This window comes from Marmota flaviventris, chromosome 2, assembly GCF_047511675.1.
Source record: "Marmota flaviventris isolate mMarFla1 chromosome 2, mMarFla1.hap1, whole genome shotgun sequence".
In the NCBI taxonomy this organism is placed as follows: domain Eukaryota; kingdom Metazoa; phylum Chordata; class Mammalia; order Rodentia; family Sciuridae; genus Marmota; species Marmota flaviventris.
The window spans coordinates 137,047,328-137,191,506 of NC_092499.1; the positions used below are offsets into that span (position 1 = coordinate 137,047,328).

The 144,179-nt window shown below is 44.8% G+C and overlaps 2 protein-coding genes and 1 long non-coding RNA gene across 7 annotated transcripts in view; 2 read left to right on the plus strand and 1 right to left on the minus strand.

Moving 5' to 3' along the window:
• Idh2 (isocitrate dehydrogenase (NADP(+)) 2) overlaps positions 1–5,069 on the plus strand; it is a 17,424-nt gene extending 12,355 nt beyond the window's left edge. Inside the window, exons 4-11 of the mRNA XM_027919842.3 lie at positions 141–301; positions 382–525; positions 929–1,065; positions 1,248–1,399; positions 3,363–3,475; positions 3,647–3,744; positions 3,838–3,930; positions 4,409–5,069. Coding sequence (XP_027775643.1) covers positions 141–301; positions 382–525; positions 929–1,065; positions 1,248–1,399; positions 3,363–3,475; positions 3,647–3,744; positions 3,838–3,930; positions 4,409–4,496 — 986 coding nt within the window. The 3' untranslated portion in view covers positions 4,497–5,069. The remainder of the gene's footprint in view (positions 1–140; positions 302–381; positions 526–928; positions 1,066–1,247; positions 1,400–3,362; positions 3,476–3,646; positions 3,745–3,837; positions 3,931–4,408) is intronic.
• Positions 5,070–6,725: 1,656 nt separating this feature from the next.
• Positions 6,726–77,981, minus strand: Znf710 (zinc finger protein 710). Of its 4 annotated transcripts, XM_071608622.1 has the most exons (6): positions 76,882–77,211; positions 76,355–76,433; positions 18,417–19,904; positions 14,554–14,745; positions 13,912–14,086; positions 6,726–9,181 (listed from the first exon to the last, which is right to left on the minus strand). In XM_071608622.1, the coding sequence occupies exons 3-6, from the start codon at positions 19,875–19,877 to the stop codon at positions 9,012–9,014; spliced, it is 1,998 nt and encodes a 665-aa protein (XP_071464723.1). In that variant the 5' UTR covers positions 19,878–19,904; positions 76,355–76,433; positions 76,882–77,211; the 3' UTR covers positions 6,726–9,011. The 4 variants fall into 4 exon arrangements, with proteins under 4 accessions (XP_071464723.1, XP_027775613.2, XP_071464722.1 ...); XM_027919812.2 differs by lacking the exons at positions 76,355–76,433; positions 76,882–77,211 and adding an exon at positions 77,898–77,981; XM_071608621.1 differs by having other exon boundaries at positions 76,355–77,211.
• Positions 25,703–40,433, plus strand: LOC114078769 (uncharacterized). Of its 2 annotated transcripts, XR_003580397.3 has the most exons (4): positions 25,703–25,858; positions 30,846–30,910; positions 31,592–31,672; positions 39,724–40,433. It is a non-coding gene; the product is annotated as an uncharacterized lncRNA (long non-coding RNA). The 2 variants fall into 2 exon arrangements; XR_003580395.2 differs by lacking the exons at positions 25,703–25,858; positions 30,846–30,910 and having other exon boundaries at positions 30,917–31,672.
• Positions 77,982–144,179: the final 66,198 nt, after the last annotated feature.

The window sequence follows — 144,179 nt, forward strand, 5'->3', positions numbered from 1 at the left end:
CCCACATGTTTATACTCTAGACCCTATAACCTCCCTCAGGATGACTTTCAGGCTCCCGTCTGGCTGTGTTGTTGCTTGGGGTTCAAGTTCTGACTGGAAGGAGTGGCTGCCGTGGACCTACTTCATATCTCTTCTCACAGAGTTCAAGCTGAAAAAGATGTGGAAGAGTCCCAATGGAACCATCCGGAATATCCTCGGTGGGACTGTCTTCCGAGAGCCCATCATTTGCAAAAATATCCCCCGTCTTGTCCCTGGCTGGACCAAGCCCATCACCATTGGCAGGCATGCTCATGGTGACCAGGTAGGCCAGCTGGAGACTGAGTCTGTGGACCTGGGCCCACCATGGGAGCCTTGGCCTGAGCCATCTTCTTGTCTCTGCAGTACAAAGCCACAGACTTTGTGGTAGACCGAGCTGGCACATTCAAGATGGTCTTCACTCCAAAGGATGGCAGTGGAGCCAAGGAGTGGGAGGTGTACAACTTCCCTGCGGGCGGCGTAGGCATGGGCATGTACAATACCGATGAGGTGAGGCCCGAGCGCTCTCCTTCCCCAGCCTGTCCAACCCTCTGTCTGTGGCTTTCCCTTTTTCTGTGTTGGCCTCATTCTCAGGCCAGCGAGAGGCAGAGATGGCCACCAGTAGCTCCAGGGTTATCCCTTGCCTGCTTGGAATTTGCCTTCCCTGAGCCACATGGCCTAAGAATTGGAGAGGGTGAGGTGGTTTTCCAAGGTAAAGTTGGAGGGCTGCTTGCTTCTCCAAATTCGGAGGGAGATGAGAAACAGCAGATGCCCACTCTATAACCGCTAGGGCTAGTGGTTGTTGGAGACTGGGGATGCGGTTTCTAGAGAGCTGGGCCTGGCCTTGGGATACTGGGAGAGTTGGAAGTCCCCAGGCTGGGGGACCATGCTGGGACCCTCTTTCTCCTTGCAGTCCATCTCGGGTTTTGCGCACAGCTGCTTTCAGTATGCAATCCAGAAGAAATGGCCGTTGTACATGAGCACCAAGAACACCATCCTGAAGGCCTATGATGGGCGTTTCAAGGACATCTTCCAGGAGATCTTTGACAAGTAACAGCCTATTATTTTCCTGTTTTCTGAGAACTCCTCTGCTTCCCAGCTCCTGTGTGCTGTTCTGTCCTACCTGGGGAGGTCACTATCCCAATGCATTTGCTCAGCTCTGAGGCTCAGGGAGGGGTCCCCAAACTGCCAGCCTCCTGTCCTCTCCCTACAATAAGCCCTTTTACTGCCAGGCACTATAAGACTGATTTTGACAAGAATAAGATCTGGTATGAGCACCGGCTCATCGACGACATGGTGGCCCAGGTCCTCAAGTCTTCAGGTGGCTTTGTGTGGGCCTGCAAGAACTATGATGGGGACGTGCAGTCGGACATCCTGGCCCAGGGTAAGCTGGGAGGACACACTCACTGCAGGGATGGGCTGTTGATCTTCTGGCTGGGAAATTTTCAGGTCCTTTGGATAGAAAACTCAAGGGTTGTGGCAGGATTTATTGCAGACTCTCAGGCAGTGAGTGAAGGAGGTCCACAAACTAGATTTGGACTAGTGTATTACTAAGGCTGGCCTCAGAGGAAAGGGAACAGGAACTCATTCTGGGGCTACTTGACTTATTTGGCAACAGTAGGAAAATAGGGAGCACTGGGAGGCTCTACCACCCCACACCCTCACTCCTGTATTTTTATTTTTTGAGACAGGGTCTCACTAAGTTGCCCACATTGGTCTCAAACTTACCATCCTCCTGTCTCAGCCTCCTGGGTTGCTGGGATTACAGGTGGATGCTTCCTAAATGACAGGAGTGCATTTTGTACAGTGAACCTCAGGGAAGTACGAGAATATAGGGGGAGATGGTAAACCCCAGCCTGGACTGCAGCTGAAAGCGCGGGTGATGTCATTAGAGAAGAGTGAGAATAGCCCAATTTGTGGGAAACAAGCAAGAAAGGTGGTGGGGGCAGGTGAAGGATGAAAAGGAAAGAGAAGGTGACAATGAGGTCCGTGAGGTGCAGCTCCTGATGACGGGGACATGGAAGCACATGACAGGGTGCAATGAAAAGGTCTTGTTTTCTACAAACCTTTGGTTTTATTTCCAAAAGTTTACTGCTGATCCTCTCATCAGAGCAACTCCCATCCGGATGGAAAGATGAAAAGTCACAGCAGGGACCAGGGGTGTAGCTTAGAGGTGGAGTGCGTGCTTAGCATACCCTGGGTTGTCACCAGTCAAAAGAAAAAAAAAAAAATCCAAAGCAAACAAGAAAAGTGTGAAAATTAACATTAAGTATATAAAGAATTGGTGAGCACAAAGGTCTAGGTAAAAATGGCAAAGGAGGCTGGCTTCAGCAACGGAGTGAGACTTTTATCTCAAAATAAAAAGCGCTGAGCTGGTGTGGTGGCACACACCTGTAATTCCAGTGACTCAGGACTCAGGAGGCTGAGGCAGGAGAATCATGAGTTCAAAGCCAGCCTCAGCGACTTATTGAGACTCCCATCTCTAAATAAAAAAATAAAATGGATTGGGGATATGGCTCAGTGGTTAAATACCCCTGGGTTCAATCCCTAGTACAAATAAATAAATAAAATAAAAAGGGCTGGTGATGTAGCTCAATAGTAAATTCCCTGAGTGTTATCCCTAATACCAGGAAGAATGAATGAATGAATGAACAAATAAATAAACAAACAAATAAATAAATCAGACATAAAGCATTTTCTTTTCTTTCTTTTTTGAGGGGGCCTGGGGTTTGAACTCGGGGCCTTGCACATGCTAGGCAAGTGCTCTATCACTGAGCCACATCCCAGCCTTGACAAATCATTTTGCCAAAGAAGGCCCACTTCTTCTTGGGCCTTCACAATCCTTACTTTGGTGGTTGGAGGTAGTTTTGAAACTCTAGAGCCATGGTAATGGAAAAGGTCATTTGAGCTGACATCTGGATTTGGGAAAGTTTGGAAATAAATCCCAAAGCTTGAAAGTGGCCTCAGAGAAGCAGAAAGTGGTCACTGTGAAATAGCCGCCAGCTGCTTTATTTTTTCTGCTTGATGCAGCTTCCTGGGAGGCTCAGGACTCTGTGGGGTCTTAGGTGCTGGGTGTCAAACTCTGGGGTGCCTGGAGGTGGGGACATAGATTCGTGTTAGTGTTCTGGTGCTAGTCACTTTGAGGGCCTCCTGCTCTCTGGGGACCCTGTAGACCCATAGCAAGGGTGGACATGCGCCCTGTAGTCCCTGTCCTGGTTTCAGTTGGGGTGGGTGAGGGTCTAATGTCCGGGAGCAATTACAACAGCAGGTGAAGGGGGTAGGTGGGATTCCACCTTCGGTGTGTGACCTAAGGTGCCAGCACTGACGAGGGTCTTCCCACCCTTCAGGCTTCGGCTCCCTCGGCCTGATGACGTCTGTGCTTGTTTGCCCCGATGGGAAGACCATTGAGGCTGAAGCTGCTCATGGGACAGTCACCCGTCATTATCGGGAGCACCAGAAAGTGAGTGTGGGACATGTGGCTGCATGATGGCAATCCACCCCAGAGGCCACAGCCTGCCGGCCCTGATGGCTAGCGGGTGGGCCTGGACCATCAGTCTAGAAGTGGGCAGCTACATCTCAGGAGCTTCTCAAGCGCCGACTCAGCGCTTGATCCCTGCGGCCCTATCCCCAGGGCCGGCCGACCAGTACCAACCCTATCGCCAGCATCTTTGCCTGGACGCGGGGCCTGGAACACCGGGGAAAGTTGGATGGGACCCAGGATCTCATCAGGTAAGTGATGAGGGAGGGGCCGATCTGGCCCAGGGTAGAGTCTGGGTCCTGGCCTTGCACAGCTGGGCTCTCCCTCTGCCCCGACCCCTGCAGGTTTGCACAGACTCTGGAGAAGGTGTGCGTGGAGACCGTGGAGAGTGGCGCCATGACCAAGGACCTGGCCGGCTGCATCCATGGCCTTAGCAAGTGCGTGGCCTGGGCAGAGGGCAAGGGTGTCCTTTTGCGACCTCAGAGCCAGGTGGGAGGAAGCCAGGGGACCCTCTAATGAGTCCCTCTCATGAGTCCAGGGGCCTGGGGCAGGACAAGTCCATAGCCCTGAGGAATGATTCAGGTTGAGCCACCCTAGACCAGGCCCAGTGAGCTGGTCCCTACTGGCTGGCTGCTCCACCTGTTCCCGAACCATCTGTCTCCCACTTTCTTCCAGGAGAGCTTGTGCCCAGTTACCTGCCGCCTAGGGGGGGAAAAAAAAAAGACCCTATTAGGTTTTTGATGAATTTGCTGTGGCTCTTTGGCAGCGGGCTGCAGGTAACTTTTGGCGCAAGCCTGGGTGGCATGATTAGGCTACTCTGATGCCCAGGTTCAGGCTGTGCCCTGGAAGTTCCCTGCTGATGGCCTTGGAGAGGCCTGGAGCTGCCCTCTAATGCGAATGGTGTTTTCTTGGCAGTGTGAAGCTGAATGAACACTTCCTAAACACCACAGACTTCCTGGACACCATCAAGACCAACTTGGACAGAGCTCTGGGCAAGCAGTAGGGGAGGCGCTGCCTGGGGGTGGCGGCGGACAGGCCGGAGCAGAGCCGGCAGCTGGTCCTCCCGACATGAGGTAGAGGGTGAGCTTCACAGCCCCTCTCTGGAGGCCTTTCTAGGGGACATATTTTTATAAGCAAGATGTTTTTAAAAGTATGTTTTTAAAAGTATGTTTCCCCTCACGGTGACGTGAGGCAGGAACAGTGTGCTTTACCTCAGCCAGTCAGTATGTTTGGCATACTGTAATTTATATTGCCCTCGGTGCACATGGTGCCATATTTAGCAACTAAAAAGCTCTTCACAAAACTGTCTGCTGTGTTTGTCCCTGAGGGGAAGGAGGCAGCTGGGGCCAGAGGCAGAGGCCCTCTTAGAGCTGGTGGGTTCCACCAGGGACAGGCCAGAGCATCTTGGGCCAGCACAGGGTAGGTAGGAGCTGCTAGAGGAGCTTCTGGGACTCTGTGGACACAGGCCTGTGGGTTTCCTAGAATTCTCTAGGATGAGCCATTGTATCTGGGTCTCCATTTTGAGTTTCTGTTGCTTTCTGATAGACCACTTGTTAATAATAATAATGATTTTTGAGGTTGTTGGTTGGTTTTAACCTTCTAAACATCTCCAGACCTTTATCCTTCTCTCTATACTGAAAACTACCCAATGCCTGCTTTGCAGGGCTGCCTGGGTTTCGCAGGGCCTGTTGAAAGGGGACCTCCTGTAGACTAGACCAGTGGTTCTGAGACTTGGGTTCATTTCCACCTCATTTTGGCAAAACTAGACATGAAGGAGATAAAAAGTTGCCCCAGGGCTGAGGGTGTGGCTTGGTGGTAGAACACCTTGCCTGGTATGTGTGAGGCCCTGGGTTCCATCCTCAGTACTGCTACCTGTCTTTGATTTAAAGCATTATCCTCTGTGCAATGATTATATTTTTATTCTTTGGTGTTAAAATGTCCTGGGGGAGAGTTGAATAATCTTTATTTGATAAAATAAACATAGCCAGCCCTCTGTATCAAGAGGTTCTGCATCTGTGGATTTAACCATTCTTGGATTAAAAATATTTGGGAAAAATAGTTGCATATGTTCTGAACATGTGTAGGACTTTCCCACCTTGTCATTATTCCCTAAATGATACAATATGACAACTCTCTTTTTCTGGCACTGGGGATTGAACCCAGTGCTTTACAAATGCTAGGCAAATATTCTACCACTGAGCTAAGCCTCCAGCCCTTTTAATTTTATTCTGAGGCAGGGTCCTGCTTAGTTGCCTAAATTGGCCTTGAACTTGATCCTCTTGCCTCAGCCTCCTGAGTAGCTGGGATTACAGGCCTACCACGCACCTGGTTTATGACAATTCTTGTATACATTGCCTTAGGTATTACAAGAAATCTAGAGATGATGTAAAGTATGTGAGAGGATGCCGGGAGTGGTAGCCCACACTTGTAATCCCAGCCTCTTGGGAGGCTGAGACAGGAGGATTGTGAGTTCAAGCTAGCCGCAGAAACTTAGTGATGACTTAAGCAATTTAGTGAAAAAACAAACAAAGAGTGTTGGGGGTGTGGCTCAGTGGTTTAACACCTCTGGGTTCAATCCCCGGTACTAAAAAATTAAAAGTATATGAGAGGAGGTGAATAGGTTCTGTTACATAAGGGACTTGAGACTTTTTGGATTTTGGTATCCACAGAGTCGGAGACCCTGGAACCAATACCCCAGAGATACCAAATTCCACTTCCTGAGTATTGGTGGGACCTTTGACTCCCCATGGCTGTGAACCATTGCTCTTGATGCCTCAGTGGCTCTATGCACCCCTCTTCTTCCTCACCAGTCCCCTCAGATCCCCAGCCTTATAGGAAGAGAAGCTGCAGTGCTGGCTCTGGCAGGCCCGACTCAAGAGAAAGCACAAGACTTCTGGCCTCTTGCCTGTCTTCAGCAAAGGGCTGGCATTTCCCAAGAAGGCAGCTTCCGAAGTCCAGCCTGGCATCATGAACTGGTTTCTGTCCTGGGGTGTGAGGGGTGCACAGGGAGGTGGAACAGCTTTTCTCTGCAAGTGGTGGGACTTCTGGGGCCCTGGCCTGCCCCCCTTTCTTTTGCTCTTGGTGCAGTTCGCTGCAGGCACCTGACACTGCAGGTGGCCATTCTAGTATAGAGGACAGTTCCGGCCCCCTCCAGCCTCTGGAGAGTGACGCTTGCTCTGCTATGTGGGACATCCCCAAAATCTGTGGAAAGAAGCACTTATAATCACCTCGCTAAAGAATATTTGTTTATTTATAATTATTGCTAAGTAAACCTCTCTTTAAACAGGAACATAAAATCACAGTAGGGCTTTGCACAAGTGGACTCTCTAAACAGTTGGTTTGTATACACGTCAAAATAAGTTAGAATGGAATTTGTCCGGGAGTTTGAGTCACCGGGAGGCCGCAGGCCCCTTCTGAGAAGGTTGGGGAGGGGTGAGGACAGGAGCCTTGCAAGGCCACCCCAGCTCCACCGAGTTGTGCTCCGCTCCTCTTCACTTTGCCCAGGTACAAGGCACAGGGCAGGGGCATTCAAGTATGGGACCTCGTGGAGGGCCAGTGCTGACATCGGCTGGGGAGAGCGCAGAGCCCCCACACCAGGCCAGACCTTCTCCCTTCGGTTTCCAAGACCAAGGGCGCTGCGCTGGCGGGAGGGAGGAGGAGGTACAGGGTTCTTTTTGGTACCAGGGGAGAAAGACATTGTGGGAAGAGGTAGTTTGCAGGGGCGATACCTTCTGCTCAGCAGGAGAAAATGTCTTGTACAGTGACGCCGCAGTCACTGCCACCTGAGGGTCATCATGGCGGGCACCTGGGAGGCTGGGGGCCTTGGGGCCTAGGGAGCCACACTGGGGCCACTGTGTGTCCACCCCCAACCCCACCTGATCTCAGTCACCCTGAGGCCTGGCTTGGTCCTTCACTTAGGGAAACAGCCTTGGGGGTAGCTGCATTTCAACTGGTCTCCCCAGTCCAGCTGTCCCCACTCCTGGCTTCACCTGTGCCTTCAGGGACAGCCCTGCCTGCCCCTCCCCACCTGAGGCCTCAGGAGGTGAGTGGGCGGGAATCTGGGTGCCCTAGAGTTCCTGAATGTGCTATTTCACCGCCCTGGGTCTGTGGGCTTCTGTTTGGGGACAGGAGCTGGTGTGGGGATGGGGGATGAAAGCAGGTGGGCTAGGGAGGGGGCTGCTGGCTAAGTAGAGTCAGCAGCCCTGGCCACCGGTCTAAAGCTGTCACCAGCAGGAGGGGCTGGGCAGGTTGGAGGGCTGCCCGGCCTCTGCCTGCCCTGTCTCCCACCCGGCCTGCTGAGGCTCCCTGCCAACAGCTGCGCCTTCTGGGCCAGAGCATCAGTCCCCACTGAGCCCAGGTCCAGCCCAGCCGGGCTGCTCTGGGTGGGGAGGCATGAAGCACGCACAGCACGCAAAGCTTACATTTGGAAAAAGAATGCTTCTCCTTGAAAAAATAACAAGTGACACAGAGTTGGAAAGAAAAAAAAAAATAATAATAAATTACCTTCAAAATACCCCCATTTAGTAAAAAAAAAAAAAAAAAAAAAAAAAATCTCCCTCTATGGTCTTCATTTTCCTTTTTAAATATGTTACTCTTTCCTAGGAGCCTGAGGACTCTTGGCTAACCCCACCCTCAAAATGCACACCTGTTCTTAAGAAACTACTTTAGTCTCCTTCTCCCACAGGTGGCCCTTGGCCTCCCTTGAGGACAGTCCCTCTTGGTCCCAGTGAAGTCTTCACCCTGCCCATCCTCTGTGTCTTTGTTAGAGTGTGCCTAACACAGGTGTGTCTACATTTTGTTTGGTGGGGGACCCTGATGTGGTGCCCTAGCCCAGGACAGAATGGATGATATTTGTCACGATTCACTTCAGGGGCACTCACTTCCAAACAGGGCTATAGGACAGGGGTCTTCTGGGGACCATCTGGGAGGGCACTAGCTGGGGGCTGGGCTCCTCCGGCTTTCCTGCAGGCCAGGGCCACACGCATGCCCAGGAGGTAGAAGGCAGAGTGCCCTGCCTGGCTGTCTGGTGACAAGACGGGGAAGGGGACTTCTGGCCTGGGCAGGTGGGGTGGGCAGTGCTGACCAGCAGGGGAAGAGCTCAGGCATCCCTAGAGGCAGGAGTTGGTCCAGGAAAGAAACAGGCCTGGTTCACGGGATCTCTTCCTGCAGTCCAGGACCTGTGGAGAGTTCTGCTGGGCCCGAGGTGGCCTGAGACACCCTGCCAGCCTGTGCCTTTCTCTCTCCTGCCCACAGTAGCAGGCCAGAGACACGGAGGGGGCCTCCTGGTTTCTCTTTCCTTGCAGGGATGCCTGGGCCCGCACCTGGCTCCCAGCAAGGCCAGTAGTACAGTCTCCATTTGGTCTGTAAAGGTCCCTAGTGGTGCAAATGACGGGGAGGGAGGACTGGGGACGGTGGGGCAGTAGCATGTTTCTGGCTGCAGGAGGCGTGGCCTGCAGCACCCAGGTCTCACCCCCACTCCCCGAGGCCTCCTCCCCTGTGCTGGGTGGCTGGGCTCCCGCTATAGCACGTTGTAGTAGGCCATCTCCTTCATGGCCTGCTCGGTGAGGGCGCTGGCCTCGGCACCGCTGTCCACACCGGCGTAAGTGTAGGCGCTCTCCTCAAAGTCCTCCATCTCCTGCTGGCTATCGAGCTCAGAGGGGTCAGTGCCTGCCAGCTCCATCATGGGGTCTGCAAGAGAGGGGTGCAGTTAGGCCTGGGGGTCCTTGTGGGGGGAGCTGGTCACCCCATTTCCCAGTGACTGCTTCCATGGGTCCCTAGCTACCTCTTGGCCCTCCCACTCTGGGGAGCCCCAGGTTCCTCGGGTTCCTAATGCAGTGTATACAGGGGTGGATGCTAACAGTGAAGTGGCTCAGGCAGAGACCCAGGCCTGGCCTTGAACTTCTTCATGCTTCCATTGCCCTTTCTAAGTCTTCAAGTCCTTCTCAATCCTCAGTGTTTCTCCTTGGTCACTTTGCTACAAGAAAACCTGCTATAGTTTATCATGTCTCTGCAATGCCACTCATTTAGCACCTACTGCACACCAGGCACTTCACACATCTCATCCAATGATCACAGCAACCTCAGCTGGCAGATCCAAAGGCTGAGGTTCAGAGAGGTTAATCAGCTTGCCAGAGGTCACCCAGCAAGTACTGTTGTTTTGAACTGCTGTGCTGTTCTGCCTCAGAGCAGTTTGTCCTCTGACCTCTTGCCAGCATTAGTGCTTTAAACCAGTTGTACCCGGTGGTATCCTTGAGACTGGCTCTCCAAGGACAAAGACACACCCAAGGTAGGTTAACAAGGCTTTGTGGGAGGCAGAAATGCTAAGAGGCCTCGTGATTTTATCAAATTGGAATCTTATAAAGCTCTTTCTATTGTAACAAAAGCCAGACAGATTACTCCACAGAGGGTGGCCCAAGGTGTGATCAGGTGGCCCCAGAGCCTGGCTGGAAGGACTATGGCTTAACCCCTAAGTGTATTCTGCCCTGTCCATTGAGGAGATATGGTTTGTGTTGGGGGTTCAGCCCCAGCTTGTGGGGGACAGCTCTGACAAGGCCAAGGCAAGACTCGTCACCCTGGCACCATTGACATCGTTCTTTGTTTTGTGGAGCTGCCCAGGGCATTGCAGGATGGCCTCTGCCCTCTAGATGCCAGTGGTGTGGTGCCAGTGTGACAACCCAAATTTCTCCAGGGGCCAAATATTACCTGGGAGGCAAATTCACCCCCAATTGAGAACCACTAGTCTAAGAGTAATCCCACCCCCTGCCAATGAATGGCTCAGGAATTGGCATGTGAGCTAATTCTGGTCAGTGGGTCATGAGTAAATATCTGCTAATAAGTCCTTAGAATATTCACACTGGTTTCAAAGAGCTAAGGGGAGCAGGTGCTCATTCTTCCACTGGATGAGAGCAAGGAAGATCAGTTCTTTCATGGCCACTGGCAGCCATCTTGTAACTATAAGGAAAAAATCACAGGTAATACTATGGACAGATGATAGGAGTCTATCCCCGATGTCACTGTTAAGAATCTCCCATCTATGAAGATGGCCTAGACTTGGTTTCTTGATTCTCCCCTTCTTGTTTAAGTTAGTCTGCATGGGCATCTGTTATTTGTTCCCAGAGCATCAGAAACACGTGAATCTTCCTGACCTTATAAAATAAAGCGAACGGTCACAACTCGTGACCGTTCTAGGCTGTTTCCTCCTCCAACCCCAGCACCACATCCTCATACAATAAAGCATCCTGGGAAACTATATAACATCCCTACTTTATGGAGTCTATTATTGTTCCTATCCGGTCCCAGGGAATAGTTTAGCTTTTTCTTTTTTTTTTTTTTTTTTTTTTTTTTTGTGGGTGTTGTGAGTACTGGGGATTCAATCCAGAGCTACTTTTTATTTTTCATTTAGGGCCTTGCTAAGGTGTTGAGGCTGGCCTCAAACTTGCGGTCCTCCTGCCTCAGGCTCCTTAACCGTGGGGATTACTGTCATGGGCCACACTGCCCCTGGCATACAGTCCAGCATTTTAACAAGGATATCATTCCACCTCCCAAATAACAGCCATGTAGTTTATGGGTGATCCCACCTAGAACACAGGCTGCCTTCTATGCAGCATCAAGTCTGGGCTTCTCAGACCCAGGCTGTATGTGAGAAGCAGGCGGCCAAAGCCTCCCTGGCTACTGACCACACAGGAGCTTGCCCCTTAACCACCCTTCTGTGGGCAGGGATAGTCTTTTCATGGCCCAGTTTGTTCTTTGTTTCTTCCCAGTATTGGGGGTTGAACCCAGATGTGCTCTATCACAGAGCTACATGCCCAGCCCTTTTTAGTTTTCATTTTGAGACAGAGTCTCGCTAAATGGCTTAGGGCTTGCTGAATTGCTGAGCCTGGCCTTGAACTTGTGATCCTCTTGCTTCAGGATCCTGAGTGGGATTACAGGTGTCCACCACCCCGCCTGGCTGGCCCCAGTTATTTCTATAAGGGCAAAGTTGGCTCTGGGCCCTTCTTGTGGGAGTTCCACTATAGGAGCTCAAAGTGTACTGGCTAAGGAGCCACCCAAAGTGTTTTAAAATATTCTGATCATGCTGGGTGCAGTAGTGGACACCTATAATCCCAGAGACTAGAGGCTGAAACAGGAGGATTACAAACTTCAGGCCAACCTTAGCAATTTAACAAGGCCTTAAGCAACTCAGCGAGACCCTGTCTCAAAATGAAAAATATAAAGGGCTGGGGATGTGGCTCTGTGGTAGAGTAATGGGGGGGTTCAATCTCCAGTGCCCAACAACAACAACCCTGATCAAAAGCCACATTCCAGAATCTGTAGGGTCTAGATTCAGGCATTTGCATTTTTAAAGCTCCTCAGGTGACTTCTAGTGAACAGCCCAATTCAGAACCAGTTCTGTAGGGTCTAGATCAAAGGTTCTCAAAATGAGATTCCTAACCAGCAGCTTCAGTAGGACCTGGAAACTTGTTGGAAATGCACATTGTCTGACTGCCACCCCAGACCTCCCGAATCACATACTGTGGGGGTGGGGCCCAGCAATTTGTTTCAACATGCTCTGGGGAAGATTCGGAAGCATTACATGACTTAAGTGCTTCTCAACTTCGCTGTGCAACAAATCACCTAGAGGCCTTTTTGAAAGGCAGATTCTGACTGTGCAGGTCTGGGGTGGGGCCAAGGGTCTACATTTCCACTGAGATCCTGAGCAATGCTGATGCTGACTTTCTGAATAGCGAGGGGCTACAGGGAGCAGACTTATGCAGCAATGGGCTGGGGATAGGACTCAGTGACAGAGCTCTCGCCTAGCATGTGGAAGGCTTTGCTTTTCAGTCATGCTTCCCCAGAGCACCACAAAACCAATAGCCAAAGGGTTTCATCATCACCTAGTGGAAGCAGTCTTACTAGACTACTGAAAAACAATCCCAGAGAGTCACCTGTTTCTGCCAGAAATCCCAGGTCATTCACTGGTCAGTGGTTCACAAACCAAGGTCAGAGTTACTGCAGCCATTTCTAGGTGAATAACCCCTTAGGGTAAGTCAACTCACCTGGCTACTGCCCAGGCATATGCTGGCTATTTTGCCTCAGCAGGAGCCCCAGAGAAAGCTCAAACCGTAGGAAGAGCCTTCATGAAGTGCCTTAGGCTTCTTCATTCTTAATTTTTAAAGCCACCCTATCCACAGTGAATCCAGAGACTAATGGTCAGCACTGTGGCCTCACAGAAGTGTTTTTACTACTGACCAGTGCTAAAGGGAGAGGCTATTGTTAACACTTGAGGGTGTTTCATAACAGTGTTTCTGAAACTTCTGGCAACTGCTGAAATGTAGGCTCCTCTCTGGAAACTTCTCCCAGATTTTAATGGCAGGATCATCGGTTTCCTGAGTTTGTAGGTTACATTCTCTTTGGCAGGCCCTGAGAGGACTGTGACCAATTGTGTTACACTCTTTGCCTTGGCTGCTCGGAAGCCCAGCATTCTCTGAATGCCTATAAGATCTCCCACGGTGCACTTAAAGTTGTGACCTCACTGTGCCTTTCCTTATTATTTATTTATTTACTGGTACCAAGGGTTGAATCCTGAGGTGCTGAACTACTAAGGCACATCCCAACCCTTTCTATTTTGAGACAGGGTCTTGCTAAGTTGCTAAGGGTCTCGCTAAGTCTCTTGAGGCTGTCTGGAAATTGTGATCCTCCTGCCTCAGCCTCCTGTATCACTGGGGATTACAGAAGTGTGCCCCCATGCCTGGCTCCCTTATTTTTCTAGTTAACCGTTTTCTCCCCTTTGTTATTTCTTTCACATCCACTTATATCATTATCGTTATTGTTTTCGGTTCTGGGATTTGAACCCAGGACACACTCTATTACTAAGCTATATCCCTACCTCTTTTTACTTTATTCTCAAAGTAGTCTCGCTAAGTTGCTCAGGCTGATCCTGAACTTGTGATCCTCTTGCCTCGGCCTCCTGAGCTGATGGGATCACAGGAGTGCACCGCTATCACATGCAGCCCCACCACTTATTTTAGATGTCATGGTAATGAGACAGAGCGTCTCCCACCCCTATGGTGTTGTGGTCTTGTGGGAGGGAGTTCCTTAACTTCTCTGCCCTTCTGCTTCTGTATCTTTATACCGGGGATAATAACAGAGTCAGCCTCACTGCGAGGATCACGAGTTACACAGCACTCAATCAATGTAAGTGATTATTTTTATTATTATTATTGTTTTTTGAGCCCATTTAAGTCCTTGGAAGAAGACATAAATATCCCATCATTATCGCCATGATGGCCCTCCAGGGTCCCCCCCCCTCCAGACCTGAGCCCACCCCACTGAGGCCTCAGCCTTGGTCAGCCTCCCTGCTCCCCTAACTGGACAGGAGGCTCCCGAGTGCGCCATGCTGGTGTCATTCCTGCTCTGTCCATTGCGCACAGCCCACCCACCTTGGCTGTCCAGGCCGATGTCCATGACGCCATGCTTGACCTTCATGTGCCGGCTCAGGTTGCCCTTGAGGTTAAACTTGCTGGAGCAGTAGGGGCACTTGAAGGGCTTGCTGCCAGCGTGCAGGTGCATGTGGCCCAGCAGGTTGTACATGCGGTTGAAGGACTTCCCGCACACCTGGAAAACACCACGCTGGTGCCATCAGCCTGCAGGGAGCCCACCTGCCCGGACCCGCAGCCCACTCCTCCTCCACAGCTGAGGGAGATCCCTATTTGCTACAGCCAGCACTCCATCTGTCCTTTCCCATGTGGCTACGGAGGCCTAAGAGGCAGAGAAATGTCATTCCTGCTGGTCCCTGTTCCTGTGGGGACCACTCTTTCTAAGCTGAAGGGTTAGATCTGTGCTGCATAGAGTCCCAGATCTGGGCCCTTTCCGTGGCTGCACCATGACCTTCCCCTTCTCCCCCGCTCTCCAGATATACAACCTGAGCGGCATCTGACCCCCACCTGCCCACCCCAGCCTCCAGAGCCCGGGCAAGGCTTTCCCCAGCTGGGGCTCCCCTTGCTTGCACTGGCCGGGCTGGCTGCAGGTGGGCCACAGTGCTGCAGCCAGTGGACCCCGGCCACTGTGGAAGGTCCCAGTACCTTGCACTTGAATGGCTTCACGGGTGAGTGTACAATCATGTGGGTCTTGAGGGTCTGCTTCTGCACAAAGGTCTTGAAGCAGATGTGGCACTGGTAGGGCCGGACGCTGGTGTGGATCAGCATGTGCCGCTTCATGTTCGCCTGCAGTGTGAATTCCCGGCCACACACCTCGCACTTGAACTCCTTCACGCCCTGCGAGGGGGTGGGAACAACGGTCAGGTATGGTTTCTGGAAGCAATCCTGGGTATAGGGGTAGGTTTCAGGGCTACAGCATTACATAGGCATGGGTTCTGGGAAATGGCTCTTTCTGGGAGGTATTCTGAACAGGTACCTTTTACTTGAAATCATGAGAAGAATGACAGGGCAGGGCCACTTCCTCCAGGAAGCCTTCCAGTAAAAGGCAGAAATAGGCTGTGCCCTGCTCCTTATCCACACTCCTGCAGCCTCCTGTCCATAGCAGGTGCATAGCTACATCTGTACCAATGTGTGGAGGCAAATGTGTTTTCATTCAGTCACTCACTGGGGGACTGTTTCCCAGGCACCTGGAGGCAGCACGCCGCTAGACATCAGTGGTCAAGAGGATGTGGCCTGGTGTCATGGACTGCGCTGCTCTGCTCAGTGCTGTCTCCTGCTGGTCTTTTTGGTTCACAGACCCCTTTGAGAAAATGATTAAAGCTATGCGCTCCCTGGAAAAACGATAAGCACTCAGGTTTGCATAGAATTTTGAGTTCTAAAAACATCAGAGGTCATCCACTGACACTTGACTGTTTTTTCTAGACCTTTCTGGAGATAAAAGCCACCATCAGTTCCTGTCCAATTCCCAGCCTCTTGAGTCCTTCCCTGCCTGGAGAGTCTAATCTTGGGATTGGGGTAGCCCAGGACTTTTTATTTATTTATCTATTTTTGGTGCTAGGGATTGAACCCAGGGGCACTTAACCATTGAGCCACATCCCCAGTCCTTTTTTATTTTGGAACAGGGTCTCATTAAATTGCTTTGGGCCGGGCTGGGGATGTGGCTCAAGCGGTAGCGTGCTCGCCTGGCATGCGTGCGATCCGGGTTCGATCCTCAGCACCACATACAAACAAAGATGTTGTATCCGCCGAAAACTAAAAAATAAATATTTAAAAAAAAATTGCTTAGGGCCTTGCTAAATTGCTGAGGCTGGCCTTGAACTTTTTTTTGGTCCTCCTGTCTCAGCCTCCTGAGTCATTGGGATTATACGTGTGGGCCTCCACACCCACAGGATATTTTATTCTTGTCAAGTCCCCAGGTGATTTATCACTGATGGGTTTTGGGACACTCAGCCCTAGGATTCATAGACTCTAGGGAAAACCGTTTTATTTGGACTATCAGACATGCTTCCCCAGAGCGTGACTCTCAGAGCAGGAGGGTGCTGGGCACACGGGGGCTGTGATCTATGGTCTGTGGAGGAATGTTAGGTTGGATGTTGAGAGCTGTTCTGTCTTTGCTGAGTAGGTAATTTAGGGGGAACTCAATGTCACAGCTGCCGTTCCAACTATTTATCTGTTACGAAGTTTTGTATTATAATTTTCTCTTTTTTTTTTTGGTGCTGGGGATCTGACCCAGGGCATGTATTACAATTTAATGGTCTGGGTGTGCCTACCTGTAAACCCAGCTACTCAGGAGGCTGAGGCAGGAGGATCATAAGTTCGAAGCCAGCTGGGGTAACATAATGAGACTCTGTCTCAAAAGATAAAAAGAGCTTGGGGGCGGGGTATAGCTTAGTGGTAGAACACCTCTAGGTTTAATCCCCAGTATCAGGAAAAAAAAAACAAAAATTAATGGCCCTTCATCTTGTTTTCTTACAGACAGGGAGGGTTATGGCTGTGTCCCTTTTGAGAAACTATAGGTGTGTGTGACCACCAGGGGGCCCTGCCACTCAGGAGTTTGTAAGCACATATTGGGCACATTTAACAAAAATTCAGGCAATAGGGATGTTTTGAATCAGGCTTTCAGCTTTTCTTCATAGTATTATTATTTTTTTTAACTTTGTGGATTTGTAGGGATTTTGAAGTCCTCCACTAGATGAGAAAGGTGGCAAATACAGCATATGTACCATCACCTTCTACTCTCTCCCTTGCAGACATTAACAATCAATCATGATTTTATCTTCAAGCCCAGATTTAGTTTCAGACTCTTTTACATTACACTTCAGGTAGCTACTACCAACTGGCTGGAGGAGCCCCAGTAATAGAACATAGCCTGCACTAGCAGAGAAATTTCCCAGGGTTGGAGAAGCCTGGATTCTTAGCTTGGCAGGCTATTTTTTCCTTCCACTCACTGTCCACTGACAGGTAAGGTCCCAAGTTTGACCTGGATTATCACTACAAGCCGCTATTTAGGGAGAAGAATGAGCTCCATATACATTCAGCTTTAGAGGATTAAATTGCTGGATTCTGGTGAAACCACAGGTCAGCCAAATACTACAGCAGGACCGTGGGACCTGAGAGAGAGGCTTCATTCCATTTGCCTGGACGTGAGCCCTCTTGGTGAAAATGATGTGGTTGAAAGGTAGGGGTGCTGGTGGCCTGAAGGCAGGAAAACGAGGGCAGGTCAAGGTTGGGTCTAGAGACGTGGTAAGTCAGAACACGGCTGCTCAGTCTTCCACCTTCTCAAACCACTTTGCCTAGTGTAGATATATTCTAGAACCACCTGTACTTTTCCATAATAAAAATTTCCTTTACATCCATTCTCCTTTTATAATCAAGTCTATCTGGCCTATTCCTAAAGGGAAGTCACAGGTTTTGACATTCTTTAGTAACAAACAACAAGCAGCAGAGGATGCTGTTGTGCCTGTCTCCCAGTGATGTCCTGGCCTCTTTCAGGCCTTAGTTCTCCCATCCAGAAGTCAGGAAGGTTAGGCTACTTTTGTGATTCCCACACTGTGTTCTTCGGGGGTTCCCTAAACTTTTCTTTCCAACCCCCAACCATTTTAAGTTTTTCCTTTTTTTACCCCCAAGATATTAGGATTAAACCCAGGGCCTTGTACCACTAAACTATACCTTCAGCAGTTTTTTTTTTTAAATTTGAAACAGGGTTTTGCTACATTGTCCAGGCTGGCCTTGAACTTTTGATCCTCCCCCAAGTTGCTGGGATTACAGAGGCACACCACCACTCCTGGCCAAGTTTTACTATTTAAAAAAATAATTTCAGGACCAGGGATATAGCTCAGTGGTAGAGCATTTGCCTAGCATGTACGAGGCCCTGGATTCAATTCCTAGCACTGAAAAAACAAAACACTAAACTAAAAACTAATTTCAATTGTATTTTTCTTTAGTACCCATCAAGATAAATCTTTCTTTCTTTCCTTCCTTTTCTTTCCCCACCTCTCTCCCTCTCTCCCTCTCTCTCCTTCCTTCCTTCCTTCCTTCCTTCCTTCCCTCCCTCCCTCCCTCCCTCTCATGGCCCAGAGCTTCATACATGTTAGGCAAATGCTCTCTATCACTGAGCTACACCCCCAACCCTATCAAGAGAAATTTATAAATACAAAAATAAGAAATGTTCACCTGAGTTGCACCTAAATTGTCTCAACCAGAACATTGAGAAGTCCTGAATGAATAAGTGATAGGAGTATCAGGCACTGCGGTGCATGCCTACAATCTGAGTGATTTGGGAGGCTGAGGCAGGAGGTTCACAAGTTTAAGGCCAGCTTGGGTAATTCAGGGAGGCCCTGTCTCAAAATAAAAAAAATAGAAAGGACTGGGGAAGTAGCTCAGTGGTAAAGTGCCCCTGGGTTCAATCTCTAGAACCAAATAAATAAATAAATAAATCACAGATAGATAGGCAAATAAATAACAAATAAAAAAACTGGCGGAGGGCCGAGCGGGACAGGCAGGCTCACCTTGTGGGTGAGCGAGTGCTGCTTGAGGTGGTGGATCTGGCTGAACTCCATGCCGCACTCGGTGCACACAAAGGGCCGCACGTTCTGGTGCTTCAGCATGTGATTCTGCAGCTGGCTGCGGTAGTGGAAGGACTTGTCACACTCGAGGCACTGGTAGAGGGTGGGGCCCTGGTGGGAGGCCAGGTGGCGCTTGAGCTGGGTCAGGGTGGAGAAGTCCAGGCCGCATTCCACGCAGACGTGGCAGCGGCCGCTCTCATGTTTCACTTCGTGGGCCTTGAGCTCGCTGGGGTAGGCAAAGCCACGGCCGCAGAAGTGGCAGCTGTAGGGCTTGACCTCGGAGTGCAGCAGCATGTGGCGCTTGAGGTGGCTGGTCTGCGTGAAGGCCTTGTGGCACACCTGGCACTTGTGTGGCCGCGTGCCCTGGTGCGTCAGCAGGTGCGTCTGCAGGTGGCTGGGCTGCTTGAAGAGCTTGCTGCAGTGTGGGCACGAGTGCGGCTTGATGCCGTTGTGGCCCAGGATGTGCGTCACCAGGTTGTACTTGGACGTGTAGGACTTCTCGCACATGCGGCACTGCCAGCGCTTCTGGCGGTCGCCTGCCTCCACCAGGTAGGAGTCGTCGATCTGCACGTTGATGTCCAGCCGATCCAGCTGGGCCTTCTTGTGGCGCTCCACTGTTGAGCCTGCCGCGTCGGCCTCAAACTCGCTGGCCTCCTGCCACACGAAGCCCTGCTCTGGCTTGACAGGCTCCGGGGATGCCATGGTGGGGGCTTCGGGGTCGCTCAGGGGGGCCAGATGGGGCGGCTCGAACCCACACTCGGCGGGCAAGGCCTCTGGCCCAGGCAGCGCCATGCTGGGCTCGGGGAAGCCGTCTCGGGACGGGTCGGGGAAGTGAGGGTTGTACGGGGTCACATCCAGCTCCGGCCTGGAAGTTCGGGGCAGGTGCCGGAGCGTCCGGGGCTTGCGGCTGAAGGCGCTGAGGTCGATCATCTTGACAGCGCTGCTCTGCACCAGGGCTTCGCAGCCGCCACCGGCCACCTCAGTAGGGGCCTCTGCTGGGCCTGCATCCTTGTCGTCACCAGGCACGGAAACCTCATAGACCTCCTGCTCCTCTTCCTCCTCCACCTTCTCAAACTTGACCTTGGGCACCAGCCGCACAGGGGGCCGTGTCTTCCGACGTGTGTGCTTCTCAAAGGCTGCCTCCACCTCCAGCACCTCCTCCTCTGCCGGCTCTTCCAGGGCCCTGCCGTTGCAGGCCAGCTGGTAGACATCGGGTCCTGGTGGCCCAGGCTCCCCTATAGACGCCCCAGACAGATCTGGTCCTAGGTCCGGGTAGAAGGCCTCGGGGCTTATGGTGGCTCCAAAGAGCTCATTTTCTGAGACCAGGCCCAGTACAGCAGCCTGAGCCAAGGACAGCACCACCACGGCATCCGTCTGTGTCCCTGAGTCCATGAAGCCCTCCATCCCCAGCAGCTGGCTAGGAGGGCATCGCTGTGGGAAGAGAGGGGTGTGTTAGTACCCTGGTTCAGTGCTTCACAGACAGACTCAGAGTGGACAAGGGCTTGGCTGATTTGGGTGGGTCTGGCCCTGATGTCTTTCTACTCATGTCTTGGGAAGAGGACACACTTGTAATTATGGGGAAAGGTGATACCCTCTGTATCTAACCATCACCTCCATCTCTCTGTGGGCTTCTGGGTAAGGTTAGCTCCCTCATTGACCTTGGTCTTCCCATCTGTAAAACAGGGAGGTTAGATTTCCTCAGTAGTACTCTAACTGCCCTGCAGGTCCTTCAGTAAGTTCTCAAAAGCTGGGTATGGTGGTGCATGCCTATAATCCCAGCCACTCTGGAGGTTAAGGCAGGAGGATCACAAATTGAAGGCTAGCCTAAGTAACTTAGCAAGAGACCCTAGCTTAAAATAAAAATAAATAAGTATAAAGGACAGGTTATAGCTTAGTGGTAAAATGCTCTTGGGTTCAATCCCCAGTACTGAAAAAAAAAAAAGTTCTCAGAAACCTGATTTAAAAATGCTATAATAATAATAATAATAATAATTATTATTATTATTATTATTCTGCTACTTTAAAAATAATGATCCTACTATTTTAAAATCCACCTACTCAAATGTAATATGTACCACATCCTAACACACTCAACAGCCCCACTGGCCATGCTGCCAAGATAATTAATTTTGCACAGACCTTGAGACTGTACTATGAGGTGTTAAACAACTGTCACCATTTGTGATGGCTTGGCTGTATAAATGAGAATTTTTTTAGTACACACAGGGCAAAAACAAGACAACATATAAAAATAAATGAGGTGCGGAGGTTGGTCTCAATGATTGACAGCCACCCTGGCGCTGAATGCCTGTGTCTACCACACAGGTCATTGTTTTTCTTGATTAGCCAAATGTGATACATTTAAATATCTAAATTTATACTGATGAAAACAGAGCTTTTGTCTGATTTATACATTGGAGTTGCATGTTAGATCTGATGAAAGAAGGGCTCCCTGATGGTGAACATGCTTGAGTCCACTGTCTGACTTGAATGTTAAACTTGCTTCCAGGGTCACGTTGATGGTCTCTGATCTAATAGGTTCTTGTAAACAATGCCAGAGTGCCCACCTGCGCAGGTACAAACCCAAGCCAGGGCTTCCTTCCTTCCGCAGGCTCCAGCTGCCTCCCTATACACCTGCTCCCCAGCAGCCCAACCTTTGCACACTAGTTCCCCACAGGGGGCTCCATTTCCCCAACCCACTGAGCTGCAGCAGCTTCCTAGGGGTCCCTCAGGATGCACCTGGGGCCCTCCCAGCCCTCTGACCACACTAGGCTTCCCCAGAACCATGGTACACCAAGCAGCATGCCTGTGGCTGTGCGGCACCTCGGATACTCATGTCCCTGTTCCCTGCCCTGGCTCACACCTGGCACAGCCACCAAAGGAAGGGGAGCAGCACTCCTGCCAGGGACAGCCCTTCCTCAGGAAACTAGCCCCAGGCCTGGTGCTGCCCTTCCCCCAGGCCCAGTGGAGCTTCCCCTTCCTGAGGCTAAAAATACCCCAGACAGGAATTTAGCGTCCTTGAAGCAGTCACTAAAGATTCAACTATTAAGCTTAGAGTGCGGCTCTCATGGAAGGGATCTGACAGAAGGAATCTTAAGTAGGGGGTCTCAGGGTTCATCTGGAACAGTCTCCTAGAAGAGAAGGACCACTCTTCTAGGAATCAAGTTCTGTCTCCATTGCTTACATGTGACTATGCAAAGTCACTTCTGCACCTCAGTTTCCCTGCCGTGAAATGGCGTGAAGCTGAGCACGAAGGTGCACACCTGAAATCCCAGTGACCTGGGAGACTGAGGCAGAAGGATCACAAGTTAGAAGCCAGCCTGGGCAGTTTAGCAAGACCCTGTCCCCAAATAAAATTAAAATGGCAGGGGGCTGACTCAGTGGTACAGCACTCCTGGGTTCAATCCCTAGTACTGCCCCCCCCCAAAAAATAAAAAAAGTAAGGTAGAAAGGTGTGAGAGCCTGAAGGTCATAACCTTGGGGAAGGGACTTAGTTAATTGCAAAGCTATAAACCAATGTAAAGAATCACTATTTTTCTGTCTGCCCAGATCTCTGGAGGAAGCCTTTCCTGAAAGAAGCCACAGAGCTGAGAGATACTCTCAATCTCAGGCCCCCAACTCAGCAAATTTTTGGTGACTCTAAGGACAACCACTAGGAACTAAGAACTTGTGAACTCATTTATGCAACAAATACTTGGTAAATTCCTGCTATGAGTCAGGCTTGTGCTTGGAGAGAACAAGATGAACGAGGCAGGGTTCCTGTCTCCACCGCTGCCACACCTGGCACCCACCAGTGCCAGGTTTCCTGAGCAAGCTGGGGGCACTGATGCCTCCTGTCACAGTGACCTGTCTCTGAGGCATTACCCAGCAGCAGCCTTCACATCTGCTGTGACTTCAAGCAAACAATGCACTCAGCGTTTTTTTTTTTTTAAGACTTCCCCAAAGTCAGGACCAGCAGAGGATGAACTGATCATCAATAGGGAAGCCTAACTGGGCGCAGTGGTACATGTCTGTAATCCTAGTGGCCTGGGAGGCTGAGGCACAAGGATCACAGGTTCAAAGCCAGCCTCAGCAACTTGGAGAGGCTCTGAGCAACTTAGTGAGACCCTGTCTCAAAATAAAATTAAAAAAATAATGAAGCCTAGGTTTACCTTGGGCAAGTCCCAACCCCTCCCTTCCTTCATTTGCACTGGGGATCGAACCCAGGGGTACTCTACCACTGAGCTACATCCCCAGCACTTTTTTTACTCTAGAGGTGGATGAGAGAGCAGCAGAGTTAATCAGTCCTGCCTGAGGGACATGGAGTACAGGTCTGCTCGGGATTCCTACTGTGAATCATGTAAATGACCATTCAAAGTGGGCCCTTCTTTGGCCCCAGGACTGCGGAGATAAACCAAGCCTGACGTGTGCTTTTGTTGTTGTTGTTGTTGTTTTGGTACCAGGGATTAAATTCAGAGATGGGTCACTGTGACAGGAGGCATCAGCGCCCCCAGCTTGCTCAGGAAACCTGGCACTCGCCCACTGAGTCACATCCCCAGCCCTATTTTTATTTTATTTAGAGACAGGGTATCACTGAGTTGGTTAGCACCTTGTTTTTGCTGGCTTTGAACTCATGATCCTCCTGTCAGCCTCCAGAGCTGCTGGGATTACGGCTCGTGCCACGGCACCTGGCAGGAATAACATTCTTACGAATATCTCATCAGTGAGGACAGAGCAGAGTCTGTTCCCAGGTCTCTCTGGCCCCCTGCTGGCCTTACTGGGCTCAGGTGTCCATCTCTGATGCCACAGTTGTGCAACATAGGAGGTCACATCATGGCTCTGAGCTTGGCCTCCTCTGCTCTCAGGAGCTGCCCTGGGTCACTAAGAACCAGCAGAAGCACATGAGTGAGACTTGAAAACCTGCAATATGAAGCCTCATTCTCCTCCTGGCTGGCCCCCTGAGGGCAGCCAGAGCCCCTCCTCAGATCTCTAGGTCTACCAGTTGGTTGAGCTACTGCCCACCTGGCCAGCAATCCTTCTTTTACACTAGACAGACACTCGCCAGAGCAGACACACATTACCCTGCAAGTGCCGATTTAGTGGATGTGTCCATGCTGCCCAGTCTCCTGCCATATAGGCTGTACGCCTGTGTGTGTGTGCGTGTGTGTGTGCGTGCGTGTGTGTGTGTGTGTGTGTGTGTGTGCATGCAGAATAGGCTCTGTAGAGGCAGAGGCTAAGCGAAGTAAGACGGGGAATCTAATTGACCTGCATTTTGCATGCATGTTTCTCACACACAGAAACAGCAGAAACTGTCCTTCTCCCCTGCTCCCCTGGGCAGCCTTTTGGTTGGCTTCTTCCCACTCCCGCTAGTTCCTTCTCACAGGCCTCTGCTTGGTGTCCTGGTCCAGGGCTGCCCAGGGTAGGAGAGCTTGCCAGGTGCCATGCTACCTGTAAGCTACTGCTGTCCCACTCAGCCACAGGCCAGTGTCATCTGCCCAGGGCCTCCTGGTGGCACCTCCCTCCTGGGGGCAATGCCTCTCTCCACTTGTGGGGAGGACTCAGAACAAAAGCTCCTGACCATGTCCAAGGGAACGAAGCTGGGAAGGCCTGGGCTCTCCCATAGCCCGGGCTAGTGAGATGGGGGTGTCCATTAGCCAACCCGGCTCAGCCTGGGTCCCCAGGGTGTGGAGAAAATAAATGTTAAAGGCGGAGAGATGGAGAAATACAGTAGCTGCCTGAGTGTAGATGTGCTGGGAGTGGGGGAAGGGAAGCCATAAGAGGGAGAGGGAGGGAGGAGGAAGAGGAAAGGAGGGAGGGAGGGAGGGAGAAGAAATGAAGAGACAGGAAAGGGGGGCAGCGGAGGAGCCTGAGTGAGGAGGAGGGAGAGAGAGAAAGAGAAAGAGGCCAAGGAGGCAAAGAAACAAAGGCAGGGAGGGGGAGGGGCCGGAGGTGACCCAGGAAGCCCAGGCTGCCCTATTTCCCAGGGCTCAGCCTCACCCCCTGGAGCCAGAGGGCCAGGCCAGCTCTTGGGGAGGGAATGAAGTCTCCTCCTGAGTCCTAGCAGAAGACCTTCTCCAACCCCAATAGGGACGGAGGCCCCAGTGTCTCACTGTGACTTCATCTATTGCTTTGCCCTTTCTCCTTGTACTATGGTTCCTGTAAACACTGATAAAAAAATCCTGTGACCCCGGGCAAGCCCCAGGCAAGACTCTGACCCCTCAGAGTCTCAGTTTCCTCATCTATGAAAAGAGCACAAGAGCCTTCTTGGAACCTGGAGGGTGTGTCCACCCTTGGCCTAGCTGCCTGTCACGTAGGGTCCTCTCCTCAAGATGTGACAGCACCTCCGCTCATCTCACACTCCCTGGTGGAGACCCCTTTCACACCCCTTCCCTGAGAGCAGGGAGGTTTAGGCAGGATCAAGGACACATACGGTGGCAGGCACCTAAGACCTTGGTCTGACTTAGGGTTGGGGGAACAAAAGCCATTTTGAAGGACAAGCCAACAGGACTGGGTGAACATTTGGATATTTGTAATTCCCACCTCCAGGGAAATTTCAAAAACCATCTGAAGACACAGGGGTGCTCTGGGGCTTCTATGAGGATAGACAGTGATGGATTTAATCTGATGAATATTTCCTGGAGGCCTAGTAGGTGCCTGTTTCCAGATGCAACCTCAGCAGTGAGCAGGGCTTAAGCTAGGAGGCCAGGTTTTTTCTCTGGTCCCCTTCACTGGGCCTTGAATTGCCAGGTCACTCAGAAGCTGCAGTCTTGGGGCAGGGGTTGTAGCTCAGTGGTAGAGCGCTTGTCTAACACATGCGAGGCCCTGGGTTCGATCCTCAGCACTACATAAAATAAATAAATAAATAAAGATACGGTGTCCAACTAAAAAAAAAAGAAGAAGCTGCAGTCTCCACTCCCACATCAGAACCACTGCCTGAACACGCATTTATTGAACATCTACCAGGTACCGGGTCATGTATACAGTAGGGAGCAAAACAAAGCTCTAAACCTCCAGGACTGACCAGGAGTGAGCTCAGCCAACAGTGAGGCAGCAGATCTCTGGGAGGGGGTGCTGCAGCTCTGGGGTGGGTGGGGGCGGCTCAGGACCCACCTGAACAACAAGAGGGAGGAGCTCTCACCACTCTGCACTCCAGCGCTGGGGATGTGGCCCTGGCTTCCCTTTCCGGCTTCTGTCATTAGTTGTACTACTAGGGGTGGAGTGGCTCTGGGCCTTGTACCCCTGGGAACCCAGGCCCCTGGGATTAGAGAGGGGAACCCAGAGTGAGCTGCCAGGAAAGGGAAGCGGAAGTTCCAGGGTGTAGAAGGTGTAAAAGCGCTCCTGGGACTCCATCTGGTCACGAAACCCCCCTCTTTGTTTCCTCTGCTGTCCTCACTGTAGACTTAAAGGTAAGCTCTGCGCACAACCCCAGAAAGGAAGAGGAAGTGAAAGCTGAAAGAAAGCTGGGAGGCTTGTGCAAACCTCAGGGCTTCTTGCAACAGCCTCACTTCTGCCCGGGTGCACAAGGCCCCGACTCAGCAGTGAGAGGCCCAGGGGGGCTGGGGCGGCAGGACAGGGTGCAGGGAGTGGGACCAGGGGAAGTGTGTGAGTCTCTTCCTTATTGGATTCTCTGTCTGTCTCAGCTTCCGCTTTTCTTTGTGGACAGATTTGCTGACGCCTGACACCAGGAGTCAGAGTGGCTGGGTCACCAACCCCCAACCACACAGGGTCTGATGCTCACTACTGTGTCTAACCCCTTCTTCTTCTTCTTTATTTTTAATTTTATTTATTTATTTTTTGAGACAAGGTTTTGCTATGTTGCCCGGGCTGGCCGCAAAACTCCTAGGCACGAGTGATCCTCCTGCCTCAGCCTCCTGAGTAGCTGGGATACAGGTGTCCACCACCTCGCCCCACTCAGCCCCATGCTTTTTTTTGGTTCTGGGTATTGAGCCCAGGGTGCTCAACCAGTGAGCCTGAGCCCCAGCCCTTTCTATTTTTTGAGATAGGGCCTCGCTAAGTTGCTGAGGCTGCCCTTGAACTTACGATCCTCCTGCCTCAGTCTCCTGAGCCACTGGGTTTACAGGCACTTACCACCATGCCCAGCTCAGCCCCATGCTTTTTAAAAGATAAGAAAACAGGCCCAGGCTGGGGAAGAGGCTGCTCCGAGGTCCACAGGGGGATGGTGGTGAAGCATGGACTGGAAGCAAGGGCTCTGGCCCAGAAGCGCCCCTCAGCCCTGCGGCTGGCAAGACCAAGTTCCCATGCCTCAGCCTGCTACCCCAGGCTGTCCCCAGTCAGGCTCTGTGGTCCCTCTGCACCTCACACACTGATACTCCCTGCTGCGGGCCTCTGCACGGGCTGACTCCTTGGCCAGGATGACACTTCTTCCCTTGCTCTGGGTGAATTTTCCTACCCCTTTGGGGTTTAGTGCAGGCACTGCCTCTCCAGGAAGTGGGGGCAAGTCAGGGCCCTCTTCCCCAGACTGAGAACATGACTGTGAAAGTTAAAATATTTTTTTGCTGCTGGGAATGGAATCCAGGGCCTTGCACATATTGGGCAAGAACTCTACCGCTTAGCTACATCCCCAGCCTGTAATGGTTAATTCTATGTGGCTAAGCTGTGGTGCTCGGTTGTTTGGTCAAATTCATCTAGATGTCGCCATAAGGATTGGGGGGTTTTAGCACAGTGGTAGAATGATTGCCTAGCATGGGCAAGGCCCTGGGTTCATCCTCAGCACTGGAAAGAAAAAAAAAAAAAAAAAAAAAGACCAGGTAGATGTTGTTGTAAAAGTATTTTGTAGATGTGATTAACATCTACTTTATAAAGTAAAGCAGTAACCTCCCATAATGTGGGTGGGCCTCATCCAATCAGTTGAAGGGAAGGCCTTAGGATAAAAAAAACATTGCTGTTTCCCAGAGAAGTATTTCTGCCTCAAGACTAACATACAAATACTGCCTGAGTTTCCAGTCTGCTGGCCTGCTCTACAGATTTTGGACTTGCCAGCCCCCACAATTGCATGAGCCAAGTTCTTAAAATAATTTTTTCTGTATACACACTCTCACACACTACTGGCTCTATTTCTCTGGAGAGTGCTGACTGGTACAATCATGTTGATTCAAAATCATATCTGTTCACAGGTCCTCTCCACAATGCAGACAGTGACCACAGGGGCACAGAGAAGGTCTAGCAAGGGAATGCTGAGAGAAAGAAACCAGAGTGGGGAAGAGGAAAGGGATGGAGGAAGCTGTCAGTCACCAAAGGACCAAGAGTGAATGAATGAATGAATGAGACCTAGAGGGCCCCCTCCATGCTAAGTGGTGTGCTGCCTCTGATCTGAAGTCACTTCAGAAGCCAGGGGCCCTGGATCCTCCCACCTGACAGTCCATGCACCTGAGTAGACATGTCATTTTCTTTACTGTAAAGGAGGGACCCCTGGCTCTCCCATGGCAGGACAGTGGTCTCACTGAAGACCCTTTGCCTGAGCTACCGTGGCAGCGTACCCTCAAGGCTGGTCTTGGAATCTTCACCACACGGCTGGAAGGAGCTTTGGGGACCCTCTTGTCCAATGCGGTCGTTTTAAAGACATGGAAACAGAGGCCCCAAAGCCACAGTCCCAGCATAGGAACTCTTGACCCTAGCACATTTATTTTATTCCATCTGTGCCAAACATGGCGGCCCTGTCCCACTCGGCCTCCCCGGCCAGGGTGTTCACCTTCTGTGATCTAGGGGCTCTGAGCGGGGCCTGGTGGCAGGTGGGGAGTGAGGGTCCCCGCCATTCAGCCCTCCTGGAGGAAGTATCTTGGGCTCTCAGGAGTTTCACCGCATAGCTGCGCCTTGCCCCTACCTGCTAAAGCAGTCCCCCAGGGAGAGAGGAGGGAGAAAGCACCATTCCACCCTGTCCCTGATGCCGCCGCCACCACTTTCCATCAGGCTTGCAGTCAAGGCTAAACACTCCACCAAGGACCTATGCAAACTTGCTTGGCTGATCCCCGCCCTCATGGCCACTTCACAGCGAGCTGCTTGCCCCCTGCCCTTCATGCTCCAGCCATGAGAGCTTTTAACATTCCTTGCCTGCCTGGGGCCTTTGCACATGCTTGGAATGCTCTTCCTCCTTCCTCATCCTTGTGCTTTCAACTCGGGTATCACAACAGGTCCCCCAAGTTCTCGGTAGCTTCAGGTTTAATATTTTCTTTTCTTGGATGTCATGATTTTTTAATGATTGGTTTACTGATTTGTTGGTACAACTACTTGCTTAATATCTGGCATTCCAGTGAGAGGATGGCTCCCCAAGGGTAGAGGCCCTGTGTATTTTGCTCACCTCTGCATCCCTAGCAGGGTACACATAGAGACTGAAATGCTGCCCTTTTGAGAATACCCATACTCAAGGGCAAAGGAAAAAAAAAAAAAGAGGCCCCTTGCTGAGCCCAGCTTTGGAAAGCAGCCAGATAGAAATCATCCGGTCTGGACTTCCTTTCCCTGAGCTTCAGTCTGGGTTCCTGTTTCCAGGGGGAGGACAGCAGGCCTTGTGTTTCTGCAAGTCTCCTAGCCCCTTCTCCAATTCCAGAAGCAATAAGCATGTCTGTCTCCCAAATGAGGACGCTATCCCGGACCCAAGAATCACCAGCTTAAAAATGCAACAGGGAAAAAATGAACAAAACTTTGGTTCACAAGTTCAAGGGACAGAGATAAGAATCACAAACGAAGGAACAACATGAACATCTTTGGGGCCTGGTTCAGGCCCTTTGAGGAGCACATGATATTTCTAGTCCTCTGAGCAGTCCCTTGGGGGTGGGAAGCATCACTGCCATCTTACAGATGTGGAACCTGACGCAGTCCCCAGAAGCAGGGTGGGCAGGGCCCCCACCGGGTCTGCCCAGGGCCAAGGCCCAGTGCTCTCCCCTGCACCAGCTCTTGGTGGGCATGGACTTTCTGGGTCACGTCTTCCTCCTCTGTCAAGCTCAGTGCAGACCCAGGAGATCTCCATGGCTTCCCTTCCTCCTCACCAAGCTCATCGCGGGTCCCTCCCTCGCTGAGCCCTCCGCCTTCTCCATCCTGTCTTCCTCTCCCTCCATTCCTCCCCTCTTCCGTTTCCGTGGCAACCCCATCCTCCGCTCTGCCACTCGGTCCTGCGTTCCCATCTCATCTCTTTCTTTCCTCTTTCATCTCTCCCCTCTTCGCAGTGCAGAGTCCAAATCACCCTGTGTCCTTTGCTTCTGGCCTCTAGCTGCCTTTTACTCTCCTTTTATCTCCTTCAATGTTCTCTTGTCGTCTCAGGGCGACATTTATTTATCTCTTAAAAATAAAAATGAAAAAAGAAAGGAAGGGTAAAGAAACCCCATTCCATCAGCCCTGGCTCCCCCACTTCAGTCCCCATCTCCTTTCTCTTGAGTCTTCTCTAAGGGTCAGAGTTTCCACAGTTACAGAGAGGAAGGAGCTCGCAGAAGGGACCCCCTGCCTGCCTCAATGAGGGCTCCTTATTGACCTCACCTGTGAAGGCAGAGAGCATGCGGGCAGGAGGCTGGGCAGGGGAAGGCTCACTGGGGAGGCACCCTAGGGAGTGGCTCTGCTTCCTAGAGATGGGGTGAGGGCAGAAGCCAGAGCCCCCTCTCAGGACAGAGCAAGGACAGAACCTACAGCATGGTGTAAGCCAGTCCTGGAAGCCCCCCATGACGCTGCCTGAGGCAGGAACTCACTGCCATCCAGGGAAACCCCAACTACACAACTGTCTCATGGCACCTCTTTGAGGCCCATCTTGCTTTGTGGGACTGAGACACAGGGCATGGCCCCAGGCAAGGCTCTCAGCAAATCCTCAGAGTCCCCCCAGTTCCCAGAGTGGTGGGAATCATCAATTCTTCAAAATCCACTCTTCAGGCCACGCATGGTGGTGCCCGCCTGTAATTCCAGCAGCTTGGGAGGCTGAGGCAGGAGGATTGAAAGTTCAAAGCCAGCCCTAGCAACAGCGAGGCCCTAAGCAACTCAGTGAGACACTGTCTCTAAATTTTTTTTTTTTTTTTAAAGAAGGGGGCTGGGCGTGTGGCTCAGTGGTTAAGTAAGTGGTTCAATCCCTGGTACCAAACAACAACAGAAACCTCTCTTTAGGATTGGGGATGTAGCTCAGTGGTAGAGCATTTGCCTAGCACATGTGAACCCTGGATTTAATTCCCAGAAGTGGGAGATTAAAAAAATGGTCCTCAATTGCCTCTGAAAAAAGGAAGCGCTCACGCACCCATAAGCTCTAATAGCCACCTCTCTGTGCCCCCTTAGCTTAAGGCAGCATTAAGGGTTGCCGGCTCTTTATAGTTATTTTCAGCCTTCATTTACTGAGCTCCAGCTATGGACCAGGCACATGATATAGGCTGTCTCGAGAAAATGGACATTTTTATTTTCATTTTACAGATGAGCAAACTGAGGCTTGCTGAAGTTATTATTTCTCTAAGTCATACAGCCTGTAAGAGAGACAGGTGAGATCTGAGCCCATGACCATCATGTTCTTCTTGGTTGATGCCATTCCCCCCCACCCACTTCCCTGGGAGGAGTCAGGTCACATCAACCCCTTGCCCAGGCTCCCGCTGGCTTCTCCATTGCTCTGTTTAATCTGGACTGATCAGAAATGACAGGAGAAACAAAGGTCCGGGAACAGATTTACTGCAGAAAATAAAGCCAGCCGATTATGGCTGTGGCCTCAGCATCTTGAAGTGACAGAGAGAATAGATGGGCTGGTGGAAAACGGTATCAAGTCCCCTAGGAAACGTAAGTCACATGGAGAAGAAGAAAGGGCCCTGGATCTTCAGGAGCCCCATGGGCTGTGTGAGCATCCAGCTGTGGCTGGAAATGTCACTGTGCCAGGGAGGAGGCCATGGCATCCGTGGTCCCTAAGTCCTGGACTCCAAGGGCCCAGCTGGAGTAGCGGCCTAGCCTGTCCCATCGATGCAGCTGGCAAGGCTCTGCCCCAGGATGCAGCAGGGTCCAGGACCCATAGAGGTGCCAATGACATCATAGCTCCATTGTTCCCCTAAAAGGCTGGCCCAGCACCTCAGGGACTCCAGGGTCAGTGCTCAGTGAGAAAGACAGGAAGCAGCCAAGGGAAGGTGATAGGGCAGGAAGCCAGGAAGGACTGCTCCTCAATCTGCATATGAACACAGGGAAAGGATGGTGGCTCTTAGCCCAGCAGGCCTGCCTGTCCTCCCTCCCAGCTGCTGTCACTCTGAGCTGTGCATCCTTGGGTAAGTTCCTCAACCTCCCTGGGCTTTGTTTTCCTTGTTTGTAAAGGGGGACAATAGTAGGAAAAAGGTCTATCACATATTGAGCCAGGCCTTTAGGCCAGGTGTACATCTGAGGATGTCGTGTATATAGACAGAGCATGGCATCTTGACAACATTTTTCAGAGGAGGAAACTGAGGCACAGAGGAGAATGACTTGCATGAGACCAACAGATAGGTTGGAGAATAAGTGGAGGCAGGTCTAACTCCAAGGCCTGTGCTTTTATAATAAAGGAATTAAGGGAAATAATGGGTTTGTAAACAAGGCTGGCCTAGAGTAAGGTCTAAGTTAATGGGAGCTATTGCTGCTGCTGCTATTATTAATACTATTATTCATATCATTGTCCATTCTCAGAGCCAGGCAGGTGCTGTGTGTTGGTGGGGCACAAAGATTGCCAGTCTCAGGGACTTTACAATTTGTTTGGAGATAAGATTAAGACCCATAAAACATCTAAGCATGGTGGCTCACACCTATAATCCAAGCAATTTGGGAGACTGAGGCAGGGGAATTGCAAGTTCAAAGCCAGCCTCAGCAACTTAGTGAGACCCTAAGCAATTTAGTGAGACTCGGTCTCAAAATAAAAAATAAAAAGGGTTAGGGATGTGTTCAGTGGTTAAACAACCCTGGGTTCAATCCCTGGCTCCCCAAACAAAAAAAGAACCCAAAAACAGAAGTGCAAAATATCAGAGAGGAAATAATCACGAAAGGACAAAATAACTTTGTTGTTTTTTTTTTAAACTTAAGGAATCAGGAATGTTCATCCATGAAAAAAAACCCCAGCACTTTGAGAGGCTGAGCACAGGCTGCAGAATGAGACTGCGATCTGGCCCCATTTACCCCACGCTGGTTAGTGTGGGCCTCAGTCACCTTATCTGAGGCATGGGATAATGGTACTCAGTTCCAGACCTGTTGGGAGGTTGAACTGAGCCCATTAGCAAATTAAGAATGATCTGTGGTGCCCATTCCATGAAGATCGGACAGAGGGACTTGAGGAGGTCTAGCAACAGAAGGTTAGGAAGTGCCCACTCTCCAACAGATCCAGCAGTGACGAGGACCAGTCCAGGAGGCACGGGATAGAGAAGAGAAGGTAAAGAGGACAGAAGAGCGGCCATGAGGTGGTGCATACCTGGGGAGGTTGAGGCAGGAGGATTACAAGTTTGAGGCCAGCATCAGCAACTTAACAAGACCCTGTCTCAAATAAAAATTAAGAAGGTCTGAAGTCTAGTTCCGTGGCAGAGCACCCCTGGATTCAATCTCCTGTAACACACACACACACACACACACACACACACACACACAAGGCAAAAGAGCAGTGGACGGAGAAGGTGCTGAGGATGGAGGAGAAGGCAAGGAGTGTGGCCTGGCACACAGCCCTCTCTTTTCTCCCAGCTACCAGCGTGACTCATCCTGGGGCTCCATCCCCACAGAGCCCCTGACAGCGCTGCCTTCCGAAGCCTGTGCTGTAATCAACATTTATTTTGCAGTCACCCACACACCCAACTTGAGTCCGGATTTATGCCAAGAGAGGAGTAAAGAATGTCTTTCTCATTCACGTAATGCCTCCATGGATCTCCGGGGGGAGGGACAGCTGGTGCAACACTGTGGCTGATAGTGTACACATGCAGACGTCAGCCACACGCGGCCATCCACACAGGCTATAATCAGTGGCTGGCAGGAGCAACTTGCAAAGACATTCCTTCCTTGGTCACCTAGAAGATGGCACTTTCACGCAGTAAGCAGAGGGGGTAGGACCCATGCAAGGGATGGAAGCACATGTACCTGCACTTGACCCTGAAATCTAGCTGGGGAAGGAACATGCATGCATGAGAGAAGAGGTTCATGGAAGTCAGGAGGAGGAGGGACGTGGAGCCATATTAAGGGGCATCCTTGCCAGGTGCTGCTGGGTCTGCACCTTACCAGGAGTGAAAAAAGGAGGCGGCAAAGGGAGTCTGTCTTCGGGGGGGCTGGAGGAGAGTAGGGCAGGGGTGCCTGGAAAGGACTCTAGCAGGTCCCTGAAGGGCAGGTCTGTGTACCTCAGAGGGGAAGTGCCCAAGGTGTCCAGCTCATTCCAGAGTGGGAACTGGTTTCTTCCTCAATCTGGATCACAAAGGATGACGCTTAGGAGCACGAGGGTGGTGCGGGATGATGGGTAATGGGCCACGTGCTGTCACCAGATGCTGAAATTCAAATGTGCAACCATGTCCTAAATGCCAAAATGATTTTAGCAGAGGTGACTAGTACCAAACAAATGTCTGGCCTTCCCTACGCTGGGTGTGAAGGTTTCCTTGTGGCTTTCCCTATTGTGGGGTCACAGCGTTTTCAGGGCAACCCATGGGATATGGGGTGGAAGCTCCTGGCTCAGGGCAACTGGGGGCTCTAGAGTCAGCTTGGCGCTTCCTGGCTGTGCAATCTTGGGCAAAATGCTTCATCTCTCAGAGCCTCCGTTTTCTCAACCATAAAATAGGGAGAGCAGCTGCTTCTCCCACAGGATGGTGGGAAGATTAAATAAGATAATGCAAATGAATGGCCTGTGAGTTGGCGTTTGAGAAATGGCCACTCCTAGCTTTTACCATCACAATATATGTACAACATACAATATGAATCACCTAGGGACCCAAATATTAGCATATTCTTATCCCCCTCCCCCAGTCATACTGGGGATTGAACCCAGGGGAGCTCTACCCTTAGAACCACACCTCCAGCCCTTTTTACTTTTCATTTTGAGACAGGGTCTTGCTAAGTTGCTGAGGCTGGCCTCAAACCTGCCATCCTCCTGCCTCAGCCTCATAAGTCCATGGGATTCAAGGTGTGTGCCACCATGCCTGGCTTTGGCATACTATACTCATAAGATCACTGAAAAGATCTAAATTTCATGGTAAGAGGATAAACATGTGGAAAAAGTAACCAAACCAAATACAAGGAAGGACAGAGATGGTGGAAACAAACTCCAGCTCACAAAAGGTTCAAGCTCCAGTTCTGGGCCCACAAGGGAGGTTGCCAGGGGACTGATGGTCCCCTAAATAGTGCCTATGAGACCCCTTTGCCCCCTGGGAAAGATGGGAAGGCACAGGTGCTGTCTCTTTTCTGAAATTTCACAACTCTTCCAGGCTCAAAGCTCAAAAGGCCACATTCCTACATGAATTATGAAATACAACTCTCCTCACCAGAGTGGATGTCTTTCCGGGATCACTGGGTCTCAGTCTTACTGCCAGCTAGGATCACCTGCCCCTCTGCAAACACAGCCCAGACAGGTCACAGGACAAAGGGCAGGGTCCAAGAGGAGACCCACACCCCTGTGCTGGCCCTGACTCTGGAAAACAAAAAGCCCAGGAAGTTTCTTGTGTGAAAAATCACCCACACTCAACTTGTAAACAGGCAGGAGCAAGGACAGGCTGGGCAGTGTCCTGCGTAAAAGCACTCAGAGCCCTGGCTCTGGCTCTGGTTTGGTTGGTGGACTTCCTCCTCCCAGGATCCCCAGCTCTGGATGCCAAACTGCAGGAGGAAACACAAGTTCTTCTGGAACTGACAGCCAGGTCGAGCAGGGGAATAAGCACACCTACTCACCCAGGCACAGCCCTCTACAGCTTACAAAGCCATTCCCAGACATGATGTCACTGAATTCTCCCTATCAGGTTCTGCACCAGCCCCTACAAATGAGCAAAGCATAGGTGGGCTCTCTTTTTTTTTTTTCTTTTTGGTACCTGGGATTGAACCCAGGGGTGCTTAATTGCTGAGCCACATCCCCAAGCCCCCCTTTATTAAATATTTTATTTAGAGACAGGGTCTTGCTAAGTTGCTCAGCGCCTTTCCAAGTTGTTGAGGCTGGTTTGAAGTCATGATCCTCCTGCCTCAGCCTCCCAGGCTGCTAGGATTGTAGGAGTGTGCCACTGTGATCAGTGGTTCTTTTTCTTTTTAATTTTTTTGGTACTGGGGATTGAACCCAGGGGCAATTAACCATGAGCCACATCTGTAGCCCTTTATATTTTGAGACACGGTCTTGCTAAGTTGCTCTGGGCCTCTCCAAGTTGCTGAGGCTGGCTTTGAACTTGTGATCCTCCTGCTTCAGCCTCCTGAGCCGCTGGGATTACAGTTGTATGCCACCATGCTCAGCCCTGTATGGGTGCTTATCCCTGATGGCAAAATCCTGATGCTAGTGGCAGCCGGCTGGCCGGCTGCCCTGAGTTACAGTGCCAGCCTGGGCCAGCTCTAAGTGCATTCTCTCAATCTAGACGGTGTTCTGTGGTTGGTATTAGCAACATCACCCTGTTTTACAACTGTGCAAACTGGGGCGTGGAAAGGTTAAGAGCTGCTTTAAGAACATCGCTCCATCTAAGCATGGTTCTTGAGCGCTTGGTGACTGCTTCCAGAAATGAGGGCCGCCTTTAAATTTTTTTTTTTTTTTTAGCTGGTCTCAAACTCCTGGCTCAAGTGATCTTCCTGCCTCAGCCTCCCCTACTCGGTAGCTGGGATCATAGGCACAGACCACCGTGCCTGCTTTAGAATCTTAAAGAGCCCTTTGACAATGCTGTTAGTCAGAGCAGGGCTGATACAGTGTGTCTGTGAGGCTGAGAGATACATTTGGACCAAAGGTTCCACATCCAACCACAGACTGAAAATATTCAGGACAGAAAAAATGTCACATTGCCACTAATGTGGACTATGTAGTTAGGCCTTGATGGCTACATCTGTAGTGAATATGTACACTTTTTTGTCATTGTCCCCTAAACAATTCAGTTTCACACCTGTTTACATAGCATTAATACTATATTTGGTATTATAAGTAATCTAGAGATGATTTAACATACATGGGAAACCGCGCGTAGGGTAAATGCAAAGATGTCACTTTGCATAAGGGACTTGAGCATCTGCAGATTTTGATATCCATGGGTGTGGGTCCTGGAACCAATCCTAGCAGATACCAAGAGATGACTATAATAATAACTTTAAAAACAGGTTGCCAAGCTCTGGTTTAGAGTCCAGATTCTGGAGTCTGAAGGCTAAGTGCACCTCACCCCATGGCTAGTTCTCCTTACTAAAGTGGGGGCAGCACCAAGAGCACCTGTCTTACCAGTCAAAATACGTAAAGTGCTGAGCGCAGAACCTGGCGTCAGTGTTTGCTACTATTATTAGCATTGGCAACTCGCCTGGGGCCACCCAGCCAGATCCTGGAGAAGCCAATTCCTTGATGCCAGTTCTTAAAGGGGAACTGACGTCTAGGTCCCCCGTCACTGGGGAAACTGGGGCCTCAGAAACACAACTGTCTCCAAAGCCTGTTTATAAATGCAGCTCCTGGTTGCCCTGCTCCCCTTTCATCTCCAGGCCAGGGTGCTGCTGGGTAGGTACCTGTCATGGGGTGTCAGGAAATGTTCTTGCCCAAACCGGAATAACCTGAAAGCAGCCAGGTCAGCCCCGGCAGGTTCTAGGTCTGCCAGCAGGTGTCCTGAGAAGCAGGCAGAGCCAGGGAGAGCAGTGGTGTCCTCCTACCAGGTCTCTTACCCTGAGGTCCACCTGGGGATACACTGCAGGGGGGTGGTGCCTGCCCCCAGCCACCTCCATTTTTCCCTGGAACACAGATCCCCAATGTCCCTACAGACACACTTGGCTATCTTTACCCATGGCTCACCTTATCTCAGTCACCTAGACCCAAAGAGCTCACAGCCTTCTTCCTAGTGTTTGAGACCCAGGCCTTCCTCTTGGGAAGCATGTGTTATCTTTGGAACTTGCACATAGTAGGTATGCTACACAGTCTCCTGATGAGCCCTCCAGGAGTTCAGATCTGTCTTCAGCATTTGGTTGACATTCTTCCTTCATGCAGGCCTGGTCTCCATGGACTGGCTGCCTATTTGTCCTCTCTGCTATCTGGTGTAGTCACTGTGCCTGTCTTCCATGGGGAGGATATGGCCCCATTCCCTGGACGACTCGGGGGCAGGACAGGGCCCTTCTTTATATGAGGCATTAAAATCCACACAGCACTTCACTGTGCACTGCACTGACTCTGTTCTACATCTGCTAAAGACAAATTCCATTCACACCTCAATACACACTCATAAAGCACCTACTATGGGCCAGGCATGTGCTGGGTGTGGAAGAGGAAGGACTCATGGGATGGTCCCTGTTAGGCCTGACACCCTGGTGTAGAGCCTTCACTTGACATCACAGGCTACTTGTATCCCAGGGCTCCTTACTCCAGCAGAGATCCCTTTTTTGGGGACCCTGGCAATCTCAGTTAAGGTCCCACTCACTTTCCCCCCTGTGAACCTGGGGGACCCAAAGCATGCAGCCTGGGTGCTTTCTTCTATGCTCTGAAACAGGCAGGCTCCTCCTGGAGAGTCCAGGCCTGTCCTCCTCCAGGCCCGCTTCCCTGTCCTAGTCTCAGTTAACTCTGTTCCACTCACACCTCTTCCCTCTCAGGTGTCTTCTGGAGGCCCTCTCTCCAGCCTCTGAATAGGGGCTCAAGCCCCGCATCTTCCATCGCCTCCTTGACCCCTGCTTTATGACATCTGTCTCCTCCCCCAGAGCTAAGCTGTCCTCTGGAAGGTTGCTACCCTTTGCCAAACACAGAGGCTTTGAGTCAGGCCTCCTTCTGACCTGGCAGCAGCTTTACTGACCTTCTCTCTGCTCACAGACTACTCTGCATCACCCCTTCCCGTGGCCCATTTGGCCCCCTGCATCCCTGTGGCCTGGGGCTCAGACCTTGCCTCTAGGCAATGGTATTCTGCCTGGCAAACCAGGATGGCATCATTCTCGTAGGAATTCAGAGAGATGACAACATAATCCTTGGTGCTACAGTAAACGGGTGATTACCAGAGCAAGTCGGTGGCTACAATGTAAATTTCAGATGGGGTTCAAAGGGAGGTGTGATTAATTCTACATGGGGAGTCAAAAGGGGAAGTGTTGCCAGAGCAGGGTTTTGTAGGTTGTGGAGGAGTTCAGCAGGTAATCTAACAAGAGAAGAACAACGGAAAAGTATGGAGATGTGATGAAGCACAGGGGCTTCAACACACCCTGAAGCTGGGGGAAGTGGCACATGCTTGTAATACCAGCTACTTAGCAGGATCCTCAGCTGAGGCAGGAAGATTGCAAGTTCGAGGCCAGCCTGGACAACTCAGAACTCTGTCTGAAAATAAAAAATAAAAAGGGCTAGGGCCAGGCACAATAGTACATGCCTGTAATCCCAGTAACTCAGGAGGCTGAGGAGGATCACAGGTTGGAGGTCAGCCTGAGCAACTTATGAGGCCCTCAACAACTTAATGAGACCCGTCTCCAAATAAAAAATAAAAAGGGCTGGAGATATAGCTCAGTGGTATGGCACCTGGGTTCAACCCCCATTACTGTAAAACAAAGAATCGAACCCAAATTCTGAAAGCAGCCAGGGCCACATGGACCACTCAGACCACAGCAAGAGGTGGCTCCTGGGGTTGTATAGGTGGTGGTCCTGCCTGTGGTCCTCTCTACCGACCCTGCATCCAGGAGCAGAGCCAGTGCTTGAGAGAGAAAGTAAATGTGCTCAGCAGGCACAGGCGCACGGCTGATCGACAAGCTCGTCAGCTCTCAGAGGAGGTTCACCCCTACAGGCTTACAGAAAAATAAAGAGGCCCACAAGGAATGAACCAAACTGATCTGTTGATAATTTAGGATCTGTTGATAATTTAGGAAAACCTAAGTGAATGCACTCTGTAGCTCCCAGGTGACATTTAAAAAATCCCTCTGACTAATGCGTGGGACATTTATATCCTTCTCACAAAGGATGTGTCAACACAGCTTGCCAACCCAGAGGTGGCAGGTCATTTATTTGGCAAGGGCCACCTAGCTTAGGCATCCATCCAATGTGGGGCCAGGGGGTGGGGGGCACCCCTGATAACTGCCATGCCTGTGTCAATTGCCTTCTTCCTCACACTCAGCCCCTGCATGATATTCTCACCACCTCTTCCAAGGCCCCCCAGGTTCCACAGAGGGAGGTTTTGGGGATCTGTGTCCATCTCTGACCAGCATCTCAATATCAACCCCATCTCAGGTCAGGTAGAAATGGAGTCGTCCCAGGACCACATCTGTCTCCTGCAGCCAACTCTCCTGGCTCAGTGATTCAGGGCTCCTCATCTGTGATTAACAGGTGCCTCCTGTCTGGTGGAGACTCTTTCTCAACACCATGTCCCCTCAAAGCAGGGGCAAAAGGAAAACAGCATCTTGCACAGGGAGGTTTTGCATGCTTAGAGCAACAAGCAACAGAGAAAACACACTCACATTCTCCCTTCCTCAAATAAACCGACTTCTCCACTCGTCCCTTCCCTTGAAAACAGAAGCACTATTCAAAAGGAAAAAGAAGAAAGGAATTAAAAAAAAGAACTGAATAGGAGAAGAAGAAGAAAAGGGAGGAAAAAAGAGAGCGAGAAGAGAGCTATCCCCGAGGGAGGTGGCAAGAGCTCAGAATGAAGGAAAGGAGAGCAGAGACACAAAGGGTGGGGAGAGAAAGACAGAAGCTTTGAAAGAAAGAATGTTCCAGCGTGAATGCAGCGTGCAGGGGAGAGAAGCGCGCTTGAAAAGGAGCAGCCCGATGCGGTGACCCCTCATTCACACAAGGTGCCAATCATGGTGACAATGCAAAGCCTTTCTTCTTTTCTACTTCTCTCCTTTCTGGGGAGGGAAAGGCTGAGAACTGCAAGTTAATTTCTAAAAGTACCCCCCAAAATAAATAAATAAATTCGATTCCACTGGCGAAACATCAAAGAGCTGCTGTAAAGGCTTCCCTGAAACTCATGACACCCCCCAAGAGAAGAGCTCCCTCCCCAGGGGCAGCTCAGGCCAGGCGGCCATCAGCTTTATTTCAGGGTCAGCAGCCACTGCCCTAGGCCCGGCCACCTGGCTGTGGTCACCTCACATAAGGTCCCTGGTGAGTGAGGTTGAGAGAGCCCTGGTCTCAGGGGCAGCTTTGCCCTCTGAGTGTCTGAGAGTCCTGGGAGGAGCTCACGGGAGGAGGGCCTGAGTTGGACAGCGGGGTTCTGGCTACAGGAGGAAGTCTCAGAGACTCACTCCACCTGGGCCGTGTCTGCCTGGTCACCTGCTACAGGATTCTCAGGGAGATGCTGGGTCCCAGGTGAAAATGCATAAAATGAAAGACATCCTGAATCAGCCCTGGGATCAGCGTCCATTTGAGGGAGCTGCTCCAGGAGTCTGGCTGCCTGGTTCCAGGAGGGTGAGAGGGTGGCTTAGTTCTTTCTGCTGGCTGCCAAATGTCAGGTCACTGTTCTCAGAGGGAAGGGCCTCTGTGGACACTGAGGCTTGTTTTCACATCATGGATGATTCTAGACCAGCACTTTTCTGTAACCCAAGACCCCAAAACTGCAAGAAATACAGGTGGCCCAGCCCTGGATTTGGACTGCCTCTCCTTCCTGCAGCAGGGCATTGTTACACACAGGATGCTGCCTGGCTGGTACTAAGCTCCAGGGTAACACAGCCCTCAGTCCAATGACCAAATTTCTCCCAATATCTCTCTGAGATGGTGAGGGAACGTCCCTGGTGCCCCTCCTTTCTTTGTCTTGCTCCTCCTGTCTTTCAGGATCCAGTGAGTCATGACAAAACCTGAAATAGGGTCACCTTTACACAGAGGTTGCTTTTTCCTTCTGATCATCCAAATGCTGGATAATGAGAAATGCCTGGGAGCAGAGAGGCTGCGGGAGGAAGACTGATTGGTTTATTGATGGATTGATTGAGGGAGTCTGAGCCTTCCTCATCTATTGAGCACTCAGTCTGTGCTGTGCTCAGTGGCGGGGCTGGGATTACCAAGTGAGGAGGACCAATGGGGCCCAGAGATGCTTGAGACCACTCCAGTGGGCGGGGGGCAAACTGGATCAGGGAAAGAAGGCCCTGCCATTGCTATCATCATGAGAAAAGACTGTTACTAAGTTGGAACTGGTCCCCAAAGGGCCTCAAAACTCGATGAGGAAGCTTGAGAGAAGGGGCATGTGGTAGATAGAGGAGCACAGGGACAGAAACTTAGTGGAACCACCACAAGCCTATAATCATACTTTCCCCCTTTAGTACTGGAGACTGGACCCAGAGGTGCTTTACCACTGAGCTATATCCCCAGCCCTTTTAATTTTTTGAGACAGGGTCTCACTAAGTTGCCGAGGGTGCTCCTCCTGCCTCAGTCTCCTGAATTGCTGTGGATGTGTGCCACTGTGCGCAGCACTGAGCCTACGATCACTCTTGCATTTCAATATGACATATGCAAATGCCAGCAAATATTTATTGAGTACCTACTCTATGCCAGGCAGCTCCTGTGTATTCCTAGGGTGATAGTAGTAACATGACACAACCCTGACCTCCAAAACTTATGGCATAGGAAAAGCAATAGGCAAGAAAGCAAGCAATTACAATTCAGTGTGAAAAGGGCTGTGTCAGAACAGGAAGGGACTGTAGGAGCCCAAAGGAGGGGCAGCTTAGGGGAGGCAGGGTGTCAGGGAAGCATTTTCAGAGGAAGTTGTGTGGAGTTATTTTAAAAAGTTATTTAAAAAGCTGTGGCCTAGTAGTATAGCACTTGCCTAGCATGCACCAGGCCCTGGATTCAATCCTCAACACTGCCAAAACAAACAAAATAATAATAATAATAAAGTAATAATAATATTACAGAGCACTTGCTGGACATGATGACACACGCCTGTAATTCCAGAGACTTGGCAGGCTGCAGCAGGGGAATTCCAACTTCAAGGTCAGCCTCAGTAACTTCACAAGACCCTCAGCAACTTACTAGACTCTGACTCAAAATAAAAAATAAGGAATTGGGACTGTGGCTCAGTGGCAAAGCACTTGCCTTGCACATCTGAGGCACTGGGTTCAAACCTCAGCACCATATAAAAATAAATAAATAAATAAAGGTATAAAAATAAATAAAAAATAAAAAGGGATGAGGGTTAAGCTCAGTAGTAGAGCCTCTCAGCTTCAATCCCCCCAAAATTCATTTTGAAAAAGATTTAAAGAAGTTTGCTAGCAAGATATCCCAGTACCTAAGAAAAAATGGAACTGATGAAGTGATATATATAGAACAACTGATTGATGTTTTCCCAACCTGTTAGTGTACTGGGAGGAATCAGAGATAGGCAGAGAGCAAAGTAATCTGGTGAGAACAGCAGAGACAATAATTAACTCTTTTTTTTTATAGAAGTAATCATAGCTCAGTGCTAGCCTCAGCAGTGAACAGTATTTATACTGCGGACTTAAACCCCAAATTGTGATTTAATGATATTAGTAAGAGAGGGGAAATGATAGGGTGGCGGAAAGAGAAATTCCCACCTAAGAGAACATGGAAGCAACAGATAATGTCCAAAGTTGGTAAATCAAGTAGTAGGAGAAACATAATTCTTTCAAAATGTGGAGATGAATGACAGAAAGGAGGAACTAAAGGAATTGAAAAAGATTAACTAGTCTGGAGGGCTGGTGACAGGGAAGCGAGGTAGGGTGGGGCCTGCTGCTTTGTCACTATAAACCCATCAGCGTTGTGTGATGTAAAAAAAAAGATGCACATGTATTACTTTGATAAGAAAGGAAAAAAAGCAAGCAAACAAGAATTCAAAAAAAGGTTTGTAAAGGAGTCACTGTTAAGTCAAATCAAGATCACTCTGAACTCCCTGGGGTACTGAACTGAGAAACAAGAAGGGTACCAGGCTTATGAATTTATGAGAACAGAACTTTCTTCAACAGAGGACAGAATGCAGGAAGCTTCTGCCCAAGGTAACACAACTAGGCAGGCTAGACTAGGGACTATAGCACCCAAGGGAGAAGCCTGCAGGTATTTCATTTGTTTTGCAGTGGTGGGGACTGAACCCAGGGGCTCACTGGTGTTTGGTGAGCACTCTACCACTGAATGACACCCCCAGCCCTTTAAAAAATATTTTTTATTTTCAGACAGGGTCTCCCTGAGTTGCCCAGGCTGGCCTTGAACTTATGGCTCTCTAGGTAAGTGGCTATAACAAGATGATGGCACTAAGGACACTTCCCTGGAAGACTGGGACATCCAAAGACCAGTGGTCCTTGCCACTGGCTCTCATTCAGGTGGCTAGATCCTCAGGAATACTGAGGCGTGGGTATTAATAACACAGCTGACTTCTGCATGCTGATCTACTCACAGGGGAGGCCGGTGGTCACAGTGCACAGGCCTGAGGTCTGAGCCTCCTCAGCAGCCCCAACCTGGCATGGTCACTCAGCATTGTGACCACCATGCACAAAATGCCCTGGTGCTCTGGCCCTTGCATTCATACACACACACACACACACACACACACACACACACACACAGACTGTTTTGCTCATTAGCCACTTCTGCTATATATGCAGTTTTCCTTCCGGAATCCCCAAATTCCCTCAAAAGAATGAGAATTGCAGAGGGCCTGGTGTGGTGGTGTTTGACTGTAATTCCAGCTACTCAGGAGGCTGAGGTGGGAGGATCACAAGTTTGAGACTAGCCTGGACAACCTAGAAAGACCCTATCTCAAAATAAAAAAATAAAAAGTACTGGGGATATAGATCAGTGGTAGAATGTGGTTGGATTCAATCCCCAGTTAACTTCCCCTAAATCCTCCAAAAAGAACTGCAGAACATACCAAAAACCCCAGGAAGCTCACATGTGGGGGCCTTGATAAGGCCCTTCAATATCCCATGCCCTTTCCCTTTCATGGGACACAGCCCATGGCTTGGAGCCTTGGGAATCAGTTCTAACAAGGGTGGCTGACTGGCTTCCTGGACCCCAGCAGATGCAAGTTACAAATCAGAGGGAGGGGCAGGGAGGTGAAAGAGGCATGACAGTTGGTGGCCTTTGCAGGGGTATACAGATGAAAAATGACTGAATGGCAGTCTGGGGCCATTCAGGGTAGAACAGAGAGCACCACCACTATGGTGCCTTGGTTCAGTACCCAAAGCTCATGACCATGCCCTGGGTAATGAAAGAGGGGTTACACTTTAATACATTATATTCAGTATCTTTAGGCTTGGGAGCGCAATGGATCCTGGGCTGAGGTATAGTGAGACCACCTTACAACGTCTCCTGGCCAGGGGCAACTCTGCCCAATCTCCCAGCTGCTACTGTAGAGCTCCCACAGTATGTCACGGGGCTGGGACCTAGTCTACTTCTGCCTGGGCATCACCTCAAAAGCCCAGAATCCCATGAAATGAAGAGATCACCTGCCCAACCAGTCAGGCTTGATGTGGATCAAGTGAAATAATCTTTATAGTCAGTTGGGACATTTTATAAATATAATGTTTCTAAAGATGGACAGGACATTCCATGACTCACACAGGGGCAGGGAACAAAGGACATATACCTCCAACTATAAATACCTTGTGCCTTAGGACTTTCTTGGACACAATGAAGCAATTTTCAGGTGAGAGTTTCAAAACTATGCAAACTTAACCTGAATGTATTCAATCAGACAAATCTAGAATGCATTCTATGGACAGCTAGCTCAATGGGCTCTTCAAAGCCAATGTCACAGAGACCAAAGTTGGGTGACTGTTCTGTTAAAAGAAGCTAAAGCAACATAACCAAATGTAGTGTATGAGGCTTGCTGGGTCAGGAAAAAAATCCATAAAAGACATGTGGAGGACAACTGGGGAAATTTACATAGGACGTACATTGGATAACATCATTGAACAGCGGTAATTTTTTAGGTGTAACGACAACACTGTGGCTACATAAGGGGAAATCCTTGCTCCTGGAAGACACCTGCTGAAATACTCAGGGTGAAGCATCAGGCCATCTGCAACACCCTTTCCAATGACTCAGCAGAGCCATTCGACAGACAGTGAGGGAAAGGGTACGTGGCCAAATGGTAACCGTGGGTGAGTCCAGATGAAGGTTCTTCATTTTTCTGTCAAGTTTGACAATTTCAAAATAAAACATCAGAAGGAAACAAACCATGCGGGCGGGCTGTGACTTGTTCCTAGTCTGCTGGGCCAACCTTTAGCTCTTCCCCACCCTGCCCACTGCAGCCAGCAATGTCAGCGAAGAGGGGCGGCTGACCGCGGTGCTCTCAATCCGCACAGTACACATAGAAAATACTGTTTGGATTGCCTGCTGGGGCAAACGGCAAGGCTGTTCAGGCCAGCCGTGGGCACCAGCTGCCCTGGGCCCGCCCAGCCCAGCTGCTGCGAACAGAGGGGAAATCACCATGTGGGCACAGCTTGTGGCTCTGGTGTTCAGCTCAGTATGCTGGCTGGACAGCCAGGCCTGTTGGGTGGACCCCAGATCCTCAGATGTCTCTTTGCTTCCTCACTGAGCCTTCCCTGGGGAAGTTCATCTCTTTTCTTTCAGGTCTTGTGTCTTAGAGCCTTGATAGCTTAGAGTCCATATTTTAACCCTGTGACTGGGCCCATTCCCACCATAAGATCCTGAGTTCCTTGAAGGCAGGAGCCATGAACCACATGTGGGAGCTTATTTCACTTTAACAGTTCAGTTCAGCCTTCATCCCATGTTAGTCAGGTGGTAGCAAAGGCCAAGCTTTCTTCCCAGAGGTGGTGACTTGCAGGTCATCAGATTTCAGTTTTCCTTTCAGAATAGGGGCCCTTTCGGCTGTATATCGAGACCCATCTCTGTTTAGTGCTTCCCTAGTTTCTTCTGCCCAGGGGTCCAGGGCTGACTGAGCAAGGCTGCCTTCCCATCAGTAGAGGAAAGTCCCAGGGCATTCCAGCCGTGGGCAAGACCAGCAGCCAACTCTGGCCACCCTCCCAAAGTGCTTAGGGGGGATTCCTGGCATCTGTGGCCCCTGGAGAGCAAATGCAAACACCTAGGCTGGGCCCACCCCCAGACACCAGTAATTTTAAAAGCTCTTCAAGTAATTGAATGAGCAGCAGGGTTGAGAGGCTCACCTCTTCTCCCAAGGAGCTTGGTCTGCCAATCTGAGCCAGGCATTTAACCCATCCCACTTCCCTTCCATGCCATTCCTGGCTTCCCACCTTAGCCTTCCCCTTGAGCTACCCGTGCTCCTTAGGTACCCTTGCACTCTTGCCTCCTCCTCTCTATCTTCCTGGAACACCCTGCATTCTTCAAGGTGTGGTTCAAGTGCCTCTTCAGCAACCCAAGCCACCTCATCCAGAGAGTTCCTGATGTGTTGTTAGAGATGGGGTCACTGAGGCAGGCAGCATCACTAAGGCCAACCAGAAAGTCTTAGGCAATGGAGTCACGTGGAGTTTCAAAGATTCTTCTTGTTGCCACATGGACAAGGTGAAGGGAGGCCAGAGAGATCTCTTAGGCTTACCTATTTAACCTTTTAACATACCTTTTTCCACCCCCAGCTTGAAGTCTATCTACATGGAGGCTAATGTCCCTGCCTAGGTCTGTTGAGTCCCCAGGGCTCGTGGAGTGTCACCAAAGAATGGAGCAGGCTTTCTTTCCACTGTGGCCTGTGGGACTGATAGCTCAATGTGGGGAGGAGGTAGTAAGTAACAAATGGTAACAATGAGCATTCATCCCAGGGGTCTGTGGGCAGAGTCAGAGGCCACTGGAGGAATGTCCCTTTGTGGGGAAGACACTCAAGCCATTTCAGAGACGGGCTTTGGAACCTAAGGAGCTCTAGCCTGGTGTCATTCAAAGGAACATTAAAATCAAATGGTGGGGCTGGGGATATGGCTCAGTTGGTAGAATGTTTGCCTCCCATACACAAGGTTCAATCCCCAGCACCACAGGAGCGGGGGGCGGGGGGGATCAAGTGGCACCAAATGAATGGATGGGAAATGTTACACAGCAATCTGGTGAGGGGTTTTCCTCAAGATAAAAGCAATGGAAAGAGGAAGAGAGAAACAGAGGGGGAGGAAGGAGGAATGGGAGGCCGGAGGGAGTCTCAAAGCTTCCTGAGTTTACAAAGAATGGGAGAAACCAGGTAGAGAAGAACAAAAAAAGGTTAAAGTTCTTTTCCCTTGGAAGTGGGAGCCATGCTAGCCTTGAGGAAAGTGCTGGTGTGGTGTGTGGGACAGCGTGTCTCAAGAACCAGCAGCGGCTCTGGATGTCAAGTCCCTCTTCAACCAGAGAGAGGCCCAGCTTGGCTCCCCACGGCAGCTCCACGACTTCACAAGGCTGGGAAACCTCGATGTCAGGCCTGCCTCAGGGACATGACTGCTGCCGCCCAGGGCCTCAAGCCTAGAAGGGCCCACGCTTGGCCCATGCTCTGCTGTCCTGAAATTCTTACTAATTTCCACACACAGGGCCTGCCTTTTCATTTTGCACCTGATCCTGAAAATTAAGTCCTGGCTGACCTCTCCAGAGGACATTTTTTGCTAGCAAAGTGGAAGGAAGAAGGCAGTGGGCTGGCCCATGCTGCTGCTTGCTGTTTACTATCCAAACACACCTCCCCATGTTGTTGACTCAGCCACCAGGTACTAAGAAGGGCAGCCCCCCGCCCCCATACACACACTGGCTGAAGAGCCAGGTCTGCTTCTGCCGAGATACCTAAACAGCGTGTGTGTGTGTGTGTGTGTGTGTGTGTGTGCGCGTGAATTCTATTGGATGCTGAATTCTACTGGATGCTGAATTCTATTGGATGCTAGGCAAAAATGGTCCTGACCTGCCCCTGCACATGAGATGCATGGGTTGTGCTGAGGCGGAAAGCCAGGCTGCTCACACCCACTTCGTCCTGGGAGACCTGCCTTGCATGGTTAGCTCACAGTAGAGGCAGCGTGCCTGTCCACATCCTGAGCTGATGGACTCGTCTGCTCAGAGCAGAGATGTCTGCTGAGCTGGGGCAGGAAGCCACAGCTCATCACTGGCACTCTGCAACCTGAGTGCTATGGTGTTTGAGGCCAAGACCACAGCTTCATCTTGGCCTCCACACCAATTATCAGGACTATGAGGTGGTCGCCGAGTCTCCATGTGAAGTGGAGGGGCAAATGCAGTCAAGTGCCATGGCTGGGGGCCTGGACCCAACCCAGACTTTCCCCTCCCCCAGAAGTGTTCCCTTTTCTTTTTCTTCTTCCTCCTCCTCCTCCTTCTTCTTTTCTTTCTTTTTTGGCACTGGGGACTGAAACCAGAGGCGCTTTACCACTGAACTACATCCCTAGCCCTTTTTAAAAACTTTGAGACAGGGTCTTGCTAAGTTGCTGAGGATGGTCTTAAACTTGCAATTCTCCTGTCTCAGCCACTCCGGTTGCTGGGATTACAGACATATGCCACTGTGCCCAACAGTGCTCCCCTTTTCTGCCTGGTCCTTCAAAGGCCAATATACAGGCCAGGAACCTCATTCTCTTGTCAGAACCTCCCTTCAGAAGACAGAAGGCAGGGGGCTGGGAATGTGGCTCAGTGGTAGAGCTTGCCTAGCATGTGCAAGGCCCTGGGTTCTATTCCTATCCCCAGCACCCCTCTCCAACAAAAACCAAAAATCTGAAGATCAAAGGCAGACACCTTCTGAACCCTGCTTCCAACAGGAGAAATCTGGGGGCCCCTGCTACCAGATCCTCTCTGAGCAGGCAGAGGAACCTGACAGCATTGTTTCCATAGGCTTATAACTCAAATGATCCAAATCTCTCAGGGTAACTTGGCAGAGACCTTCAGTCTCTTGCAGGTGCCAGGTGTGCAAAGGAAATGCACCTGTAGGCAAAACTCAGGCAGCTGGAGTCAGGTGCTCCACCCAAGAACAGAACAAAGCTGCGCAGAAAGCCTGCAGACAGTCCTGGGCCCTGCGAGGCAGGGGGTAGGGGTGAGGAGGGCAGGCTAGTGAGGTGGAGGCCGGAGAGGAAGCCCAACCAAGTGCCAGGCTTCCCTGGCTGCCAGGGAGGCCTCCGGGGACTGAGTCAATCAGCAGGAAGCTGATGCTGCTTCCTGACAACCCCACTACCCCCACCACCATCATGAGCACAGGACACACACACTCACTCAGAGGAATTTGGAAACAGAGGGCAGTTGGCAACTTCCTGCAATCTACTTTTTTCAAATAATGTAGACAAAGAACAAAGAATCCCCCCTTTCCTGAGCGTGGGCTGGGTGGGAACCTCTTGTATGTGTTTTCTCATTCAGAGCTCACAAAAGGCTGACTGCCCTTGTGTTTTAAACTCTGAGGTAAGGAGAAGGAAAACCAGTGGCCCAAGGTCACATGGCAGACAGTGCCCCGAGTTTTCAGGCCCAGGCCTGTCAGGGGTCAGAGGCCATCTTGTAAAGCACTCCCTCTGTCCTGGGTTAATAAGTCTCTCCCTCAGGCTCCATGACCAGGGCCAAGGAAGTCTATGGTGTTACAGTGTAAGGGCTGAACATGGTGCAACGGATTTGGGCTAGTAGCCCTGACTACGCAAACGGGTCTGCTGGGACTTGGAGTACCAGTGGAAGAAGAGACTGCGGTCTTTCTTTACCCTCTTTCCACTTTTTTGCGGGGGGAATGTGGTGTGGTGTGTATGTGTGTGTGTGTGTGGGGGGGTATTGGTGATTGAACCTAGGGGTGCTCTACAACTGAGTTATATATCCAGCTCTTTTTATTTTTTAATTTTGAAACAGGGTCCTGCTAAGTTGTTGAGGCTGGCCTCAAACTTGGGATCCTCCTGCCTCAGCCTGTGGAGTCACTGGGATTACAGGCATGCATCACCATGCCTGGCTTAAAATGCAGATTTGTTTTTCCTTTGAAATAGAAATTCAAATGTGCCCTTTCCTCATATTTCAAGCGAACTTTTTTTTTTTTTTTTGAGGTGGTGGGGATTGAACCCAGGGTCCCACACATTCTAAGCAAGCACTCTACCAGTCAGCTATACCCCGAGTCTTTTTTATTTTGAGACAGGGTCTCTCTAAGTTGCTGAGGCTGGCCTTGAACTTGTGACTCTCCTGCCTCCATCTCCCAAGTAGCTAGTATGTACAGGTATGTACCACCGCACACGGCCAACATACCTTAATTTTTTTTTAATTAAAAAAAAATTTATAGCTGTAGATGGACAACATGCCTTTATTTGCTTAGTTTTTTATGCAGTGCTAAGGATTGAACCTAGTGCCTCATACATGCTAGGCGAGCCCTCTGCCATTGAGCTATAGCCCCAGCCCCCAATATAGCTTCTTAATTGTCATTTAATTTTTTTTTTTAGTTGTAGATGAACACAATTTATTTATTTATTTATTTATTTATTTATATGTGGTGCTGAGGATTGAACCCAGTCCCTCACATAGAGTCAGGTGCTCTACCACTAAGCCACAGCCCCAGCCCCTTAACTGTCACTTTTTAAATGTTTAATTTTACAATGTTGTCTTGTCTGCCTCTCCTTTCTCTTAAAAATAGAAAACAATACATTTAAGTTTCTTAAGTGTTTTTGGAATTTATATGTAACCACATGTGACCTGCTGAGCTCCATGGAACTGAGGTTTAAAGAGAATGTTCCGTCGATGAGAAATTCACAAATGCTCAGTACACGTACATGATATAAAATTTGCAATCATTCACCATGTTCATAGCTCTGCTGGGTTCCTCCAGATGAAAAATGGGCTTTGGATTATAATAGCCCAAGCATCTGCAAGGTTTTGTGTCCGAAGAAAAAGCCACTGTTAAATAGTTCATGGTTTTGGGTTGTGGCTGTGGCTCAGTGGTAGAGCGCTTGCCTAGCACATGTGAGGCACTGGGTTCAATCCTCAGCACCACATAAAAAATAAATAAATAAAGTTAAAAAAGAAAGAAAGAGTTCATGGTTGGCCATAGCAATGCTGGCACCTAGGAACCCCCTGATGCAGACCCTTGACTCCCTCTCAGACTCAGTGGATCTGGGCTACCCCAAGCAACTAAATTTTAGCAAGTTCCTCAACAGGGAATAATAAGTAGGTAGCCACTACAGATGTCCCCCAGTGCCTTGGCAAGATCACTAGTGATTCAGAAGATTTACTCTTGAGAAAGCAAAACAAACCCAAACGAAACCAACTGGATTTATTCCACTGGGGCAAATACTGAGTAGAAGCCCTGGCATCAAGAGGCTGTTTTCAAGAATGTTCTTTAGGTCCTCAGGTATGTGTCATTAAACTCTCTGGTCTTTTGATTTCCTCAAAAGAAATAGGATGGAAGAGAGAGCACTCTCTGCTTTTCAAATGTGCTGGGGAATTACCAGGGATCTTGTTAAAATGCAGATTCTGGTTTAGCAGGCCTGGGGTGCAGCAGTTCTAAAGCTCCCAGGTGATACTATACTCTCAGTCCTGCTCTGTGTCGTTGCCCACCCACCCCCTCCAATCCCTAGTCTATGATTAGTCTCCATACTCACTTGGCCTTTGTGTTCTTGTTCAGTTCAATCCATGTACTAGGTTAAATTCATGACCACCATTCTACTTTATGAACAAAAGTATTACTACTAACTGGTCCACAACTTCATGATACAAGCTTAACCCACTGACTGAAGTGCTTATTTTGTTTTTGATTTTTTTTCCCCCAGTATTGGGGAATGAACCCAAGGACGCTCTACCACTGAACTACTTCACCAGCCCTTTTTTTTTTTTTGGTAACTGTGGAAGGACAGATGCCTTTACTTTATTTATTTATTTATTTTTAAGTGGTGAGGATCGAACCCAGTGCCTCACACCAGCTAGGCAAGCACTCTGCCACTAAGCTACAGTCCAGCCCATCACCAGCCCTTTTTATTTTGAGACAGGGTCTCACTACATTTGTCAGGCTGGCCTTGAATTTGGGATCTTCCTGACTCAGCCTCCCAAATTGCTGGGATTATAGGTGTTTGAACTCAGGTATGTATGCATTCATGTAGCTCAAATGCTTATTAAAAAAAAAAAAAAAAAACATTGCACTTTGCCAGTATCTATTTAGTAATTTAAAAAATCTGAAATGATCCTTTTTGCAGCAGTTTGACCTTGGAGGAACGCACCTCTTTCCTGCTGGGTAGTGTGTTCTTCCTCTCCCTTGGCCTCACAGCCTCCACTCAGCTGGGTCTGATTTGTGCCTCCACTCCCCATTGGTTAGCTAACACTCCAGGAGGATGTGCTCTGAGTGTGCAGCCAGGGTCAGCTACTTAGTAAGCACTCAGCTAATGTCTGCTGTTGTTCACAGCCGTGAAAGTCAAAACCTAAAAGGTTTGTGATTTGCTGAAAATCAAGTTCTCAGCAAAACTAATATTTAGCTTACTCACAGAAGTGCCTCATTGTCTTCCTCTATAAAATGGAGATGATAATAGTTGCTAATTCTTTTTCTTTCTTTCTTTTTTTTTTTTTTTTTTTTTTTTTTGTACTGCGGTTTGAACCAGGAGTGCTCTACCACTGAGCCACATCCCCAGCCCTTTCTAGTTTTTAACTTTTGAGACAGTGTCTTGCTAAGTTGCTGAGGCTGGCCTCTAACTTGTGATTCTCCTGCTTCAACCTCTAAATTGCTGGGATTACAGGTATGTGTCATCACACCCCACAAATAGATGCTAATTCTTATAGTTGTGAAAACTAAAGAGGGAATGATTATAAATGCATATAACCTGGCCTCTAGTGAATACTTGATAAACTGTTTCTGTGATCACTAATTATCAAGTTGAAAGTCCAAGAATGACATATAAAAACCTGTCCCCTGTCTAAGTTCCATGGTTCTATCTGCCCTGATGACGGTATGCCTTTTTTTTTGGCAGAGGTAGGGATGGGGATTGAATCCAGGGCTCATGCATGCTAAACGTGCTCTCTACCACTGCACTACAGCCTCAGGCCTTCTGGTGATGTTGAATAAATGGCCAAATTGGCCCTTACACCTTGCTCTGAGATCTTTCTGACCAGGTGAGCTAAACACCCTGCAAGTTCCCTGCCCTGTGCGTAATCACTGAACACCCAACCGGGGGAAGCTCTCTGCAAACCCATTCCTGAGCCAAACCCATCTGAGAAGTTTCCCAGTGGGCACCCATCCAACACTCACATTAATTGCATCCATAATATGCCAGGCATGAGGCTGGGCATTGGTAAATAAAACAATAGCAAGAATCAGAGGAGAACCTTCCCTACTATGAGCTCAGAAAACTGTAAAGTGGGTATAAACAGCTTTTCTTATAAATTTAATAAAATCGCCCATTTTAAAGAGTTTGAGGAAGATGAAACAAAAAGAAAATAATATTCCTTCTCAACCCAACCCAACCACCCATTTTATTCCTTCCTGGATCCTCTTCTTCATGTGGTTTTAATTATGCTGTGTATAATCTGGTGTCCTGCTTACTTTTCTTTACCTGGATGCCACAAGCAATTTTGCCTGTTATATGTTCACAGTCAATCATGCATGTTCGTAGCTATAGAATGTTCACACAGATCACCATTTGACAACCTGTTCCTGCATGGAAGGACATTCAGATTGCTTCCAATTTGTCCATGTTGCCTAACCAATCATCTCCAGGCATTCATGCAGAGAAGATGAAGGGGAGAGACAAATGCCTTGCAATTTGATGTTATCAGGCTGGCCTGGGTTGAACAATGAGACTGTGTGAATTTGGGTGAGTTACTTAACCTCTCTGAACCTCAACTTCCCACGAAATGAACATAACGCCTCCTACAATAGCCACTTGACCAACTTAGCAAGACCCTCAGCAACTTAGCAAGACCCTGTCTCAAAACAAAAAAGTAAAAAGGTCTGGGGATATAGCTCAGTGGCAATGCATCCCTGGATTCAATTCCCAGTACCAAAAAAAAAAAAAAAAGTACAGTTGAAGATAAATATGGCCAATGTTAACATTTGTTTTATCTAGGCCACATGTGTATGAATATTTACAGTAATATTCTTTTAAGTTTTCTAAATTATTTGAAATTTTTTCATAATAAAACTTTGGAAAAACACTTCCTAATTTAAAAGATAAAGATGGTATCACTTTTGAAATTTGCATTTACTTATTTATATTTTCAGTAAATAGTATTTCAATACAGTCAACAAATATTAACTCAATAGAGTATCTGTCACACAGTAAACTGACCTAGTCCCTGACCTTACTGAGTTTACCATTTTGCTTGCTGCCCACCCTTTCCTCCTTCCTTTTTCCTTTTTTTTTTTTCGGTGCTGGGGATTGAAGCCAGGGGCACTCTACCACTGAGCTACATTCTCAGCCCCTTTTATTTTGACTCAAGGTCTAAGTTGCTGAGAGTCTCAGCAATTTAGACCTTGCTGAGGATGGCCTCAATCTTGTGATCCTCCTGCCTCAGCCTCCTGAGTTGCTGGGATTACAGGCCTGTTGAATTTTTTTTGATGATTTTTTTCTATTGGCTCTGAATTTTGGCAATCAACATCTAGCCCAAGATTTGGCATAGATTGAATTGCATTTACTCTTACTCCTTCTTTATATCATTTTTGTTTCAGTATTACCATGCTGATTAGAATTTAAAAGCAATGTTAAATAGTGATGGGGCTCACAGGCCTCCTTACTGTCATACTGGTTTCATCAGAAATGCCTTTAATGTTTTATTAGTTATTTATAACAGTGGCTATTAGTTTGAAATAGAGATTCTTAATCATGCTTAGAACATACCCTTCTGTTCCTTTTTCCTCATATTGATTAGGTAGAAATGGTTGTTCAATTTAATCAATTTCCCCCTATACATATTGGAGCTAATAGGGTTTTACTTCTTTAACTCATTAGCATGACATAGTTACTATATTAAGCTTTCCTAATATTGACTATTCTTCCCATCTTGCCCCACTGGGTTATGGTAGATGACTTGTTTAATATATTATTGAATTCTATTTCCTACCCAGCATTTTCACTCTTTAATATGGTTTCTTTGCCGTGTTTAATATCAGTCTTATTTTGCTTTGTAGAATGAATGAGAGAGCTCTCCATCTTGTGCTAAGCCATGGAACAGCTTAACATTATCGGTATTATCAAATTTGAAATTAACTGGCAAAAACACTTGGGACCAGTGTCCTCTTTGGATAGAGGGGGCAGGGCTTCGATAAGGATCACAATTTTCCCCTCAATTAGCAACATATACATTCTCAGAAAAGCATGCATTTAATTGAGATTTTCAAATTTAAGCCTATTGTTGTGCATAGATTTTCTATTTTAAAATCTCTCTATCTATGGCAATGTCCCCCCTTCCTCATTCCTATTATTGTTTTCTTTATCCCTCTTATTTCTCAAATAGTTTAGCCAGAGGTTAGTCTGCTTCATTGTTTGTTTAAAAACAGAATCACCACTTAGATATATTTGCTAATTTCACTGTTTCTGTTTTCTAATTCATTTATTTCTGCCTTTATCTTTACTATTTTTTTCCCTCCCAGTTTCCTTAGGGGCTGTTTTTATTCTTTCTTTTTTCCCTGCGATCTCAGGCTGAATACTTGGTTTATTCTCCTTTTCTATCTCCCTCTTTAATAATAAAGGCATTTAAGGCGACGAGAATAGCACCAGCTGTCTCCCATAGGTTTGGTTATGTGGCATTCTGGTTTTCAATGCCTTTCTAAACATTTGTCATTATATTCTTTATTTCTTTCTTGACCCAATAGCAATTTAGGAAAGTGCTTTACATTGTGTCAAGTGGTTGGGTTTCAGCTGCAGTTTGTTTAAATTTACAATATTTTGGCTAGGTTTACTGCATGGTGATCAAAGGACTCCCCGACTGGCACAATTTCTGTTTTGGGTAGGATGTGAGTTCTTGCAGTTGGTTACTGGTAGCTGACAAAAATGTTTGCAAAGCATATGCTCACTTGCAAAGCCCGAGTGCTTTTAAAAGTTTTTGCTTGCCATAATGTTATGTCAAAAGAAAAAGAAAAGGATAGAAGGTTCCACGGGCTTGTAAGCATGTTTAAAATACAATATATTTGCATATATGCATCAAAAGGACTGAGGAATTCACAAAAGGACTATATGGTGCCCTTTTGGTAATTTCTAGTTTACAAGATTATGAGAATTTTTTACTTTCTTCACACTTTTGTCTTTTTATCAAATCCCTGGGGCCGGGGTAGTGCTCAGTGGCAGAGTGCTTGCCTAGCATGCGTGGGGGCACTAGCTTTGATCCCTAGCACCATATTAACAAATAAAATGAAGGTATTGTGTCCATCTACAACACACACACACACACAGTCCCTATATAATGCTCAGGTTGACTCCATAACAATCCTGTAAATGTTTATGTGCCTAAGGTTTGGTAACAGATGTGCTCTGCTATAGAAACAGGGTTTCAGCAGGGCTCCCCAGCCATAGTTAAGGAAGCCACCAAGACGGACTTGAGGAATACCTGGATCTGGACCCAAGAGATGTGACACCTGGAGACAGTGGTCCTGTGAGGGACTCAGTCTCTCTGGCTCTGGTGATCCCCTCTGGAGGAGGAAATTCATTCCTGGGACACCAGGAGAACCACACTTGTCCCTCCATGTTCCCACTCTCAGCTGAGTTTTACTTCAAAGGCAAGAGGCAGGTATACAAAAATGATCAGTTAAATTCACCATTTTTTTTTTCAATGGTATCAGGGATTGAATCCAGGGGTGCTCTACCACTGAGCTATTCCTCCAGCCCTTTTTATTTACTTTGAGCCAGGGTATCACTAAGTTGCCCAACCTGGCTTTGAACTTGCAATCCTCCTATCTCAGCCTCCCGGGTTGCTGAGATTATAGATGCTTGGCAAAAAAACTGCTTTTTCAATCCCAAGCCAACTGCCAGAAACCCACTGAATTCAGAGGAATTCGGGCCAACCTCCCAGCGTAGGCCCTTGGAAATGGAAAATGGAACTGACATTTGCCCTGGATGTTCTCTCTGCTCTTCTACCCACCCTAATTCCAGCAGCTCTGGAGAGGAGTAGCCAAAAACTGCAGAGAGATCTGGAAGCCTGTTCTGTGACTGTCCACCCTGAGAAGAAAAGAGGGACAGAAATGGAGGGGCAGCAACAAGAATGAGAAACGATGACAGGGACAGGGTGTGGGAAGGACGTGGTGAGGGGAGAAAGGTGGTTCCTGGGAAACTCATCATTTTATACACATGGACCAACGAATGCACTGCTCAGGCCCTGCCAGCCACCTGGGCTCCCCCGGCCCCTGCCACACACACACTTACTGCCATTACAAGGAGTGTCTCACACTGGGGTCTTTCTCCTCTCTGTCCTGAATCCTCTGGACTAGGAGATGGGTAGGGAGAAGGTTGAGAGGGACAACCAGGAGAAAGGGGTCATCAGTTGTCTCAACTGGCAGCCAATGGGCCCTTCCCAGTCTGGTGGAGAGTCTGGGTCCACTGGAGTGACAGGAAGAAAAATATCCCCAGAATGTCAGAAGAGACTTAACCAAGGAGCTGCCCTTTTCTGTAGGGAATAGATTAAATGGCCAACCAAATAAGGTAAGAGCCATCTCAAAGTCAGGTCGTGCCCAGTGCCCTGCAGAGGGTCTTGTCTCGAGAATGCTCACTGCCTGTGTGTGCTTAGATGAGGAGTGGAAAGGACACAGACACCTCTCATACCACTCCCTGTCCTATGGCTTCCTATGTCCAGGAAGACCCCCCACCCACCACCCTATGTAATACGGATAATGACCTTCAAGCACATTTAAGTTCAAAACCAATGTCACCACAGGTACCAAATTTCCACCCTCTACTCCAGGCAGTGTCTTCACAGTGTGTTGAAGACCCCAGAGAAGAATGCAGTCAAGGGTGGCAGACGTCACTATGAGAAGGCACACAGCTGAGTGGCCCAGTCCTTGTGCCTTTAGTGGGTCCAACACACATTGGAAGCTCTTCTGCCAGCAGAACTTGTGGAGGAGGGGAGGCAGTGAGCAAGAGTTTTAGCTCTAATTCTTATCTAGAAGCCAACAACTCTCCAGGGGCTCATTTGGCCCATCTCTGCATCTTCTGTTTTATTTTTCTGGTATGGAAAGTGAATGAAGAACTAGCTCTGGACTCAGTCATATTTGGGTTCAAATCTCCCTTTGAAAGTGCAAGGCCTTGGAAGAGTGGTCTTTATGAACCTCAGTTTCCCTGTCTCTAAAGTGGGCACAGAAACTCGATTTCTCGCTTATTCCTGTCACATTTCAAAAGAACCTCCTACATTCTTAAATGGGTTTGGTAATGAGAACTAGGTAGTAAGAACACACCCAGAGGGGCAGAAGTGTAGTTCAGTGGTAGATGATTAGCATGCACAAGGCCCTGGGTGTGATCTCCAGCACCATATTTTTTTTTTTAATTGCATAGGAACAAACTCCAGTGGAAAAATTTCACTTGAGATTATTTCCCAGTGAATTTTAAGAAATAAAATCAAACATACACAACGTACTTTTATAAATTATTTGTGAATAGCTGGTACAGAGCAGAAAGTCTAGGTAAAATGAGAAAGAATTCAATCAAAAGTGCCACACTTATTCCTCTGATAGGTTCTTCAACTCTAGGTCAACATTTCCAAGGGGACTGCCCCACAAGGACTTAGCCCAAGTCCCCCAGTTTATACCAGAATTTAATCCTGGTATAACACATACACAAGCCAATTTCCTATGTTTTTGTGTATACATCCAATATCTGGTCCTGATTCTGGGTTGGGGGCTCCCTGGGGACAGAGACTGTGACATTCCCCTTTATATTACAGAATTGGGCAGGGGTACTTGGCAAATGTCTGCTGTTGAATAAAGAGATGATGAAGGGAGATTTTTCATAGAGGATTCAGGATGGTGAAGGCCTCTCCTGACTCACAGCCCTGTGGTCCACGGGTAATAACAACAACCACACATCACCCAAGTATACAGGGCACAATTGTGAAAAATAGACTCATGAACCCATTTCACAGATTGCAGCAGAGCCTCAGAGAGGCTGCAGTTCATCGGGGGTGGGATGGTTGAGCCAGGACTGAAAGCCATGGATGCTTTGATCCTGAGTCCTGGGACTTGATGGCCCTTCCCTGGCCCCTGAGTCTAGGACGATGAAGTCTTTTAGATGATTCCTGCCTAGGGGAGAGAAGCAGCTTTGTGTTCCTATATTGAAGACAGTTTCTGAACTGCAAAGGACACCGGTAACAGCTTCCAAGGGCTGGAAGAGTGACACTCTTCCAGTGACACTGGAACAAACAATGGTCTCTAACTCAAGCCACCCAGAGCAGAGACACTCAACTTGGACCCACCATTTCCCACATTACTAAGTGTGGGGTGCCAAACCCCTCTAAATGGGACATCTGAGTCTCTAGTCCTTGTGCCTTTAGTTGGTCCAACACCATTAAAAATGGACCTGTTGTTTCCAAATCTTAACTAGTTAGAGAAGCAAAGTAACAAGTTTCATCTGACTCTAAGGTTACAGAATGGGATCTGTAGTGTCATGCCACCGATGGGGGAGGGAAGAGTGGGACAGGGATGCGCCACTCAGGGAAGAGAGGGAGGACTGGGCAGATAAGGGATCTCAGCCACCAGACAGATAACAGGGATAAAGTGACAAAGGAGCTGGGAGCTGTTGCTGATGCTTTGAGAGAAAGGAAGAGCACATTAAAATTTAAACAAAGCCCACCCCAGGGGAAACGTCCACCCTCCCTCTCCCAACCTGCGCCTCTCATTTCCAGCAAGAGTCGTCAGGTTCACATAAACCTCCTTCTCCTCCAGGGGCCAGGGTTTTGTGTTTTTGTTTTTTGTAACCCATACAGATGGCAGCTGGCATGCTGTGTCTCCTGAGGGGAGGAAGCTCGGGCCTCCACAGCCTGTAACCTTCCTGGCAGGCCTGAGACAGGAGGGCAGCCTGGGCCTCAGCTGAGACAGCTCTGCGAGGAAGCAGGGTGCAGAGAGGCAGAGGGACAGAGTGGTGACCCACAAGGACATAGACCATCCGATGGCAGGTACCAGCCTAGGTTCAGGAGAAGGAGGGAAAACGAAAGAAAGGGGCTGAGAAGAGAAGGTCCTCAGAGGCCCCACCAACTACCATAAAGAACTCACTGTTTTGGCGCAGGAAGAAAGCAGAAAAGGAGAAGAGCCGTCAGGAGCAGGAACAGGAAGGCCTGATTTAGCCTCTGCGAATGTTACTTCCTCGGTAATTCCATCAAACCTCACTCTGTTCCCCCACCAAGACAATGATGGAAGAACAGGCTGCTGGGGCCAAAGTCCAGGCAGAGACATTCCCTTGGGCCTGAACCCTGGGCAGCACAGGAAGTCCTCAGCTCTCCCTCCACCAGCCACAAACAGCAACGGAGCCCCCCAGCACCAGACTTGGTGTTTGCTCAGTGGTCTCTGGAGTTAGGGCAGGATGTCTGCTTTATGAGCATCTTCCTGAAAGAGAGGCCAGCTTCAGTTTCCTGACAAGACTCTAGAATCTTCCAAGCCAGCTCTGTCTACCCCAGTACCCTAAAGATGGGCACCTTGAGGTTTCCCTGGGGAGCCACAGGTCTGCTTGACAGGCTAGGGTCAGAGAAGGCAAGCCAGAGTCTCTGGGCCCAGTCATTGGGCTCCTTTCACAAACAGAGGGGCAAAGACAGGAGCCTGTCGTATAGGTGAGTTGTGCCCAGCATTTCTTAGGCCTTTTTCTGGGCGTGGAGAAACCAACATGTATGAAACCCTTGCAAAGAGATGTCTTAATAAGACTTGGTATCCAGCTACAAGTAATCAGAATACTATAGGAAGTTTCTAGAGGGCAATTTAGCCATCTAAATCAAGGTGGTCTCTGGAGCCTTTAGACATGTCTTTGGCCTACTGATTCCATTCTGGAAACATATCCCAAGGAAATAAGGTTGTGGGCAAAATTACCCAAGGATGTTCACCATAGCTTTCTTTACCAGAGAGAAGAAGAAACAACCTAAATGTAGAAGGATGCTTATCAAAATGGTAGTCCAACTGTTCTAAAGAATACTAGAAACCAGAGCTGGGCACAGTGGCGCACACCTATAATCCCAGCGGCTCCAGAGGCTAAGACAGGAGGATCATAAGTTCAAAGACAGCTTCAGCAATGGTGAGGTGCTGAGCAACTCAGTGAGAACCTGTCTCTAAATAAAATACAAAATAGGTCTGGTGATGTGGCTCAGTGGTTGAGTATCCCTGAATTTAATCCCCAGTACCAAAAAAAAAAAAAAAAAAAAAATACTATAAGCCAGGTATGTGGGCCCATACCTCTAATCCCATATACTTGGAAAGTTGAGGCAGAAGGATCACAAGTTCAAGGCCAGTCTGGGCAATTTAGCAAGAGCCTGTCTCAAAATTTTTTAAAACTTAAGGAAATGACTGAGGATATAGCTCAGTACTTGCTGAGCATGTGCAAGACCCTGGGTTCAATGTCCAGGACTGAAAAAAAAAAAAAAAAAAAGTAAAAAGAATACTATACAACTCTTTAGAACAATTCAAAAGAGAATGTTTTTAATTAAAAAATTAATTAGCCAGGCATGGTGGTACACACCTGTAATCCCAGCAGCTTGGGAGGCTGAGACAGAGTTCAAAGCCAGCTTAAGCAATTTAGCAAGGCCAAGGCGGTAAACAACTCAGTGAGATCCTGCTGGGGATGTGGCTTGGTGGTAAAGTGCCCCTGGGTTCAATCCCCCAGTTAAAATAATGATGATGATGATAATAATAATAATAATAATAATAATAATAATAATAACAAAAATAATAATAATACATTTTAAGTTAGTTAATATTGTTAATTAAAAGAAAAAAGAACAAGAACAAGACTGTACAAACAATATAATCTCTTTTTTTCTTTTTTGGGGGGCATTAGGGATTAACTCCCTAGGTCACTTAACAAAGGAACCATATCCCATACCCCAGCCCTATTTATTTTGAGACAGGGTCTTACTAAATTGCTGAGGCTAGCTTTAAATACACAATCCTCCTGCCTCAACCTCCCATGTTACTGGGATAACAGGCATGTGCCACTGCACCTGGTTTGAGCTCATCCTTTTTCTTTTTCTTTTTTTTTTAATATTTTTTAGTTGTCAATGGATCTTTTATCTTTTATTTATTTATTCATTCATCCATTTATTGATATGCAGTGCTGAGACTCAAACCCAGGGCCTCACACATGCCAGTCAACACTCTACCACTGAGTCACAACTCCAGCCCTTCATCTTTTTAAATTAAAAAATATGTTGAAAGGGTATGTACTATCTTTAAATATTAATAATTATAGGTGATTTAAATTTTTTGTCTGATGATATTTTCTAATATTTTTGCAATAATCATAAACCTACTTGTCATAAGAAAAAAATCAATAGTTATTTTCTAAAAAACAAAAGAAAATGAACATTCAAATCTAAGGATTAAAAAAAAAATTGGACAGAGGCATCTTAAAACCATCTATGAATATTTTCAAGGACTAAAAGGCAGTTTCCAGTAAAGACGAATTGGAATCTTCCAGAAGGTCCCAGTGAGTTTAAGCAAGGTAAGCCACTAGCGTGGAGCCAAATCCTCAGAAATGTCCATGAATCCTCAAAACTCAATTTTTCTGTATAGGCCCTTTGAGAAATGATAGGTAAAGTGGGGAGACTCACAGAGGGGGGAAAAAGTACAGCAAGCTCACTTCCTCCTTGCTTAAGGAAAGCACAATGGCCGTGGGCAGCCTGGGAAACACAGACCCCCATCTGACTAGGGAAGGGGAGGCAGTTTCTGAGCTGAGATTTGTTAATCTGGATGGCAGCAGGGAATGAATTTTTACAATCAAAGTAGAAAAGCCCCAAAATAGGGGTTGGAAGAGAAATTCCCCTAAGCTCTGTAATTGAGGCAAAAGAACTCTGCTGATACTACAGGGAAGTTTCCTGGATAATGACAGGACATGGAAGGCAATGGAGCAGAACACTGGGCATTCAGAGCACTTAGAGCACACCATTTACAGGAGTTCGCCTTTGCTAAGAGGGACGCCCTGGAGCCCTAGAAAGGAAAATTCCACAGGGTATGGACTTAATTATTCAAGTGTCAGGAAAACCTGAGGAGCAATGGAGAGATGGCTGAGCACCTCCAGTTCTTTATGATGGAGAGCCAAAAGGTTTAAAGTATGTCTCAAATATCAAAATACATCCATTTGGGAAACATTTATTAGATGCCTCCTACCCATTCATGCATTCAGCAAATAACTGGGTGCGAAATTTACATGGGGATAGCACTATGATGTTCAAGACATTTCTACCGCTGGGCACGGTTGCGCATGCCTATCATATCAGAGACTCAGCAAGTTCAAGTCCAGCCTCAGCAAATTAAACAAGCCCTAGCAACTTAGCTGGACTCTGTCTTAAAATTAAAAAAAGAAAAAAGGTGAGGGGGATGTAACTCAGTGGTAAAGTACCCTGGGTTCAACCCCCCAGTAACAACAACATTCAAAAGACACTTCTACTTTCTCTGTCCAAATAAACAAAAATGGGCAGTATGAACCATTAGGCGCATCCTTGTAAAGACTCCAAGAAGCACAATGACAGGGTGTTGAACAACCAGTGCAGGCATTTCCTACCCTCTGTGAGCATTCTTCAGCCCCAAAGGACCCTGCTTCTTTCTTAAGAAACAAGGACTCCAACTTAGAAAATAAATGTGACACGGTATCCGAGGATAGCTGGTGCTGGATGATTTTGTATCTCTTAAAGACATCAGATTCTTCCCTGGGGTGAAGCTGTATCCTATAAATTATAGTCTCATATTATATATGTCCAGCACCTTTAGCTTTGTTCTCCATACAACATTTCTCTTCAGCTAAAAGGAAGTAGTCAATACCCTATTTTGAAAAATGATGCAGGTGTCTCTGTAAAACAAATTTAAAAAAATATGCACCTCTCCTTCCCTTTAATTAGCGATGCCATCCAATTGCACCTCTGGATAGAAAAATATTTTAAAAAGTTATTCTTCCAGAGCCTTCCATGTACTAAGTGCCTTTAGTCCTGAAAACTTCCCTGCCATAAAACAAAGTGAAGGCACTAGCTGAGGGCACCAGGAAGTGCTCCCTCAGCACCTGCAGCGGCTGGTACCTACCTGAGGCCAGCTGACAGGCAGTCATAAAAGCTCTTTTGAAATAATACTAAAGTTCAGACATTCTGATAAAAGCCGGGAACTTCAAAGGTAGGACTGCAGAGCCCATCTCTAATCCTCCTCCTCATTTCTGATGTAGCAGGCCGGGCTCTGGGTTTGTGTTTGCCACCTACTACCTGAGCTTTGCCCTGTAGGCACAAGCTGCTGGAGACCCGAGTGGAAGTTCACACTCACTCCTGAGGGAGTGCTAGGTCCAGGAAAGGGGGTATAACCACGGTGCACAGCCAATGGTCTTTGACCAGTTAAATGCTGGTTAAAAGAAAAAGAAAAAATGAAAAACACCGATCTAGAGAGAGGAGCACAGTGGCTATAGTCAGACTAGCTCTGATGCCAGATTCCAAGGCTGACTCTGTGAACTTGGGCAAGTCATTTCAGATTTCTGAGCTTCGGTTTCTTAGCCTATAAAAATGGTAACCCTGCATGGGTTGCAGAAGGAAGTAAATGAAGTAGCTTATGTGAAAATGAAGAACAAGGCTGGGAGCCTTCTCTCCCTCTTCCTACCTTAAATTCTATATATATACATGTGTGTGTGTGTGTGTGTGTGTATATATATATATATATATTTTTTTTTTTTTTTTTTTTTTTTAAATGCACACCCCTGTAAACCCAGCTACTTGGGAGGCTGAGACAGAAGGATTTCAAGTTCCAGACCAGCCTGGGCAACTTAGTTGAGGCTCCATCTCAAAATAAAATAAAAAGGGCTGGGGATATAGCTCAAAGGTAGTACACTTGCATGGCATGTACAAACCCTGGGATTAATCTCCAGTAACACACACACACCAGAAAATATCTTAGCTCATTCAGAGTGTACACTGGTACATGAAGGCTTTCATACTCTTTCTTATAGCTGCATGGAATTGCACTGTAAGGTGGTAGGATAATTTATTTACCATTTCTCTACTGATGGACACTTTTGTTTTTCTCCTTTCATTTTATTTTTTGCTTTTACAAGTATTGATACAATGATCTTATCATTTCATATGTATGTTCATATCTACAAGAGAAATTCCCAGAAGTGGAATTACTTATACATTTAAAATTTTAATATATACTATCAGAACTGTCTCTCTCTATATTATACTGATTTATATGTCTATCATCAATTAGGAGGGTATCTGTTTTCCATTATCACATCTCTGGAATAAACTTCTGTTTCTTTTGTTGCTAGTGGGCTGAACATGTTTTCACATGGTTAAGAACCATTTGTAATTTCCTTTTCTGTAAGCTGTCCACAATCTTAGCTTACTTTAAAAATTGGGTTAAGGGGCTGGAGGCGTAACTAAGTGGTAGAGCACATGCTTAGCATGTTCGAGGCCCTGGGTTCAACCCCAGCACCAAAAAAAAAAAAAAAAAAATTGAATTGATAGTCCTTTTCTTATTGATTCGCAGGAGCTCTTTATATACTGAAGAAATGAGCTATATGACATATGTTGCAAAAATGTTTTCCTGGTTTTGAGAACTGGAAGACTCTTGGATTTAGCCACACAAAAATTCTCTATCCATATAGGGTCAAATAAATAGTTTTTTTCTTTTATGACCCTTGGTTTTAAGTCATACTTAGAAAGTATTTTCCTAAGTTCGTTTAAAAAAATATTTACCACCTTTAAGACTTCATTTTATTATGTTTATTTATTAATAGCCAACTAAAGTCAAAAGTTTAAAATTTCACCAGGTGCAGTGGTGTATGCTTGTAATCCCATCTCAAGAGGGTAGGCAAGAGGATCACAAGTTTGAGACCAGCCTGGGCAAACTGGTGATAGCCTGACTCGAAATAAATAAAAAGTGCTGGGGATGGAGCTTAGTGACAGAATGCCCTGGATTCAATACCCAGCACCATAAATGAATAAATGTTTAAAATGTCATCTTTATATTAACTTAATTTACTTAATTTCCCCCTACCCCCCAGCACTGGGGATTGAACACAGGTCCTTATGCATGCTAAGTAAGTGCTCTACCTCCAAATTACATTACCAGTAAATTAACACAAAATATGTACTTTTTTGAATTAACTTACTTTGAAGTCCCTCTTTTCTCTCTTCCAATTCATGTTACCTCATAACTATACTCTTTCTTTCCATAACCCTCCCAATTTTTCATCTCAGTTATGAGCCAAGAATTAATCCACAATATTGTGACTGACAGTCCAAGATGCACTGAATCTCAGTATCTTAGAGCAAGTAGAGAATCTTGGAAGCATCCTTCCATTTCATAGCTAAGGATACTGAGATCCAAAGCAGTGAACTGGACTTGCTCAAGATCATGGGACTGGTTAGTCTTATATTTTTTCTTATTACTATTCAAGAAGAAGAGAAATATTGATTTTGCCATAAATTCTGTTTCATCAATAGACAGCTATTAAAGTACTCCTCTGTCCAACACTGAGCCAAGCATTGGGCTCCAGAAATAAATTATATAGCTTTGAGTTTTCAAAAAGCTCAAAGTCCAGTGTGGGGTATGAACACCCATATCTACAGACCAACAGGTAAGGCAACAGTGGCCTAGAAATGTGAAAAGTCTAACTAATTCTGCAAGGGATGGCATGGAAAAGACTCAGAAGATACTATTTTTAATTGGGCCTGACATGACTAGGACTTTGAGCAAAAACTGAGAGAAGGCATTTGGCAGTAAGGACAAAGCAGGGTATCTGGTGATATACGGTGAGAAGGAAATAATCTGGCCTAATGTTAGCAGTGGGTGGAAGAAAAAAAGTGGTTCCTTAGAGAATCTGTGATCATTGGCAGGTCCTCATGTGGGTCTGGGTGTCCAAATTGCAAGTGAAGAATTATAAATGAATGAACCCATATATAGACTTTCAGGTATTTGGTAGGAAACACATATTTTCCCTGGAAAAAAATGCTCTCCTCTTACAACTCAAAGAATTCTCACAGATAGAGAATTCTAACTAATATAAGCTCACAATCAAACATCACAAAACACCAAAGGAAAGAAGCCCTCATGAGTGAGAATCAGCAGAAGCACCTAACAACAATCTGCAAATATTGCATACAAATTAAGGATGTTCAATATGACTGAAGAAATAAAGTGGGAAATTAAAGATACAAGCATGGAATAAGAGTTTTTAAAACAAAATATAACATTAAAAAAAAGAAGATCAAACATATTTGAAAAAGAATAAAATAGAAACACTGGGGCTAGGAATGTGGCTCAGTGGTAGAGCACTTGCCTAGAATGAGTGAGCCCTGGATTCCATCCCCAGCACTGCAAACAAAACAAAATAGAAACACGGAAGTAATATGATCAACCAGATTAAAAACCGACTGGATGAGCATCAGAAATAATAATTGTAGTGAATTACAACACATCAAACAAAGCTGGGCAGGGTGGCATGTACCTGTATTCTCAGATACTCAGAATGCTGAGGCAAAAGGATTACTTAAATCAAGGAGTTTGAGGCCAGCCTGGGCAACACACTGAGACACTGTCTCAAAACAAAGCAAAGCAAAACAAAACAAGACATCAAATAAATTGTATCTGTGAGTTAAAACTAAAACTAAAAATACATCAATGGAAGGGCTGAACAGAAGATTAGAGATAACTAAAAAGAAACTTAGTGAAGTAGAAGAAAAATAAGAAATTACCCAGAAAACGTCCAAAATAAGAAAAAGATTGGAAAGAAAAGGAAGTTAAAAAAGCCAGGTACGATGGTGCATACCTGTACTCCCCACTACTGAGGAGGCTAGGGCAGGAGAATTGCAAGTTCAAGGCCAGCCTGGGCACTCAGTAAGACCTTGTTTCAAAATAAAAGCTCAGTGATAGAGGGCTTGTCTGGAATGTGCAAGGCCCTGAGTTTAATCCCAGCAAAGGAAAAAAAGAAAAAAAGAATAAGGAGACAGAAAGAAAGGATACAATAAGATTTAATATACATAAAACTAAAATTAATACACTTCTAGTTGGAGTTCCAAAAGAGAGACTAGAGAGAGAGAAAATGAAGGAGAAACAACAGTTAAAGAGATAATGGCTGAAAATGTTCTAGAACTGATGGAAGTCTTCAATGCTTACCTTTGGGAAACCCACTGAATCCTTAGGTAAATGAGATAAAATCCATTCCTTGGTACATTTACAGTGAACTACAAAGCACAATGTGTGTGCAAGAGAGAGAGAGACAGAGAGAGAGAAAGAAGAAGAAGAAGGGGGGGGGAAGGAGGAGAAGGAAGGGAGGGGAGGGGGAGGGGGAGGGGGAGGAGGGAGGCGGAGGGGGGACAGGGGAGGGTGACAGGGGGAATGTGTCCAACTGAACAATAATTGGGCTACCAGCTTCTCTATCAATGAAAGCCAGAAAATGGTGGAAAACTGCCTGTACATACTAAAAGAAAATAACCATCAAATGAAGAATGGTTTTATACCCAGTAAAACTATTTAATTAGAAAAAGGAAATATAATCTCAACCAAACAGAAACTGAAAGTTTATGACAAAAAAAAAAACAAAAAACTTCACCACATAAAATTATGATCCCAGAAAGAATACCCGAGATGAGCTGCAAATGGTGGCACACACCTGTAATCCAGCAGCTTGGGAGGCTAAGACAGGAGGATCACAAGTTCAAAGCCAGCCTTAGCAACTTAGCCAGACCTCAAAGAACTTAGCAAGATCTTTTCTCAAAATAAATAAAAAGGGCTGAGGATGTGGCTCAGTGGTTAAGTACCTCTGGGTTTAATCCCTAGTACAAAAAAAAAAAAAAAAAATACCTGAGATGAAAGAAGAAATTTAAATAAATAAAATTGGCAAAAACATGGAAAATCAAAGCAATGATTGACCACATACATTAAAAATAGCAGCAAATTTGTGATTTATTTATTTTGTGGTGCACGGGGATTGAACCCAGGGCCTTGTGCATGTAAAGCAAGCACTTTATCAACTAACTTATATCCCCAAGCCCAGTCCAATCTGTGATTCAAGAGAGAAACAAGATGCAGCTAGACTACTGTATGACAATTGCATCTGAGCAGGGACAGCAGTGACTTTATGTAAAGCATCACAAGGTTCTTGCTGTTTTTTTGAAGAACAATGGAGACTTCAAGTAACTTTAAACCTTTATGCAGTCTGCCTGCATTAAAAGAGCAGAAATAAGGCGTGTTAGTTCCAAAGTGGTAATGAGGGGAAAAAAATAGTGAAGAAAAACATAACTTTCAATCAATTTAACCCATTATGTCCCATGGTCCCACTGATGCAACACCTAAAAAACTTAAATTGAGCAACAAATATACTGCTATGGTAACTTTTAAATAAATTTGTTCTTAGAGTTCTATTCTTTTGAAAAAAAATAGGTGAATGCTTAGTGATAATATTCATTAATATTAATGATAATAAATTATATAAATAAGTCTAGATTATGATTTCCAGCTATCTTAATGCATCTGTGAATTTCATTGAAAAATATTCACAGAGTTGAAAATTTGGGACTTGATGGGCTAAAAGAATAAACAGATAAAGAACAGACAGCAAGTGCAAAATAAGATAGTAGAAAAAATCCAAATATACTCAGAATTATAACAAATGTAATTGGACTGAACTCACTAGTTAGCCAAACTGGATTAAACAAAAGTTAATTCAGCTCTAGGCTGTCTACAGAGACATGAGAAGTTGGGTGCAGTGGTGCACACCTATTAACCCCAAGTTACTCTAGAGGTTGAGGCAGGATGGTCACAGGTTCCAGGTCAGCCTCAGCCACTCATGAAGATCCTGTCTCAAAATAAAAATAAAATGGGATGCAGATGTGGCTCAGTGGTAGCGTGCTTACCTCACTTGCACAAAGAGAAGAGGGAATAGCACAAACAGCAGGACCTGGAGTGACAAGCTAGACCCAGGGTCTTATCTGATTTTGGCATCAGGTAAGTACATTTACAAAATAGACCACTGAGTATGAGTAGGAGATGGCTGAGAAAGACAGCTGAGAGTGTGCTAGAGCGCAGAGGGAGAGAAGTGGGAACAGTAAGGGTGGGCTCTTCTTTGTGGAATCCTAATAAAGGAGGGGAGACAGGTATATTTGTACCCATAGGTGGGAAATCAGGGCCTAGCAGGATGCTGGGTGCCTTGTCCTCTGATGGCAACCAGGTTAGGACACAGAGGAATAGGAGGGAGCTGGTGGTAGCCACATGGAGAGTGGCCCAGGTTCCCAGCTTGGGTCAGGGGTGAGTGGGGCTGACTCAAGGAGGGATATATGGGGGGAGGACAAGAAGAGTTTGGGCGTGGTGGCACATGCCTATAATCCCAGTGGCTTGGAAGGCTTGAAGCAGGAGGATCAAAGTTCTAGGCCAGCCTCAGCAATTTAGCCAGACCCTGTTTTAAAAATAAAACAAAATAAAAAGGCTGGGGATATATCTTACTAGTAAAGTACCCTTGGGTTTGATCTCTAGTACCCCCCACCCCCCCAAAAAAATGCCAGAATTTCAGAGGTGACCTGCTTCAGGGTAAGGGCAAGTCTACAACTGGTCTTGCAGTGTGCGGCTAGAGGATGGAACCCTAATGGAAGTTGAGGACTCATGAGGCTGGGGGAGGGGTCCCGGGATCAGAATCACATAGTGGGGTTAACCTACCAGCATCACTAGCTTTTAAAGGGTACCTGATGGTTATCCAGGGGTTGGCTTGGCTGTGATCTTTGTGAGGACCTTCTGATGTGACTCACAATACATCCATTAAATTTTGGCTACTGTTTTACAGCCTTCCCAATCTGGAAGCACATTGTTGCCCTACTGAGAAAGGACTGGGGCCCACAGTGGCATCCAGGCACTACCCAGAAGACAATTTACACATAACCAAAAGTTAGTACAAAAGTCATAGTTTTCCATTTCAATCTGGAGGGTGAACACTTCTGCTTTTTATAGTGATCATTCTAGCCTCATTATGAGTCCATAGACATTACACACCGAGGGTAGGAGAGGAAGAAAGGGAAGCTGGTTGGGCCACAAAAGGATCCCTTATGCTCAGTTTCCAACTGCATTGAAAATCCTCACGTTCCCTACCACTCTCTGCATACTCCCAGAAACATACACACAACAGAGCATATATATTTAATATCAGAGACTCTTCACAACAGTGGTTGTCAAGGATAGACCCTCCTCAGAGGCCAACCCACTTCTAATAGTCTTTTTGCTTCATTTACAAATACAAATATTAAAAACAAAATACATTCAGACAAAAATTCAAGTTGCACAGAAATGAATAAAGAAAAAAGACAAAAGGCTTCTGTACTTTGGGTAAGGCACCAGGGATGGGGGAAGGGTCAGGTCTGGGAGATCCACACATTAATTAGTAGGTAATAAAACCAGTTATTTTGCCTTATGATGCTGCTGATTCAACACCCATCTGGCCCTGCTTTGGCACTAACATCCTTTAATCCCTCCCTTTCAGAATCTACCCCAATTTCCTGTCACCACCTCATCCCCTCTAATTTAAGGGTGCAATTCTTCACCCTTCCTTCCAATTCTAGAATTTTTAATTTAGTCCTTAGCACTACAGCGATCTTGTTTTCTAATTCTTTGCAAATAAGCTTAAATTGGGCCCAATAGCAATACAGGTTTTCACAGTCTACTGTGGCAACCTGACGCTGCTCGGAACTTGTTTCCTTGGGAAAATCCTTTCTGTTTTTGACATGAACACTAGGAGATGCTTACTTGTAAGGGGGCGCCTCTGCAATCTTAATCTCTATGCTGCCAGAAAGAGCACACTCCTTGTCCTGCTTGCCTTGTGAGCAGGAGGCTTTGTGAGCAGTGACCCTAGGGCCTGCCTGGGTTCCAATCCTGGCACTGATGTTGCTAAGTAGGTGAAGTCAGGAAAGGTATTCAACCTCAATGAGCTAACAAACAGTATGAAAATGCTTAGAGTTGCTGTAGAGTAAAAGATCTGGGCGAGGTCAGTGTAGAAAGATATTTGACTCCAGTTCTTGGGGCCACAGACCCCTTTGAAGTTAGTGAAAACCATACATCCTCTTCCCAGAAAAGTGCACACGAGTAAACCTCTGCAGTTTCAGGTACACTGACCCCTGAAGCCCACACACATTCTGGAGGGTCAAGGACCCCTAATTCCAGCCCTCCCTGCAGCGGCTTGAGAAGTGCATGGGACAGAACTCTGAGGTGATTCTACAAGTATCACGTTCCCTCACACGGAACTACTGAGCAGGTTCCTCTCCCCTTGCTTGGGTTCCGCTTTTGGCAGAAACTTTACACCTCTCTTCCCCAAAGCCCTTTTGACCCTTGCCAGTTTTTCTCTTGCTTCAGTCTAAATCCTCCCTGAGTCCCCTTAAGATAATCTCTGTGTGCAACACTGCTCCCATACCTTTTTGAAAATTATTTGGATCCTTTTCAAAAGCTCTGATGGTCCATCTCACCTTTACTCCTTAGGAAAGTCAGACCAGAACAGGGATTAATATCCACCTGGCCACCACTAAGGCAACACAGGTGTGGGTGCTAGGAAGCCCAGGTCCTTGCCCTCAAGGGGCATAGAGACAGCAAACAGCAATAAAAGCTACTGATCAGAAAAGCCAAGAAACTTGTGAGATTACCTAATTCCCTCATTACTTGCCTGAGAAGTGACTTGCCTGAGGTCATTTGACTAGTTCACTCCAAAACTGAGAAACTCCCAGTTCAGTACTTCGAGTCTACCAGTGCTTCCCAGAGATGATCTTGCCCAGGAATCTTGTTAAAATACAGATTCGGCAAATCTGCTCAGGGGCCTGAGATTCTGCATTTTTAAAAAGTTCCCAGGGAATGCTGATGCTGCTGGTCCATGGACCACACATGAAGCAGCTGGGTTTACATTAAGGTTAACAAGAACAATACAACCTGCTTAAAGCCCCCTCCTCACCCCCATCCCTGCCCTTCTGGTGGCTGTATAAATGGCATTTATTTAGGAAAGAGTCCCTTCCCCCCTCCTCCTTGATTATTTGTTCCTCTGCCTCTGAACTTTCTCCTTTGAAGCATTTATAACAACTGTAATTAAAGAGTATTTGTGTAATTATTAGTTTAATGTCTGCCTCCCAGCGAGACTGCAAGCTCCACGAGGACGGGACCAGCACAGGATCTAGTAAATCACTGACTGTCAGTGAATGAGTAGTTGCTGTGGTCTGCAACAGGCTGGGCCAGCATTCTAGAAAAGGAAGGTAAGATTTACACACATGCAAAACACCTTCTGGAAACCTCAAGGCCAACAGTGACATAGCTGTATGATTCCCACCAGTTTCAAATATATGCCAACTGACCTGGGGCTGTAGTTCAGTGGTAGGGTACATGTTTAGCATGCAGGAGGCCCTAGATTTGATCCCCAGGAACTCCCCACCATCACTACCCGTACGTTATATCAACCAAACTTTTAAGTTGAAAGTGACCTTTTTCAGTAGAAAAAAGGTGTCCTTAATCTTTACAGAGTACAAAATTGTCCTGATCTGGTATTACCACTCTGCCAGGGAATAATCAGGACCAGAAAAATAAGTATCCCCTTATAGCCCTCATTGGGTGAATCGTCCTGGCAGAGGAAGCAGTGGGCGAGCTCCATGACCAGCCTCACTCTGCTGCAGACTTACAATTTCTAGTTTTTCTTCTTCTTTCTTCTTTCAGTAGAACCCAAAGCTCTGAAGGACTAGCTCCTTGGCATGGGTAGAGATGTCTGACCACCCCATGATTCTAGGGAGGCAAAGTCTGACACCAGCTTTGTGCCCTTGGACAAGTTACTTAACTCCTCTGTGCTGTTTCCCAGGCTACCAAATGAAAATAACAATGTGGGTAGCTAGCACTTGCAAGGACTAAAGGAGATGATACATATAACGCATTTAGCATAATCCAGGCCCAGGACACATCATTATCATTATTCTCTCCATCTCTGAGTCCAATTCAAAACCTCTCTATTGTTTTGCACAAGTCTCCACCCAGTGGCTCCACCCATTCAGGATTCACTCTTCCCAGCCCCCTCCTGCCTTACCTGTCTAAAGCTTGTTTGAAACAATGAATCACAGCACAATTCTGCAGCTCCCATCAATCACCTCCCTCCCTGCCTCTGCCTCTGAATGTCATTCTGGGGTCCTTCTGGAAGGGAAATCCTTTTCCTAATGTCCAGCGCAATCATTCAACAAGTGTTTATGAAGGGCCTACTGTGTACCAGTCTTACAGGGACTCAGCAATTGTCAAAGCAAACCAAGCCAAAATAAGACGAGAGAAAGAAATCTATATATCCAAATCCACACATATCCAAGACCTCTGTGTAGGTCTACCAGTTCTAATCCACAAATGGAGATCATTTCAGATTTCTGGCCCTTCCCTATACCCCCATTCTTCCCCTCTGACCAATTCTAAATAAATCCAATAAGAAACTGAAGTATGAAGAAAGTATTACAGATTAAAAAAACAAAAAAGGTAATTTGGGAACATCTGATGACTAAACTTTCACCCCACTACACTGCTAGACTTTGAAGAAGTCAGTGATAACAAAGCCAGAAGCACCCAGTTGCCCAAATAGTCACACTGGCCAATCGAATTCTCCAGAAGAGTGTATATAACACATCTTGAAAATACAAACACTGTTTACCAGCAGGGTGCTTTATTGGGGAACCCCAGCAATATCAGGGGCAGTGGCCTTGTGGAAGGAGCACTGGAAACAGATTCTGCAAGCTCAGGTTTGACTGCTGGGCCTGCTATGTACTTTGTGGTTCTGGAGCACTTTCCTGCCTCAGTTTCTTTTAAACAGTCTATAAGGTCCTCTTCCAGCTTTGAAGTCAAAGGGCTGGGTCAGCCATCATTCACTGAGACTCTGCAGATTCAGAGTCCATAATTCTATAAATTGAGTATTGCTTGTTGCAGACCCTGGCCAGGCATGTGAGATCTGGGGGTGACCAAACCAAGTGAGGAGCCTGCACAAAGCATCAGTATTGGGGGGATAGTGAGCCTTCACCTGTTTCCTCTGAAATGCAACAAACTTTTTTTTTTTTTTAATGGTGCTGGGGATTGAACCCAGGGCCTTGTGCATGCCATGCAAACACTCTACTAACTGAACTATATCCCCAGCCCAACTCTTATTTATCTGATTCTAGAAAGAGGTTTACATTCCAGACCCTGTCTCTCTCCTTGTCTCTAGACAGAGCCTAAAATAAGTCTCCCAGGTAGGAAATGCCTGGTTGGGATGGAAGTGACCTAAGCACAGAACAAATGGCCCACCCACAGTGGAATGAAGACTCACCCAGGAACAGCTCTGAGAAGACAAGCAAAAGGCTTAGGAATGAGCCTCTGTTCCCACTTGAACTCACTGCAGCTCCTCCGCCCACACACAGGCAACCAGGCCAGACTGGAGGAAAAGAATATGACCCAAATGCCCATTCCCACTACCCAAAAGGAAGCAACTCTACCCCCAGTGTCCTCATGCAGTAAAGCCAGCTCTCCAAGATTACTGAAACACCAAGGTGGCCAGAGCTATAGGTGACAGATTAGAGGTTCTGCTGAAAGACCAGCAGGTGCCTGGCACAGGGTTACATGTGGCCTGTGGCTGGAGGGGCAGCTGAGAAAACCACCCGGAAAGCCATAGAAGAAGATATTAACTTTAAAACAAATAAGAAAGGGATGGTTGTAAAAGGTCTCAAAAGTCAACAAGGCAGGTCCATCCCCTTTGACATGAATATATTCTAATATCTAATGACAGTTAAAAACCATTTTCTTCCTTTCTCCCACCAGGCCCCACTAGTTCTCTGAAGGCCCATAGTGAAGACATAATAGAGATGTAGGTCCCCTGCACTACACAACACACACACACACACACACACACACACACATCACATACAAATACACGGGCCCTCTACTTGTCATAAGTGAACTTTGACTGTTTTTACTTACACTTGTACAAAGGCAGGGCCAAGAAGGCAGCTTCAAAGCTGGCTAGGTGACCCCCAAGAGCGCAAAGTCCTTGGCACACCTGTGGGGGAGTTTAGTGAGTGTCTCAGGTATCCACAGGGACTAGTCATGTCTTCTCTAGGTGGACACTGGTGGAGAGTTTCCATGATGAACAGAAATAAAGGCGCTCAAGATGCATTTAGCAGTTAGAGCACTAGACCCACAGCTCAAGAGCGGGCCAAGAGGAAGGATATCCCCCCACTGGCAGACCCGGCTCAGACCGGGAAGGATTCCACAGTGTCCCGGTGCAAGCGCACCCAGGTTGGTACTATGCCTTGCCGGAACCATCTCGGAGCGTGGAGATGTATTAATGACCGTTTCGGGTTAGTTAAAACCCACACAGGCACCTCCCAGACCTCTTAAATCTTCCCAAACTACAGTTCAGACGGGAGGGAAGCAGTTGCAGGGACCATAAAAGTCATCTTAAAAGGCAAGTTGGAAAAAAAAAAAAAAAAAAACCCGATACGCACTAGTTAACAAGTCCGCGGTTAGGGTGGCGGTAGCACAGGGGCCGATCTGTGGGATCTGCGCGCCTAGGGTGGGGATACTGGGGCTGCCCTGGCGGTCCCGGAGCCTCTTCGCCCACCTGGCAGCCTGGGCCCCCCACGATCTGACGCCGGCGATCACGCCCCACAGCTCCGTCCAATTAGGAAAATGACCGCGAGGAGACGGAAAGAGGGCGACGAGGAGGGGGGTTGAGCCACGGGAGGCTAAGGACCGACCGTGGGGACCCCACCCGCCATCCCCCCCACAGTCGGCGATTGCCTTCAACAGGTTCCGGCCCCGGACGCAGTGATTCGGGTCGTGTGTGGGTCCCGCGGCGCCCAGCTCGAGGCGGGGGGCTGCCCTCCGGGGCGCCCCAGCACCCCCAGCTGCGCGCCCAGCCCTCCCCCACCACGGCCGGCGGGGACGCGCAGCAACCCCACCCGCTCGGAGAGTAAAGTTTGTGGGCAGCCGCAGGGGCGGGGCGGCGAGGGGGTGAAACTTTGAGTCCCGGGCTGGGTGCGGGGGGAGCGCACCGAGCGCCGGGACACCCACGTGCGGTCCGGAGCGCCGCCGCCGCCGCCGCCCCGGCCTCCCTCTCCGCCGGCGCCGCGGCGCTTTCCTTTCATTTTTGCTTCTCTCTCCCTCTCTCTCTCATTCGCGCGCTCTCCTCGCTCTCGCCCTCTTTCGCTCTCTCTCTCCCTCCCTCCTTCCCTTCCCCCTCTCCCTCCTTTCCCTCCCCCCCCCCACCGGACGCCATCTCTCCCTCTTTCCCCGGCTCTCCCTCTCTCCCTCCAGCTCTCCGGCATGAGGGAATGTGGAAGTGAAAGGAAAAGACGACATGTTTGCAGCGCGGCGCGGGCCTGCGCGCGGCCGTCCCCGGGGAGAGGCGGGGGGCGGGTCGGCCGCGGCCGCAGCGACCCACCCCCGCGCCCCCCGCGCCCCAGCCGGCGGGCTGCTTGGGCTGCTGGGCCGGGGGCTGTGGGCCGCTCGGGACACTCACCCTGGGTCCGGGCGCGGTTCCTGCGCGGGGCCCTCGGCGGGCCGGGCCGGGCCGGGCCGGGGGCTCCTGCTGCCCACCGCCCGGGCTGCTGCTGCGCGCCCGCCTCCACGCGCGCCCGCCGCCTGCGCCTGCCGCCCTCCCTCCGGCTCCTCTCTTTCTCTCCCCCTCTCTCTCCCTCTCCTCTCTCGCTCGCTCTCTCGCTCGCGCTCTCTCCCTCCCTGGAAGAAGGGAATGAGGCAGGGCTGACGTGAAGGGATGCAAAACAGCTCCTCCTAACCCAGCTCGCAGAGGAAGAGAGACAGAAAAGCAGCCCTTTTATCTCTCTTTTGTTTTCTCACTTCCTTCCACCCCCCAACACCCCCTCCTGTCAGCCCAAGTTTTCTTTTTCTCTTTCTACCACAGAGAGGATTTTTCTTCCTTTCTTTCTCTTTCTCTCGGTTCAACTCTTCTACTCGAATTCAAAAGCCTGGAGGGTTTTTTCCCCTCTCTCTTTTCTTCCTTCTTTTCTTCCTTCTTCCTCCTTTCTTATTTCTCTAAAAGGGTTTTGTTTGCTGTGGGAGTTTCGTTTGAAAATCAAGTCACGCCTTTTTTTCCTTCTTTTCTCTCTCTCTCTTTTCTCTCCTCAGCAGAAAAGGGGAACAAAGATTAACGAGCGGGGGAGAAGGGAGCGTCAGAACCTCGCATGGAAATGGGGGGGCCCTGCCCGGCACAAAGGGGCCCAGGGGCCCCGACCCCCCGGGAAGCCTGGGGGTCCCCCCCGAAGGGAGTCAGTGGGGTGGGGGTTAGCTCCTGGGTTCCCGATCCTTCTGAAGTACGGACTGGGGGCCCCGGGTCGGTGGTCCTCAGCCAGAGGTGGGAGGCTGGGTGTGTTCTTTACTCATATATTTATAAAGTAGGCAGATGGGCTTGGAGCAACATCCCCGCAGAGCTCGGAACAGTGAGAGAGCCTTGAAACAGCTGTTAGCAGAGCCCTGGACGGCCAGGACCGAGGGAGCGGCGCGGGCTGTGAGCGCCAGGCCGGGGCGGGAAGAGGTTCTGAGGAGTCGCAGGGATGGCCCCTCGCGGGCTCCCCAATCCCGGGGCCCGGGCCTCGGCCCGGGACGCACTTGCTGGGGGGCGCCGAGGCGTGGCCGTTCGCCGCACGCCGGTCGGGTCCCTGGCTGCTCCCCGCAGGGCCGCGGGGTCCGGCGCAGCTTGGCCTTCTCCCAGCTCTGGGGCAGGCCGGCCTCCAACCTACAGAACCCGCGCCACTCAGAGCCGCTTCTCGACTCCGACGCAGGGCTGGTCCTGAGCCGGCGGGAGAGAGCCGCCACGAAGGGTCAATTATTCATGGGGCGCCTGGGCGTGCTCCCAAGACCTGCCCTGTCCTCGGCTTCTCCGGAGAAGTGGGGAGAAGACGGGGGAAAAGTTCCCAGAGCAAAGTTGGGCACATTTCTTATTTTCCCAAGTAAGTATTGAGCACCTGCTGGATGCCTGGCCCTTGTACTGGGGCTGCAACGGGGGCGGGAGGGAGAAACGTGAGGTTCTGATGGGCCCCCAAGAGTTTCCGCTGGAAACAATGCGAAGGAGGCTGCCGCTCAGGACCAGGTCACTGGGAAGAAGGAAAGCCTGGATCCTCTCCCCCCCACCCTCCTCTCTTCCTTCCCCTTCTCTTCCTCCCGGCTGCATCTTCTTGGCTCCACCCCTTCTCCTCATCAATTCCTCCCACACTTCCCTGCTCTCCCTGGCTTTTCACTGGAGGGTCCCTTCTCCCAGCGAGGAGCAGATGCTGAGCCCCATTGTCTCTCCCCCAATGACTGCAGTCTCCCAGGGACAGGACCTGCCACTCTTCACCCCTCCCCCAAGCCGGGAGGCCTGGGCCTTTAGAGACTGGAGACCCAAGGCCACTGCCCCTCGCCCCACCCTACACCAGCTCTTGGTGCTGTGAGCAATGACTCCAGTCACTCAGAACATGATTTATTTCTCACTAGGAGTGAGAAAACAGAAGCCAGAGAGTTTGCTTCAGCAAGAAAGACACCATGGTTTTGACATCGGCACATCGAGCCCCCAGTGACCCCAGAGCCTTCCTGCATGCCCTGTTAAGAGAGTGCCCAGTACACTCTTTTAATAGGGCCTGCAGGAAGTCACATTTCTGTCATTACCTGCTCCTTAGTACACTCAAACTGTATCCTTTAAACAAAGCAAAACACAGCTCTGGTAGTTACACATTCATTCAACAAATGCTTGTCAAGTACCTACTCTGCACCAACTAGTGTGCTGGTAGTAAGCACCTAACCATCAGCAAGATAGGATCCTTGCTATGGCTTTGCAGACAGCAGGGGAAGGAGCAAAAAAAAAAAAAAAAAAAAATACATAATGTACACAAGGGTAAACCAAAAAAACATCTAAAGGGGTACCTGACTTAGGGTGTTCCCAGAAGGCTTCCTGGAGGAGGTTACATCTAGATAAATGGACCTGTGTCAGACAGTGCATGGGAGGAAACAGCCTGTCCCCAGGGCAAGAGAGAAAGAACACTTTTACAGGTTCTTGGAATTGTTAATGAGTTCAAGTACTTGCTGCAGCCCAGAGTACCCTGGGGGGTGGGGGTGAGGATTGGTGTCAGGGCACAAGTGGGGGAGGGGAAGGGGAAATGTTCAAATTTTAGCCTTCCCACTTGCTAACTCCATGAACTTGAGTGACTATAACAGTGGCTCAGTTTCCGTACCTATAAAATAGGGGTAAGAAGACCTGTGGGTTGCAGAGAGGCTTTATGTTTAAGTGCCCAGGCTTGCTTGCTGAATATCCCTGGGCAACTGACCACTCTATGTCTAAGTTTTCTTGTCTGTAAAATGGGGATGAAGATACATGGTTCACAGAGTTCGTGAGGCTTAAACAAACCCATGCCTAAAATACAGGGTAGCTTCTGTTCACAATTACTATAAATGAGGGAGTGACAGGGAGATGCCCTTACAACCTGGATTTGAGATTATTGGTTTAAGTCAGAGTGACTCACCAGGCCAGAAACCCGATGAGCTGGCTGTGGAGGAAGCTTTCTTCAAAAATGCTCTGTGTCCCAGCAGGTAGCTGGACTGGGGAACACCCGCCTCTGTTTGAGACCTCAAAAACATGACCAGAAAAAAAAAATGACCAGAATGGATGTAGTTAAGAAGGTCAAACCTTCTTCTTTAGGAAGAAGGTGGGCCTTGTAAAATCCAGAAGGAGCATGTACCTGGCTGTGTTTGCTCAGGTGAGAGTAGACATAGAAGTTGTGCTGGGTTTGTGTGTCAGAGAGGGGAGGGTACTGACTCCACCAGAGCCCATGTTAAATCTCTTAAAACTGTTACTTGGGGTCCTGGTTTTCCAAACAACCTGCAGATGAACTTCACACTAGCAAAATGCCCCCTGGATCCAGGCAGACACCAGTGTTCCAGTTCTTGTGTTGTAAACATTCTACACTTCTATTATTTCTTTATAGCACAAATTCATTGTGAAAGAATTTGAAAATCAACTAAGCAAAACTGGAAAAGAAACACATACAGAGACATTATGTTTTGGCATATAACCTTGGACATTTTATATCCCCATATCTACATGTAAATGCCCATAATAAAACTATACATAATGTTGCTAAACAAATGAATATATATGTAAATGGTATTTTTACAGAATAAAAAATTTGGCATAACATCATACCTATTAAAATGCAATCATTTTTACCAACTAATATGTCACATATATTTCCTATCTATAAACATCTACATTATCCTTAGTAAATATTAATCTGTGGTATGCATATATCTTAATTTTTTTATTTTAATTATTATTATTATTATTATTTGGTGGTACTGGGTATTGAACTAAGGGGTGCTTTACCACAGAGATACATTCCCAGCCCTTATTATTTTTTATTTTGAGACAGGGTCTTGCTAAATTGCCCAAGCTATCCTTGAACTTGAGATCCTACTGTCTCAGTTTTCCAGGTCAATGTGATTACAGGCATGTGCCACTATACTCAGCTCAGATTTTCACTTTTCTGACACTTATGATGAACATTCTTTTCTTTCTTTTTTTGGTACCAAGGATAGAACCTAGGGACACTTAACCACTGAGCCACATATCCAGCCCCTTTTATTTTTTATTTGGAGACAGGGTCTCACTAAATTGTTGAGGCTGTCTTTGGATTTGCAATCTTCCTGCCTCCACTTCCTGAGCTGCTGGGATTACAAGGGTATACTACCGCGCCCAGCAGGTAAACATTTTTGTACAGTCTCCTTTGTACCAGGCTAGGATAATACTTTATGTGAGGTAGGTGTCATCATTTTACAGATAAGGAAACTGAGGTCCCCAAATCTTAAAAGCTTCCGGAGGTCAACAACCATGGCATGACTGAGGCAGAATTTGCAGCCAGGGTTTCCAGTTGGGAGTTTCCTTTCAGCATTTCTGCTTCCCACTTTTCTTTGAAGACACCCCCCTCTTCGGGATCCTTCCCACTATCTTTCTCTCTTGAATACTTCCTTCCTATGAAAACCTGTTGGACAGGAGACCAACTTCTTTCTCTGACACCTTATTAACTTCAGTGTTGCCCACTTCCTGGGGTTGTAAGGAATGAAAGCAGGTAATATGTGACATAAAATACATGATCCTGTATTTTGCAAGTTATAAAGCCTATGTGAATGTTAAGAATAAAGGCCTAAGCTCATAGACATCACATTTAGCCAAATCCCCTGACTTACCCAAACCCAGGAGGGAATCTTCCTCATTCACTTTAGAGAAAAAGAAATCTGTTTTGAAACACAGCAGTAATGGAGGCCTCTCTTGGGCATTTCAGAAACCCCACAGTTGCCCCCCAGAGCTGAAATTTGAAGGTAGGTTTGTTATAAGATTTATTAATCTTCATTATCTCCCTGAGGGAGGATGTATTTATGATACAGACCTTCCAGAATGTTCACATCCATCTTTGAAAATCTAAGAAATCTTGTAAGCTGAGAAAGGAATGAAACACAGCTCTTCAACATTTCCATCAACATGTTCACCAGAATAACTCTGCTGGGAGATTAGCAGGTGATTATTAAAATCTGGGGTTTTTTTCCCACTGGCAGAATCAAACAAACATTTTAGAAGATATCAATGGCTTTGTATCATTTGATATTTAATTTTTAATATCAAGCCCTTAACTGAAATGCAGACAATGAGAGAAGAGACTCCAGTTGAACTACAGACACCCTGCAGCAAGCACAGTTTGGCTTGGGCTATAAAATGGGTTGGTCAGAATCTGGGAATCCCTTTGAACCCAAGGCCTTGTGCCTGGGAGGCAAGCACTCTACCAACTGAGCTACATCCCCAGCCCTTCACTTAGTTCTTAAAGTCACCAAGAGCTAAGTTAATGACACAGAAATAAAAAATCCTCAGAACTACAGTAATAGTTTAGGAATCCTCATGGTTTTAGGGGGAAACCCAAAGAAAGCAAAAGTCTGTATGGATAGAGGGAATAAACATATGGTATTTGAAAATGGTTTTCCAAGCTGCATTGACAAGGGACATCAAATAATCCACTTCCTCTAACCACCCACTTGTGATTAAAGGTGCATGATTTTTTTGGTTTGTTTGTACAGTTCTGAAGCCAGATTTACAGATAGGTAGTTATTGTAGTTAAATCTGGTCTAATATCGAGTAAGATAGATAAAATGGAGGCCATTATAGAGAATGGAGTCCAGGAAACCAGAGCAGCCTTGGGGAAATTGAAATGTTAATGTCCCCAAGGCCCTGAGCCCACCCTAAGGAAATGTTAATGAAGCAGCTCCCAGCAACAGGAAAATGCTAATCAAAAGCTGCCCAGGCCATTCCTGCCCAGACTATTCCTTCAGCACACCTATCTCCCACCTTTTGGGCCTTCCCACCTGCATTCCATCACTGAAAGATATAGGGAAACAAAAGACATGAGTGTGGGAAAGACGAAAGAAGACCTTAGCTATAAAAAAGGGAAGACCTCCCCCTTCCACGGATTCTGCCTTTTGGGTCCCCTTCTTCCTCCGGGGAGAAGTCCTTTCTGCTGTCCTTTAATAAAGCTACTTTCCACTCTAAACTTGCCTCGTGTGCTTCTTTGGTGTTATAATTCAGCATTCAGGGAAGCAAGGACTCCTCACTCGTCTCGGGTAAACAGTGGTAACAGTTCATTGAACCCAGGGGCACTTAACCACTGAGCCACATCCCTAACCCTTTTTTATACTTTATTTAGAGACAAGGTCTCACTAAATTGCTTGGGGCCTTGCTAAATTTCTGAGGCTGACTTTGAAATCACGATCCTCCAGCCTCAGCCTCCTAAGAGTTGCTGGGATTATAGGCATGTGCCACCACACCCAAGTTTTTGAAGAATATTTATTGACAGGAAATGTTTGTAACATACTAATTTGATACAAAATTGTATATGCATCAGAATTATATTTTTTCAGATTTTTATATACTTGTATATTTATCCAGAAAAATACATATAAAATGCCTGAAAGGAAATAAAAGTTGTTTGTTTGTTGGAATTATGAGTGATCTTTGTTTTCTTCTTTATTTTTAGTGTAGTTGTCAAATATCTTTAATGATTATGTGTGTTTTTCTTCTTCCTTGATCAAACTCTATTTCTTTGCTTTTTTCCCCCTTCAGCTTTATTAAGGTATAATTGGCATACAAAAGGCACACCTAATTAACCCATAAAATTTTGTGAGTTTTTACATATGTAAATAACATATGTTGCAATCACCACAATTAAGGTGACCAGTGTAAACATTGCTTGCAAAAGTTTCCTTATGTCTCTGTGTTGTTCTATTTTGTTTGTGTAGTAAGAGTAATTATATTATTATCATTATTATTAGTAGTAGTAATAGTACTGGCAATTGAACTCAGCAGTACTTTACCAGTGAACTACATCTTGATTTTGTATTTGTTACATATTTATATTATTTATTTATTTATTTCGTACCAGGGTTACTTTACCACTGAGCTACATCCCCAGTCTTTATTTTTTATTTTAACATAGGGTCTTGTTAAATTGCTGAGACTGGCCTTGAACTTGTGATCCTTCTATCTTAGCCTCCTCCGCACCTGGCTTTTTTTCTTTCTTTTTTTTTTTAATTTTGAAACAGGGTCTCAATAAATTGCTTAGAGCCTCACTAAGTTACCTAGGCTGGCCTTGAGCTTTTGCAATCCTCCTGCCTCAGCCTCCTGAGTTGCTGGGTTTACTGGCATGTGCTACTGTTCCCAGCCCTGATTACATTACTTTTAAACCTTTACTTAGAGGTTTTAGCCTTCTTATTCATTTCACAATCAGTGGTGCAAAGACCCGGGCCAAGACTTCAAGCAGCTTCCAGTTGAAAGAGAAACAGCCATGCAAAGACATTAAGCTGCAGAAGGCAATTATTTCTCTTTCCTTGGAAATGTTTGAAGAACTAGGAGGAAAGAGGAACTAGGTTTTGGTTGCTGATGATTTGGGCTCTGGGTTGAATAGACTATCTATTGTGAAAGTGTATTGTGCAAAAAGAGAATAGAGCTTTTTGTGAAGGGAGATAAAGAGGGTGTAGGGTGGGAACAGGGAGGATGGGGGAGGAGGCAGGGCTGGGCAGATCCCTGAGAAAGGCCTAGAAGCACTTGTCCTGTGGGTGGATTTCAGACAGAGATGACCTAAAGGTCCCTACAATTTGTCCCCCCAAGCCTGCCTCCTGATCTCTGTATGCTCCCTAGCCTGCCTCTGGGTCTCAGTGTGCAGGTCCAGCCCTGTACCTGGTGCTGTGTTCATATGGACTGAGTAAATGGTTATTGTCTATGAAACTAGATGAAAAAATGAGTATGTAACATTAGGGATCAATCCTGAGTTTCCTTTTTTTGTGGTACTGGGGTTTGAGGGGGGGCTCCCACATGCTAGGCAAGTGTGTACCACTGGGCTATACCCTCAGCCTCTCCTAAATTTCCTTTGAAGCATTAATGGAAGTGGCTGAAAAACAAAGCCTCTTTTGTGAAGCTGTAATGATGGGCAAACTCCAGGGGAATTTATAGCCTTCCCACCAAGGCAGCAGGTGGGATGTGGGTTGTATCTACCACAGGGACCTGGGTTAAAGTTCAAATGTGACAGTGACTGAAATCTAAGGAGCCCTTGGCTGTACTGACTCGCCAGCTGGGTGACCTTGGTCAGATGCAGATTCTGAATGCTCCACTAAAGACTATTAAGGTGACCTATGATCATTGAGAGGCTCCAAAGAGATAAAACATAGGACAATGCACATGGACAAGAAAGAGAATCTGCAAACAGAAGGAACTACTAATGTCTGTGTTAATACCATCCTGATTGGAGGGGGTGGGGAGTGGAAAAGGGTGCACGGACCCCATCGGGCTGTGCTATGTTGACTCTTCAGATGGGAATTCTCTTTTTGGTCCCCTCCCTTTGTCTTTATTCTTTATTCAATCAACAAACACTTACTGAGCACCCCCAACATGCTGGCCACCCTCCAGGGTCTTCTGGGCAATGGAAGATGATAGATGTAAGGCTGGTGCTGACTTATTACATAAGAGCAGAAGCGGGCGTTCCCAGCTGTTCTCTGTGGGAAGCCTTCCTGTAAGAAGAAGGTGCTAGAAATGGAACCCATGACCTCACTTATGCTAGAAAAGTGCTCTACGACTGAGCCACATCCCCAGCTCAGAGTTTTGAAACTCAAGTGAGAACTTGTTCAGCAAAGCAAGGGGGATCCGGTGTATAGCAGGGAAAGACTTCAGAAATGTGTTAGTTAGCTTCATGAGCCCAGTTTCCTGTTCTGAAGACCCTGCCTCATCATCAAATGAGGAAAGACATACAAAGTGATGAGGAGATCACAGTAAATTCCACCTTTTATGTGTATCTATAAAGCACCAGTTAAAAAGCAACAAATAAACTGAAGGAAGACCAGTGGCACTGAGTAAGGGAAACAGGGGAGGGAAGAGGAGAGAGAGGAGGGGAAGGAAAGAGGAAGTTTTAGAGACTGAAATGGTGCAAATTATATTCCATGCATGTATGATTATGTCAAAATGAACCCCACTCATATGTATAACAATAATATACTAATAAAAACATTTTTTTTTTTAAAAAAAGATACACAAAATGCCCAGCACAGTGCTGGCCTGTAGTAGGTACTGGAAAGCTGATTCTTGTTCCAGAACTATCAAAATCAGTTCCTCTCTAAAGTTTACTTCCTGTTCACATTTTACTTTTTTTCTCACTTTCCTCTAGATATCTTGCCCTTTGGCCTGGGACCTTAAGTTACCCAGTCTTCTTCAAAATCTGCAAACTAACTCTAATCACAGGTCATGTTTCCCACCAAAAAGACGATTTTAATAAATTTGAAAATACACGTGTCATCTAGACCACATTACCTGTTTGCAAAAATGCTAAAGCTAGAAATTAATATTACGAATCAGCTATGAAAATTCTCCAAAGCAGCTTTTGGATTAAGGAGGAAATCAAGAAGAGAGTGTTTAAAAAAAAAAAAAAAAAGGAGGAGAAGGAGAAGAAGGAGGAAAAAGAAGAAAGTGTTGCTGGGCATGTGGTGGCACATGCCTCCAATCCCAGAGACTCAACAAGAGGACTGCAAATTTGCAAGAGGAATACAAATTGGAGGCCAGTCTCAGCAATTTAGTGAGACCCTGTCTCAAAATAAAAAATAAAAAGGGTGGGGGATATAGCTAGCGGTACAATACCCCTGGGTTCCATTCCCAGTGCAAAAACAAAACAAAGCAAAATGAAAATAAAGATGGGGAAGGAAGTGCCAGGCATGATGGTGCACGCCTGTAATCCCAGCAGCTCCATGAGTTCAAAGCCAGCCTCAGCAATGGCAAGGCGCTAAGCAACTCAGTGAGATCCTGTCTCTAAATAAAAATACAAAATAGAGCTGGGGTTGTGGCTCAGTGGTTGAGTGACCCTGAGTTCAATCCCAGGTACAAAAAAAAAAAAAAGATGGAGAAGGAAAAAAAAATAAATCATAATAAATTATAAAATAGAAAAGAAATAGAATTAACAATTCATGAACATAATGAAAAAAACAGAAACAAACACCATTTTCGGTGAAATGGTAGTTATGATAACGGAAATATGATAACAGATTGATATTAAAAATGTAAAGGCTTAGGGCCTGGGGTTGTGCCTCAGTGGTAGAGTGCTCGCCTGGGATGCGTCAGGAAATGGGTTCCATCCTCAGCACCACATAAAAATGAATAAATAAAATAAAGGTATTGTCCATCTACAATTAAAAAATATTTTTAAAAAATTTTTAAAAATGTAAAGGGATATATGAAATTGCTGACAAATTTAAGAACCTTAATAAAATGATAATTTTATGAAACATATAATAGTGATGTTTCTATTTTAGACAGAATCAGAAAATTCAAACTATCTTCTTCAGATTCTGCCCAAACACACCCTGGACAGAGACCTCCCTGACTGTCTTTGTTTATTTTTCTCTCCAGCACTTCTTCCCATCTGATATGACATGTGCCTAATTTTTTACTTGCTTGCCTTCTTCTCTCACTACTAGAATATGAACTTCTTGAGAAGCAAACTGTTTTTTATTTTTCTTATAACATTTTTTATTTTGAGATTATTGTGTTTTTCAAATTAAGTTTTATTTTGAGGTAATTGTAAGAAAACTGTTTTGCTCATTGCTGCATATCTCTCCTGCACAGAAGTGGGCCTGGCACATAGTAGTCACTTAAAATAAATACAAGTTTGTGGCTGGGGGTGAAGCTCAATGAAAGAGTGCTTGCCTAGCATATGCAAGGGCCCTGGGTTCAATCCCTAGTACTGCAAAAAATGAAACACATAAATGTGGATTTAATGAAAAAAGTAATTGAGGAAGAATTTAAGAAAGGTTATCCAGGAACATTGTTTCCCCAAAGCTCTGAATCCAGATGGTTTTACTGGGGAAGGAGGACATTTTAAAAGTTTTGAGGCAGCTGGGTACAATGACATTGTCCTATAATCCAGTGACTCTGGAGGCTGAGGCAGAAGGATCACAAATTCACAACTAGCTTCAGCAACTTATCGAGGCCCTAAGAAACTTAGTGAGATCCTGTCTCAAAATAAAAAATAAAAAGGGCTGGGGATGTAGCTCAGTGGTATGGTACCACTGGGTTCAATCCCCAGTACCCAAAATAAATATTTAAATAAAATAAAAAACATTTGAGGCAAGAGTAACCCCATATTATATAAATCAATACAGAGTGTAGCATTTCCATATGAAGAAAACTATAGGGTTCCCTCCCACGGGGGGCGGGGGGATATAAAAGAACTGAATATGGAGAGACATAATCTATACCTGATGCAAAGGCTAAATAATGTCAAGATGGAAAGATCAAGTTAAATTACAGGCTTAGTACAAAACCAGATGTGATTTCCCCCAAAACTTTACAGAAAGATTTAAAATTTGTTTGGGAGAATAAACAGGCAGAAATTTAGACTTTTTTTTTTTTTTTTTTTTTTTTGTAAAATAAGAGTAAAGAGAAAGGGAATAGAGTTTCTAGATAATAAACACATTTGAAAGTTATACTATTTAAAATTGTATTTTTTTTCAGGCAAAAAATTACATTGTTTTAATAGAACAAAATAGATAGCTCATGGGTGGGGGATAGCTCAGTGGTAGACCTCATGTTTAGCATGCACAAAGCTCTGGGTTCAACCCCTGAACCCAAAATATTAAAAAGTATAAAAGTAACCAGGAGTGGTGGAGCATGTCTGTAATCCCAGTGACTCAGGAGGCTGAGGCAGGAAGATTGCCTCAGTTTGAAGTCAGCCTCAGAAACTTAGCAAGACTCTGTCTCAAAATAAAAAAAATCAAAAGATCTGGGGATGTAGCTCAGTGGTAGAGCACCCCTGGGTTCAATCCCCAGTGCCAAAAAAAAAAAAAAAAAAAAAAAAGGTAGTAAGATAGCTTCAAATGAGACAATTAAATGAATAATAAGTGTTACTTTAAAAAATTACCTTGGTCTGCCAGGTACAGTGGCACATGCCTGTACACTGCTCGGGATGCTCATGCAGGAGGATCCCTTGAGTCTAGGAGTTTGAGACCAGCCTGAGCGACTCAGCAAGACCCCATTTCAAGACATTAGACAAAATAAAGACAGGTAACTCATTAACTTAAAAAAAAATTACATTAGTCCAACCAGCTGCCAATTTAGGAAAGAAAAAATTCTCACCTCACAAAATACAATAAATAAATTTTGTCTAGACTAAATAATCATAATAGCCAAGTGCAATGGCCCATGCCTATAATTCCAGTGGCTCAGGAGGCTGAGGAGGATCACAACTTCAAAGCCAGCCTCAGCAAAAGCAAGGTGCAAAGCAACTCAGTGAGATCCTGTCTCTAAATAAAATAAAAAATAGGGCTGGGGATGTGACTCAGTGGTCAAGTGTCCCTGAGTTCAATCCCCAGTACCTCTCAAAAAATCATAATAAAAATTTATAAGAAAAAGAAATTAGATACTTTGAAACACCAGGAGGAGAAATGGCTTTCTAGGCTTAGAACCAATGGAGAAAATCAGGGAAATAGAGGTTTACGTTGGTTGTGTAAAGTCAAACTGTACCATGCAAAAAAAAAACAACAATCAGTCTCCAAGACATATTGTCAAATGAAGAAAGCAAGTTGCAGTTAGTACACTGTTCACATAAAGAAGAAAAATGTACATACAAGTACATATTTTTTTTTAATATTTATTTTTTTAGTTATTGGTGGACACGACATCTTTGGTTGTATGTGGTGCTGAGGATCGAACCCGTGCCGCATGCATGCCAGGCGAGCGCGCTACCGCTTGAGCCACATCCCCAGCCCACAAGTACATATTTTTGATTGAATACATTATGAGTGTAAATACCTAGAAAGAGATCAGGAATAATATATACTAGCTGTCAGCATTTGGGGTGAGGAATACCTTGGAGAAGAGGCTGGGAAGGGGGCATTTGCTTTATCTGAAGTGTATGAAATTTTAGTGTTTAAAACAAGAATATACTCATGAGGCCGGGTGTAGTGGCACATGCCTGTAATCCCAGTGACTTGTGAGATTGAAGCAGGAGGATGGTGGGTTCAAAACCAGCCTCAGCAACGTAGTGAGGCCCTAAGTGACTCAGCAAGAACCTGTTTCTAAATAAAATATTAAAAAGGGCTGGGGGATGTGGTTCAGTGGTTAGGCACCTCTAGGTTCAATTCCTGTACCAAAAAAAAAAAGATATACTCATGTGGTTCATTTTAAAAGAAAAAGTGACAACAAAAACCAAAAATGCCAACTGCCTTAAATATTTCAGAGTCTATTTTTTATTATAGAAACACAGTACATATAAATGGTGTGTGTGTGTGTGTGTGTGTGTGTGTGTGTGGTGTGTGTATGATACCAGAGGGGAGCTCTTCCACTGAGCTGCACCGGAGCCCTTTTAAATTTTCTTTTTGAGGGGCTGGGATTGTAGCTCAGAGGGGGAGTGCTCACCTTGCATGCGTGAGGCACTGGGTTCAATCCTCAGCACCACATAAAATAAAATAAAGATATTGTGTCCTCCTATAACTAAAAAAAAAAAAATTTCTTTTTGAGACAGAGTCTAAGTTGCTGAGGCTGGCCTCAAACTTGAGTTCCTTCTGCCTCAGCCTCCCAAGTCACTGGGATTACAGGCATGCACCACCATGTCCAGTTATAAGTGATTTTTAAATGTAAACTCATTTAAAGGATCAAATGATACCTCTAATCAGGTTACTCAACAAAAAATACTAGAAAATAAAACTGCATCAATCCAATGTGAGCATGAAAATTAGGAAAAGCGGGCTAGGGATGTGGCTCAAGCGTCAACTCGCTCGCCTGGCATGCGTGCGGCCCGGGTTCAATCCTCAGCACCACATACAAACAAAGATGTTGTGTCTGCTGAAAACTAAAAAATAAATATTAAAATTCTCTCTCTCTCTCTCTCTCCCCCCCAAAAAATTAGGAAAAGCAGCCATTTCTTTGCTGTCTTCTCCCCTTCCAACTTCCCTTTGGGGGCTGGGGAGAATGCACAGCATAGGAGAGGGGAAGGGATGGGGGCAGATTTCGCCAGTGCTATCTGCCCAACCCCTCCCACCTGGGCTGTTGGCCCTCTCTTCCCTCTTGGCTTACCTGCCCTTTCTGCCACAGGGGTACATATAGAATAGCCAGATGTGCTGTGACCTGGGGCCTACAGACAAAACTGGGGGTATTGTGTCTGGGACCTCCTACAGGTATCCAAGACTATGACAGGAGCACAGGGGAAAGGTAGCTCTCGTTTACAAGCAAGCCCTATACTGTGCCTGAACCCAGGCTGCGTGCTCAACTCTCTTATAAAAGGGGTGTGCTTCTCTTGTCCTCCATTTAGAAAAGTGAAAACTGAGTTTAATGACTTTTCTGGTATCAGGTAGTAGGTAGAGCTGGGATGGCTTTATTTGTTTAATATTTTCATGGTGCTAGGGATTGACCTGGGGCCTCATGCAAGCCAGACAAGGGCTCTTCTGCTGAGCTACATCCCCGTGCCAGAGCTGGGCTTTAAACCATGGTTGTCTAAATCCAGAACCGAGAGCCCAGCCATCTATGGTGTGTTTGCTTTGTGTAAACAAACACTGGAAATTTAGCAAAGAGAAGGTATCACTGGGCTTGGTGGTCTACGCCTGCAATCCCAGCTGTGCAGGTGGCTTGAATCAGGAGGACGGCAATTCCGAGACCAGCCTGGGTGATTTAGACAGGCTCTGGGATGTAGTAGTAAAAAGGCTAGGGATGTAGTTAGTAATAGAGCTCCCCTGAGCCTAGGGGCACACACCAGTAATCCCAGCAACTTGGAAGGATGAGGCAGGAAGATGGCAAGTTTGAGGCCAGCCTCAGCAATTTAGTGAGGCCCTAAGTAACTTTGTGAGACTGTGCCTCAAAATAAAAAATAAAAAGGGCTGGCAATGGAGGTTAGTGGTAAAGCACCCTGGGTTCAATCCACAGAAGGAAGGAAGGAAGGAAGGAAGGGAGGGAGGGAGGGAGGGAGGGAGGGAGGGAGGAAGGAAGGAAAAGGGAGGGGAGGGGAAGAAAAGAAAGAAAAGGAAAAAGAAATTCATGCAGGTAAATGGCTCAAGTGGGAGTCACACCCAAGCCTGTTGACTCTAGTTGCAGAGTTGAATTGCCTACTCCTTTCTCTCCTCCTTCCGAAGCTACCCTCCCCTGCCTGCTCTCTGCCCATCAGCTTTGTAGCTCCCAAATGCACCTCAATTCTCCCACCTCAGTGCTTCACAAGGTTGTCCCATCTCCTGTGGGCACTTGCCTCCTCCAGGAAGCCCTCCCTGGAGCCCCTGAGCAGGCGACGTTCCTATAAGGCCCTCATGCAGCACCCCTGCCCCATACTTCCCGGCAACACTTTGTGCACCGAGTAATCTCAAGTTGAGTCTCCCTACTCCAAAATGTTTGGGACCAGAAGTGTTTCATATTTTTTTCAGGTCTTAAAATATTTGCATAAGTCCAGTGAGATTTCTTGGGGGCGGGACCCAAGTTTTAACACAAAAATTCTTATTTCATATATACCTTATATGCATAGCCTGATGGTAAATTTAGACAATACTTTTAGTAATTTTGTGGGTGAAATAAAGTTTCATGGTGTGGAATTTTACACTTTTGGCATTGTGTCAGTGTCAAAAAGTTTTGTATTTTGGAGCATTTCAAACTTTGGATTTTCAAGTAAGGGATGCTCAACTATATTTAATTGTTTTTGTATCTTTTATACCTTTCTTGTCTTTCTAATTCCTGGCCTGTGACTCTAAGAGGGTGGGGACAGTGTCTTCCTTAAAATTTTATATCTGAAAGTTCAATCAATATTTGTGCAATGAATGAGCATACCTGGAGGCTTCAATTAATCTGTCAAATAGAGATTACAAAGTTTTTTTTTTTTTTTCTAAGAATAAAGGAGTTAGTGAGGGGAAAAATGTGACTGGAGACTCAAGAGAGGTAAAAGAGGGAGCTGAGCTGGGATTGTGACTCAGTGGCAGAGTGTTTGCATCGCATGTGTGAAGCACTGGGTTCTATCCTTAGCACCACATAAAAATAAATAAATAAAAATAAAGGTATAGTGTTCATTGACAACTAAATATCTATCTATCTATCTATCTATCTACCTACCTATCTATCTATCTATCTATTGAGAGGTGGCGGATAAAGAGGTCTGGGATGACCACATGAGGAGATGGGCTCATTGATTCAAGGAACTGGAGTGGGCAGGCAGAAGGGGATAGACAGCAAAGCCTAGCAAGCAACTAATTCATTATTAGTATCTTGATCAAACTAAGGTGAGTGCTTGCCACATAGTAAGTGCTCAATAAATGCCAGGTTTTGAAATTAAAAAAATAATCATCTGAATGGAGTTCCTAGAAAAGGCAGTTTTACCTGCTGGAAAAGGGAAGAAAGGAGAAATAACATAAACAAAAATGCAGAGAAATGAAAGTACAAAGCACTCATGTGTGGTCAGTATGGTGGGAACCCAGCGGGCATCTGCAGAGGAATACTGGGTGGCAAGGTTGGAAAGGTGGGTTGTGGCAGAGTAAAGGGTTCTGGATGCCATATTAAGCAGTCTGCATTGTTCTTGTAGGCCAGTGGTTCCCCAAGTGTGCTTGTTAAATGACAATGCATAAAAAGGGCTCCTGTATCAAAGGAGGTTAAGAATTAATAAAGCTGAGTGTGGTGGTGAATTCCTGTAATCCCAGAAAGTTGGGAGGCTGAGGCAGGAAGATTACAGGTCTGAGGCCAGTTTCAACAATTTAATAAGACCCTGAGCCAAATAAAAGTAAAAAGGGCTGGGGATGTAGCTCAGTGGTAGAATACCCTTTGGTTCAATCTCCAATATGGCGAGGGGCAAGAATAAACAGAGACTAAAATAGGGAAAACAGTCCCTTACTAAGGAATATAATTGGAGAGGTGCTGCCGTAGTCATTGTGCAACCCAGGGAAATATCAAGGGGCCACAGGTGATGGAAACAGATTTGGATTTTAGGCCAAGATCTAGATGTGTAAGGAGAAGCATGGGGGAAAGGTGAGGGAGTCAGACAGACAACCCGCATACTTCAGGAAAGTGAAAGCTGCCTGTGTGTGTGGGAGAACTGTCTTCATGGGCCAGGGGGCAGGGGTGGTAATGGCCTAGGCATAGCTTGGTTGCCATCCCTGTATTACTCAGCCTTCTGTCACTGTGACAAATACCTGAGATAAATAAACTTATAAAGAGGAAATGTTTAGATGGGCATAGTGACACATGCCTACAATCTCAAGCAACTCAGGAGATTGAGGCAGGAGGATTCCAAGTTCAAGGATAGCCTGACCAACTTAGCAAGACCCTGTCTCAAAATAAAATAAATAAATAAATAAATAAATAAAAGGGCTAGGGATGTTTCCTAGTAGTAAAGAACCTTTGAGTTTCATGCCAGGTTCCCAAAAAAAAGGAAAGATTTATTTTGGCTCATGGTTTTAGAGGTTTCAACCCATGGGTGCTTGGCTTGTCACTCTGTTGCAGCACAGTATATCATGGCAGGAGCACATGGTGGAAGAGGCCTGTTCAACTCAAGGTAACAGAAAAGCCAAAAGAGACAGGAGGGGCTGAGGTCCCAATATCCCCTTCAAGGACACACCTCCAATGGCCTAGCCTTCTATTAGGTCCCACTCCCAAAGATCCACCAACTCCCAATTGCTCTTCAGGGTAGCCACCAAACCTTTAACCCATGGGACTCTTTCAAGATCCAAACTATATGGGGTTCTTTCAAGATCCAAACTATAGCAGTTCCCATATTTCTAGATGGACTTAGGAAATGTCAAGTGTCAGAGAAACATGAGTTTGAATGCATTTCATGGCAGTAATATCTAAGGTCAGGGAGCTGAGTGCTGGGGCGCACACCCATCATCCCAGTGACTGTGGAGGCTGAGGCAGAGGGTCACAAGTTTGAGGACTGCCTGGGAAAATTAGAGAGACCCTGTCTCAAAATAAAAAATAGAAATGGATCTGGCAGGGTGTAGTGGTGCTCACCTGTAATCCCAGCAGCTCAGGAGGCTGAGGCAGGAGAATGGTAAATTCAAAGCCAGCCTCAGTAACTTAATGAGGCCCTAAGCAACTTAGCAAGACCTTGTCTCAAAGTAAAATAGGAATATGGCTTAGTGGTTAAGCACCCCTGAGTTCAATCCCTGGTTACCCTTCTGTCCTGCCCCCCCAAAAGAAAAAGGCCTGAAGATGCAGCTCAGTGATAAAGTACACCTGAATTGGGCTGAATTCCCGGCACTTTGAAATAGACAAAGCAACAAACAAATAAAAATAAGGCAACACAGCCTCCCACCTGGTCTACTGTCATTCTCCTTAGACCTAGCTCCTCACATCCACTTTCTGAGTCCTCCCTGATCTGGGCTCTTCTCCTGCCCCTCCTTTGGCCCAGGTGCTGTGGGACAAGCTCTCGTGCTCCCTTGGATTCCATCTGTGAGTCAAAAATGATGGGGACCACAGTGGAGCTGCAGGCATATTTTCTTTGCACACCATAAAAAGAAGACATGAGGAATGTTCTGGATTCATCCATACCAAGAAAAAGGAAAACCTCAACACTGGAAGGAAAATTCTGCAGTAACAGAGCTCTGCCGTCGACCTCCGGAGTCCTTGGAAATGCTCGGAAGCCCCCTTTGGATCCCCACTGGAGTCTCCATCTGCCAGTTCACTCTCATTAATTAAACTTGCTTCTTCTTGCGCGGTGGCACTCATAACAAAAAAGACAAGGTTTCACATCCAAAATATTTCTTATTTATCATCCATGGCTTAAGTTTTGCTTTCTTTTTTTCATTGCAAATACCCGGCATCACTATTGTATTGTAAACTAAATAATATTTTTTAAGACTAACCTGGGATCTTTGCAATTAAAAAATCCCCCTGCCTCTTTTCCTACATGGGTAAAAATGTGCTCTGAGCTCTAAACTGATTGACAAATGAACTTTTGGAGCATAACCTGTCTGTAAGTCATTTGTCTTGTCTCTGTTATCCCTTCATCTTTTTTTTAACATTTCTTAATTTATGTATCTTTAGTTTTAGGCAGACACATTATTTTGTTTTTATGTGGTGCTGAGGATCAAACCCAGTGCCTCATGCATGCTAGGTGAGCTCGCTACCACTGAGCCACAACCCCAGCCCCTGTTTATCCCTTCTTTATTTCTTATTTGGCAGAACAGAGGATGGAACCCAGGGGCGCTCTACCACTGGACCCACGGGACTTTTATTATTTATTTATATTTATTTATTTTTTGAGACTGGGGATTGAACCCAGGGGCTCTTTACCATTGAGCTCCATACCCAGTCCCTTTTATTTTATTTTTTAAAATTTGAGACAGGGTCTCACTAAATTGCTTAGGGCCTTGCTAAGTTCCTCAAATTTGTGATCCTCCTGTCTCAGCCTCCAAGTAGCTGTGATTACAGGCATAGACCACTGTGCCTGGCTCTGGCTCCTTCCTTCCTTCCTTCCTTCCTTCCTTCCTTCCTTCCTTCCTTCCTTCCTTCCTTCCTTCCTTCCTCTTTTCATCCCTTCCTCCCTCCCTCCTTCCTTTCACATCCAATATCCTCCCATTTACCCACCCTGCTCCTACAATGCATCCCAACTTGGGTTGCAGGCACCACCCTTCCCTCACTCTTAAGTTTGTCAAGTTGGATGTTGTTGACCCACTCACATGTGTGTGCCCAGGCTGAGCCAATCAAAGCATCTTATTACTCTGGATTAGTGTTGGGTAAAGTCAGGCTAATTAGAGCCAGTGAGACCCAATTGTTTGACTCCTAGTCTTATCTTTACCTGAGAGGCTACATGGTTTGGAGCCGTGGCCACCATCTTGTGATGACTGAAAAGTGAAGTCAGTACGGAGGAGAGCAAAGCTGAGAAACTGGTCCTAGGGTCATCCTTTACTCCCTTCATTAAGCTACACCTGGAGATGATTTGGGTTTTTCTGCTCTACGAGTCAATAATCTAATTTTTGTTTTAAGCAGCTCAGGCTGGGTTTTACTGTCACTTGCGACCCAAAGAATCCTCTCTGTTTTTTTCTCTTTTCCATCTTCTGTATCAGTGAGTCCCATGATCCACTCCTGGCTCGCCACTGATTTATTTATATATTTTATTTTTGTGGTGCTGAGGATTGAATTCAGGGTACTCTACCATTGAGTGACATCACCGGGCCTTTTTTATTTTTAATTTTGAGACAGGGCCTTGTTGAGTTGCCCAGGTTGGCCTCGAACTTGTGATCCTCCTGCCTCAGCTTTCCGGGTCACTGGGATTACAGGCATACGCCACCACAGCCGGCCCCACAGCTGATTTAATACTCCATTCTTCTCCTTCTCTTGGGAGGATCAGCACTGCACACATGTCTCGCTGAAAGAAAAGGAACTGTTTTTAAACAGTCTGAGCTCCAGTCTCCTCTGTACCTCCAAATAGACGTGTCACATATGTTCCCAGGGTTCCAGCAGACACTCTAGCTGTCATCTGGCTTCCATCCTGAGATGAGACCCAGAGTCATTCTCCTGCAGGGAAGGGAGCCAGCCTCAGGCAGAGACAAGGAGACAGGGAACTCAGGTTCCTGAGTCTCTTGCCAGCCAAACTGACCAGACCCACCTTTCCTGGCCCATCTCCAGAGACAGAGAGAATTTATGTCATCTTTGGAAAAACAATAAACTTGGCAGGCAAGGTAGGAAGGCGGTTAAAGTTTGGGCTCAGGTATCAGCCAGATCTGGGTCGAAATCCTCTTCTTACATTCACTACCTGTGTACTAGTGGCAAGTTACTGAGCTTCCCTAGTCTCAGTTTTCTCATCTGTAAAATGGGGACTGAATGGCATAATAGGGAAAAGCACAATGCCTGGTGTAAACTGAGTATGTGAGAAATAATAATAATATTAATGTTAATATTATTGTTATTAGATAAGTCAAAGTCTGACTTCACTTAAAAGCATGCTGACACATCCTGTTAACTGAAAGGGTTCTAAAAACAGGGAGGGCCAAAGCTAGCTATGGTTTTGCTACCCCTCGTTAGGAACCACAGGGTGAAGAACATGGGCATTAGTTTCAGGTCAACCCAGGCTCAGGTCTGGCTCTGTCACTTATAAGTTGTGTTGCTTAATCAAGCCATGAGCAACCCACTGAGACTTTATCACCTCATCTGTAAAATGGGCAGATGGAAACCTACCACTGAGACTTATGTGGAGGGTGCAATGAGCTGATGCATGCATCTGCTGGGCACTGAATCAAAAGCTCAGTTAGTGGCGAGTACCCCTCTGGGATGTCCCTGGGCTGGCTATGCAAGTCACAGTCCATAATTAGGAAAGAACAGAAATGAGGCTATTTTTTTTTGTGTGTGTGTGTGTGGGGGGGTAACTGGGGATTGAACCCAAGGATGCTCTACCATGGAGCTATGCCCCAGCCCTTTTAATCTTTTATTTTGAGACAGGGTTTCACTAAGTTGCTGAGGCTGACCTTGAACTTGCAATCCTCCTGTTTCCTGCCATTATATTTATGTGAGCAAAATTAGTATCCCTTAGACAGGGATGTGATTTGTGGTGAGAGAAGAGAAAGAGGAAGAATAAAAGAGGAAGAATAACAAGAAAACTGCAGGTGCTATGGAGGAAGAAGAGCTACAGAGAAAACATTGTCTTGAGATCTTAATAGGCACACACACTGCTGCTCTCTGGGAGCCATAAGATACGATGGCAGAGTTGGTGATCTCAGAGGAGCTGGGTTCTAACCAGCATCTCTGAACCTTCCAGAAACTCACCTCCCTTTAATTCTTGCTGAAACATTAGTCTGTTTTGTGTTGCTATAACAAAATATATCTGAAGTTTGGTACTTAATAAAGAAAAGTAGTTTATTTAGCTCAGTTTTGGAGATCCAAGAGCATATATCCAGCATCAGCTTGTGAGGACCTTCTGACTACAACATGATGATTGGCACCATGAAAGGAGAGATCATATGGAGCCAAAGGAAGCCAGAGTGAAGGAAGGGGCCAGTCTCACTCTTTTTTTTTTTTTTTTTAATAACCTCTTGAGAGAATTAACTCATTCCTGAGAGACCGACTCACTCCTGGAGACCAGCATTAATCAATCCATTCATGAGCATGGAGCCTCCAATAACCATTAAGATTCCACTTTTTTTTTTTTTAATTTATGGGTGATTGGGGATTGATCCCAGAATCTTGCAAATGGTAGACTGAAGCTACACTTCAGTCTTTCTAAAATTATTTTATTTTGAGACAGGGCCTAAGTTACCCAGGCTGGCTCTGGACTTGGGATCTTCCTGCCTCAGCCTCCCAAGTAGCTGGGAATACAGGTATATACCTCTGTATCTGGCTTGTGTACCACCATGCCCAGTGATCCCTGGCACATGAGCAGTTTCCATGAGTTTTATTTCATTAGGCTGGAGTTGTGGTTCAGTGGTAGAGCACTTGCCCTGTATGTATGAGGCCCTGAGTTTGATCCTCAGCACTGCATATAAATAAATAATAAATAAATAACATAAAAGATCCACTGACAACTAAAAAAAAATTTTTTTAAAGAGGAAAAATGAATCAGAAACTCAGGAATCCCTGAATCCAGTCTGTGTTAATTCAGAAATGAACCTTTGGAGGGAAATAGCTCAGTGGTAGAGCATTTGACTGTAGAAATGAACGTTTGACCCTTGAAGGAAGTACCTGCTTTTCAAATGTACTTATCTTCTTTCCTTTAATAGATTCCCCCCCGCCCCCACCGCCTTTTTTGTGGTGCTGGGGATAGAACCCAGGGTCTTGCTCATGCTAGGCAAGTACTCTATCACTGAGCTATATCCTGAGCCCAAATAATATTTTATTGATTTAGAATGGCAGACTATGGACTCTTCTGGAGGAAAGAAACATATGCTAGGGCTTGCAACTAGGGCTCCAGGAATCCTGGGTTCAGGAGAGCTGCCTCAGAGCCAGCAAGGTACAGCTGGCAAGGCTCCAGGGATCTGCTGCTAAAAGAAGTTTGAAAACCCACAGCTCAATGCATGGATCCATTATGGTGATCCTGGCATGGGGCTTAGGCCCTTCTTGATCACTCCTGTAGCAGCCCTTGCTATCTTTCTTTTTTGGAATAATAATCTATTCCTTTGTCATGGTCACCTGTGTCCAGCTTCTAGATTTGACTTCTCAAAGTCTCTATTTTTTTTTTTTAAATGTGGTGCTGAGGATTGAACCCAGGGGCTCAGCCCTTTTATTATTTTATTTTGAGAAAGGGTTTTCATATTTGCTCAGGCTGTCCTCAAAAGAGCAGCTGGGCTTATAGGTTCCAGGTATGTGCCACCACATTCAGCTAAAATTCTCTGTCTTATCACAGCCACATCCCCAGCACCCTCCTATTTTTTTTGTATGTGTGTGTGTGTGTGGGGGGGGACAAGGTCTCAATAAGTTGCTATGGTCTCACTGAATTGCTGAGTCTGGTTTTGAACTTGGAATCCTCCTATCTTAACCTGGTTCTAGAGTTTATCATCATCATCATTTTTAGTTGCAGATGGACACAGTTCCTTTATTTTATTTATTTATTTTTATGTGGTACTGAGGATCAAACCCAGTCTCACATGTGCTAGGCAAGCGCTCTACCACTGAGCTACAACTCCAGACCTAGAATTTTCTATTTTTAAGGAGCAGTTTCTAGTGTAACTCACCAGAGTCTGCCTGATGGGTCTTTCTGAGGAAAGGGTTAGGGGGTGGAAGGCTCATGCTGAGAGCCAGTGAGAAGGGAGCTCAGAATCCTTGAAAAGTCAATCCTTTTGCAGGGTCTCAAGAGCCAGAGACCCTTGGGAAAGTGTGCTCTGTCCTCTGTGAAGCATAAGCTGTTATACAACAGGCTGTAATTAATATTACTGAGGCTCTGAAAGACATCCCCATAGTTCTAATAGAAAATGAAATCTGGCTGGGCCCAGCGCCCAGAGCCTGCAGACACGTGCCAGGCCAGGAATCTCCAGCAGAGGGAGCTCGCAGAGCCAGGCGGTGTCCACCCCTGCCAAGCAAGGAACATGGTGCCAGACACCAAATTGCAGGAGTAGACTGCTCTTGCTTCATCTGGTCTTGCTCAGCCGGAGCAGCAGGCCAGGTATTAGGAAGTCTGCTGCCGCAGGGCCTGAGTCATTCAGAAGAGGCCTGGGAATGTTGTAATTGGGGGAGGATGGAGGATGGGGCACCTACTTCAGGAGTTCACTCCCTTTGACCCCCGACTTGAACTTCTCATTTTGTCCCCCATTTTGCACTGATGGGGCTACCCGCCCACCCTCCGCCCTGGTGCAAAGAACATGGGTTCAGCCAGGCCTTTCCCCAACACTGCTGCTGGAGTCACCTGCTGATAACACAGCCAGAGTCATATGGCTTCTGGTGAAGAACCTGCAAAGGCTCCCATGTTCATAGCATCACAGGGATGTCTCCGCCTGGTGTCAGGGCCTGCGATCTTTTGACCCCTTCATTCCAGTTACAGCTGCCTCTGCGCCCACATCGCAGCATGTCCCTGCTCTGGCTGCCCCAAACTGCCTTCCTCTTTCTCTTCTGCAGAAACCTTACAGGGCTGCCCCGGGGAGAAATACACACCTAGAATGTAACAAGAACTTCTAATAAAAGTTTGTGCTGTTGCTGCTGTTGAACTGATTTCTTCCTCTGTCCTTCCCCATCCCCTTCCCCCAACCCAAATGTCTCTGCCCTTTGCAGCCCTGCTCAGCTACCCTTCCTCCTAGAAACCATCCGGGATCAATTGGGGCACTTCAGAATCATCTCAGAAGATTTTTTTTTTTTAATTTCTCCCCCTAATCCCACATGGTTAAATTTTTTTGTGTGTGGGTGTGTGGCAAAAAACATATAATATGAAATTTACCATCTTTAATTATTTTGGAGGAGGGTACTGGAGGATTGAACCCAGGGGTGCTTTAGCACCAAGCTATATACCCAGTCTTATTTATTTTTCATTTTGCAACAGATCTCACTACACTGCTGAATCTGGCCTTGAACTTGCAATCCTCCTGCCTCAGTCTCCCAAATTGCCAGGATTACAAGCATGTATCACTGTGCCTGGTGACTGCCTATTTTTCAAATGTTTTATCTTTGTTATTGTTGTTTAGTTGTAGGAGTTCTTTATATATAATGATTTTTTTTTTTTTTTTTGCAGCACTGGAGACTGAACCCGGGACTTGGGTATGCTAAGCAAATGCTCTACCACTGAGCTACATCCCCAGTCTCCCACCTTTTTAAAAATTTTTTAGTTGTAGTTGGACACAATACCTTTATTTTATTTATTTATTTTTTTTATGTGGTGCTGAGGATCTAACCCAGGGCTTCGCATGTGCTAGGCAAGTGCTTGGTGAGAGCTCTACCACTGAGCCACAACCCCAATCCCCTCAGTCCTTTTATTATTTAATTCTGAAAAAGGATCTTACTAACTTGCAGAAGCTGAACTTAAACTTGTGATCTTCCTGCCTTAGCCTCCTGAGGCGGTGGGATCATAGTGTGGGCCACTGCACCTGGCTTTTTAATCCATTTTAAGTTAGTTTTGTATATGATGTAAGATAAGAATCCAGTTTCATTTTTTTGCATATGGACATCTGATGTTCCTAGTACCATTTGTTATCATCTTTAATTTGGTAGTCTGAATCTTGTTTTTTCTTAGTTAATCTAGCTTTGACAATTTTGTTGATCTTTTCAACAAATTCTTAGTTTTGTTGATTTTTCTATTGTATTTCTATTCTTAATATCATTTATCCAAAAAAGTTAAAATGGTATAATGACAATTGGTAAGTGTTTAAGTGCCTGCAAAATGGCACATGCAACAACCAGGCAACAGCCACAAGAAGCTTATATAGTCAATAAATTGTATCTCTACCTATTTGTCTACATTTAGGTACTGGGATTGAAGCCAGGGGTGCTTTACCACTGAGCTGCATCTCCAGCCCTTTTTTATTTTGAGACGGGGTCTTGCTCAGTTGCTGAGGATCTTACTAAATCACTGACACTGGCCTTGAACTTGTGGTCCTCCTGCCTTAGATTCCTTTAAAAAATTTTTTATTTGTTCTTTTTAGATATACAGGACAGTAGAGTGTATTTTGACATTATACATACATGGAGTATAACATTCTAATTAGAATCCCATTCTTGTGGTTGTACATGATGTGGAGTTTCACTGGTGGTGCATTCATATACAAACATAGGAAAGTTTTTCCTAGGAAAACAGGAAAGAAATGCTACTGAAATTTGGCTCAGACTCCTGAATGCTGGGATCACAGGTGCATGCCACTACACCTGGCTGGATATAAATTGTATCTAACTGTGGATGCAGATATATTTCCATTTTCTTCATGTGAGCTGGGGTAGAGCCTCTGAAAATACACAGGTCTCTGGCCCTCAAAGATCTTTAAAAAGTCCTTAGATTTTTCCCATTAGAAGTCAGTGATTCCCTACGTCATTGCTCCTCTAAGCTAAACCAGTTCCAAGGGTCTCTAGCTCGACCCAGGGGTATACACAGCTCAAAATGAATTCAGAATGTTTCCTATGTTTTTCTGTTAAAAAATAACACATGCACAAGGCCTGGAGTGGACTGTTGGACTCAGGTCACTGCTCTTCTCTGGCCTAGGTTCCTCATTCACGAAGGGAAGTGATTGGAGTGGATAAGCTCAAGGATCCCCTTTTCCTCCAGCTCTGACATTTGGGTCTTCCAAGCCTCCATTTTCCCATGCTCATCCAAGTACCTGCCAAGTGTGCTCAGAAAGTTTGCACCCATGAGCATCCTTTTTCATTCCTCAGACCTGTACTGAGCTGGGAGAAAGAGCTATATCTTTTTTTTTTTTTTTCCTAGTAGATGGATATAATGCCTTTATTTTGTTTTTATGTGTTGCCAAGGATCAAACCCAGTGCCTCATATGTGCCAGGCAAGCGCTCTACCAACTGAGCCACAACCCCAGCCCAGGATTATGGCTTGTACATGATACATCTGGGAAAGGTTTCCTAGGCAGAGGAATCATTAGTGTGTAAAAACAGAGTCAAAGAACAGCATGACTCCTCTTTCAGTGGGGGAAGAGTTGTAACTGGTTTAGCATGAGTCAGTCCCATGCAAAGAGCAATGAGCCCTGTGAACCAGCTGGAGACGGAGGAGTGCCCAGGGCATCAGGGGCTTGGTGGGCCTGGTTAAGAAGTTAAGGTTTTGTTCCAGAGGCAATAGGGAGCCACAGAAGTTTTACACAGGAGAGTGATTCCCTCAAGTTTAGTTTTAGAAAGATTATTCTGGTAGCAATATGAAGGTCAATTGGAGGAAAGGAGACCAGGTAGGAGTGTATGGCAGAAATCTGGGCAAGAAAACCTGGCAGCCTGAATTCAAATGGTCAATGTGGAAAGAACAGATTCAAGAGACATTAAAGGGCTGGGGATGTGGCTCAAGCGGTAGCACGCTCGCCTGGCATGCGTGCGGCTCGGGTTCTATCCTCAGCACCACGTACAAACAAAGACGTTGTGTCCGCCGAAAACTTAAAAAAAAAAAATATTAAAAAAAAAAAAAGTAAAGGTTGAAGGATCTTGGAAATCAACTAGATAAGGTGAAAGAGAAGTATCTCAATAATGTTCTCCCTATTTGAGGCTGAATGTTAGTGAAATAATACTGTTAAAAATTTAAGTCTGGGGGCTGGGGCTGTAGCTCAGTGGTAGAGCACTTTGCCTTGTTTATGTGAGACACCAGGTTCCATCCTCAGCATCACATAAACATAAATAAACAAATAAAGGTATTGTGTCCATCTTCAACTAAGAAAAATATTTTTAAAAAATTTAAGTTTACATACACACACACACACACAAAGTTGGTTTCACTGGCTTTCTTTTCTTTTCTTTCTTTCTTTTTTTTTTTTTTTTTTTTTGCTGTGCTAGGGTTTGAACCTAAGGCCTCACACATGCTAAGCAAGTGCTCAACTACTGAGCTACATTCCTGGACCATTTTTATTTTATTTTGAGACAGGGCATCACTGAATCGCTCAGGCTGGCCTTAAAACTTCAGTCCTCCTATCTGTTCTCCTAAGTAACTGGGATTGCAGGTCTAGACTACCAGGCTGGGCTTCTCTGCCATTATTTTTGACAGAAAAATATTAGAAGCATTCTGAATTATTTTTGAGGGGTATATACCCTTAGGTTGAGACTGGAGACCCATGAAACTGATTTAGCTTAGAGGAGCCATGACTTGGGGAGGCCACTCTTGCTGACTTCTTTTTCTTTTTTAAAACTGGGGACTGAACCAACCAGGGACTTTGAGGTTGTGAGACAAGCACTTCACCTCTGAGCTTCATTCCAGCCCTGGTTGTTTTTTTGTGTATTGTTTCTGTTGTTGTTGCCTTGCTGACTTCTAATGGGAAGAGCTAAGGAAGATGGTACAGGGCCATTTAGGATCACTGAGGCCCTTGTTGGGCGTGGGGGCTCACGCCTGTAATCCCAGCCATTCAGGGAGCTGAGGCAGGAGGATTGCAAGTTCACAGCCAGCATGGGCAATTTAGAGACACTGTCTCCAAATAAACAAACAAATAAACAAACAAAAAAACTCCGTGACAGATAAGAAAAATAAATTAGATAATAAAATATAATAGGAAATAAAAATATAAATTATATCCAACTGCTCTAGAGTCTGTTGAGTTGCCTGGTTGACATGTTACATTTGCAGTGAGATGTGTGTCAATTGTGATTGTGTCATTTAAATTTTTTAGAGGCAGTCTTTTTGGAGGCAGTCTTCTTGCTGTCTGTTTTTTAGGTTGCAAACATTTTGCTAGGCTTCGGCACCGTGCCACAGTCCCTGGTGGGTGAGGTGGCTCGGGTGTGCCAGGGTCAGTGGGTGGCCGTTCCAGGGAGTCCATGCTGGCTCTAGAGAAGGAGTTTTCTAACTGTGAGGAGCTACCTCCACCAGAAGAGCTTCCTGTTCCTGGAAGTAATTGCATTTCAAGCCAGCTACCATCTATTTAGCACCTGGTGTGTGCCAGGCACAGTCCTGCCATCAGAAGTGCTGCAGGAAGAATTATTGTCCTCAAGGGGAAGCAGGGAGACATGATCTTTCTTTCTTTTTTTTAAGAGGAATGAAAAGTTTATTTTGGCTCATGGTTTCAGAGGTTCAGTCCATGGTTGGTGGACTCGGGGGCTGAATGAGGCTGAATATCATGGCAGCCAGGGCCAGGAAGCAGACAGGAGTGTTTTCAGGAGTGCCTACCAACCTAATGATTTCACAGGCACAAGGGCATCATCTATCAGCCTGCTACTCAAAATGTGATTGCTGGACTGGCAGCAGCAGCTGGTGGAAGCTTGTCAGAGATGCGAATCTCAGATCCCACGTGGACCTACTGAATCTGAATCTGCGTTTCACTGATCCTCCACAACTGTGTGCACATTAAAATTTGAGAAACACGACTCTCATTCCCCAACTCCATTGATCTTACCAACAATGCCAGCCCTGAGCTGAACAGTGCTATAAGGTTTATTTATAATTATAACTGATAATCACAAATGCACCTCCCCTATGGGCAGCTCAGAGCCTCAACGGAGCTAGCTGAAGGCCTGGGCTACAGAAAGCCTCACAGGATGTTCCTTAGAGAATATCGCCTCTTTAATTATCTATTTTTATTGATATATTTTTGTTTAACTTAAAAATCAGATGTGTGTTTATACATACATATATATGTGTAATATATGTATATATATATATATATATATATATATATATTTTTTTTTTTTTTTTTTTTTAATTTTTTATTTTTTAAGGTGCCAGGGCTGGAACCCATTCTTGCCCACGCTGAGAGGGGCTCTACCATGGAGCTCCACTCCCAGCCCCCATGTTTTTCTGACTAGAAAAGGATAATGCATTTCTTAAAATTGCTAAGCGTTTGGAAAATATAGGAAAAGGTAAAGATGAAAATTAAAATGCCCCATTAAGCTCTCCTCTAGGGGTAACCACTGCCGCTATTTTATTCTATTTTCTGCAACTATTTTTTTCTACTCATAAACACACATGTATTGATCTAACACTTTGTCTGCCATAAATGTAAATATTTTCCTGGGATTTGATGTTTTCTGAAAAAAATATATTTTTTAATAGTGAAAGTTGTACATGATTTCTTTTTCTTTCTGCTCCTGGGGATTGAACCCAGGGATGCTTCACCACTGAGCTACATCCCCAGTTCTTTTTTATTTTGAGACAGGATCTCACTAAGTTGCTTAGATCCTCGTTAAATTGATAAGGCTGACCTTGAACTTGCAATCTTACTGCCTCAGCTGCTCTAGTCACAGGGATTACAGGTGTGTGCCACCACATCTGGCCATTTGCCCATGCTTTCTATGACAACTTCAAAGAACGCTGATGGTCTACAGCAAAAAGTGAAAGTATCCCCCTTACCCTCACCCAGCCCTGGAAAATCCCATCCAGAGTTAACCACTGTGCACTATTTGGCATACATCTTTCTAGACTTTGAAAATGTATTTGATGCATGTTTTTTTTCATTTATTTATTAAGAGACAGTCTCTTTATGTTGCCCAGGCTGACCTTAAACTCCTGGGCTCAAGCAATCCTCCTGACTCAGCCTCTTGAGTAGCTGCAACTATAGGTGCCTGGCACCATGTCCAGCTCATGTATGTTTTAAAAAATAATTGTAGGGGCTGGGGTTGGGGCTCAATGGCAGAGCACTTGCCTAGCATGTGCGAGGCCCTGGGTTTGATCCTCAGCACCACATAAAAATAAAGAAACAAAATAAAGGTAGTGTGTCCATCTACAACTAAAAAAATTTTTTTAAATTGTGTGTGTTTTTTTTTTGGTACCAGGGATTGAACTCAGGGGCATTTAACCACTGAGCCACATCCCCAGCCCTAATTTTTTTTTTTTTTGTATTTTATTTAGAGACAGGGTCTCACTGATTTGCTTAGTGCCTCACTTTTGCTGAGGCTGGCTTTAAACTTTTGATCCTCCTACCTTAGCCTCCGGAGCCTCTGGGATTACAGTTGTGCACAACCGCGCCTAGCAAATAATTGTATCATACACACTTTTCTGCCTTTGTTTTTTTCACTTGACAACATATGATGGGTATCTTTCAATGTCAGCCCTGAGTTGGGTGGGGTGGATTTGAAAGGGACTACAGCCAGGGTGAGGCTTTGGCCCTGAGCCAGGCAACACTGGGAGGCTGCGCTTGCCAATCTCCAGACAGTTTCCCAGAGGAGCTCAAGTACATGGATCCACAGCAGCGAGGATCAAAGCACCACTCGCTGCGTTATTAGCTGAGCAAATGACTGATACCAGAGAGGCTCAGGTGTGAGAACCAGCACAAATGTGCACCCTGATCCTTCCATCTTGTTCCAGTTCCCTTTCTCTGCAATGAGTGGCAGGAGAGGGGTTTCATTTGACACTGCTGGGTGATGACAGGCCAGGGTGTCAGAAGGTAGCATCTCTAATTTCCTGGTTCTCTCTCAAAAGAGGTGCTAAAGTAGCCAGCTATCCAGGGTGGAGCTCTGCTTGGGCAGGCATTTACTGAGTCTCCTTGATTCCATTGTAATGGTGGTAACAAGTAACACACGGTTCCTCTGTACCAGTCATGGTTCTAAGTATGCTTTCTGTGTATTTCCTTGTTTAATTCTTATAAGAGCCCTGGAAAATAGATATTATCATAATAGTATTTTAGAACAATGCAATCTTACAAAGGAGAAAACAGAAAAACAGAGGCACAGAATGGTTAAGTACATTGTCAAAGGTCACACAGCTAGCTAGCAAATGTGAAATCTGGATTTGAACTCAGGTAGCCTAAAATATTTGTTGTTGTTTTCTTTTCACTACTGGGAATTGAACCCAAGGGTGCTCTACCCCTGAACTACATACCCAGTTTTTTCATAAAAATTTTCTAAAATTGTGAGAGAGGGTCTCAATAAGTTGTCCTGGCTGACCTCAAACTTGAGATCCTCCTGCCTCAGCCTCCCAAGTTGCTGGGATTGTTGGTATACGCCACAATGCCCGACTCTAAGTTCTCTGTTCTTAGCCACTCTTCTGTTCCTCCTCCCTAGAGAGGTAGTAATGGCATTTGGCTATTCATGGGACCATTTTTTCTTCCCCCATGCCACATTGCCATAGTGTCCTATTGTTACAGTGATGAGTAGGCAGCTCCTGTGGCAGTCACATGCAACCATATGAGTGTTGGACCTCATTTGTCTTCCAGGGCAGGAGGTCTTGGATAGTGTGAATTCGCAGGTCTGGTCCTGTCTGTCCCAGGTTCCCTCAGGACTCCAGGGTAGAGGATGGAAGCTGGGCTGGAGCCCAGGGTCTAAGTCAGGAAATCTGGTCAGCCCCAAGGTAAGGAACTTGAAGCTGGTCAGCAGATCCCAGTGTGATCACAGAGGTGAGCATGGCCATGCCTGCCAGAGGTAGCTTGGGAGGTACCAGAAGCAGGTTGCAAAGGGAGGGGTTGCACTGGGACAGCAGAGGAGAGGTGTGTCCACCTGGGTAGCCCCTGCTAAACAGAGCCCAGATGAAGCTTCAGCATTGCCTTCTCCTCCAGGATTTGAGTATGGGAGAAGGGCAGAGGCTCTTCCTGAATACACAAACGCGTACATAGCAAACTCATTTTTTTTTCCCTAGGGATTGAACCCAGGGGCACTTCACTATTGAACCACATCCCCAACCTTTTTAAAAAATATTTTATTTAGAGACAGGGTCTCACTAAGTGGCTTAGGGCCTCAATAAATTGCTGAGGCTGACTTTGAACTTGTGATCCTCCTGCCTCAACCTCCCAAGCTCCTGAGATTATAGGCATGGGCCGTCACACCCACAACTCATTCTTTTTAACCACTGCAGTCGGGAGGATGAATCTACTCATGGAAATTTTGGTTTTCTCTCTCTGTCATCTTTTAAATATAAGTAAAGCTGCAGTAAATTAATCCTACCACCTGGCACCAAACTCCCCATTTTTCCAGGTCGTTTTTTATGTCCTCTGGGGAAATTTCATAATTTTCTTCATCAATCAGCATTCCACAGTTCTTATTGAACTCATTCCTAGGTATTTTACAGCAGTTATTATTGTGAACTTATTGTGTATGTGTATGCAAGTACACACATATTACAATTTAGTTACGGTAGTTTTGTTTTTCTATTGTCAAATCTGCCAACCTTTTCCTTTGTTTTGGCTGGTTTTGTTACTAGGCTTAGAAAAAGGGCTTTACTTGAATATTATGGAACTGATTGCTTATATTTTCTTTCAAATTTTCGTACTTTTGCTTGAAAATAAAAGTTTCGAGTTTTTCGTTTGCTTTCAATTAATGTGGAGGAGGTTTATGTAGCATTTGCTATGAGGCAAAGCTCAACTTTGTCTTCCAAATTGTTAGCCAGTTGAACCAATGAAATGTATTGAACTACCCATCTTTTCCCCATTGATTTGAAATCCCACCTTTACCACACATCAGATTCTTATATGTATTGAATCTCTTTCTCAGTTTTCTATTCTGTTCTATTGATCTGTTGGCTTATTCCCCGGTCAATATTACAAAATGACTTTATTTCTTATTAGAAAAGCAATAAAGGCTTATTACAGAAAGATCAGAAAATACACAGTCACACACACAAAACCACAAAAAAACACTTGTGATTGCATCCAGAGATAACTATCCTTTTACCTGGGCGTATATCAATTAGGACCATTTGATTTATATAAAGGTGTACATATTTATAAAGTAAAATGAAGACCATGCCACATGAACAGTTCTATACACTTTTTTTTTCCCACTTCACAATACTTCAGGAATAACTTTCCTTGCCATAAGCAACCTTCTTTTTTCATGTTTGTGTGTGTGTGTGTGTAGGGTGTGTGTGTGTGTGTGTGTGTGTGTTGCTGGAGATAGAACCTAGGGCCTCATGCATGTTAAGCAAGTGCTTTACCAAGTGAGCAAGAGTCCTAGCCCTTTTATTTATTTATTTATTTATTTATTTTTGAGACAGGGTCTCAATAAGTTGTAAGGCTAGCTGAACTAGGGATCCTCTTGCCTCAACCTTCTGAGTTGCTGGGATTTTGCAGTAATTACGTGGTGTGCCACCAGGTCCAGCTGTGCTCGACTTTCATGGATACCAAAATAGGTTTCCAACGTTTGTACCATCCCATTAGCTGCATCTGGAGAATTCTAGGTGCTTCACCACCTTGTTAAATTTTGATTTTATGAATAATTTAAAAAATGTCTTCACCAAAACTCATGTAGAAATTTAATCTCGGGCTGGGGATGTGGCTCAAGCGGTAGCGCGCTCGCCTGGCATGCGTGCGGCCCGGGTTCGATCCTCAGCACCACATACAAACAAAGATGTTGTGTCCGCCGAAAACTAAAAAATAAACATTAAAGTTCTCTCTCTCTCTCTCCCCCACCCCTCTCTCTTTCAAAAAAAAAAAAAGAAATTTAATTTCTATGTGATATATTAAGAGGAGGGACTGGGGCTGGGGTTGTGGCTCAGTGGCAGGGCACTTGCCTCGCATGTGTGAGGCATTGGGTTTGAGCCTTAGCACCACATAAAAATAAATAAATAGCTGGGCACGGTGGTGCACGCCGGTTATCCCAGTGGCTCGGAGGAGAGACAGGAGAATCACAAGTTCAAAGCCAGCCTCAGCAAGGGTGAGGGGCTAAGCCACTCAGTGAGACCCTGTCTCTAAATAAAATGCAAAATAGGGCTGGATCAAGTGCCTTTGATTTCAATCTCCGGTGCCAAAATAAATAAACAAACAAACAAATAAATAAAATAGAGGTATTATGTCAATCTACAACTAAAAATATTAAAAAAAAGAGGAGGGACTACGTTAGGTCTTTAGGAGGTTTTTATTCTATGCATGAATTAGTGGATTAATGTGTTCACTGCGAGTGGGTTTGTTATAAAAGCCAGTTTGACTCTATCTCTAGGACATGTCTGTCTATGTTATGCCCTGTGCCACCTTGGGAGTGGAGTCCCAACCAGCAAGAAGGCCCTCACCAAATGTTGCCTCTCAACCTTGGTTTCCCCGAGCCTGCAGAACTGAGCTGAAAACCACTTTCATTCTTTATAAATTACCCAGTCTACAGCATTCAGTTATAGCAACAGAAAATGGGCTAAGTGGTATCTTGCTGTAGCTTTAGTATACATATTCATAATGACTATCCATACTGAGCACTTTTCATGTGCTTATTGACCATTTAGATATTATTTCTTGTGAAACACTTATTCAAGTCTTTTATTTTTTCCCTATTGTGTATCTTTATTTCTTATTGACTTTTAAAATTCTTTATATTTTCTGAGCATGAGCTGTATTTCGATTATAGTTGTAAATATCTTCTATTGTGTGGTTTGCTTTCATACTTTTTTAAAAAAAAACAGCTTTATTAAGATATAATTCACATGCCATACAATTCACCCATTTAAAACATGTAATTCTATGGCTTTTATTATAGTCATGGATACACAACCATCACTATAATCAGTTTAGAATATTTTTACCACCCCCAAATCAAATCTCACATCCCCTAGCTGTCACTTTCCAACTTACCTGTTACCCCCAGGTCATAGGTAACCACTAGTCTACTTTGTCTCTACAATTTCCTATTCTGGACATTTCATATAAAGGGAATCATATAAAATGTGGTCCTTTGTGTCTGGCTTCCTTCATGTTGCATGTTTTCAAAGTGCATCCATGTGCTAACATGTATCAGTATTTCATTTATTTTTGTTGCCAAATACTATTCCATTTTATGTATAGATCATATTTTATTTATCGATTCATCCATTGACTGACATTTGAGTTCTATTTTTTTTTTTTTTGGTACTAGGAATTGAACCCAGGGGCTCTTTACCATGGAGCCTTGTCCCTGGACCTTTTTAATTTTTATTTTGAGATGATCTCACTAATTTGGCTGAGGCTGGTCTCAAACTGGTGATCCTCCTGCCTCAGTCTCCTAATGCCCTGGGATTACAGGCATGTGCCACCATGTCTAGAGAGTTGTTCTACTTTTTGACTACTAAGAATAATGTTGCTGTAAACATTTGTGTACAAGTCAAATGTTTGTATTGACATATGTTTCATTTCTCTTGGGCATATCCATAGCAGTGGGATTTCTGAGTGATATGGTAACTAAATGTTTAAACTTTTGAGGAACTGCCAGACTATTTTCCAAAGTGGCAGTACCATTTTACAGTCCCACTAGCAGTGTATGAGGGTTCCTTCCAATTTCTCCAGATTCTCGCCAACACTTTTCATTATCTGTCTTTTTGAGGATTGCCATCCAAGTGAGTGTGAAGTGGCATCTCATTTTGGTATTTCTTCGCATTTCTGTGATAGCTAATGATATCAAACATCTTTTCATGAGAGTATTGGCTATTTGTTTATTTTCTTTGAAGAAATATGTATTCAGATTCTTTGACTTAAAAAAAACCACCTTTTTAAACATTTTAATTGTACATGGACACAATATCTTTATTTTATTTATGTGGTGCTGAGGACTGAACCCAGTGTCCCATGCATGCGAGGCAAACACTTTACCACTGAGCCATAACCCCAGCCCTTGACCTTGTTTTACATTGAATTGTTTGTCTTTTTATTACTAAATTGTAACTGTTTTATTTTTATTTTTTGGTACTGGGAATGGAATCCAGGGGGACTTTACCACTGAGCTACATCCCCAGCCACACTCCTCCTGCTCATTTTAAATTTGGAGATGGTCTCACTAAATTGCCTAGACTGGCCTGAAACTTGCAATCCTCCTATCTCAGCCTCCTGAGGCACTCTACTATTGAGCCACATTCAAAGTCCTTTTTTATTTTGAGACAGGGCCTCACTAAGTTGCTGAGGTTGGCCTTGAACTTGTGATCCTCCTGCTTTAGCCCTCCCTTTCCCCTTGTAGTATCTGGGATTACAAACATGTGCCAGTGTACATGCTTTTAAAATTACAGAACTGGTATTGTACTCTAAATCATTGCTCTAGTTTGACTATTCCCTCCACAACTCTTTGAAATTTAATTGCAAATATGATGTATTGGGAGGTGGAAGATTAGGGCACGAGGGCTTCACCCGTGTGGGTAGGTTTAATGCCTCCAAAGAGGACTTTTGAGGCTGACCATGGTGTCACATATCTGTAATCCCAGCAGTTGGGAGACAAGCAGGAGGACTGCAAGTCTGAGACCAGCCTGGGCAACTTAGTGAAATTCTGTCTCAAAATAAAAATAAAAAGGGCTAGGGATGTAGCTCAATAATAAAGCAACCATAAGTTCAATTAGATCAAATTTTATTTTATTCTATTTTTTAAATTTTGGGGTACTGGGAATAGAAACCAGGGGCTCACATCCCAGCCCTTTTAATTTTGAAACGAGGTTTGCTAAGTTGCTTAAGGACCTCACTAAGTTGCTGAGGCTGGCCTTGAACTCATGATCCTCCTGCCTCAGCCTCCCCAGTTGCTGGGATTACAGGTGCCCAGTGGTATTAAATTTTATAAAGGGCTTTTGGGAGTAGTTTTCTTCTATCCCTCTCCCTTTCCACCATGTGATGACACAGCAAGAAGGACCTCACCATATGTCAGGACCATGATATCAGACTTCCCAACCTCCAGAATCATAAACCAATAATTTTCTCTGTTCATTATTGATTATCCAGACTGTGATATTTTGTTACAGCAGCACAAACTGGACTAAGCCACATTCTGGTTTTTTCACTTTTTTCCTTTCAACTTGTACATCTCTGAGATTTCAGTGTTGCTCGTGGAATTGTGAGAGTTTTTTCCTGAGTGCTTATATAGCATTCCATTAAAAACATTCTCTACATTTCCCTCATCCATTCCACTGTTGATGGCTCTAGCTGGCTTCCAGCTCCTTCTTAGGACACATGAGATTGTCAGGAACCCTGTTAGCCTTTGTAAAGCAGTGTTTAGAGAATTGGTGAGGAAGGATATAAGAGGGGGACTGCCACATCTAGGAGTTCTTCACCTCGCTCAGTACTGTCAGACTCCTGTCTTGACAGCTGCTCCACGTCATAGCCACATCAGCAGAACCTGCTGCTCTCACCCCACCCCCATATGCCTGAACTTAATAATATCTGTCTTCCTGAGTTAGTGAAGTGATTTCTGTTGCTTGGATTTGCATTTTGTCATAACTAGTGTGAGAGCAAACATCCTTTCCTATGCTTCCTAGTCAGGTTCCTCCCCTTCAGTGAGTTATCTATGAAATCCTTGCCATTATTCCAGTCCCATCAACATCTCAACCCTGGGGACCCTCCTATCTATTGATCACCACTTTCTCAGTGTCTGTACACCATTCCTTCCGGCTCCTCCCACCTAGCTGCCCTCTTAGAGAGCTGGGCTTCAACCATGGCGCACATAACCCCTCAACTTGTGGGGCAAACCCTAACGCACTTTCACTCCGGTTTTCCACTCTGTCACCACACATGAACTATGTGCTGAGAATTCTCGATCATACTGACTTGTCTCACCTTTAATGCATGATCAATCACTGCCAAGTCCTTACTGACAGTCCCTTCAACAAGGAATATTTTTCCACAGGATATCAAATGACTCTGTTCTTTAATTTAGGTCCCTGCTTCAAATCACCTCTTTAGAAAGGCTCTTCCTGGTCATCTGATAAAATTCCTCTCCTCTAGCACTAACTATCCCCTTATCTTTCTTCATTTTTTTTCCCCTAGAACATTTCATCTTCTAATGAAGCATTTATTTCTTTGTTCACTGTCTTCTCCTTCTCTCACTTGAATGGAAGCTCTGTGGAATCTATTTGCCTATTCTGTTCCATGCTATGTCCTAGGTCCCAAAGTCGTCTTGTCACATAAGAGATATGCAGAAAATATTTTTGAAATAAATGAATGAATGATGATGGGTTCCAGGCTGAGGTCATCAATTTAGTTTCATGTGTGTGTGCTGAGGATTGACCCCAGGGCCTTGAGCATGCTAAGCACATACTCTACCACCAAGCTACACCCCCAACCCTGTCAAGTATTTTTTGAAAATGACATATTACCCGACATGTTTGAGGGTGTTTAAAAGAGTTTTGGAGTTCTGGTAGAGAATTTGGGTATGCATTAGTGAAAGGTACATAGAAAATCAAACAAATTTTAAAATAAAGCAATTTTTAATTATAGGAAAACAAAAAGTTATTTCTAAAAAGGAAATGAAATTATGGACTGTCTATATGAATCTGCTATGAATTTTCATTTAGTTATAGAAACAAAAGCATTGAATAAGGATTTAACCAAAAATAGTGACTTAATTATATTTGCTCAATGGTGGGAGAGAAGGGACTTTGTATGTGGTGATGGTAGGGCAGGTGGGTGGGGTTATGTGTGGACCTGGTTACCAACACTAGTCTTCTGCAGTGGGAAGTCATATGATAATGTCCTAAACTGAAAAATCAAGAAACAGTCATGCATGCATACTTTTAGAAACAGAGGTAAATAGAAAAACTTAACAGTTAGAAATGGTTGCTGTTCAGGAGTAAGACTGAAGGAGGCTGGGAATGGCGAGACAGGGAAATGCTGTTCTCCATTATTAACCTCTGAATATTATTTGCTTTCAAAAATAACTATTTGGGGAAGGGGACATGCAGGTAAGAAAGAAGATGGAATGAGATGGGCATCATTACCCTAGGTACATGGTGTGACTCTACTTTATGCACAACCAGAGAAGTGAAAAATTCTGCTCCATTTGTGTACAATGAATCAAAGAGCTTTCTGCTGTCATGTATAACTGATTAGAACTAATTTTAAAAAACTGTTTAGTTGTGTTACTGTAATAAAGGATGAATAAGCACATGCAAAGATGTTCAACATCACTAATCATTAGGATATGCAAATCAAAACTATGGAATATACTACCTCAAGCCCTTTAGGATGGCTATAATCAAAAAAATCAGAAAATAGCAACTTGCAAGGATGTAGAGAAACTGGAACCATTGGACTTTCTTGCTGGGAATGCAATTTGTTGCTGTATTCCACTCTGTGAAAAACAGTCTGAGGGTTCCAAAAAAAATAGTTATCTTCTATTGAAGATAGAATTACCATATGATTTAACAGTTTCACTTCTGGGTATATACTCAGATGAACTGAAAGCAAGGTCTTCTTTTATTTTTATTTTTTTTTTTTAGAGCTAAGGATAGAACCCAGGGCCTCACATGTGCTAGGCTAGTGCTCTACTACTGAACGGCATTCTCGGCCTGAGAGTAAGGCCTTGAAGAGATATTTGTACACATGGGTTCATGACAGCACAGTACACAACAGTTAACATTTTGAAGTAACCCAAGTATCTCTGTTATATGAATGGATAAGCAAAGCCCCATCAATTAGGGAGGCCCAAAACAACTTATTGAGACTCTATCTCAAAATAAAAAGTAAAAAAGGGCTGGGGATGAAGCTCAGTGGTAAAGTATCCCTGGGTTCAGACCCTAGTACTTAAAAGAAAAAAAAAATCTTAGAAACTAAAAGTAGAATGTTGGTTGCCAAGAGTACTAGTGAACTATAAACTTAAAAATGGGCAAGGTAGTTAATTACATATGTGTATTTTACAAAAACAACCAGAAAAAAACCCACCAAAATAGCTTGCACAGTTCCTCTAAAGGGAGTCTCTAAAAGGAAGAAGAAGTGTGGGGAGGGCGGAGGATATAGCTCAGTGGTACAGAGCCCAGTACTGCAAAAACAAGAGAAAACAACTATAAAATTGTGTTGTAATAAAATTGTGTTTTTAATAAATGGTCCTTATAAAACTCAAATACTATTATAAATTTATGTAAAACATTTATAGACATATAGAAATGTTCTACTGGGCTTTTTGGGCAAAATCTTTATTTTATTTTATTTGCAGTATTGGAGCTTGAACCCAGGAGCACTCTATCTCTGAACTATATCTCCAAGCCTTTTAATTTTATTTTGGGACAGGATCTTGCTAAGTTGCCCAGGCTGGCCTTGAACTTTGATCTTCCTGCCTCATCCTCCTGAGTGGCTAATAATACAGGTGTGTGTCACTGTGCCCAGCTCTGGGTAAGATTTTTAAAGTGTAGTATTTCTTTATTATTGACAGTAATATTAATGTATTTTAATATTTACTTAATTTTAGGTTTTTACACTTTTATGTTTTTGGGATTTTTTTTGTAACAGAGATTGAACACGGGGTGTTTTACCACTGAGCTACATCCTCAGCCCTTTTTAAATTATTTTACTTAGAGACAGGGTCTCACTAAATTGCTAAGGGCCTTGCTAAGTTGCTGAGGCTGGCTTCGAACTCATGATCCTCCTGCCTCAGCGTCCTGAGCTGCTGGGATTACAGGCATGCACCACCACTCCCAAAGATTTTTGGGGGGATTTTGGATAAAAACAAGACTGAATTTGAAAATATCTCTATTTATCCAAAGACTTATGAATAATTGGAGTTCAATATAAAAGTGTCTTTGATAAAAGATAAATAATTTCGCAGATAATTAACAGTAAACTTTAAATTTTTAAAAAGGTACACTGTCAACTAGCTATAAACCTAAACAACAAAAAGAGAATTTTGCCAATACTTCAGAGATGTGTATTTTTCTATATTTAAACTTTTATTTCTTATCTAAAATTATCTACGAATAGGTATTCTCCTTGTGGTTCCCTAAGAATATATCTTAATAACCATTGGAGTATATTAAGGTTCCTTTTTTAAAACAACCATTATTGTGTTACTTGAAGCTAACAATGTAGATTACGTAGACCTAAGCATCATATATCAGTTCCAAGGTATTTGAGCCTAAAAGAAAAGGAAAAAGGACTCATTGCCACAGAATAATCCCTATATGAACTTTAATTCTGTACTTTTATCTAATTGTAAAGTATACTTGTTCTCACTATGGAAAAGCAGTATGGAAATTTCTTGAAAACTTGGAATGGGACCATCACCATTATTTGACCCAGTTATCCCACTCCTTGGCATATACCCAAAGGACTTAAAATTAGCATACTGTAGTGATGTGGCCACATCAATGTTTATAGCAACTCAATTCACAATAGCTAAACTATGGAACCAACCTAGGTGCCCTTTAACAGATGAATAGATAATGAAAATGTGGTACATATACACAATGGAATATTACTAAGCCATAAGAAGAATGAAATTATGGCATTTGCAGGTAACTAGATGGAACTGGAGACTATCATGTTAAGTGAAATAAACCAATCCCAAAAAACCAAAGGCCAAATGTTCTCTCTGATATGGGGATGCTGACTCACAAAAGGCTGGGGGGCAGGGGAGGGAGAAGTGGAGGTTCACCAGATTCAGGGGGTGGGGAGGAGGGAGGGAAAATGGGACTGGGAGGGGGCTGGGGATGTGGCTCAAGTGGTAGCGCGCTCGCCTGGCATGCGTGCGGCCCGGGTTCGATCCTCAGCACCACATACAAACAAAGATGTTGTTTGTGTCCACCGAAAAATAAATAAATAAATATTAAAAAAAAAAAAAAGAAAAGAAAACAGTATAACAAGAATACAACCAAATAAATAAATAAAATAAATAAATAAGAATACAACCAACCAATTTAAAAAAAAAAAAAAGAAAATGGGACTGGGAAAGACAGTAGAATGAATCATACGTAACTTTCCTATGTTCATATATGAATACACAACCAGTGTAACTCCACATCATGTACAATCACAAGAATAAGAAGTTATACTCCATGTATGTATGATATGTCAAAATACATTCTACTGTCATGTGTAACTAAAAAGAACAAATAAAAAAAATATATACTGGTTCTTTCTCAAGCCCAAAATGTCTTTAATTACTAACAAGTTAATAAATGTGTTATAGGGTTGGTCTTATAATTTTCCCATGTAATATTTAATTATGTTTTAAAGCTCTAAATAATAATAATTTAATATATTTAATGATAACACTCTTTTATACATACATATACATATGTGTGTGTGTCCTATATAAAGATAATAAATTTACATTTATCTTTTCCCATTTTCTGAAAGATTCATTTTAAAATTCATATCAGAAATCACTTTCTTTCACAAATATACCATGTTTTAATACACCATATTTCATACATGTGATTGTAAACAAATATATCTGGGTCAGTACTAAAACAAAACAAACAAAAAGCACCCCAATAGTTCAGAAAGAGAAACAAGATAAATGTGGAATTTAGTTTTATAAACAGTAAAAGACAATAAGATTGTCTAACAAAATTATTTTAATTAATTTTTTACCTATTTATTTATTTGTTGGTACCAGGGATTGAACTCAGGGGCACTCAACCACTGAGCCACATCCCCAGTTCTATTTTGTATTTTATTTAGAGAGGGTCTCACTGAGTTGCTTAGTGCCTCGCTTTTGCTGAGGCTGGCTTTGAACTTCCAATCCTCCTGCCTCAGCCTCCCAAGCCACTAGGATTGCAGATGTGTGCCACCACACCCAGCCAATTTATTTATTGATGCATAAAAGTTGTACATATTTATGGGGTCTCAACACAGGGTAAGCATATCAATCTCTTTAAATCCTTATCATCTTTCTCTCTCCCTACCTTTTTTTTTTTTTTTGTGGTACTGGGGATTGAATCCAGGGGTGCTCTATCACTGAACTACATCATCCTCAGTGTTTATTTTTTTTTTTAATTTTTGAGACAGGGTCTCACTAAGTTGCCCATTTTGGTCTTGAACTTGTGATCCACTTGGCTCAGCCTCTCAAGTAGCTGAGATTATAGGCATGCACCACCGTGCTCAGCACATTTATCATTTATTTATGGTGAAACCCTTCAAATCCTTTCTTCTAGCCTTTTGAAATACACAAGTGGGGCATGGTAACACACATGTGTAATCCCAGCTACTGAGAAGGGTGAAGCAGGAGGATCCAAGTTCGAGGCCAACCTTGGCAACTTAGTGAGACCCTGTCTCGAAAATAAAAATAAATAAATAAAAAAGGGCTGGGTATGTGGCTCAGTGATAAAGCACCCCTGGATTCAATCCCTAGTACTGATAGATAAAACACACACACACACACACACACACAGTACATTGTTGTTATAGTCACCCTACTATGCAGTAGCACAGCAGAACTACTACTTTTTCCTTTTTGACACTGGGTATTGAATTCTGGGGTGTTTTACCACTGAGCGACATCCTCAATGCTTTTTATTTTTTATTTTGAGGCAGGGCTTCACTAAGTTGTTTAGGACCTTGAGAAGTTGCTGAGGCTGGATTTGAACTTGTGATTCTCCTGTCTTAGCCTCCTGAGTGGCTGAGATTAAAGGCATGTGCCACCATACCCCACAGAGCTTCTTACTCCTTATCTAGGAATAACTCAGTTTGCTGAAAATTTATGTGTCTGAGCAGAATCAGGGAGAAACCTGATTCAAACTCTATCATTACTCTTGTACAGGATGGTCCATGTTTTCCATCTGTTTCATAAAGGAAATGGGTAAAGAAGATTTCTTTTTATGTTAGCACCTCTGTCAAATAAGGAATAGAAGCCAAAAGCCTCTACCAAATATAAATTGTTATTAGAATACCATCACTTTCAAATTGAAAATAAACTTAAACAATTGGATCAAGCTATGCAAGTGTTTATATAATCACAACAGAATCAGAAATTACCACAAATACCTGTCATCGAGTAGAGATGGTCACCGTATGGCTACCAAGGATAGCTATAATATTAAATTAAATACATTTACTCATTTTATTATCAGTGTTGGACTACACTTTATGTCAGGATAAAACAAACAAATAACTACAGTTTATATATATATATATATATATATATATATATATATATATATATATATATATTTTTTTTTTTTTTTTTTTTTGGGGGGGGTGCTGGGGATCAAACCCAAGGCTTTGTGCATGCTAAGCACATGCTCTACCACTGAGCTACATCCCAGCCTTATAACCATAGTTTTAATCATGATTTTTTAGTGAATGATCATCTTTTTATAAAATCAAAAGGGTCACAAAATTAGTCAACAGAAGACTTTTGAAGGTCCATCACCCATCAGGATGCTCTTGTTCATTTGTGTGTGTATGTGTGTATGTGTGTGTGTGTGTGTGTGTGTGTGTGTGCGCGCGCGCGCGCTGCTAGGGATGGAACTCAGTGGTAGACCTGTGCAGGCGAGGAAAGCGCTGTACCACGGAGCTATGTCCCAGCCCTGCACTTGTCCTTTAATGGTCTCAGGACTGCCAACTACACTGGCCATGTGATAAAGGGAATCTGCATCAGCAAGACCTTTGGAATACAAAGTAGGATTTTGAAAAAATAGACTGGAGAATTTTTGTAGAGAACCTAATTCAGATGGACAAATATTTTGTGGATCTACTGACAACTAAAAAATGAAACTTTTCTTCCATGGAGTCAGGGTAAACCCCTTGGTTATTCCCTGGGGATATTTATTGAATGTAAACATCTTGACCTATTGAGCACACATTTACATATATTTTTGAACATACTAAGAGGTTTTTTGTTGGGATACATTGATTATATTTGAATATGACTATATCACAAGACTCTTAAGCCACCCATGAGAGCCCCATTGAAGAAGCGAAACATTCCTTAAAATAACTCTGCAAATATTTTCACTAAAAAAAAAATTTGAAGGATAGAGCACAAATAATAAATAAAGTGGTAAGTTTATAGGAATAAAGCAGACAGGGTGAAAAGACTTAGGGTAGAAACTCTAGTTTACTTGATAAACCTGGTGTTGTAGATATAATTCTAGAATTACATAAATGTTTAATACAAGAGTAAAACAAACTTAAATCAACATGTATTGCCAATTTTCATCTTCCTTTATTTTTTCTTGATCAGTCTATCCAGAGGTTTATCAATTTTATTGATCTTTTCAGAGACCCAGCTTTTGGTCGCATTGATTTTTTTCTCTAATGCCTGTTTCCTATTTTATTGATTTCTTCTCTGATTTCCTTCTCTCTACTCACTTTTGAGTTTAATTTGCTTTTCTTCTTTTTTAGTTATTTAAGGTGGAAAGTTGACTTGAGAAATTTCTTCTTTCCTAATATAAGTATTTGTACATCTCTCTATGAATTGGCCCATCTGCAAGGATGGTGCCTATGTGCCTGTGTACATGTGCTTGTGTGAGGTTTTAGGTATTTATTTACTTATTCTGATAAGGTATTTTTTAAATATTTATTTTTTAGCTTTAGGTGGACACAATATCTTTATTTTATTTTTATTTGGTGCTGGGGATCAAACCCAGTGCCTCACTCATGCCAGGTGAGCATGCTACCACTTGAGCCACATCCCCAGCCCTGGATTTTGTTTTTATATTACAAATTCAGTCTTTTTTAAAAAATAGAAACAGGGATATTCAGATTGCTTATTTCTTTTTATTCCAGTTTTGGGAATGTGTGTTTTTCAACAACTTTTGAAAGAATGCCCTGGGTATTTGTTTTAGTCAGCTTTTTGTTGCTGTGACCAAAAGAACTGCAAAAAGAAAAATGTAGAGGAAAAATTTCACTGATTCAGCCCACAGGTGGCCTACTCCAAGCTTTGGACCTGAGATGAGGAAGAACATCATGGCAGAGGAAAGCAGCTCCAAAGGTGGCAACAAGGAAGGAGAGAGAGAGAGAGAGAGAGAGTGCGCTCTGCTACCAGGACAAAACATTTACCCCAAAGACATACCCCAGTGACCCACCTCCTCTATCTACACCCAGTTAATCCATATCAGTGGATTAATCCACTAATTGGGTCACATCTCTCATAATTTAATCATTTCACATCTGAACATTCTTGCATAAGTTCTAGGGGGACCCCTCAAATCCAAACCATAACAGTGTTCACTGAGGTCCCTCTACTTAGATTGACATCTCTGAGCTCTGCAGGAGCTATGGGAATTTCTCAGCCTTCCACCCTCTAATAGTTCTTTTCTTGCTCTGCACATCTGGACACTAATTGTATATTTAGTTTTAAGAGGGTTGCTTCTCCCAGACCCTCTCAGGGAGCAATGCTAGGGAATATAAGTGTATATCCATACATATATGTGTGTCTAAATTTGTTTCTATACCTGTCTCTGTTGAAAATCACAGTCTACAGGATACCTCAAACTATAATCCAATCCCACAAGGGACATGTGAAATTTTCCTTTTCCATATTAGCAACTCCCTTCTCTGATAGTGAGAAACTCAGCACCCACTGTTTTCGATAAATGATTTGATGATTCTCCCCATATGCTGTCACCCCTCTGCTACGTGTATGTGTCCTGTATGTGTCCGTCTGGCAGGACACATCAACGTGGGCAGCGAACCTAGATGGGCAGGAATGAAGGGACAAGAGACACGAAAGGATGACAGCAAGACAGGAATTCTGATCAAGCTGCAAACTTTTATTGTTCACACAGGGGTATTTATATGCTGGGGATGGGGAAGCTCTCTAATCAGCAATTGCTGGATGTGGGTGGTAAAACTGCCAGCTGCAAGATGTCTGATGATCCTGATAACCGCAGGATGTTCCAGGGAGATAGGTAGCTGCAGGATGTCTCCCAGGGGGCTGTCAGGCTATTCTTTGAAGGAGAATTTCCTTTTAGTCCCTGACATGTATGTCTTCCTCTTTCTCCTTGGGCTGTCTCCCCTGAAGATGAAGGGTTCTCCCCTGCATCATGCCAGGTAGTGCCTCCTTCATCAGTCTTCTAACCCTGTTCAGACTCTGATGCCCCACACCAGGCTGCCCCTTGGTGGGAACACCCTCCTCACCCTGCTTGTGCTCTGGCATCCTGTGCCAGGCTGCCTGCCTCCCATGGACACGGACATGCTTCTCATCGTCACCCCAGCTGCTTCTCCATGCACACTTGCTTAGCTCATCCAAGTTTTAGCACTGCATTTTTATGAAAGAGGAAGACTGTTCTATAATATTCCATTTATTCTATATAAGGTATTTACTCTATTAAATTTTTTCAATTTGTTATTTTCAACTAGTAGTAATATGTGTATTTTGCGTGGTATCTGAAATTGAACTCAGGGGTGTTCTACCACTGAGCTACATTCCCCAGCCCTTTTTATTTTTCATTTTGAGACAGGGTTTCATTAAATTGCCTAGACTGGCATCGAACTTGCAATCTTACTGTCTTAGCCTCTCAGGCAGATCTGTGCCACCCTGCCCAGCTTAATTTTTATACCTTGATCTTATATCCAGTGATAATACCAACTCGTGTTAGTAGTTCTAGTATCATTTTCTTCTATCACATTTTATCAGTGGTCGCTGGTGGTATTTAAACATATTCATTTTTAAAATATATGGTCCTATATTGCTAAATTTAGAGGTTTGAAGCTGCTTCCCTTGGAGTGATGCAAATAATGAGAGCTTTATCCCTTCCTTTGTAATATTATAATTCAAAAATCCTTGTTTTAGTGAATTAGCTATAACCTTCTTATAATGGTTGTTTTTTTTAATCACTGCTGCATCCTCAACACCCAGAACAGTACATGACATACGATAGATGCTCAATGAATATTTATTGAATCAATCTAAATTGGATTTAGCTCCCTTTTATCGTGCTATTCAAATCCTCATTTATATTGGTTTGGGGCTTCTTCCAAATAAGAATTTCCTATCAGCTGCCATTCACATTGCAAGTTTATATATCTGAAGGCATAAATCCTCAATTCTGGAGACACCTTGTCCTCCACATCCATTCTGTCCTTGTGTCTCTGTCACCAAGCTGCATGCCCTATTCAAAAGTTACTGGAAAAGCAAGATAAATAATGGCTTTTATTATACCAACATTATGTGAAGACTTCTTCATGCTCAGAAACTTCGGAGAAGAGGCTGGGTTTGGATAGACAGCAGGAAATGCTGTGTACAAACAGGAGACACTTTCATTGAGTAGGGGATCAAAATGCACCACCTCAAGCTCCATGTTTGGAGCTCAGGCATAGTGGTGCATGGCTGTTATCCCAGTGACTCAAGAGGCTGAGGCAGGAGGATAGTAAGTTCGAGGTCAGCCTCAAAAACTTATCAAGACACTATCTCAGAATAAGAAATGAAAAGGACTAGGGATGTAGCTCAGCATATTCTATTTAGGCATAAAGATTATTTTGAACTGGAGGTAAATGACAATCAGTGGATGCAGAAAACAGCCTTCCTGGGGCTTTCCTTACTTGATAAAAAGAAGAATCTTCTGAGAAATGAGATCCACCACAAATTCTCCCTCCCAGGGAAATTTTATGGCCCTGAAAATAAGGGAAAGTTGCCTCCGAGGTGGGCCTGCAAAACAACTTCCTCCATTCATTTACGCTGTGTGTTCATCTCTGCTCTTCATGGGAGCCTAAAGCCCTTTTCCTGTGTCTGCCACTTCTCAACACACGAATTGTCCTTTGCTAAGATGCCGTAGAGGCCAGATTCTACCACCCCTTTGAGTTACTCATCTCTGAGGTTTCTCTTGCATGATGTGCACTGCACAAGTTAATCAACTTTTTTGCTTTGTTTTCTCTTGTTAATTTGCCTCTTATCAGTCTAGTTTGGAGGGTCCCAGCCGGACAATCTATTCTCCTTCTACTGTAATATCCCAAAGTTTGGACGTGGGTGCTGAATCCAGCTGCTTATATGCCACTGCAAGGTTGGCTGGATGCTGTGTGGCAACCTGTGGCCACAGGCCGTGGGGAATCACCGTATACAGAAACCCCAGCAGTGGGAAGTTTTCAGAAGCCAGATATCTCAGGGAACACATTTGTCTCGAACTCAAGAAAAAGCTTAGATTAAAATGCTAATTTTTTTTTGTCTCCTTGGTCTTATGATGTCTAAGAGTCTCACACTATGATGACAGTTTTGTCTACTCTTTCTTAAATTTCTGGATTCTTCCACCCTCCAGCAATGGGGATTGAACCCAGCATGGCTCTACCGCTGATCTACATCCCCGGGCCCTTTTATATTTAAAACAGGATCTTTCTAAGTTGCCAAGGCTGACCTCGAATTCACGATCCTTGCTTCAGGCTCCCAAGTCAATGGGTTTACAGGTACCACCATGCCCTGCTGCCACCTGGCATATTTCTGTTTGTTTGGTATTTGGTGTTGGGAATAGAATCGCAGGCCATATCTAACTCTAGGAAGTTTCTATTTTACTAAAGTATGTGTGTACTGTAGATTTCAAAACTCCAGAAGAAAAGACTGAATGATTTCACCACAAGGAAATAATAAATGATCTGGGGAGTGAACTCACAGCCAGGCACATGATAAGCACATGTTCTACCATGGAGTTACACCTGCAGCCTTAAGAATATTTTTAAAACCATGTATGGGTGTTGAATTTTATCAAAACCTTTTTCTGCATTTATTGAGTTATTATATGTGTTTCTTTCTCATAGTCTTTTAACGTGGTTAAATTACATTTGTAGCTTTTCTAATCACCCTTTCCTATCTGTGACAAATCTTCCTATATCACTGTTTATGGTATCATCTTCTCTATTCACTCTGGATTTGATTTGATAATATTTCATTTAGAGTTTTTATATATAAAAATATGTATTTGTCCATTCTCATTATACACTTGTCTGATTTTAGCATTAGGATTATGTTGGCTGGCTCTATAAGGTGTGAAAGTCTATATTAAATGGATTAATATGTTCCTCAAAAATTTGGTAAAAGTGGGGTTGGAGATGTAGTGTAACTTGGTGGTAGAGCACTTGCCTAGTGTGTAGGAAGCCCTGTTTTACATTCCCACCCTCACCCCACCAAAAAAAAAAAAAAAGTAGAACTCGTCTTAAAATCCTTGGGCCTGGTATTTCTTTTGTGGAAAGATTTCCAATCACTGATGATGGTAATGATTACTATTATTATTTGGTACCACAGATTGATCCCAGGGGCACTTTATCACTGAGCCACATTTGCAGCTCTTTTTATTTTTTCTTTTGAGACAGGGTTTTTCTAAGTTGCTTAGGGCCTCACTAAGTTGCTGAGGCTGGCTTTGAACTCATGATCCTCCTGACTCAGCCTCCTGAGCTGCTGGGATTACAGGTGTGTACTACCGTGCGTGATCACTTTTTAAACTCTTATAGTTTTAAGGGTTAGCTATGATTAGTTATATTCTTCTGGGAATATTTTATCCAAGTTCTCAAAATTGTTGGAATTATAGTTATTAATGATATCATCTTATCTTTTTAATCTGTTCTTTATCTGTAGTTTTGTGTCTGTTTTCATTCATATTGTTTGTATCTTATCTCTTCTCTTGACCAAGGTTGCTAGAAATTTGTCAATTTTATTTTCAAAGAAACAAAGTCTACTTGTGATCAACTCTGTTAAATTTTTGTTTTTGATTTTATTGGTATCTGCTTTTACAATATTTCTCTTTGGGTTTATTCTGATGTTCTTCCTTCTCTTCCTCCTCTTCCTCCTTCCCCTCTCCTTCTCCTCAGTGCTGGGGATGGGATCCAGGTCCTCACAGATACTAGGCAAGTACCTGTCACATTTCTACATCCCCAGCCCCTAACTTAATATAAACACTTACCTTAGTAGTTTTAAGGACTTCCTTTATTCTAATGCAAGTATTTAAGCAACTTAAAGCAAATCATGAAAATTAAACAACGTGCTCCTGGGTCAATGAAGAAATTCTAAATGAAGTTTAAAAGCATATTTCCGCAGCGCGACCAGCACGCTGGCTTCATACAAGAGGTTCGTAGCATAGAAGTTAACTAGTGAGATCAAAATAAACACACAAAACTCAATTACCTTTTTCTTTGACCAGGTCTGAGACGGCCCTCCCTCTGGGTGGGGCAGCGAGGCTTACTCAGGACTAGCAGGAGAGAGAGAGAGAGCAAGCCAGGGAGTGGGCTTTTATTGGGGAACAAGAAATTCAGGGGAAAATTCCATCCAATGAAGGTCGAGGGGGACAGCATTCCAAGGTCAGGGTCAGTGATTGGTCTCAGGGTCAATGGTCAGTCACACCCCCACACGGAAGGGCTCTCGCACCTAGAGAGGGTGGGGATTAGTTCGACACAGTTTAGCCACAATGCCTCACACCCAATCAGGGAGGTGCCCAATCACGTGCGAGAATGGCTTCCCACACATATTGAGACAATGAAAATGGATACGCAGCATAAAACTTATGGGATACTTTAAAAGCAGTTCTAAGAGGAAAGTTTATGGTAATGAATACCCACCTCAAAAGAGGAGAAAGATTTCAAATAAACAACTTAACGTTATGCCTCAAGGAAATAGAAAAAGAAAAAAAAAAAAAAAAAAACTAAGCCCAAAGTTAAAAGAATAAGGATCAGAGCAGAAATAAATGAAACAGAGACTAGTCATCATGGAAATCTAAGACAACTCACAGAATAACATGAAAACAGTGCGTCCGTGACTTCTTTCACTCACAAGTTATTTAGTAGTCTGCTTTAAAGTTTCCAACTACATGGGGATTTAAGAAATTATTCCTTTTTTATTTTTATTTTTTTGGTATCTGGGGATTGAACCCCAGTCCTTTCTATATTTTATTTAGAGACAGTCTTTCTGAGTTGCTTAGGCCCTTAGTAAGATGCTGAAGCTGACTTTGAACTTATGACCCTCCTGCCTCAGCCATCTGGGATTACAGGTATGCACCACCATGCCTGACCCAATTTTTTAAATATTTATTTTTTAGTTATAGGTGGACACGATATCTTTATTTTATTTTTATGTGGTGTTGTGGATTGAACCCAGTGCCTCACACATGCTAGGTGAGCGCTCTACCTCTGAGCCACAACCCCAGCCTCCCATTTTGTTTTTGATTGACATATTTTAGTTGCACATACTAATGGGGTTCAGTGTGATATTTCAACACAAGAATATAGCATGCACTGATGAAATCCAGGCTCCCTTTATCGGCGCCCCCCACCCATCACACACACAACCTTTATAATCACTATTCTGGGGGGATTTTTTAAATTTATTTTTTTTTTTTGTAATCAACTTCTAACTTAATTGTGTTTTGCTCAGAAATTAGGACCTATGTAATACCTATGTACTGAAAAAATGGGTCAAAGTTTTCCTGATCAATTTTTACTAATGTTTCATGTATAATTAGGAAATTGCATTCTCTCACTATTGGGTGCAGAAAGCTCTTTATTCATTAGACCAAACTCATCAAGTGTGTTATTTAGATTTCCTGTGTCCTTTGTTGAATTTTTCCTCTGCCTGTCCTGTTTAAGGCAGATGTGATGAAATCCTCCCACTTTGAGGATATAGTAAGTTGCTCCCTATAGGGCTGGGGATATAACTCAGTGGTAGAGTACTTGCTTAGCATGTGCAAGGCCCTGTGTTTCATCCCCAGTACTCAAAATCAAACAAACAAAGCAAAACAAACAAAAAAAAAACTACCCAGAGTAGATGAAGCAGTATTACATTTTTATTTTTAGGAGTTGAACAACCTTCCATTGAGAACTTCAGGTATCATTAGGAAAGCACCATCACCAAATAAAATTGGGTGGACTGAGGATGTACCTTAGTGGTTGAGCACTTGCCAGTATGTGCAATACCCTGGGTTCTATCCCCAGCACTGCACAGGGGTCGGGGAGAATTGTTCCCTATACCTTTCTCATATTTTTGTTTTATATATTTTATTAGGTGCATACAAGCTCAACTTTGCTATAACTTTTTGGAGAATTAAGTAATTTATAATATAGTGGTCCTTTTTATCTCTGATCATGCTTTATAAAGATCACTTTATCTAGTATTAATATTATTGTGTTAGTTTTTCATCACTGTGACAAAATACCTGAGAAAATCAACTAAGAAGAAAGATTTATTTTGGCTCACAATTTCAGAGGTTTCAGCCCGTAGTCACTCAGCCCCCGTTGCCAAGAGGCTTGTGGTGAGGCAGAACATCATGATGTAGCATGAGCAGACTTGCTCACCTCATGGTGGCCAGAAAGCAGAGAGAGAAAGAGAGGGAGGGAGGGGGACAAGATAAGCCCTTCCAGACTGACTTCCTCAATTAGGTCCCACCTCCTCAAGTTTCCACCAGCTCCCAGCAATGCCCTCAACTGTGAACCCATCAGTGGGTGAGGTCAAGGCCCTCAGGATCCAATCACTTCCAAGAGCCCAACCTCTGAGCCTTGATGCAAGGAGGAGTAAATGCTCAACACGTGAGATTTGAGGGGACATTCCAGATCCAAATCCTAAGGATTATATGTCTTTCTTTTAGTTTATATTTGCTTGATATGTCTCTTTCCATCCTTTTTCTTTCATCATATAAATAATATATAACTGGGTTTTTAGAAATCTAATAGGTCCCTCATTATCTCTTTTTTGGGAGGGTGGTGCTGGAGATTGAACCTAGGATCTCATATGTGCTAAGCATGTATTCTACCTTTGAGCTATGCCCATAGCTACAAAGGCATTTTAATATTTTTTTTGTGGGGCGGGCTGGGGGTCAAACTCAGGGCCTTGTGCCTGCTAAGTACATTTTCTGTGACTCAGCTATATCCACAGATGTCCCTATCATTTTAAACTTTTAAAAAATTTTTAGTGTGCTCCAATTAGTTATTCATGACAGTCGTATGCATTTTGACACACTATACACAAAAGGAACACAAATTCTCATTCTTCTGGCTGTACATGATGCAGAGTCACACAGGTCATGTAATCATACACGTATATAGGGTAATAATGTCTGTCTCATTCCACTGTCCTCCTCACCCCCACAACACCTCCCCTCCTCTCACTCCCTTCTGCCCAATCCAAAGTTCCTTCATTCTTCCCTATCTACACCCACATTATGACTCAGCATCTGTTTATTAGAGAAAAACATTCAGCCTTTGGTTTTTTGGGTTTGGCTTATTTTGCTTAACATGATATTCTCCAGCTTCATCCATTTACCTGAAAATGCCATAATTTCATTCTTCTTAAGGTTGAGTAATAAACCACTGTGTATGTGTACCACAAGAAAAACACCTATCATGAATGCTCCAAATATATTCACTGATGGGTCAAATAATGGTACAGCAGCAATAGTTACACCTGATCAAACTTTTACATTTTTAGTACCCAAACAATCAGCTCAAAAGGTAGAGCTTAATGCGGTTTTACAAGCTTTTGTGATGTTTAAAGATTCTGTATTTAATTTATTTTCCGATAGTCAGTATATAGTTAATGCTATAGTATCCCTTGAAGATGCTGGTAGGATTTCCCCTTCCTCTACTGTTTTCTCTTTGCTTTCCACTATACAAAGTCTAATCTAGGACAGAAAAGATCTGTTCTTTATAGGACATATCAGGGCACATACAGGATTGCCTGGAGCCCTTAGTTTGGGCAATGATTTAGCAGATAAAACTACACATGACATACATATTTTCTCTACACTAGAAGAAGCTACAAATTTTCATAAAAAGTTCCATGTCAATGCTAATACTTTACAAAAGTGTTTTAAAATAACTAAGGAACAAGCTAGACAAATAATAAAACAATGTCAAAATTGTGTGACCTTTTTACCACAAGTTAATCTTGGAGTCAATCCTAGAGGACTGATACCTAACCATATTTGGCAGATGGACGTCACACACTTGCCAGAATTTGGAAAAGTAAAATATTTGCATGTTACAGTTGATACTTCTTCCGGATTTTTGATGGGCTCCCTTCATGCCGGAGAAAAAACTAAAGATATTATAGCTCATTGCTTACAAAATTTTGCCACTGTGGGCGTTCCAAAACAGTTAAAAACAGATAATGCCCCTGGTTATACTTCTACCTCTTTTAAACAATTTTGCTCATCATTTGGCATTACTCATATAACAGGAATCCCATACAATCTACAGGGACAAGGCATAGTTGAAAGAGCTCATCAAACTATTAAAATGTACTTATTAAAGCAAAAAGAGGGAATTGGGAAGGGGTATATATTCCCCAAAGATAAACTTAAAATAACCCTTTTTACTCTAAACTTTTTAAATTTGGATTCATCAGGACTTAGTGCTGCGGAAAGGCATATGTGTCCAAAAAATGTACATAAGCCCAAGGTACTTTGGAAGGATATTCTAACAGGACAATGGAAAGGTCCTGACCCAGTGATTGTCTGGAGTCTGTTTGTGTGTTTCCACAGGGAGAACAGCAGCCGATTTGGATTCCAGAGAGATTAACTAAAGCGATTTCTACAGAACAAAAAGAAGATGATTTGGCTCAAACCCAAAACAGCTGATATCCAAAACTCCAGTTTGGCTATCCTTACATCTGCGACAGAACCAGGATGCTTTTTTCAATATCTATTTTATTATTACCCTTTCCCACATCATGAAGTTCTATTTTGTTTTTTGAGCTCATATAGACCTAGGTTAATGTTTTGCTGATCAGTTCTATTTTTTGACTATAGAGTTTTTAAACATTGCAATGGAGATTTCACCTGTAAAAAGTTATAAGGCCTTTACTATTATGTTATGTGTTGAATGTATTATATTATGTGTGCACACTTGTGTTTTATGTTGTATGTTTATATATACGTATGTCCATATATCATATATGATGAGCGCTCATGAAAAAATGGATCCAAATATTTTTTTTATTCACGTGATTTAAATGGTTTAATTTAAATTGGATAAACAGCTGTTGAGGATTGTTTTAATATGTGAACAAAAAAGGAGGTTAACAGATCTGTTTGTTACTTTCACCTTTCCTTTTCATTATATTTAATAATTCTGTTCAAGATAATGTAAATTGTTCAGAAAATTGTTTTCTTTTAGTGCCTTCTGGAATGTTACATAATTTTTTTCTTTAGCCATTATTGCCAGAATTCCTATCTTCATCCCAGTGCCAGTGAAGACAAAGATAAAACCAATCTACAGTTTCTGCAATAGCTATCACTGAACTGCTTGCAGAACTTGCCTGGACTATGTATCACTTGTATGCATTGTGAACTCACTTGTATGCATTGTGAACTATCTGTTGGTGCAGCGACTTGTGGTAGTGTTGGAGTATTTTTGCTGATGGTGTCATTGGTGGTACAATTTTTCCAAAAGGAGCCATCAATTGGCTTGGTGTATCTTCCTCCCTTCTGCTTGTCATGGTCGTTCAGCTAAAATTTGGGGGCCAACAGAGGTGAGGCAAAGAACCTCACCCCCCCCCCCCCGCTGGTACAAAGATCTATCCACAGGTGTGGCTGTATGCTGGACCGGTAGTCAATGACGGGTAAGATCCAATTGCAATGGTACCAACCTAAGACAGGAGGCTGACTCCTTGAGGTCAGCTCATCCGATGACGGGTTAGGACCATATGTACTATTGGACAACATAAGGCAGGCACGGTCCCTAAGCCACATGCTTGTTGTTTAAACAGAGAGGGGGAGATATTGAGAGCCACAGCCGAAGGGGCCCCAGCAAATTTCCAGCTGCCAGCAAACTTCCAGCTGCCAGCTGATGATTGGCTCACAGAGGCCCCAGCAAACTTCTAGCTGCCAACTGATTGGCTCCTCTGCGGTGATGCTCATTGGGCTGTTTCCCCACCCTTTCAGACCACGGAGCTGCTCATTGAGGGACTCTTTTTGGCTCCGCCCACTAACATGATATTCTGCAGCTTCATCCATTTACCTGATAATTTCATTCTTCTTAAGGCTGAGTAATAAACCATTGTGTATGTGTACCACATTTTCTTTATCCATTCATCTGTTGTAGGGCGCCTAGGTTGGTTCCATAGTCTAGCTATTGTGAATTGAACTGCTATAAACATTGATGTGGCTGCATCATTTTAGTATGTTGATTTTAAGTCCTTTGGATATAAATGAGGAGTAGGATAGCTGGGCCAAATGGAGGTTCCATTCCAAGTTTTCTGAGGAATCTCCATACTGCTTTCCATGGAGGTCGCACCAGTTTGCAGTCCCACCAGCATTGTCTGAGTGTGCCTTTTCCCCCACATCCTCATCAACACTTATTATTGCTTGGGATTGAACCCATGGCCTTGTGCATGCAAGTCACACATTCTACCAAATGAGCTAAATACCCATCCCTGCTTGTATTCTTGATAATTGCCATTCTGACTGGAGTGAGATGAAATCTTAGAGTAGTTTTGATTTGCATTTCTCTAATTTCTAGAGATGTTGAACAATTTTTTTTCTTTTTAAAGAGAGAGTGAGAGAGAGAAAGAATTTTTTAATATTTATTTTTTAGTTTTCAGCGGACACAACATCTTTGTTTGTATGTGGTGCTGAGGATCAAACCCGGGCCGCACGCATGCCAGGCGAGCGCGCTACCACTTGAGCCACATCCCCAGCCCCAATTTTTTTCTTATATTTGTTGGTTGATTGTATTTCTTCTTCTGTGAAGTGTCTGTTCAGTTCCTTAGCTCATTTAATGATTGTGTTTTTATTCTTTTGATATTAAGTTTTTTGAGTTCTTTATGTATCCTAGAGATTAGTGCTCTCTCTGAGGCGTGCATGGTAAAGATTTTCTCCCATTCTGTAGGCTTCCTCTTCACATTATTGATTCCTTTGCTGAAAATAAGTTTTTTAGTTTGAATCCATCCCATTGATTGATTCTTTTTTTGGGGGGTGCATACTGGGGATTGAACTCAACCACTGAACCACATCCCCATCTCCATTTTATATTTTACCTAGTGACAAGATCTCATTGAGTTGCTTAGCACCTCGCCATTGCTGAGGCTAGCATTGAACTTGTGATCTTCCTGTCTCAGCCTCTCAAGCCACTGGGATTACAGGCATGTGCCACCATGCCTGGCCCATTGATTGATTCTTGATTTTAATTCTTGAGTCTTGTTAAGGAAGTCAGGTTCTAAGTTGACATGATGAAAATTTGGGCCTACTTTTTCTTCTATTGATGTCATGAATTATGTTTATTGATTTCCATATGTTGAACTAAACTTGCATCCCTGAGAAGAACCCCACTTGATCATCACGCACTATCTTTTTAATATAATTTCGTATGGGATTTTTCCAGAATTTTTTTGAGAATTTTTACAGCTATGCTCATCAGGGATATTGATCTGAAGTTTCTTTTCCTTGATATGTGTTTGTCTGGCTTTGGTATCAGGGTGATATTAGCCTCATAGAATGAGTTTGGAAAGGTTCCCTCCTTTTCTATTTAATGGAATAATTTGAGGAGTATTAGTGTTAATTCTATTTGAAGGTCTTGAAGAACTCTGCTAGACTCTGTCTGGTCCTGGGCTTTTCTTGGTTGGTAGGTTTTGGATGGCATCTTCTATTTCATTGCTTGCAGTTGAGGTCCATTAAGTCTAAATTATCAATTGTATTATCTAGTTCCATAGTTTTTTTGTTTAGTTTTTGTTTGGAAGATCTATCCAGCCTTATATCAGTCTATCTATGTACCTTCTAAATTCCTGCTCTGACATTTCCTCTACTGTGTTGTCTATGAATTCTGTTGTTGGGACATCTTGGTTTGTTTGAGGTGCTTTGTTTTTTCATGTTTCATGTTGTCTTCCCATCTAGTCGTATGGATCTGAGGCAGTACAGTTCCTACCCTGTACTCTTAGAGTGTCCATGAAGGCTTCCAGTACCTCACATTTAAGGGGGACACCAATATTAACAGCTCTAAATACAAACAACATACAGCCTTATACCAAATAGCTCCTATTGAGATGTCTAAAGTTTTGTCACAATAGGCAGAAATGATGCATTCAATTTTGTCTACAATATAAACAGTAAGTTTGCTAAAAGGGGTTACCATTTCAAAAGGTGGACAAAGAGGGAGCAGAAGTAGTTCAGGATGTGATGTTTATGAAGAAGGAGAGAAGATGGAGGCAAAAAAATTACAGTGACAGCGAAGGAGGAATTAATAAAGGTTGGCTGTTAGCATGAGAGAAGTGAGAAAGTGAATCCAGGGAGACAGTTCAGTGAGAGAAAAAATATATACAGATTTTTAAAAAAGTAAAAAGTATAAGAATACACAACAAAACTGTAATATACTGTTCAGACATCCCATTCCCCAATAAATTAATGCATGAAGAGTATTTGGATTCAAAGATGGTAGAAATGTGGGTGGGGGGGAATAAAAATCTGAATGGAAAATTGAACAATTGTTTCCAATGGCTTTCAAAAGTATCTCAGCTTCCCTTTTCCACTGATAGATAGGGTTGTCTGATGTTTGATGGTAGCTCCAGTCTGTTGGGTGCTGGACTGGTTGGCTGGGCAAGCCCATAGCAAGATACCCTCAAACCCTCTTCCAGAGTTCCCACCTGCTTTAGCCGGCCCCTTCTGTCCCATTGTACTTCAGTTCGCTCCAGTTTCTCCAACCTGTGCCCCCCCCCCCCCCATGGAAATGCTGCCAGTCCCCATCTTTCCATAGGCTTGCCAGGCATAAACTGGCCCACATAGACCCAGCCGCAATCTGAGGGATCTGGGTTTTGGATTCCCCAGGCTCTGCCTTGCTCCAATCTCAAGATCTCAATATCATTCCAACTCTCAGAGAGACCACCAGGGATGTGCTCACAGAGAGTGACGCTGCAAAGAGGCAGCCAGATGGCAGCCACTAGCACACCCACCAGGAAGACCTCAGGTGCAACCAGATCTGTAGGTATTCCGGTGGTAGAACTCAAGGCGCTGGCTGGTGTCCCCAGACTGAGGCAACCACACCCCAAGATGGTTGCGGTGGTGGTGGCAAACTGCAGGTCCTTGGCTCTGGACTCCTAGGCCCTGGTCTGTGTTCTAAGATAGCGGCAGCCACATGTAACCAAACCTGTTGGTACCTTGACAATGGATCTCCTGGCAGCAGCAGGCAGCAGGCAATCTCCCTGGCAAATGGTGGGCAGTCTGTGTGCAAACGGTGGGCCACCAAAAGGTGAACAGTGGTGGTGGGCACGGGGCAGGTAAAAGGTGTGATGGGTTGGCAAAAGGCAGGCAAACAGCAGGTGATCAGCATCGATCAGGGAGTGATCTGCAGGCAAATGGAGGGCAATTGTGGTGGGTGAACAGGGGCGAACAGTGGGGCATTTTTAGGCAGCGTTGGCTGCCTGGTAGAGAAACAGTATTTCCTCTGCTTGAATCCTTAGTCACAGAGCGACAAGGAATGCAGCCTTCCTCTAGTCTGCCATCTTGGATCTCCCTCATTATCTTTTAAAGAGAGGAATGTGGACCTTTTAAAATTACTTTAGGGCCAGGTACAGTGGCCTACGCCTAGAATTCCACTGACTCTGGAGGCTGGGGCAGAAGGATTGCAAGTTTGAGGGCAGCCTGGCAATTCAGTGAGACCCTAACTCACAATAAAAAATAACAAGGACTGGGGGGTCAGTGGTAGAGTGCTTTCCTTCAGTACGTATGAGGACCTAAGATTCAATCCCCAACACTGCAAAAAACAAAAAGCAAAATAAACAAAATATCCAATTACTTTGTTCATGTAATTGGAAGAGTTCCTACTAACTTAATTTATTATTCTAATTTTTCTTTATCTTTTATCTATAACTCCCCTTTAAGAAAGTCATAGCTGTACTATGCAAAGAGGAATATGTTTTTTTTAGTAGTAGTAATAATTTTTAATAAACATAAAAAACATTTTCAGAACATTTTTAGATTTACAGAAATTTTGAGATGACAAAACCAGGATTCCCATATTCCCTCCTCCCACTTTCTCCTATAATTAACATCAGGTTATTTTATTATATTTATTACAATTAATGAGCCCATATTGATATACTATTATGAACCACAGACCATTATTTATTCAGAATTCTTGAATTTTTACTGTAAGTGTCCTTTTTAGGTCCCAGGTACCCCCTCACATTAAGTTGACCTCAAAGAGGAATATGTTTGCCTTTAATTTCACTTTCAATTTTTTTCAGAAACAGGCGTGATTGCTTTTAATTTTTGTGCATCTTATAGCATCAACTAGATTTGTCTCTCCTACTATTTAAATACTTTATTGGAAAGTATTTCTAATGTGGATCTTTTTGTAGTGAACCTTCTCAGGCCTGTTATGCTTCATGAGGTTTTGTAAATCATGGTCTTATATTTGAATAAAAGTTTGGTTGTAACATTTCAGGTTTTAAATTTCCTTTCCTTCAACAGTTTGAAAATAAGGCTCCTTTGTCTTTTTGCATCTAGTACTGCTGTTGAAAAATTGATGTAAATCTGATCTTTGTTCTTTTGAAACAATCTGTTCTTTCTCTTGTTAACTTTAAAATTTCTCTTTGTTGTTGATGTTCTTAAGTTTCACTATTATTGCCAGGTATAGTGGTACACACCTGTAATCCCTGTGACTGGAGTGGCTGAGTCCGGAGGAGGACAAGTTCAAGGCCAGCCTCAGCAATTTAGGGAGGCTCTAAGCAACTTAGCGAGACCCTGTCTCAAACTAAAAGACAGGGATATGGTTCAGTGGTAAGTGTTTCTGGGTTCAATCTCTATTAACAAAGGAATTCATTATTATTAGTTGGGCACCATAGCATCGCCTGTAATCCCAGCTACTCAGGTGGCTGAGGCAGGAGGATCACTTGTGTCCAAGATTCAAGGCTGGCATGGGCAACATAGCCAGACCCTGTCCCTTAAAAAAAAAAAAAAAGCACTTTTTTTTAAAATCCCTTTATTTCATTTATTTATTTTTATGTGGTGCTGAGGATCGAACCCAGGATCTTGCACGTGTGAGGTGAACACTCTACCGCTGAGCCACAACCCCAGCACCCTGCCTCCCCCCAAAAAAGGGCACTTTTTTCCCACTACTATTTATCTTTTTTTTTAAGAGAGAGAGAGAGAGAGAGAGAGAGAGAGAAAGAATTTTAATATTTATTTATTTTAGTTCTTGGCGAACACAACATCTTTGTTTGTATGTGGTGCTGAGGATCGAACCTGGGCCGCACGCATGCCAGGCGAGCGCGCTACCACTTGAGCCACATCCCCAGCCTCCCACTACTATTTATCTAGGTTTTCCTTCTCTCTTCTCTTTGGCTCTTGTGGCCTACTTTCATCTGAAATCTTTTGTCTTAATTTAGTTCTGGTCAATTTATCTCCATTATTGTTTTTTTTTCCAATTATTTTTTCCTTCTTTTTGGACTTTTATTGTTTGTTTGTTTAGCTGTTTTTTATTAGCAATACTTTTTTGTGGTAGACAGAATAATGTTCTTCCAAGGGTGTCTACATCCTAATTCCTGGAACCTGTGAACATTGTTATTGGACCTGGCAAAGAGGATTAAGGTGGAATGAAGGTTGCTAATTAGCTGACCTTAAAATAAGATGATCCTGATTTTTTTTTTATGGGAACAACATAATATTGAGGGCTCCTAAATGTGGAAGAGGGGAATAGAGGTGTCATCTCAGAGTGAGGGGATGTGAAGAGGACTTGACCACACTGCTTTGAAGATGGAGGAAGGAGCAAGAAAGAGTCCACGAAAGTGGGCAGCCTCCAGAAGCTGGGAGAGGCTAGAAAAATGGAATCTTCCTGGTGGAAGGAGGCAGCCTGGCCCACGCCATGATTGTGGCCCTGCAATACCTACTTCCAGCTTTTTTTAACTTTTGGAACTATAAGATAATAAATTTATGGTTTTTAAAAAAATATTTATTTTTTAGTTGTAGGTGGACACAATATCTTTTAAAAAAAAATATATATATATATATTTTAATTTTAGTTGTAGTTGGACACAATACCTTTATCTTATTTTTACGTGGTGCTGAGGATTGAACCCAGGACCTTGCATGTGCTAGACGAGCACTCTGCGGCGGAGCCACAACTCCAGCCCCTACAATATCTTTATTTTATTTTTATGTGGTGCTGAGGATGGAACCCAGTGCCTCATGCATGCTAGGTGAGCTCTCTATCTCTGAGCCACAACCCCAGCCCAAATTTATGTTGTTTTAAGCCACAAAGTTTGTGGTGATTTGTGATAACAGTAATAAGAAATCCTTTCTAAAACTAATATTTTTAATTTTTTTTGCAATGCTAGGGATGGAACCCAGGGCCTCATGCTTGCTAGGTAAGCAAGCACTGTACCACTGAGTCACATCCTCAGCCAACTAATCATTTTTAAAAAACAATTGTTTTTCTTTTTTATTTTTCTGTCATTTGTTGAATTGACCACATTTCCTTTATTCCATTTCCCCCCCCTCTCATAATTGGTTTGCAAGCTATGTGTACTATTTCTGTTATTCTGGTAGATGTCCTTAATATTTTCACCTTTTATCAATGTTATACCATACATTTGGTATAAGAGTAAGAATCTTTGTATAAATCTTTTTATTTTTTATTTTAGTACTAGGAAATTAATCCAGGGGCACTGTACCAGCCCCTTTTATATTTTATTTTTGAGATAGGGTCTTACTAAGTTGCTGAGGCTGAACATGAACTTGTAGTTCTCCTGCCCAAGTCACTGGAGTTACAGGTGTGCATCATCTCTCCCAGCAAAATTTTTATATAAGTCCTGTCATGAGAAGCAGCAATCCCCTTATCTACCCCCAACCATTTCCTTCTGTCCCTTGGAAACCATGTTCACTCATTGGATGATTCTTCTAACACTTATTACTTTACTTCTAAGTAATATGGATATTTTGTTATTTGTTGATTTTTCAGTTTTGGACATTTTTGATTTTCCACTGTAGGGAATTAAGTCTGAACTTTTTCAGTATCAATGCACACAGAAACACACCCCTTCCCATTTCTCCCAAGTTGGTAAGAGAATGAATAAATAAACTTTGGTGTGTTTTTACAGTGGAATATCTTATAGCTTTGAAAATGAATGAATTATAGGACCAGTCAACAACAGGTATGAATCTGGTAAGAATTGCCACAAGTGAATAAAAGCACATTTCCAACAACCATGCAAAGTAGTACCTTTTTAATAAGATTCTAAACCAAATAAAAGAAAAATAATATATTGTTCAGGTACCATATATATGATAAAACTATTTTTTGATAAAACTAATTTTAAAATGCAAAGGAGTGATAAATGGAAAATAGAGGCCAGTGGTTACCTTTAGCTGGTGAAGTACAGGGAACAGGAAAGGCAAGGTGTTCATAGATGTTATTGGTAACTTGGGTGGTAGGTTTATGGGTTCATTATATAACTGAATGCATAAGCAAATCAGCAAATAAAATGGGAGGGGTCATGCATAGGCTAAATAATGATTTTTTTGTTTTGTTTTTCTGTACTGGGATTGAACCCAGGGGTGCTCTGCACACACAGCCCTTTTTATCTTTTTTATTTTTAAAATTTTTTTTCACACAGGATCCTACTAAGTTGCTGAGACTGGTCTAAAACTTGCGATCCTCCTGCCTCAGCCTCCTGAGTTGCTGGGATTATGTGTCTGTGCCCTTGCACCTGGCCCTGCTGGACTGATAATATTTTATCTTCTATTTTCCATCTCTTAGTCTCTTTGCTTTTTTTCTGGTGAGACTTCCTCCACTTTAATTTTTTTTTTCAGGTACCAGGGATTGAACTCAGGGGCACTCAACCCCTGAGCCACATCCCCAGCCCTATTTTGTTTTTTATTTAGAGACAGGGTCTCACTGAATTGCTTAGCTCCTTGCTTTTGCTGAGTCTGGCTTTGAACTTGTGATCCTCCTGCCTCAGCCTCCTTAATTTTTAACTCTTCATTTCCACTGTTAAGTTTCTTAATTACCAAAGGTTCATTTTTGGGCTGATCCCTGAATGTTCCTTTTCTGTGGTATCCTTTCTTTGTAGTATATTTGTCTCTGACTTCTGCAGTGGGATTTGGCTTTCTTGGTTCTGCTGCATCATTTACTGTTTGACAGTCTACTTACTGTCTTGCTCTTGTTCTTACTGTGCCGCAGTCTGGCTGGGCACAAATCACGAGCCACTGAAGCAGGAACAAACTTTATTTTTAAACTGCAGGAAAACACTTCACACAGCTCCCGGGGAATCCTCCCGAAGGCGCCACGAGGCTTGTCCAGGAAACCCCAGCCGGAACTATATCTCCCGGAAATCCCTCCTCCTGCACTTCCCCAACCAATGGGAACTCTCGGGGAATCCCGGAAATCCCCACGAGAACTCCAAAATAGTGCGAGAACTCAAAAGTTGCGGCAGAGGCGGACAGGCAGAGGCGCCTGTCAATCAATACTGTTGGCAAAATGCCAGGGGCCATACAGACTCAGCCGTGGCTCTCAGCATTACTGTTCTCTACTTTTCTGTGTGCATATGCTTCCTAAGCAATACTTTGACATAACTTATTTTTTTCAAGAAATTTTTTACACTGAAACTTGTAATACAGATATTTGAATCTATATTTATACATCAATCTCTAGATTTTAATAAGATTCTATATTATCCCTTAAATGAAATGAGAAATCTTTTACTCTTTTACTTCCCTCTCTTATTTCTTCTCTTCCCATCTCCCATATTGAAATAAAAATATTTTTCTTCCAGATATTTTTATTTTTTAATCAACACCTTGGAAATATCAAAAATTTTTACTGATTTTGTTGCCCATTTTAC

What these genes read in the sequence shown, in the direction of transcription:
- Znf710 (XM_027919812.2), bottom strand. Translation starts at nt 19,877, where the DNA reads ATGGAGGGCTTCATGGACTCAGGGACACAGACGGATGCCGTGGTGGTG. An exon ending in AGCACTCGCTCACCCACAAG is followed by an intron (nt 14,746 to 18,416) that starts GTGAGCCTGCCT and finishes ACCCCCTCGCAG; the next exon opens with GGCGTGAAGGAGTTCAAGTG. An exon ending in CATCGGCCTGGACAGCCAAG is followed by an intron (nt 9,182 to 13,911) that starts GTGGGTGGGCTG and finishes CCTCTCTTGCAG; the next exon opens with ACCCCATGATGGAGCTGGCA.